Source organism: Tursiops truncatus, chromosome 6, assembly GCF_011762595.2.
Source record: "Tursiops truncatus isolate mTurTru1 chromosome 6, mTurTru1.mat.Y, whole genome shotgun sequence".
NCBI lineage: Eukaryota > Metazoa > Chordata > Mammalia > Artiodactyla > Delphinidae > Tursiops > Tursiops truncatus.
The window spans coordinates 54622987-54767165 of NC_047039.1; the positions used below are offsets into that span (position 1 = coordinate 54622987).

General features: G+C 34.8%; 1 long non-coding RNA gene across 1 annotated transcript; it reads left to right on the forward strand.

Moving 5' to 3' along the window:
- Window positions 1–29273: 29273 nt before the first annotated feature.
- LOC141278879 (uncharacterized) lies at window positions 29274–118439 on the forward strand. The gene is made up of 3 exons (XR_012332276.1): window positions 29274–29400; window positions 64383–64433; window positions 118424–118439. It is a non-coding gene; the product is annotated as an uncharacterized lncRNA (long non-coding RNA).
- The last annotated feature ends 25740 nt before the right edge of the window (window positions 118440–144179 follow it).

Consider the following 144179-nt stretch of genomic DNA (forward strand, 5'->3'; position numbering starts at 1 on the left):
GACAGCGCCTAGAGAATCGAATGATTGATTGATGGATATCCTAACTCTATTTTTGTAGCTTACTGTTGTAACTATAGCCTACACTTGCAAATGTTAACCCAGCTTTTTAGGAAATTCCCAAGCTCTAAGACAGCTACAGAATGAATTATCTTTGGGCTCTGTCAGCTTTCTACACAGTACTTGTTTGAAAGTGAGGCTTGGGGTAAGAGAGTGGGAGTGGGAGCAGACAAGTGACAAGTGAAAATAATTTTTCCGTTGTGGACTACAGATGGGCTAGTAATAACTACTAGCTATTAAATGATCGAAGTGATCAGGCAATTTGCAGTGAAAAGGCAATCAGGAGAAAACTACTGTATTAAGATATAATAGTAAGTTGTTTATTATGTGTGCTCTTTACTTTTTGGGAACCTTCCAGAATCTTAATCATCAACTCAGAAATATCATTTACTGAAAAGTCAATTTGAATTCAATTAGGAGATAAAGATTTCCCTGTCAGAAACTGAAACCAACCAGCTGCATCCAGCAAGCTTTAGCTTTCAAGTTTCTCGATGAAGGGACTATGATATTCTATCATCATCTGACTCTCAGACTGTAGCTGATGACCAATGTTACTGTCAAACACAATGATCTTGCTGTAATTATTCACTTGGCATCTGACTTCTAGGCGTTAGCCATAATAGCTTAAAGTATTAATTTTGCACTTGGGATATTTATTTTCTCTCTCCTTATGTCACTGGAACCATTTAGAGCAACTGAACCGATCCTTAAGTCCCTGGCAGCAGTTTTAGTGAAAGGAAAAATTTAGTCCATTATAGCTGAACTCAGTTCAACAAAAAGGAGGCGCATTAAAGTCATGTGTGCAGTTCACACTTTGTTTACATGAGTGCTCCTTACCATTGCAGGTGTTTTCTCCTCAGAGAAGTAGAAATTATGGAAATATCCATGCACTCTTTTTTGAGATCTGCTTTCTTAGGAAAACTAAGATCAATAGCAGAATGCATATAGTTTTAGACACTAACATCCTATAATGTTAGGTAGAGCATTTTAATCATCACAGTTTTGTGTTTTGTAATTTAGTTATATTTTCATCTTGGGAACTGGTTGTTTCCTTAGAGGTATTTTGATTTAGCAAAAGGATAACACAATATTTTCAGTACACTAAACATTTAAATTGTTTGGTGACTATTAGTCCAAACATGAAGAATGAGGGGTAAAATTACGGACTATAAAATCATAAAAGGCATATTTAATTAGAACAATAGAATTTTTTGCTCACTATATGCTAATATAATACAAAAGCAGCAGTTTCCCTAAAATTTGAAAGTGATATATTTATATGTATAAAATACTTTGCAAAGTAGATAGTAAGTATACAGAGAGAAACTACACACAGAGATGTAATTCAAATCAGTATACTTTTACATAAAAGTTTAGATAAAATATATACAATGGAATATTACTCAGCCATAAAAAGAAACGAAATTGAGTTATTTGTAATGAGGTAGATGGACATAGAGACTGTCATAAAGAGTGAAGTAAGTCAGAAAGAGAAAAATAAATACCATATGCTAACACTTATATTTGTAATATTAAAAAAAAAAAAAAAAAACGATTCTGAAGAACCTAGGGGCAGGACAGGAATAAAGATGCAGACATAGAGAATGGACTTGAGGACATGGGGAGGGGGAAGGGTAAGCTGGAATGAAGTGAGAGTGGCATGGACTTATATATACTACCAAATGTAAAATAGATAGCTAGTGGGAAGCAGCTGCATAGCACACGGAGATGAGCTCTGTGCTTTGTGACCACCTAGAGGGGTGGGATAGGGAGGGTAGCAGGGAGATGCAAGAGGGAGGGGATATGGGGATATATGTATATGTACAGCTGATTCACTTTGTTATACAAAAGATACCAACACACCATTGTAAAGCAATTATACTCCAATAAAGATGTTAAAAAGATTTTTTAATAAATAAATAATAATAAATATTGGGTACATATATTTAATGAGCTTCTGCATGAATTGAGAATATTTAGACAGTACATCTTTAGACATTTTAGACTACACAAGGCACGAATGAAAAACTTAAAGGATGTAAGTCATCTTTTGAGACGGTATATTTGAAACAAGGCAGATTTTCTTGTTTTCTGATAGATAAGTATTTTCTAATAGAAATGTAATGTGAGATGCATATTTAATTTAAAATGTATAGTAGTCATATCAAAAAATTTTAAAACAAGTATAATTCATTTTGATAATATATTTTAAAATATATCAAAATACTATTTTAATATGTAACCAATCGAAAGTATTAATGAGATATTTACAAGCTTTTTCTCATACTAATCTCCTAGATAAGTGGATATTTTACACTTACAGTTCATGTCACTAAGATGCTAGGTTTTATTCTAAAATAATTTATCTTGTCTTTGCTTTCATAAAAGTTATAGTAGAAAATAGAGACACACATACCAAGGTTTTCCAGACAAATCTAAAATTTCCAATAACTGGACTGAGAACCAAAAGATTGTTTTAATTTAATATTTGATCCAACATTGATACACGAGTTTGTCTACTTGAGAATAAATTATTTCATTTTTAAAAACAAATCAATTTCAAAATTACATCTGTAAATAGGTAAATTACCTAACCTTTGGGTAAATTCAGTACTATTAATGCCAAATTCAAGTGTGATGCATAAATTGAAAAGCAGCTTTAAATTTATCAATATCAAAAATGTTCTCTTGGGGGCTTCCCTGGTGGCGCAGTGGTTGAGAGTCCGCCTGCCGATGCAGGGGACACGGGTTCGTGCCCCTGTCCGGGAAGATCCCACATGCCGCGGAGCGGCTGGGCCCGTGAGCCATGGCCGCTGAGCCTGTGCGTCCGAAGCCTGTGCTCAGCAACAGGAGAGGCCACAACAGTGAGAGGCCCACGTACCGCAAAAAACAAACAAACAAACAAAATGTTCTCTTAAATCTTTCTCTTCGTTTTTGCAGCCAATTCACATAATACTGTTGATAAGAATTAAAATCTTCTCTATTTAGACATGTAAGACAATGTCTAAAATCACCTTTATTGATGTGTATCGAGTTAACATTAATTTTTAACACAAATCCTTTTACCTGTGTACCTAGGTCACAGATAAGCTCTTTTTTTCCTTATAGCTCTAAATCGAACTCGATCATTTTCAGTGCAATATCTGTGAGAGAATATAAACCATGTGGCCATTTACTGTCTTTGATTTTTTTATGAAGCATTTTTAAATAATTTTTTAAATTTTATTTATTTATTTTGGCTGCATTGGGTCTTCGTTGCTCTGTGCGGGCTTTCTCTAGTTGCCGTGAGCGGGGGCTACTCTTCGTTGTGGCACTCAGTCTTCTCATTGTGGTGGCTTCTCTTGTTGCAGAGCACGGGGTCTAGGCATGCAGTCTTCAGCAATTGTGGCTCGCGGGCTCTACAGCACAGGCTCAGTAGTTGTGGCACACAGGCTTAGTTGCTCGGCAGCATGTGGGATCTTCCCAGACCAGGGCTCGAACCAGTGTTCGAGGATTCTTACCATTGTGCCACCAGGGAAGCCCTATCAAGCATTTTTTAATACTTAGGTAATCTTTTTGTTTTGTTTTGTTTGCGGTACGCAGGCCTCTCACTGTTGTGACCTCTCCCGTTGCGGAGCACAGGCTCTGGACACGCAGGCTCAGTGGCCATGGCCCACGGGCCCAGCCGCTCCGCGGCATGTGGGATCTTCCCGGACCAGGGCAGGAACCCGTGTGCCCTGCATCGGCAGGCGGACTCTCAAGCACTGTGCCACCAGGGAAGCCCTTAGGTAATCTTGAATTTCAGCTAATTGTAGAGTAAATCTGTGTGAAACGCTTATACTACACAACCAGTGAGCATTGGCAAAGAACTAAGTTATTGAATTCACTCTTTTTATTCTTTCATCACTCACATACACTGTTCAATACTGAATGGTTTTAACAACTCTATCCATGACATTTTCCACAGAGTCTGCTCCAGAAAACTGAATGCAAATATTTTCAATATTTAGTAGAGTGGAGCAAATCAATAAGGGAAAAATCAGTCCTTTGTTTTAAGATTCTAATGAATCCAGATTAATATCTCACAAGGCTAGAGTACAGTCCATTGAAATAGCAATTAAGTTTTTCACATGTAACTGATATTCTTCTGTGATAAATGTAAATAAATAAAAAGTGTCTGTGCAAGAGTTCAATATTATTGTTGTTACTGAATTCAATAAAATGTTTATTAATAAATTTAAAAGTCCTTTGACACAAAACAAACCAAATGTAGTAATTTTACATTATCTCTTACATTGCAGCACTCACTTAAACCTAAAGAAACTACTTAACATTTTTCAAAATTTGAATAAATTGATCTTTGATGTGCTTAGAAAGTTATAGGAATTTACATATTTTTAAAAGGTCATATATTCTATAACTAACTCTTTGATGGCTTTATTGTAAAATATCTTTATTAGTTTTTTATTTTACTAGTTTCTAACAATATTTCCATAACTGAACTAATCATTATTTGTACTTTCTTTTTCATTATTTTTTCAAGAATCCAAGCTCCTTTAAAGCTTGCCAAACCTACAAGTTCAGATTTTGTTTAAAAAAGTTTAAAATATTTTGGTGGCTATTTTAATTCTAATATCAAGTGATTAATCTCAGATATCATATTTTGACTATTTAGACGAAACATCTTATCAAATGTACTATGTATTTACGGACAAGGTCTCTTTACATTCCCCACTTTATTATCCTTAAAACTTTTTCTTGCACAGGTACCAAACAGCATTTTGTTTTGCTCTGCTGCAAAAAATGCAATTACCGTTCGTACTAACATGTAATTCATATCTTGTTGTAGTAAACTTTTATCTTTACTGTTCCAATCATAACACTAGTTTTTGCATCTCCAATAGATACTGCATCAAAAATATGCCTTCATTTTAAAATTTAAAAATTGCCCATACTTAATTTTAACCTAATTTATGTTAAAACTATAATTATTTTAAGTTAATTACCAATTATGACTTAAACAGATATCACTGTGTATTGTTTTATCTGCATAACGCAAACAGACACATTATAATGGCACGTTTATGTCTAGAAAAATCATTCAAATTAAATCAATCCAATGGCACAGACTAGATGAAAGGTTTATCTGTTTATACGTAATGCTAGAAACGATATATTCACCCCATAGCAAACTACAGTAAAACAATATCTTACATGATACAACAAAGTAAAAGGTAGTATTACAAAAACAAAGTTTTATGTCAATAAGAAATACTTTAAATGCTTCAGCTTTTAAGTCTAAATTGATTAAAGTTAAATAATATTGGGCTTCCCTGGTGGTGCAGTGGTTAAGAATCTGCCTGCCAGTGCAGGGGAAATGGGTTCGAGCCCTGGTACTGGAAAACCCCACATGCCACAGAGCAACTAAGTCCATGCACCACAACTACTGAGCCTGCACTCTAGAACCCACAAGCCACAACTACTGAGCCCACAAGCCAAAACTACTGAAGCCCACGTGCCTAGAGCCTGTGCTCCGCAGCAAGAGAAGCCACCGCAATGAGAGGCCCGTGCACCACAATGAAGAGTAGCCCCCGCTCGCCGCAACTAGAGAAAAACCCGTGCATAGCAACAAAGATGCAGTGCAGCCAAAAATAAATAAAATAAAACAAATTCTTTTAAAAAATTAAAAAATATATTAAAAACCCAATTCCTCACATGCACTAGTCCCATTATAAATGCTCCCTTGCCACATGTGTCTAGTGGATACAATATTGCACAGCCCAGGCCTAGACTGAAATTCCTAGCATGTGTGGAAAAAAAGGGATATGTTTTGGAAGAGATGCTGCTTGGAGAAGCAAAATAAAGAAATAGAGTTAATGACACGAACTTGTGCAGGCTATCAAAGCAGGGGGTACTTAAACTCAAAGAGGAGATTCTGTTGACAAACCTATGCCAGTTGTTGAGACGGAAGAACTAGATGTTCAGAGCTTGATACCACTAATTTCTCCCATCGTGACTGCAAGTTTACTCTGCTTCATTCTTATAATCTGCATTCCTTTGTGTTTTCTATGGGGGTATGCTAGAATAACATACAGCCAATATGAACATATATCTCTATTTGCAAATTTTTACATTAACTATGTGAATCAGGATCTTTTGAATTTTGTGAATATAGGCAGGTTGAATTAACCTATCCAAGTCTAAACAATTCTGAAACTGATGTGACATGCAGACTAGGTAGTAAATTATGTTGTTGTAAAAAACCAAGGGAAGTGTGATATTATGTCATTTTGTTGCCACCAGCTATTTTATAAGAATGATCTGACTGCTCAAGTTTTTCTTTTTTCATAGTTTCAGGTCCAACTGAAAACCTTTCTTTAACAGTTTTGCAAATAATCGTCTTAGAGATATTCCTATTTTTTTAAGTGCTCTAACATGTTCTTTACTACTGCTGCAATTTGGAGAAAAACTAGTCTATTAATCCATTATTAAGTATTTAATAAAGTTAGTATTTTTGACCTTTAATATTTTTTCTCTATTCTTTAAAATTATCTTTGTTCTGTTTTCCCAGTTGGTAATTTCATTTTTCATTTATAGAAAATATGGCTTGAAATTTGTTCAGACAATTGCAAAATCTTTTGAAAAGCTCAGCATCTGTCCTCTGTCAAATTTAGGATCATCCCTCTGACCCACCTGTCACTACTTGATCATGCTGCTTTGTCTTTGATAGTCAATTTCTAATGTTAAGTCACTTCTTCATTTTTGGATACCACAGCATCAGGCTATATTTTATGCATTCTCTGTACAAGTTTCTAATTCCTAAAAGAAGTTATAAAGAATTTTAAGAATGACGAAATAGCAGCATTAGTTGCAATTAACAAATAATATTTTAGCAACTAATTTATAATCAATTAAAATGTAGGAAATATTTAAGCAGACCACATTTTTTCCAGAATGTTAGCTGTTATAGAATCTTTTAGTTTTCAGATGAATTCTGTGAAAATGTGTTTATTTCCAGGCAAATCTTATTGTTATAAGAACAATATTATGGCCTGTTTCTTTATTTTGTATTCATCCTCCTTACTGAACTCTATGGTTAAGTCCTGAGTTTTCAGGGTATTCACTGGAACTTTCTAGAGAAAAAACTTTGTTAGAAATCAATGTCTAAAATTACCAGTGATTAGGGGTTTCCATGACTACCCTCAAGTCCAGTGATTCACCAGTGGGCCCACAGGACTCAATAGCAGGTAAAACTCATGGCTAAATTTCATTATAGCAAAGGTTATTGAGTAAAAGCAAAAGAAAAATACATATATTAAGCAAAGTCCAGAGAGGTTAAGTGCAGACTACTGAGTCTTTCCTATCCAGCACTAAAGAGAATGCTACTGGCAAATTTGTAATTTTAGTGCACAAGTCTTGTACTTCTTTTGATAAATTTATTCCTAAGTATTTTATTTATGCTACTGTAAATGAATTTTTCTTGATTTCACTTTAGACTCTTCATTAATGTATAAGAATGAAACTGATATATTCATCTTGCATTCTACAACCTTGCTGAAATTATTTATTACTAAGACTGTTTTAAAACTTACTACAATGGCACAGTAGTTGAGTGTTTTTGTGGATTCCTCAGGACTTTTTTTTCATACAATACCAAAACATCTGTGAATATAGAAAATTTTAGTTCTTTTACAATCTGGGGCCCTTTAATTTGTTTCTTGACTTGTTGTACTGGCAAGAGTATCTTGCACAATGTTAAATGGAAGTTGTGAGACTAGGCATCCTTGTCTTTTTCCTGATATTAGGGGAATAGCATTCAGTTTTTTGCCATGATGTATGATGCTAGCTATGGGCTTTACACAGATGTCCTTCATTAAGCTGAGGAACTTCTATGCCAATCTTAATTGTTGAGATGTTTTTACCATGAAAAGTATTAGATTTCATCAAGTGCCTTTTATTTATCTATTGACATTACCACATTTTTTGTCTCTATTCTATTAATATGATGCACTTCAAAGATTTATTTTCACAAATTAAATCAATCTTGCATTCCTTAGATAAATACCACTAGATCGTGGTATATATTTTATATATATGTTGGTAGATTCAGCTTGGGTTTCTATAATTTTAATGGAATCACATGTGTGCCAAAAATATTCAATGTTCAAGCAAATTTTTTAACATCTTTACGGGAGTATAATAGCTTTACAATGTTGTGTTAGTTTCTGCTATATAACAAAGTGAATCAGCTATACGTATACATATATCCCCATATCCCCTCCCTCCTGCGCCTCCCTCCCACCCTCTCTATCCCATCCTTCTAGGTGGTCGCAAAGCACTGAGCTGATCTCCCTGGGCTGTGCGGCTGCTTCCCACTAGCTAGCTATTTTACATTTGGTAGTATATATAAGTCCATGCCACTCTCACTTAGTTCCAGTTTACCCTTCCCCTTCCCTGTGTCCTCAAGTCCATTCTCTATGTCTGCATCTTTATTCCTGTCCTGCCCCTAGGTCCAACAGAAACATTTTTTTATAGATTCCATATATATGTGTTAGCATATGGTATTCGTTTTTCTCTGTCTGTCATACAGAGTGAAGCAAATTTTTTTGTACTCTCTTTCCTGAATTTGATGATCTAACCAGTAAGAATTCTCCAAAGAGACCTACAGATTCTCTCATTCTGAACTCCATCACTGTCCTGCCTGGCTTTCCATTAATTATCTCATGATTCTTCTGCTTTCCTATGGAGTCCACATTCCATAAATTTTCAAGCATAATCCATAGGCCACAGGTAATTCTTCTTCTATCTTGGCATATATAATATTTAAATATATTTACATAGTTAATATTAATTTAATATATGTATATTAAAGTTTTAGATTTATCACCTTGTCTTCCATTTTGCAAGGCTGCACAGATTTTCAATAATAGGTTGGTGGAAGTTCCAAACCTACAAGGGCTATTTTTCTACCTGCTCTTTTAATGGACTCTATTTGAAGCTTTGTAAGAGACATTGTAGCATTTTCCTTGGTTCTGGTTCCTTATGCAGAAGTTATTCCAGTGCGCATTCTTATACTTTACGGTTCCTTCCTTTTTACATTGTTATGGATCACACACACCCTTGCTCACATTCTAACAATAAAAATACTGCTTCCCTTTTCTAGTACCTCTTTAAGAGCAGTCAGATCTGGGAGACAATCCTTGTATTTTTATATATGTCTTCCTGAGATTTAAAATATAAAGTGATCCTTTCATATCTTTCCAGTAAATTCTGGTGATAGCCATAATTCTCTTAAAATAATCATTCTATTCCTTCAGTTTAAGCAATCAGCTTTTATGAATTTTGTTATTATTCTCCCAATACTCTCATTTTGACAATAATATTGAATCATATATTCCAACCATTCCAGTTTATCCTTGAAATTCTGAGGAAACCATTACTAGACACAGAGTGTTCCAAGCACAGATTGTCAAAATTGTCTTCTTAGAAAATTCACTGTTTATCTAAATATCTGTTTATACGGGCATTGATTTTTTTAATTTGTTTATTTACATAATCAAGTGCTAATGCTTGGAGTTATAAAACCTCTGAAATATAGTTATTTCCATGACTTCTGTAATTTAGGGGGAAGAGTAAGCTGGGACGAAGTGAGAGAGTGGTATGGACATATATACACTACCAAAATGGATAGCTAGTGGGAAGCAGCCACATAGCACAGGAATCCATTTTCTTTTATAATAAGCTTCATAAGTTCAAGAAGTTAGCTACTCTGTAGTTACTTCCTTTTGCCCTGAATACAGTTCAAAACATCATCAAGGAGAATGAAATATTGGCAGCCAGTTTAGTATGGACTCCCTAGGTCTGAACATAATTTAAAGCTACAACTTCACTAGCATTTGTAGAACAGATAAAAACCAGGCTCAATGCTATTGACTGCAAGTCTGGCTTAAAAACACAGCAAAACACACAAAAAAATTATCTTTCCCCTAAAACAATAGGATGTTTGCTTCAGCCTCCCATGCAATACTTGGCCAAGCTATAGCATTTAACGTTCAAATGACTGCATTTGCTAAAGTGATCTAAAATGACACCCACATGTAGATAAAGCCACCATATGGTACAGTGACCAAGATCAAAACTCAAAATGACCTTCAGATCAACACCAAAAGCTTTACTTTTTACTTACCGATTCTTATTTATCTTTCAAGACTCCCCAATAATTTACCATATACGGAAATATTTGAATATCATTTAATTAATCCTCGCTCTTCTCAATCTTTTGACAGTTGGTTAGACAAAGTAATCAGGCAAACAGAGATCAAAACAGCCCATATCTTACTGATAAAGCTGTTTCGAGGATGTGGTTTCCAGCCAAGTACAATCTCTAAGACTTCAGCCTTGAAATAAACATTCTTAGCCATCTAGTTACTGGTATATTTGGACAAACCATTGAGCTCTTCCTTGGGGACAGACTGCTTAACATATATATGCAAAGTCAAAGAAAGAGACAAAGTTAAAAAAGGGAAACGGAGGGAGAGTAGGAGGGGAAGGGAGAGTGCTCTGGGAAACATGATGATAAATTCTCCTGGTTACATATGCTAATGGTCCACCAGTGTCTCTTCCCTTTATTTCAGTCTTCTACCATCTAGTGTTACTAATGAAAAGTTCAATGACAATGTAATTTTTAACTTTGGGGGTGATTATTTAAATTTTCTTTCTGAAAGTTTAAATGAATTCTTCATCCATGATGTTCAGAAATTTTTATTATAAAACTTTTAGAACTGGATTTCTTATTATTCATTTAGCTTATAGCTCTGAAAGTCTTTTCAACCCGAAAAGTTTTTTCATCTCTATAAATTTTGCTTCTACACAATGTATTTTCCTTCTTTACTATGTCTGCTGTTCATTCTAGAATTCATGTTCTATAATGTTGAATCTTCCTGATATATTTTTCATGTGTCTTACCTTTTTACTCATACCTTATATATATATTAATTATAATTATCCTAAATATTGTATTACTTACTTTGTGGTTAATTTTACATGTATTTTTAACTTTAGAACATATTTCTCACTGTGGGATTTTTCCTCACAAATTTGGTGATTTTTAGATGGGAGCTTCATATGTAAGAAAGCTCATTCACCAGGATCTTTGTTGCCTGGCACCCATGATCCCCAACAAGATAGAGATATACCATCCAGCAGGGTGCCTACTAGGTGTGGGGATATCTGCTCTACCTCAGTAACCTGAGGTCTGGTAATACCCTGACCTCTGCTTCAGACATTAACATTTTCTGATTTAGCCTCTAGCAAAAGCCACTGGTGCCTATAGAAAACCACTGCCTGCTCCTCTATTACAACCTTGGTACATGACTCTGGGTCCTAAGGCATCCAGACTGCTTCCATCTTCTTAGTAGTCTTCTTTTGAATGTGTTTTTGGTTATGGTTTTCTCAGGATGTGTTTTATAAGTCATCTAGTTTGACTACTTTTCTATCTGTGGTAGTTAATTTTACATATCAACTTGACTATAGGGTTCCCAGAAATTTGGTCAAACTTTACTCTGGGTATTTCTGTGAGGCTGCTTTTGGATGAGTTTAACACTAAAATCAATAGACTGAGTAAGCAGATTTCCCTCCCAGATGGGGGTGGGCTCCATCTAATCAGTTGAAGGCCTGAATAGAACAAAAGGCTGATCTTCGCCCAAGTAAGAAAAAACTTTTCCTGCCTGACTGCCTTCCAGCTGGGACATCAGTTTTTATTCTCCCTTCAGAATGAATTGAAGAATCAGCTCTTCCTGGATCTCAAATATTCAGGCCTTCAGACTGAAACCACACTGCTAGCTCTCCTGGATTTCCAGTTAGCCAACTGCAGATCTTAGGACTTGTCAGCCTCCATAATCTCATGAGCCAATTCTCATTCATATATATACATTTTTCATCCTGTCAGTTCCGTTTCTTTGGACAACCCTGGCTAAATGCACTATCTAATAAGAACTCCTTAAAATGTCTTTTTTAGTGAAAGTACAAATCCTTTTGTCTAACATGATTACAAATTATCTCCTTATTCACTTTCCTCTTACATGTCTGATTCTCTTTCTCTTTTCCTTTCCTTTAAAAACATGTATTTATTTATTTTTAATATCATGGATTTGGAGTAGGGGAGAAGGTAAAATAGTATTTTATACTATCTTCTTTATCTAACGTCCTATTTCTTTAATCGAAATTTATGCTTTCTTTTTCCAAACATTCTATTTAAAAAGAAATTTTATGCATTTTGACATTTTTTTTCTACATCAATATATGCTTTTCCTACATCTATGCAACTTTATATATTTATTTGAGACTTCCTTTTTGCTTCTTCATTTCCTTGCCCTTTGACTTCTTTTTCTTGCCTTTTTTATATTTAGGGCTCCTTGCCATTCTTTCTTTCCTAAAATTTTTCTACTTAAGGATCTTAGTTTACATGTACCATATGTATATTCTTTCCATGTTTTATAGTATTCTTCTAAAGTTGAACCTTCTTGCTATCATTCATTTAGCATATAACTGTTTCTCTATCCCTCACAATAACCATCTTCACGTATTCAGCATTTACTGACAGGCCACCTTACATCACGTACATATACTTTATAGTTTGGTTTTCACAATACTTTACCTTTTGTCTATGCATCATTATTGCTTTCTTTGTCTTGTTAACAGCAACAGTGGTAGAAGTTAGCAGAAAGCTTTGAAAAAAAATAAGGGAAGAGAAATATGCTAAATTTTTTGTGGCAAATTTTGCCACCAAAATTTAAAATGTCTACTAATTTATGTTGTTAACAACTTATTAATAAACCCATTGATTCCTAATTTACTATCTTTCTTGATTAATAGTGTTATGAAAGTGAAAAGGAAATGTTTATTTCCATCATAATTTATATATTTATTATTTTCCAAGAATGTTATTTCTTATTTGTGTTTTCTTCTGTCAATCTTGTTCTTGAATCAATTATATAGTATATATTTTAATTAAAATATTTTATTATATATTATAGTTGTTTATTGCTGGCACATGTAATTTAACTGGTATAGAATTAGAGAGTCATCAGGCATTATGCTAGTTGTTGAAAATACAGAAACAATAAAGAAAAAATCTCTGGCTTCCTATTATTCACTGAATGTCAGTGACTGGCTTAAAATTTAGATTTATCTCATATCCTGAGTTATAGTGTCTTAGATTTTAAAGACACCCCACATATCTACTTCTAGATCCCCTCATGAGATAGAGATAATGCTATGACTTCATCTAAATATTTCAATTTCCTCCTCAGCATACAGAAAGTTTTTATTTTTAAGTCAAGCAGGAGTTATGTGACCAAGACTGTCCAATGAAATGGTGCTGAAAGCAATGTTTTCTACTTCAAGGCCAGCTCCTAAAACCTCTCCCATGATTCTCACAATCTGTCTTTGCCCCTGTCAACCAGATACATGAGAAGATCTAGTAGATAATTTGAAAGACCTAGGCGGTGGTAGAGTTCCTTTTAATGATTCTAGGTCTTTGAATGACTGCATGGAACAGAGAGCATCTACTAACCCAACCCCAGTTACCTACATTTGATTCTGTTGTGCAGGAAAGCAATATTTATTTTGTTAAACCAGTGAGATTTTTGTGCTATCTGAAACCACACGTAGAATTAATAACCCTGACCTATGCAAGCATTGGTACCAATGGTATCAATGCAAACATTGCATCAATGCAAGCAATTGGTATCAATGCAAGCATAAGGAAAGACTGCAAATACCATTTACCTAGCAGTTGGATGGCAAGGTAATTTGCACTGGAGGCAGGAATATAATATAGTAGAAACATGTTTGTTAATACTGCCTCTTGTGACATGTTGAAGGTAGACCACATGCCTACTAAATAGTTAGCAGCTCTAGCTAGGGGAAGTGGTAGGAAAAAATTAAAATGTTAGCTCGTAGCTACCATTAACAATATTTTGTAAAGAGTTCAAGAAAGAGATGTGTTGAAGGGAGAAGTAGCTAGATGCAAGGGAACAGACAACTTCCAGAAATTACCACCTTGAAAGGATAGAGAAGTCAATCTCTTTTAGATCCCAAATGGTAAGTGGGAGGTGGGGATGGAGAAATCCTTTAAACCAAAGAGTGCGTTATGAACCAGCCTTGGGGGAAGTTAGTAATAAACCTTCCATTTTAAACCTGGTAATTTCAAAATAGCCACCATTAACTTGAAGAATGGGAAGAAGAAAAAAATCAAAAGAATAAAAGAAATCTGAGGACTATGTTTGATAGACCTAACCACCATGGTGGTAACTACCATGTGGGACTAAGTGGTAGCAAACAGATCAGAAGCTTAGTAAGTTGTTTTTGAGAGAATTATGTTGCCAAAGGAAACTACCAACTTAGCCTAAAGAGTTGGGAGTCCTCAGCTTTCTATAAACATGAATTACTGAACTTTTTCCCCTCTACAAGTGTAGGGAAACTTCACAGTGCCTGATGTAGATAATTTTACATTGCCATGAACCATTTTGCTCTGTGTATGATATTCTTTTCTTTTATAAATTTTTTTTAAAAAATTATGTGTGTGTAGGGATGGGTGGGTAGATAACTTTTCTTTTTAATTTATAGGTTATAATTATATCCAGAGGAATCACTTCTGAACCAGATACCATATGGCAAGATTTTCAGAACATTTGGAGATTCTGTATTTAGGTTGGACAGAGTGACTCAGTAGGATTTTGTCTTAGTCTGGGTTGGGAAAGTAAGTGTATTTTATGGGTGAGATAAAGTAAGAAATGGGTATTTGGTGGATAAGACACAAATTACATACATAGTATGCGCTCATTAACCATTTTTCTATTCCTAAGAAAAAAAACTAAACTGTATTTCCAAGTTCTCTTTGCTTCTTGCTTCTTGACAGTGTCATAAAACTACTTTTTAACTTTAAAGATGAGCTGAAATGGTAAAAACCTTCCAGGTCTCTCTCTCTTTTTCTCATCTTCTTTGTCTGTTGACTGAAAGACATTAGTGCATCCTTTGATCCAAAAGTTTAATATGATGGAATCATGCCATGGAAGGAAACTTGTTCCCTTAGTCACCCCTTGGAAAGGAGAAATTGAACTGCTTTGGACTGTGACATGATCAAGAAATCCAGTGATTTTGGAATTGTTCATTAGAACAGTTAGCTTAGAGTGACAAAGCCTAAGTCCAAAAGATGTAACACTGGCATAGGATCTTTGCGGAAGGCAGTGCTTAAAAGGCTGCAATGCTGGAAGTCCACCTACACATTGCCAAAGAATTTGGAAAAATAATCACCTGTGGTAACTTGGAAATTATATCACATGACTGCTGGGATTGTATTTCTAAGGGAAAATTTTAGAAAACAGAGGTTTATTAGTGTGTTCTGGGTTTTACTGATTTAATAAGGTAAAACCAGAGAGCGATAAGCTCTAGAAAGAAGTGGGTCTAAAAAGGGCTGCAAGTAGAAATGAAGCCAAAAAGGAGGTCTAGAATATTGCAATATCCAAATATTGGACAAACCAAATATTTCTAGATCCCTGGGAGAAGGAAGACAAAAAAGGTTTTCAGGTAAACAGTCCTGGTGAAACTTTTCAGCTGATCAAAGTGATTCAGCTTTCTGGCATAGAACAGATCAAAGATATGGCCTTTCCATCTGGCCTCAGCCCTTAAATATTCTTCCACATAGTCATTAAACAGAGAGGCAAGGGAGCCAGAAGCCAAAGAAACTGTGTAATTTTGAAAAATATCTAGTAAAGAACTTCAGATGAAGTTGATGTCACAGGGAAGTGAAACAAACAGACAAGAACAGAACATTTTCCAAAAAATGACTGCTTGCAAAACCACAAACCCAGACTAAAAAGTATGTGATTATTCAGCAAGCCTTAAAACACACTTTAGGCAAAGCAAAGGCTATGAAAACCATGTATTCTCTAAGTAAAGATCACTTAAACAACCTCTTCAAACATGAGGAAGAAAGATAACAAACAGAACTTCTTAGAGAGCACAGTGTTTATCAAAGACGTATTCTAACATTCAATATTGGGAGTGAATAGGTAGATCCTTTTTTAGTTGATACTGTATTTCCAGACCATGAAAATATGGATCCAAATCTTATCAAAAGGACTACATACGTCATTTGGGAAAATATCTACCATGTAGCTAGCTAGCTGCTTGTCAGTTTGCCTTTCTGCCTGCCTGCTTGCATGAGTGTGTGCATGGTGGGTGTGGGGGGGAGGGGTCTTATGTTTGCCTATCTGTTTGATTATCTCTCCTTTAATATATGGACATAACCTTATCAATATTAATACCTTCACTACTTCTGATTTATCAGCCTGCACTAAGAAAAGAAAGTAGGTACGTATAAATCCCCTTTATGATGATGATATAATTTTGGCTGTGTCTCTTCTATAATTGGCTAGTGGACATGAGAACTAGAAACGTCACCTATTGCAATCTCCTAAACGGAAAATTCATTCATAAAAATTCTTATAAATTACATTAATCGACAATTCAATTTCCTCAGAGATGCATTAGGCATTATTTAAAATGCTAATAAAATTATTAACAAAACACCAGATATTCATTTCAATAACCCAGAATTATATTTAAAATATGTATTCTCATGTATCTACTGAGACATTGTTTTTTTTTACATTGGGCATGCACAGAAGAAATCAACTCCTGTTTCAAGTTGTGCTCAATTATTAATATATAATGCTGCAAACCCATAGTCTATGTGGACATAAATTTGAACTCTTGTCCATATGTCCCATTGTTTATGCTTCTATTCACGAAGTCCTGCCTATTTTCAGTAAACCTAATGTTTGCCTCTTTTAGTTTTTCTCTTCCATAGTTTTCTCATTCTGCTTCCTCACTGTATTCCTTATAGGCTTCCCATAGGGCTCCAATCAAGGGCATTGATGAATGGTGCCACTGGGGTATTAACGTTTCACTACGCCAAGGTTTGCATTTACTACACAAAAGTAACAAAAGGCAAAGTTAACAGAGCAAGAATCACCTAAAACTGCAAAGAATTTTCTTTTCCAGAAAGAACTTGCGTGCCCTCCCTTAGTCTTCTTTCTTGTCCCCTCTTCTCACTTCAGAGTCCTCTTTACTTATGGATTAATAGAAGGAACAACATATTACTTTTCTGTTATTAAATATCCTTTCCTTTTAATATTGTACCCTATTTTTGGACTTCTTAGGTGGAGAAATAAAGCTTTATTTCTATCCATTTACACTTCATTGCTAACAAGAAGCTTCAGAAAGAATTACGAAACTGCAGAAAGCCAAATTCTTGCAACTCACTTCTCATACTTATGTATGCTCATACGTATTTATGAGCAACTGAGAGCCTCCTTAATTATGAAGATAATGTATATTTTGAAGAACTGTAGACCACATCATAGTTATGATTCCACACTATTTAGGGAAAGTACTTAGGTTCCCTGATCTCAGATCTTACCTGGATATTGTAAACATCTGTACCTAAATTTTGCCTATTGACATGTTTCATTATATTTACCTCTGTAATTAAAGGTCTTATATGCTATTTATCATCACAAATGCCACATTTTCTCTACTGTTTGACATAAAAAGTAGTTTCATTCTCCCTAAAATGTTGTATTATGGTCATTTCTGTCCTTATTTTTATATAGATGAAGGAATGTACTCATATGTTATTTGTAAAAACTATGCTAAAATGTATATATATAAGAGCACAGTTTCATAAAAATTACATGTAATACATAATATTTGAAAATAAAAAGGATCTTCAAATTTTCTATGTTTGAAAACTCTTCCCTGAGGTAAAAATATAAATTACATTTGTTTCAACTTCTTTAGAATAAATTTCCATTTTGATGTGCTGTATTGCCAAGGATTGGAAAATTTGAGAAAAAGAGAACAAAGGAATTTGTTTATGTATTAGATAAAGATTAAATATTAATAATATAAAGCCAAGCAGAGAGGGAGGATGCATCTTAGAATTCAAAACACCATAAATATAGGAAATATTGTCAAATACATAAAACTTCGATGGAATCCTTTCCATACAGATATCCTTTCTAAGACAATACCCTTCAAAAGGTATTGGTAAAGGTAAATTGTTTACCTTTCAATTTGTGATCAACATGACACGTTATTGTTAAAAGACTAGCCAGAGAGAGTGAACACTCATCCCACATTTTCTTTCTCTCTCTCTCTCTCTCTCTCTCTCTCTCTCTGCTTGTCTCCCTGTCTCTGCTCTCTCTCTCTCTTCCAAAGAAATATCTCTGTTTGCTTCAGGTTGATAAATGACTTCATACGTTAGGTGATCAAGAAAACCCATTTCTGCCACATTGCTATATGTTTTCTAACATGGTTTCCCTTCCTATATATTTCCCTATAAAAGTCCTAGATTGATGCTAAGATATATAACTCTGGTTTATTCTGAATATATGATTTAAGTTCTTTGTCCCCCATTTTTTCCAAATACTTATTCACATTAATGTCACTTCTAAATGATGAGTGTATCAAGGTGGGTTTCTTTACTTGCACTGACAAAATCTGAATTAAATTGTGTTGAATGTCTGCAGAGAAGGAGAATTTCATATTTTAAATTAATCTTTTCCTTCAAAGAAAAAATATTTCTCTACATCAAGGGAACATTTTTCTCCTCACCATTTACATTCTTATTTTCCTCATTTAGTTTTTATTCTATAGGATTTAAAACACATACTTACGGATTCAAAATATTTACATTTTAATTATATATGAAATCTTGCTTATTCATCCATAATTGAGGTTTAAAATATCATCATTAAATGATTAAAACTAGTAGCATTCTTAGAGATGATTGCATTAATCCCCCTTTTTCTTATCTAAAAGAGATTACATGATTTGCCATTGAACCATCTTCTTTCTAGTCTAGTACTCTGCTCTGAACAGCACCTATCCCCTTAAACCTTGTAACATCTACTTGACAAGATGTGGATGGATGGAATATTTTCTAATATATGAAAATAATTTTAACTTTATTCTTTAAACATGTATTAAAACAGGTATATGTCTGCATTGAAGTTACAATGACCATCACTATGAATTCTAGGTTTAATTAATAAAAGTCTATGAGAATATAGCCCTACCATTACATTTTTGCAGAATGAGGTACCTGAATGAAAAGAGCCTTGTATAATATTGGTAAGTATATTTTAAGGCTTATTGTAGGGGAAGTATATTAGACTGATGAAAAATGCTCTTGTTAAAGATATTATCATCATTTGAAAGTGCTAAAGATGAATTCTACATTCAATAGGCATAATTCAAAATTGAAAATCTTTAGCAATGTTGTAATGTTAATTTATAGGCAAATTCAATCATAATTTGTGATTGTAAGAAAGTCCAGTGCAAAGAAATTAAAAAAGAATTCGATAGGAGAAGTTTAACTGACTTAAGAATAACCCACATGAAAAGGAGAACTTTTCGGTCATCCTGAAATAAAGCATCCTGCCCTTCAATACACTTACCATTTAACAAAATAAAAGTATGCAAATGGGAGGCAATATATTTATCTTGAGAAAGGTAAAGTTTTAAAATATAATCAAGCTGAAATATTATAAAATGAATTCTACTGCCACAATATTTTAGGATAATAGCAGAGATGTCAGTTAAGCAATTTGCAAATCGTATATTTCCCTGCTGTGTTTGCAAGATTACCTTGTGAATCATCAGGATCCATAACTCTAAAGGCTTTTGATTTACATTTGCCCGAATTACAAGGCCAGAAAGGACACTGCAGATAAGACAAATAACATGATGATCTAGTAGCTATAATACCAATAAAAAAAAAACAAATAGGTCTCTTCTTCCAAAAGGCTGAAGCTGACACTCACTTTCCTTTTGCAACCAATAATTCTCTGCAAATATATAGACTCTTTATACAGATTACTTTGGAACAGCATTTTTACTGAGGCTTGTTCATGTATTTTATATCCAAAGTGATATTTGAGGCTAAAGGTGAGATGAGAGGGCTTCTATCTAAAACATTTTCCAGAATCTTTGTAATCTTCCACTCCTGTATTTTGGCCATACTCTATTTCCCTTTGCTCCCTTAATCAAACAGAGGGTTTTTTTTGGTTTGTTTTGTTTTTTGTATTCCAACTTGTATTCTCACTGGTATTTCTTGCATTACTTTTTTCATCATCTCTTCCACTTTTACCAGGCATGCCTACTTTCTCCTGATAAAAATAGATAATATTTACTGAGTACTTGATACAAATTGGGAAATTTCTTAAGTTATTTTATATGTATCACTCATTAATCCTAAAAGTAAATCTAGAAGATATACATATATATATAAACAAATGAGAAAACAGCTACTGAGGGGTTTAACAACCTTCTCAATGTCATTTGCGTAAAATTAATGGAGCTGGAATTCAAACCATCAGTCTGGCTGTTTTTGAGTCTCAGCCCTTCCTACCAGTCCCTCCCTCCCTCTTTTCTTCCAGAATTTTCCAGGCTTAACCATATATGTATCCTTCAGCAGCTATAATTGTACTTTATAAATGTAGCCTCCCAAGGTCACAATTGATTAAATCTGTGTGAATGTCTACCACAAACTGATTGGAGGCTCACGTATATGTGTGTGTATATGTGTGTGTGTGTAAGTGGTGTCTATGGTGGAGAAAAGGATTCACGATGTAAATGCAAAATTACAGAGAGCTAGTCTGTACAGAGAAAGTAAGACTGATAGACAAACAGAACCAGAGAGAAGAAAAGCTCGATGTAGTACCCATATTTCGTCAGTTCCAGAAACATCACTGCTCCCTTCTAACCTCTACCTCGCACCTCCCTCCTTTCCTCCCTCCCTCTCTCTCCCTCCTTAGACACACAGACACACACACACACACACACACTTTAACAAAAGCAAGTGTATCTATACTATTGTGAAGCTTCAAATTGCAATTTGGGCTTGCCCACTTAATCTCGATATAACTATAAAACATAATTGTGGGGGGTTGAGACTGCAGTATTCTACTATGTGGAATAAGTAGAGAGAGTAGGATTAAAAAGATGGAGAAATAAACATTGAATAGTATGTAAATAGGATCATACAGATGAGATCCAGAGAATAATGATGGCTCTTCAATTTTTTCTTAGCTTCCTTTATGGATCACAAATCCCTGACTACATTTGAGTTCTGTTGACACAATTGTAGTCTGAAATTTTTGATAATCCCTATTTTTTGCTTAATGTAAATTAACCTGATATTATCCAACAGACTTATAAACTAATATATTCTCATCTGAAAGATTAGAATACTAGTTTTCTTAAAAGATTTTATGGGAATGTAATATATATGAGATAAAGGAATAAAATGCCTAGCAAAAGTAAGGATTTATAATATATTGTTCCTACATATTTGATTCCTTTTACCCTATTTCTTTCTTTTTCAGTTTGTTTATGTTATTCAGTATTCTTATCACTTAGGGCCTATACAATAATTTTTTAACATTTTTTTCCTTAACTTTAAAAATTGAAATAATTTAAGACTTACAAAATTTACCAAAACAACACAAAGACTTCTTGTACACCTTTCTCCCAAATTCTTCAAATGTTAACATCTTACATAATCATAATACAATTAGCAAAAAACAGGAAATTAATTTTGCTATAATACTATTAACTAAATCATAGACCTTATTCAAATTTAATTAATTGTCCCACTGATGTCTTTCCTCTGTTCTCAGATCCAATCCAGGATCACACCTCACATTGAACTGTCATGTTTCTTCAATACTCTCCTGTCTGGGAAAGTTGTTCAGTTTTTTTATGACTTTGATATATTTTAAAAGTACTGGCCAAGTATTTTCTGGAATTTATCCTAATTTAGATTTGTCTGATATTTTGACATGATTAGATTCAAGTGATACTCTTTTGGTAAGATTATCGCTAAATATTACTAAGGATTTAGTCATCTGTAGTAAACTTTTATTTAGTAATAAAGATTCCTAAATATTTAGTAAATATTTTGTGGGAAGGTACTTCAAGATTCTGCAAATATCTCATATGTTCTCATACTTTGCCCCATTAATGTTAGCATTTATTGTGATTCTTGCACAGGAAAGTTATTACTGTAGTGACTGTCTAAGATGATTTTCTATTTACTGTATTTTCTACATTTCTGTACTGGAATCTTCTGTAAGAAAAAGCAGTCTCTTCTACCCGATGTATTCATTTAATCAACTGTTTTTTATATTGTCATGGAATTGTGTGTTTATTTTGTTCTGTGATTAATAATTCATTTTTATTGCAAAAATTGTTCTAGATTTGGCCAGTGGGATATTTTTCAAGTTGTTTTCTGTCTTTAGACATGCCAGAATCATTTTTTGAAGATGTAGGGCCTTACTTTCTGGCACCACTAAATATTCTAGGCACGTCTTTCTCTGGTATCAACATTTTTTCAAAGAGTTTTTGTTTATTCTTTTGGAAAAATAGTATTTAAAGCAACATCCAGGTACCAGATATGCTTATTGCTACTGGTTTGCCACTGTTCTAGGATGCTACAATACACAAAGATATGTACATATATGCATGTGTATATATATGTATATTTATGTGTAACTATTCATAACTTTCAACACAATAAAGCTTTCTTTTTCTACAGTCAATTTTACTCTTAACATTTTACTCTTTCCAGGCAAAGATAATAACAAGTGGAAAATAAATAATAAATATTTAAACTAAAGCTAAACTTTTAAGTTCTTGTTTTACCTAATTCAGTTGTTGTTGCAGGCAATAATGTCTAATCTACATTGCAAAAACATGATCTAAGTGCCAAATGAAAAGAACTCATGTGTCCTACAAGATGGTTTATCCTCCATACTTTGGTTTTGTTTTTGTTATTTTTTCCTCATTTGGGTTAGATCTCTAGTGACTGTCAGAATAATTAAGGTTTATGTCTATTTTGAAGGTCAGCTATTAGTAGAAAATATAATTAAAAATCAAGTGGGCTCCTCTGGTGCAGGGCAGAAGTTCAGAAGCATAAAATTTACTAGATACTACATTATGAGCAGTGACCCCATGAATATGTTGTCATCTTGAATAAAGGTTGATTAAATTTATCATCCAACATATTCCTCGAAAAAATATTTTTGAATTAATTTAAAATTAGCATATTTGTTCCAATTGAAATTACACTATTTATATTGATCAATCCATTTATCCAACTTTGATCAAAGTATATATTTGGATAGTATTATAACAGGACAACCAAAATGGACAAAATTATATAATACAATCAGTATAAGAAATTGAATTCAATACTATAGGTATTTATGGAACAAGAAAATTTGATAGGGCTTGATACTGAGACAAAAAATAAGACACAGGACCTTTTACCAAGGAACTTATAATATAATGGATAATACAGAGATGAAATTTTACCTATCATCTAAAGAAAATTACATTATTCTGCAATATCTAATCAGTGTTTCTTAAACTATACAGTGAAACTAAAAATCTTGCTGAAATGTAATTTTAATTCTTTGGGCCTAGGTTGGTCCCTGAGGTTCTATATTTCTCAGACTTTGATAACAAGGGGCTAGTAAGTATCATGGGTATATAGAGGAAATAACAGTTAATATGCATTTGGAGTTAGAAAAGATTGCAAAGCTGATTGCATCAGCTGCCCCTGATGAATGAAAGGATTTCAGTAAGTGCTTTACTTAGTGTTGCAATAGAAAAAGAAAAAATACAATATTAATAAAAGATTTGCTTAATTGTTACAATTCCATCTTGGGTATGATATGAAAAAGTTATTGAAAGAACATGTTGCAATTTTGCCTAAATTTGTTTCCCAGGAGTAGCATGAATATACACATAACTTCTTCATGGCCTCTCTTTGTCCAAGGTTTTGGTTTTCTAGTCTTACTCATAAGAACTTAGAATGGACTTGACCCTCCCTTGCAGTAGTTGGGGGGTAGTGAGCAATCTGAATGGCAAACTTCTACAATAGATTACATCTCCAGACAATTCATTCATGAGACAAGGAGAATGCATCTCTGATGTAGCAGGCATACTGAATGAGACAGTGTTTTTCTACAAAGCACTGACATTTTGTACTGACTCTGACCATGTGAGCGACAGAGCAAAGAGTACACAAGTTGAGTGCATTTTGTTTCAGAACCCAATCATTCTCTTCTGATCTCTTATCTTACATTTTGTCCTCTTCAAAAATGCCTCCCAAACTTCTTCCCCATCGTTCCTACAGGTAGAGCTTACCAAGGCTATGTGATTACTAAGTCTCTGAGGATGATTTATTTTATTTTGACATGACCTTCCTCATCATCATTAAATTAATAGAAAGAGTGGGCACCATAAAAACCATGGAAATCAGGAGCAGTGTTTTACAGTCCCTTCTCGGTCAATATCTCTAGCCTGCTTAGCTGGGTTTCAGATATAACCTTTATTTCAGAGGCCACAACTAGGCATATGTAATTATTCCCTTGGCTTCTTATTTCTTTCTACCAACCCTACTACATAAAAGCAAGTTGTTCCTTTTGTCTTGGTAAGCAGGATAACTTAACACTTTCCAAACACTTATATTTGCAGGATTATTAAAGTCACTTTATAAGTCCTTTTACTGAACACAGTAGTAATTTATATACCATGTGTGTACTTATACATGTCTCTGGATATTACTAGTTTTGGCATTCATATACAGTCATTCTCCAACTTTATGTTATGAAATCCTACAGAAGTCTTTGAAACTTTGTGTGGTAGGAATATTCAGAGCAAAACTATTCTAGAAATAACTCCTAATATTATGCCGCTGCTTTGCCAACCTCATATATATGAGATGAGAGTGATATAATCTTTACTCTGGGTCAGATATGTAATTACTATGTTTAAGTACAACCACACACAGAAAAGAACAAGCGCCTAGGTGCAGAAAGAGTTTTCTAACACAAAAGGCAAAAGGTGAATCAGGCTACTTAAATAAGATACAAACAGAAAGAAAAATTAATAGCATTTTAAATATTGTAATAATATGTACAATTTACTTCAATAGTCCTTAAATTTTACTTTTCTTATTTGAGAAAGACTTTACTATATGGACATAAGTACAGCAAATCATTAAAAGTCAGATAGTAACTATGCCTTCAAATAGATAAATTAACTAAGGCAAATATTATATAACACAGTTCTCATGAGAGGACCGCCTTTTACACCTATCTAATGTCTGGTTGCAAATTTGAACTTTGTAATTGAGTGTATGTGTGTGTTAAATATTCCTCTTGACTGACTAATATGAATGGGTATATTCATAAATTGTACTGCTATGAAAAACACTAGTAAAATAAAAATTGGTTTTTATAAACCATGTTCTACACACATTTTGCATACTGGAGGCAGATTTATATGCAATATTTAGCTATGTGTAGTAAGATTTGGAAATGTTTTAACTGTACGTATTTCAAAATGTTTAAATATTTACAAACTGATTGACACATATTAACTATTTTTATGTTATTAGCTAAAATTAAATACTCCAGAGAAATAGAGCCTTTCTCTAGTGTTACTCAGATTAGTCACTTTACTTAATGGAGCTATCTATGGTTTTAATAAAATCTCTTAAGATTAGTGAATAAGTTGATGCTTTTGAAATAAAGATACAATATGCAAATTTATCTTTACTCACACTTGAGTCTTTTAAATTTAATGTGTTATATTTCGTCTTATGATTCTACAATTCTTTTTTATCTGCAAAATTCTTTGACATACCAGGTTCTGGTAAAATAAAATGTTTATAATATCCAATATCTGACAAGCCTGTTGGATATAATTAAAATGAATATTTGTATAACACTGTATTTGTGAAGTACAAAAGAACTTCAAAATTTTTCACAGTACAAGTACTAGGATGTATACTGCTTGGTCAATTTCATACTCTTACAATTTAGAGAGAAATATATTTGTCTGTAATATCATCTCTTTCCCTATAAATAAAACCAATTATATAAATATGTGTTAAAATCTATAACAAAATTTCATAGAATGTAACATGACATTATATTTTATATTATTTAATTACACAGCATATTTTGTGCCAAATTTTCTAAAATCTCTACATTATATTAACTATACTTGGGCTTTAAAGTGATTATTTGACATAGTATACTGTCACAGTTAAGATATTTTTAAACTATCTTTATAGACCTTATCATTGCATGCAAATTTTTAGGAGATATTGATACATATTTACAAATTCATAGTTTCTCATGTTTTAAGAGATGTGGCTATCATTTCTTTCTGATTATTCCTTCATAACTTTCTAACAACTTTTGATATCTTTCTTAGTCCAAAAGCCTATTTTTTTCCTCCATTTGATTACTATGAATAACTGACTTAGTTTGCTGTGATGACATTAATTTTTCTTTTTTTTTTGGAACTTGAGTAAAGATATGTTTATAGCCAGATTATTACAGGTAGTTGAATGGCTTATCACTGCTCCTTAGTACAAAGATATTGAAAAAAGCATTCATACTGTAAGAGTAAGTCTGAAAATTTCTCTAAATTGTTCATGAAATGAAGAAAGACATTTAACACCTTGGAAATATAATTTTCTCCTCGTCTCATCTCTTTAACCACTTTTCCTTTGTAATTCTCTTGACATTTTTGTGAAAAGTGTTCATTGATATTTACTGAAGTTTCATTGCTATACTGATAAGCACTCACTAAACAGGTATTTTAAAGAAGTCATTCAACATGAAACACTGAGCCAGTCACCAGGAAAACACACCCCTGTTCTCAAAGCTTACACTATAGAGGAAGACTATAAATAAACATAACATACATGCAAATTTCGAGTTCTGTATGCTGCAAAAACTGTCTCCAAAGAGGACTACCATGGATTTCTTCCTTTCCTGTATCAAAATGCTGCTTCTTACAAACAGAGGTGAATTGTGTTTGCCCTTCCTTTGAATCTAGTCTGGATTTAGTTACTTTCTCGACCAAAAGAATGTGGAAGAATTCACATTCTGAGACTTCTGAGTCTAGGTCATGAGACAGCTTCCAGCTTCTCCTTAGGTCTCTGAGAAAAGGCAGATACTAGGTAGGAAGCCCAACACAAGATAGCAACATTTTGGATAAGCCCAAAATAGCCCCGTGGAGAGGTCTTATGAAAAGAGATAAAGCTAACCAGCATTTGGTTAGCTTTCTAGCCATCTCAGCTGACGAACCAGATATGTGAGTAAAGGTACCCAGCACAAGTGAGCCTTAAGATGATTCCAAGCCCAGCAACTATTGACTGAAATAGGCGTAGGAGACACCAATGAAGATCTTGCATCTGAGCTCTGTTTAACATACAAGGCCATGAATGATGATAATACATTATTTGCTTTAACCCACTAAGTTTTGGGGGTGTTTTATATAAAAAATACATAAAGAGAAATCATTTATTTATGTTTACATACGTATTATATATAAGATGTACATACAAAACAGATAATATACATATAAATATGTATATATCTGTATATAGAAAGTGATGAAAAACCATAAAAAAAACCTTAGTCAACCAAATATATATGAAGAAATGGGATTGGCCTTAACGGCAAAAAAATTAGAGAGAAAGGGCTGTTAGAGAAGTCTCTCTCTGAGAACATATGAATACTTAAAACTAGGATGCAACAGGTAATTGTGGCAGAATATTCCGGCTGATAATCAAGCTCACTTCCTCATCCTCCAGTTCTTCTTGCCCTTTTTTGAAGTTTATACAGGATACTGTGAATGGATTTTAGCAAATAAAATGAAAGTGGAATTGTGTGCATAAACTCCAAAGCTGTACCTCTATTTCCATACCTTTTTTCCTACCTTCCTTCCCTTCTTTCATTCCTTACTTCGTTATTTCCTTTATTTATTCCTTCTTTATCTTATTACTTCCTTTTAGCCTTTATTCCCTCTTTGTGAGACAGCTATGCACTTTGAAAAAATCTGTTGTGCTTTATTACATATTCCCCTGAGTTTCTAGTCTAAACTCCTTCCTATGGAATAAAATCTTTGAAAACGTCTCTTTCTTAGATCTGCAATCTTATTTTTTTCATTCTTCTTTGACATTTCTGTCTTTCATCACCACAGGAATACAAGAAAATATTCGAGGACGAGGGGAAGATGGCGGAAGAGTAAGACGCGGAGATCATCTTCCTCCCCACAGATACACCAGAAATACATCTACACGTGGAACAACTCCTACAGAACACCTACTGAACACGCAGAAGACCTCAGACCTCCCAAAAGGCAAGAAACTCCCCACGTACCTGGGTAGGGCAAAAGAAAAAAGAATAAACAGAGACAAAAGGACAGGGATGGTACCTGCACCAGCGGGAGGGAGCTGTGAAGGAGGAATGGTTTCCACACACTAGGAAGCCCCTTCGCAGGCGGAGACTGCGGGTGGCGGAAGGGAAAAGCTTCGGGGCCGCGGAGGAGAGCACAGCAACAGGGGTGCGGAAGGCAAAGCGGAGAGATTCCCACACAGAGGATCGGTGCCGACGACCGGCACTCACCAGCCCGAGAGGCTTCTCTGCTCACCCGCCGGGGCGGGCGGGGCTGGGAGCTGAGGCTCGGGCTTCAGTCAGAGCGCAGGGAGAGGACTGGGGTTGGCGGCGTGAACACAGCCTGCAGGGGGTTAGTGCGCCACGGCTAGTCGGGAGGGAGTCCGGGGAAAAGTCTGGACCTGCCGAAGAGGCAAGAGACTTTTTCTTACCTCTTTGTTTCCTGGTGCTCGAGGAGAGGGGATTAAGAGCACTGCTTAAAGGAGCTCCAGAGACGGGCGCGAGCCGCGGCTAAAAGCATGGACCCCAGAGACGAGCATGAGACGCTAAGGCTGCTGCTGCCGCCACCAAGAAGCCTGTGTGCAAGCACAGGTCACTATCCACACCCCCCTTCCGGGGAGCCTGTGCAGCCCGCCACTGCCAGGGTCCCGGGATCGAGAGACAACTTCCCCGGAAGAACGCACGGCGCGCCTCAGGCTGGTGCAACGTCACAGCGGCCTGCGCCACCGCAGGGTCGCCCCGCACTCTGTACCCGCCGGGGAAGCCCCAGCCTGAGTGAGCCAGAGTCCACGAAGCAGCTGCTCCTTTAACGCCGTCCTGTCTGAGCAGAGAACAGAAGCCCTCAGGCAACCTACACGCAGAGGTGGGCCAAATCCAAAGCTAAGCCCCAGGTGCTGTGAGAACAAAGAAGAGAAAGGGAAATCTCTCCCAGCAGCCTCAGAAGCAGCGGATTAAAGCTCCACAATCAACTTGATGTACCCTGCATCTGTGGAATACATGAATAGACAACGAATCATCCCAGATTAAGGAGGTGGACTTTGAGAGCAAGATTTATGATTTTTTTCCCCTTTTCCTCTTTTTGTGTGTATGTGTATACTTCTATATGAGATTGTCTGTATAGCTTTGCTTCCACCATTTGTCCGAGGGTTCTATCCATCCTTTTTTTGTTGGTTTTTTTTCTTTAAAAAAATTTTTTTTTCTTAATAATTATTTTATATATTATTATATATATATATTATTTATATAAAATTATAACTTTATTATATTTTATCTTTATTTTATTTTATTTTATCTTCTTTCTTCCTTCCTTCCCTCATTCCTCCCTCCCTCCCTCCTTTCTCTCTTTCTTTCTTTCTTTCTTTCTTTCTTTCTTTCTTTCTTTCTTTCTTTCTTTTCTTTCTTTCTTCTTTTTCTCCCTTTTATTCTGAGCCATGTGGATGAAAGGCTCTTGGTGCTCCAGGCAGGACTCAGTGCTGTGCCTCTGAGGTGGGAGAGCCAACTTCAGGACACTGGTCCACAAGAGACCTCCCAGCTCCACATAATATCAAACGGTGAAAATCTCCCAGAGATCTCCATCACAACACCAGCACCCAGCTTCACTCAACAACCAGCAAGCTACAGTGCTGGACACCCTATGCCAAACAACTAGCAAGACAGGAACACAACCCCACCCATTAGCAAAGAGGCTGCCTAAAATCATAATAAGTCCACAGACACCCCAAAACACACCACCAGACGTGGACCTGCCCACCAGAAACACAAGATCCAGCCTCATCCACCAGAACACAGGCACTAGTCCCCTACACCAGGAAGCCTACACAACCCACTGAACCAACTTTAGCCACTGTGGACAGACAACAAAAACAACGGGAACTACGAACCTGCAGCCTGCAAAAAGGAGACCCCAAACACAGTAAGAAAAGCAAAATGAGAAGACAGAACAACACATAGGAGATGAAGGAGCAAGATAAAAACCCACCAGACCTAACAAATGAAGAGGAAATAGGCAGTCTACCTGAAAAAAGAATTCAGAAGAATGATAGTAAAGATGATCCAAAATCTTGGAAATAGAATAGACAAAATGCAAGAAACATTTAAAAAGGACCTAGAAGAACTAAAGATGAAACAAGCAATGATGAACCACACAATAAATGAAATGAAAAATACTCTAGATGGGATCAATAGCAGAATAACTGAGGCAGAAGAACGGGTATGTGACCTGGAAGATAAAATAGTGGAAATAACTACTGCAGAGCAGAATGAAGAAAAAACAATGAAAAGAACTGAGGACAGTCTCAGAAACCTCTGAGACAACATTAAACACACCAACATTCGAATTATAGGGGTTCCAGAAGAAGAAGAGAAAAAGAAAGGGACTGAGAAAATATTAGAAGAGATTATAGTTCAAAACTTCCCTAATATGGGAAAGGAAATAGTTAATCAAGTCCAGGAAGCACAGAGAGTCCCATACAGGATAAATCCAAGGAGAAATACACCAAGACACATATTAATCAAACTGTCAAAAAGTAAATACAAAGAATACATATTAAAAGCAGCAAGGGAAAAACAACAAATAACACACAAGGGAATCCCCATAAAGTTAACAGCTGATCTTTCAGCAGAAACTCTGCAAGCCAGAAAGAACTAGCAGGACATATTTAAAGTGATGAAGGAGAAAAGCCTGCAACCAAGATTACTCTACCAGCAAGGATCTCATTGAGATTTGATGGAGAAATTAAAACCTTTACAGACAAGCAAAAGCTGAGAGAGTTCAGCACCACAAAACCAGCTTTAAAACAAATGCTAAAGGAACTTCTTCAGGCAAGAAACACAAGAGAAGGAAAAGACCTACAATAGCGAACCCAAAACAATTAAGAAAATGGGAATAGGAATATACATATCAATAATTACCTTAAATGTAAATGGACTAAGTGCTCCCACCAAAAAGACACAGATTGGCTGAATGGATACAAAAACAAGACCCATATGTATGCTGTCTACAAGAGACCCACTTCAGACCTAGAGACACATACAGAGTGAAAGTAAGGGGAGGGAAAAAGATATTCCATGCAAATGGAAACCAAAAGAAAGCTGGAGTAGCAATTCTCATATCAGACAAAATAGACCTTAAAATAAAGACTATTAGAAGAGACAAAGAAGGACACTATATAATGATCAAGGGATCGATCCAAGAAGAAGATATAAAAATTGTAAATATTTACGCACCCAACATAGGAGCATCTCAATACATAAGGCAAATACTAACAGCCATAAAAGGGGAAATTGACAGTAACACATTCATAGTAGGGGACTTTAACACCCCAATTGCACCAATGGACAGATCATCGAAAATGAAAATAAATAAGGAAACACAAGCTTTAAAAGATACATTAAACAAGATGGACTTAATTGATAATTATAGGACATTCCATCCAAAAACAACAGAATACACATTTTTCTCAAGTGCTCATGGAACATTCTCCAGGATAGATCATATCTTGGGTCACAAATCAAGCCTTGGTAAATTTAAGAAAATGGAAATTTTATCAAGTATCTCTTCTGACCACAACGCCATGAGACTAGATATCAATTACAGGAAAAGATCTGTAAAAAATACAAACACATTCAGGCTAAACAATACACTACTTAATGACGAAGTGATCACTGAAGAAATCAAAGAGGAAATTAAAAATATACCTAGAAACAAATGACAATTGAGGGGCTTCCCTGGTGGCGCAGTGGTTGAGGGTCTGCCTGCCGATGCAGGGGACGCAGGTTCATGACCCAGGCTGGGAGGATCCCACATGCCGTGGAGCGGCTGGGCCCGTGAGCCATGGCCGCTGAGCCTGTTCATCCGGAGCCTATGCTCTGCAGCGGGAGAGGCCACAGCAGTGAGAGGCCCGTGTACCGCAAAAAAAAAAAAATGACAATGGAGACATGACGACCCAAAACCTATGGGATGCAGCAAAAGCAGTTATAAGACGGAAGTGTATAGCAATACAATCCTACCTTAAGTAACAGGAAACATCTCAAATAAACAACCTAACCTTGCACCTAAAGCAATTAGAGAAAGAAGAACAAAAAAACCCCAAAGATAGCAGAAGGAAAGAAATCATAAAAATCAGATCAGAAATAAATGAATAAGAAATGAGGAAACGATAGCAAAGATCAATAAAACTAAAAGCTGGTTCTTTGAGATCATAAACAAAATTGATAAACCATTAGCCAGACTCATCAAGAAATAAAGGGAGAAGACTCAAATCAATAGAATTATTAATGAAAAAGGAGAAGTAACAACTGACACTGCAGAAATACAAAAGATCATGAGAGATTACTACAAGCAACTCTATGCCAATAAAATGGACAACCTGGAAGAAATGAACAAATTCTTAGAAACGTACAACCTGCCAAGACTGAACCAGGAAGAAATAGAAAATATGAACAGACCAATCACAAGCATTGAAATTGAAACTGTGATTAAAAATCTTCCAACACACAAAAGCCCAGGACCAGATGGCTTCACAGGCGAATTCCAGCAAACATTTAGAGAACAGCTAACACCTATCCTTCTCAAACTCTTCCAAAATACAGCAGAGGAAGGAACACTCCCAAACTCATTCTATGGGGCCAACATCACCCTGATACCAAAACCAGACAAGGATGTCACAAAGAAAGAAAACTACAGGCCAATATCACTGATAAACATAGATGCAAAAATCCTCAACAAAATACTAGCAAACGGAATCCAACAGCACATTAAAAGGATCATACACCATGATCAAGTGGGGTTTATTCCAGGAATGCAAGGTTTCTTCAATATACGCAAATCTATCAATGTGATAAACCATATTAACAAATTGAAGGAGAAAAACCATATGATCATCTCAATAGATGCAGAGAAAGCTTTTGACAAAATTCAACACCCATTTATGATAAAAACCCTGTGGAAAGTAGGCATAGAGGGAAATTTCCTCAACATAATAAAGGCCATATATGACAAGCCCACAGCAAACATCATCCTCAATGGTGAAAAACTGAAAGCATTTCCACTAAGATCAGGAACAAGACAAGGTTGCCCACTCTCACCACTCTTATTCAACATAGTTTTGGAAGTTTTAGCCACAGCAATCAGAGAAGAAAAGAAAATAAAAGGAATCCAAATTGGAAACGAAGAAGTAAAGCTGTCACTGCTTGCAGATGACATGATACTATACATAGAGAATCCTAAAGATGCTACCAGAAAACTACTAGAGCTAATCAATGAATTTGGTAAAGTATCAGGATACAAAATTAATGCACAGAAATCTCTGGCATTCCTATACACCAATGATGAAAAATCTGAAAGTGAAATCAAGAAAACACTCCCATTTACAACTGCAACAAAAAGAATAAAATATCTAGGAATAAACCTACCTAAGGAGACAAAAGACCTGTATGCAGAAAATTATAAGACACTGATGAAAGAAATTAAAGATGATACAAATAGATGGAGAGATATACCATGTTCTTATATTGGAAGAATCAACATTGTGAAAATGACTCTACTACCCAAATCAATCTACAGATTCATTGCAATCCCTGTTAAACTACCATTTGCATTTTTCACAGAACTAGAACAGAAAATTTCACAATTTTTATGGAAACACAAAAGAGCCCGAATAGCCAAAGCAATCTTGAGAAGGAAAAATGGAGCTGGAGGAATCAGGCTCCCTGTCTTCAGACTATACTACAAAGCTACAGTAATCAAGACAGTATGGTACTGGCACAAAAACAGAAATATAGATCAATGGAACAGGATAGAAAGCCCAGAGATAAACCCATGCACATATGGTCACCTTATCTTTGATAAAGGAGGCAGGAATGTACAGTGAGGAAAGGACAGCCTCTTCAATCAGTGTTGCTGGGAATAGTGGACAGGTACATGTAAAAGTATGAGATTAGATCACTCTTTAACACCATACACAAAAATATGCTCAAAATGGATTAAAGACCTAAATGTAAGGCCAGAAACTATCAAACTTTTAGAGGAAAACATAGGCAGAACACTCTATGACATAAATCACAGCAAGATCCTTTTTGACCCACCTCCTACAGAAATGGAAATAAAAACAAAAATAAATAAATGGGACCTAATGAAACTTAAAAGCTTTTGCACAGCAAAGGAAACCATAAATAAGATGAAAAGACAACCCTCAGAAGGGGAGAAAATCTTTGCAAATGAGGCAACTGACAAAGGATTAATCTCCAAAATTTATAAGCAGCTCATGCAGCTTAATAACAAAAAAACAAACAACCCAATCCAAAAATGGACAGAAGACCTAAATAGACATTTCTCCAAAGAAGATATACAGACTGCCAACAAACACATGAAAGAATGCTCAACATCACTAATCATTAGAGAAATGCAAATCAAAACTACAATGAGATAGCATCTCACACCAGTCAGAATGGCCATCATAAAAAAATCTAGAAACAATAAATGCTGGAGAGGGTGTGGAGAAAAGGGAACCCTCTTGCACTGTTGGTTGGAATGTAAACTGATACAGCCACTATGGAGAACAGTATGCAGGTTCCTTAAAAAACTACAAATAGAACTACCATATGACCCAGCAATCCCACTACTGGGCACATACCCTGAGAAAACCATAATTCAAAAAGAGTCATGTACCAAAATGTTCATTGCAGCTCTATTTACAATAGCCTGGAGATGGAAACAACCTAAGTGTCCATCATCGGATGAATGGATAAAGAAGATGTGGCACATATATACAATGGAATATTACTCAGCCATAAAAAGAAACGAAATTGAGCTATTTGTAATGAGGTGGATGGACCTGGAGTCTGTCATACAGAGTGAAGTAAGTCAGAAAGAGAGAGACAGGTACCGTATGCTAACACATATATATGGAATTTAAGAAAAAAAATATCATGAAGAACCTAGGAGTAAGACAGGAATAAAGACACAGACCTACTAGAAAATGGACTTGAGGATATGGGGAGGGGGAAGGGTAAGCTATGATGAGGCGAGAGAGTGGCATGGACATATATACACTACCAAGCGTAAGATAGATAGCTAGTGGGAAGCAGCTGCATAGCACAGGGAGATGAGCTCGGTGCTTTGTGACCACCTGGAGGGGTGGGATAGGGAGGGTGGGAGGGAGGGAGATGCAGGAGGGAGGAGATATGAGAACATATGTATATGTATAACTGATTCACTTTGTTATAAAGCAGAAACTAACACACCATTGTAAAGCAATTATACTCCAATAAAGATGTAAAAAAAATAAAATAAATAAATAAGTAAATAAATATACCTATTATTTCCAATAGGCAGAAAAAAATAAGAAAAGAAAATATTCTAGTGACTCAAGCTTCTCTCACACTAACCTTGCTGCTTCTCTACTCACTGTTAGCTTGGTTTCCTTCTCTTCAACTTTCAAACCTTATTTCAATGCCACTCCTCAGGGATCCTCTCCTAACTTCCATATTGAACAATTCTTTATACTTTCTCAAAGCACACTGTTCTGCTCTTTACCAAATGGACACAACTTAATCTATATATTTATTTGTTTACTATCCATATCGTCTATTAAAATGTATATTCTGTGAGGCCTGGGACAGAAAATTTTTTTCATGGCTATGTACCACATGGCTAGCATAGCGCTAAGAACATGGTAGACAACATATTTATTCTGATAAATGAAACAGTGTTTTATAGTTATCCAATGAAATTCAATTTAATTTCATTTTCAATGTTATTTACTATTAGTTAACCATATTTCATCCAACTGAATATGATTATATTTCATGTTTGTGTAGATACATCAAAATATTCTCTACCTTCATTTCACAATTATACTTATTGCATTCACTAACATGAAAAAGATTAAGTTGAATTTTTAGCATACTTTACAAAATTAGTGATCAGTGGTAGGTTAAAAAATACATGTTGTGAATTTCTTAATCTTTGGGTACCTCTGAAGAAATCTTAGTAATAATTATTTTCTCTCCTTTCAACACAGCCCAACAAAACACATGAACCAGGAATAGCTGAGGAAAATAATAAGAAATAGTATTAAGATGGATTGAAACCTGATATTTACATTTTTATCCTGAATATGTGGTCCTAAATGCCTGAGGATAAAGTATCAAAGTATTCCCTTTCAACTTTCTCATGAACCTGATATGGTGAGAAACAAAAAGCCAGTTTACTTGACTAATTTCCAGCTGGCAATTCTATAATCTTTTTTAAACATCTAGTGAAAAAGAGAAATTGTAAATCTATATTAACCTTGTTATCTTAGAAAGGATATCAATAGGTTATTTTTCATTGATTTTGAAGATATACTTTTCTCATTAACTTTAAAATTTGGCTTGGAGTTTTAAAATGTTAACCCTTTCTCTATTGCTTGAGGGGAGAGTAGGAAGTAGATTGTGCATTTGATTATTTAGGGACTACATAAAAGATATGTTATGCTTTTATTTGAATGTAGAAATAAATATATACATACGTATTGTATACATATATACACATAAGTACAAATATGTGTGTATTAAGTTTTGCTATTAGCAAAGATATAACAGATTAAGGGAAGAGAAAGGGAGATGTGCTACTTTTTTCATTTTAGAAACGTATTTATTTTTCTTACTTTCTATTTTAAAACTTTTCCGGATTTATTTAGATATAATTGATATATAACATACTGTAAGTTTAAGGTATACAAAGTGTTGATCTGCAGCACATATACTGCAAAATGATTACCACCAGAGCATTAGCTAACACCTCCCTCACATCACATAATTACCATTTCTTTTTTATGGTGGGAACATTGAAGATCTACTCTCTTAGCAAGTTCCAGTATATAACACTATATTATTAACTATAATCACCATGTTGTACTTAGATCCTCAGAACTCATTTGTCTTATAACTGGAAGTTTGTACCCTTTGATCAACATCTACAGATTTTATCCACACACCAGCCCTTAGCACACACCATTCTACTCTGTCTCTACAAGTTAGATTTTTTTAGATTCCACATCCGAATGAGACTATACAATAATTGTCTTTCTCCGTCTGACTTATTTCATTTAGAATAATGCTCTCAAGGTCCAACCACGTTGCTGCAAATGGCAGGAATCCCTTCTTAGAGATGAATAACATTCCCTTACACGCACACACGCACATGCACACACGACGGATACTATGTTCTTTCCCTTTCTTGGCTACTGTAAAGAATGCGGCAATGGACATGGGAGGGAAGCTGTTACTTCAAGTTCCTATGGAACTGGAATTGCTGGATCACCTTCTGCTAATTTTGGGCTTAGTTTGTTCTTTTTTTCTAGTTCTTTGCAGTGTAAAATTATTATTATTTTTTTTTTGGAGATCTTCTTTCTTGTTAATGCAGGCATTTATCCCTATACACTTCCCACTTAGACTGACTTTGTTTTGGTACGTTGTGTTTTCATTTTCATTTGTTTTAAGACTTTTTAAAGTTTCTCTTTTGATTTCCTCTTTAACCCATTGCTTGTTCAGGAGTATATTGTTTAATTTCCACATATTTGTGAATTTTCCAGATTTCCACATGTTAGTGATTTCTATTTTCATACCATTGTAATTGGAAAAGATACTTGGTATAATCTCAGTCTTCTTACATCGACTAAGCCTTGTTTTATGGGCCCAACCTATGATCTTTTCTGTAGAATGTTCCACGTGCCCTTGAGAAGAATCTGTATCCTGCTGCTGTTGAATAGAATGTTCTATGGATGTCTGTTAGATCCATTTGGTCTAAAGTATGGTTGAAGTCCAAATTTTTAGTTTTAATTTTCTGTCTAAATGATCTATCCATTGTTGAAACTGGGGTAATGAAGTCCCCTATTATTTTGTATTATTGTCAATATCTCCCTTCAGATCTGTTAGTATTTGATTAATATCTTTATGTGCTCTGAATTGCAAGCAATATCAGATAATTATATCTTGATGAATTTATCATTATATAAAAACCTTCTTTGTATCTTGTTATTGTGTTTGGCTTAAAGTCTGTTTTACCTAAATATAGCTATCCTTGTTCTCTTTTGGTTTCTAATCGCATAGGATATCTTTCTACATCCCTTCACTTTCAGCTTATGTATGTCCTTAAAGCTGGAATGAGTGTCTTGTAGATGGCACATAGTTGGATATCATTTTTTTTATTCAACTATTGACTCTATGTTTTTTGATTGGAGAATAAAAGCAATTACATTTCAAGTAATTATTCATAAGTAAGGACTAAATAATACCATATGATTATCTGTTTTCTGGCTTTGTTATGCTTTCCTTGTTCATATTTTCCTCTCTTACTGCCTTTCTGTGTGAATTTATGATTTTCTCTAAGAATGTGCTTTGATCCCCTTTTCTTTGTCTTTTATAAATCTATTATAGGTTTTTTGATTTGTGGTTACCAAGAGGATTACATAACATAACTTACACATATAGAAGTCTATCTTAGGCTGATAACTTGCAGTTGCATACAAAAACTTTACCCTTTCATTCCCGTTTTATATTTTTCATGTCAAAATTTACCTCTTTTTATATTGTATGTTCATTAACAAATTATTGTAGCTATAGTCACTTTTAATACTATTGTCCTTTAACCTTTATACTAGGGTTAATTGATTAGTGACCCAAAAAATTACAGCATTAGAATACTCTGAATTTGAGTATATACTTATCATTAAGTAGTAGTATATTTCCATATGTTTCATGTTACTAATAAGCATTCTTTCATTTCCGCTTGAAAAACCCTTTTCAGCATGTCTTATAAGGTAAGTCTAGTGGTGACGAATTCCCTCAAGTTCTGTTTGTCTGGGAAAGTCTTTATCTCCCCTTCATTTTTGAAGGATAACTTTTCTTAATATAATATTCTTGTTTGGCAGTTTTTTTTTTCCTTTCAACACTTTGAATATATCATCCAACTCTCTCTTGACTTGTAATATTTCTGCTAAAAAATCTACTGATAGCCTCATGAGGGTTCCCTGTAAGTTATAAGGTTTTATTCTCTTGCTACATTTAAGAGTCTTTCTCTTTGACTTTTGAGTTTTATTATAATGTGCCTTTAAAAGTATCTCTTTAATTTGATTTTGTTTGGTAACCTGTGAACTTCATGAACTTGGATATCCAAATCTTTCCCCGAATTTGGAAATTCTTAGCCATTATTTCTTTCAATAAGCTTTCTTTCCCCCACCGCTTTCTTCTCCTTGTGGCTCTCCAATGATTCATAAATTGGTCCTTTTCATGATATCCCATAGCTCGTGTAGGTTTTCTTTACTTTTTTTCACCCTTCCCTTTTCTTCTCTTTTTACTGGGTAATTTTAAAGTTCCTGTCTTCAATCTCACTGATTCTTTTTTCTGCTTGATCAAGTCTGCTGTTGATGCCTCTATTCTATTTTTTCATTTCATTCATTATATTCTTCCACTCCAGAATTTGTTTGGTTCTTCTATATGATTTCTATCTCTTTGTTAAACTTATCATTTTGGGTTTCTTTTTCCTGATTTCACTGAATTGTCTTTCTGTGGGTTTTTCTTTAGCTCATGGAGTTTATTTAAAATAGATATTATGAACTTTTTATCTAAAAAGGTTAATTGGAGATATCCATGTCTTTGAGATCAGTTACTGGATTATTGTGATACTTGGTGAAGTCATGTTTCCTTCATTTTTCATATTTCTTGTAGTTTTGTTTTGCTGTCTTCATGTCTGAAGTAGCAGTCTCCTCCTCTAGGCTTTACTGCTTTGGGGAGAGAAATACTTCTGTCTGCCTTGCTAGAAATTCTGCAACTTTCTCAGACCATCTACAGATGCATCTGTTCCACACTTCTTCCTTATTCTTGTGGCAGAATCTTTAAGATTGTAAGCCTTCTCTGGATCCTGAAACACAACAGATTCTTCCAACTTTCTGCCCAGGCTCACCAGCCATCTGCCAAAGCCTGCTTGTGCCACCATTGAGAGTGTGCACATGGATCTGCCCAGAGAGGAGTGAGAGGTGTGGTGTGTGGTGAGCATTGAGGGTGTCTCTGGGCCATTTGAGGGGATCCATTGGTGGGACATTCCCAGGAGCTCATGGGTGAGTTTCTTAATGAAATCTGCCATGCAGTTAGGATCCACATCCTTTTAATATCCTTCAAGATTCCTATCTGCCACTCTCCCAGACTCTTACTGCCCCCTCCCAGTAACAAAACTTCTGATCTAGTACTCTGGATGGGGTGAGAGCAAAATGAACACCTTTAGCAGTGTCCCACACAATTGGTGAAACCAGGTGTTCACTCACACACTCTCCCTTTTTCCTTGTGGGATAAATTACAGGCAAGTGAAATTCTTTTTTGGCTCTACGCTGTGCTTCCTTGGGGGATGGGTGACATGCAAAAAGTCAAACTGTTCCTCCTACCCACTCCGATGCATCCGAAATCATATTTTTTGGTCTCACAGAATGCTGTAACTTCTTTGGAAACCTGGGACTTCCACAAAAGCTCTCTCATCTTTGAGTGATTGTCTAAGTCAGTGTCCTCCAGGGCCTCCTATATCATGACAAGGAGGCTAGAGTGGTTCATGGGCCACTGAAGCATTCACAGCCCAAACCAAGATTTGTCTGTCTGTTTTCTGACGAGTGGGTGGGTAAGACTCCCGTGGCTCCTTTGGTATATGGTGCTGGATCCCACAGATCCCTCAAAAGCACTTTGGCCTGTGAATTGATGCTGAAATTTTGTTGTTGGTAGTGGGGCAAAAATAAAGGAGGTCTTGTGTTGCCATGATGCTGATGTCACTCCTCTTACTTTCTCTTTGATTAAACATTATTCAAAATGGATTGCCATATTCCTATCAAAAGGATAATTTATGCATGCATTTCATCATTTTCTCCATTGCATTGACATCTGAAACATTTTCAATTTATTCCATCTTTAGAAAAACTGGATTTAGCATATTTTATTGCACTTAACTTACAAACAAGTATTTGTGAAGTGAATTTATTTTTCAGGCACCTCAAGAAATTTTTGATTGCTTATGTGTGCTAGTGCCTCTTTCTCATTCTCTTAGAGTATAGGGGTTTGATAACACTATTGCCAAAAAGAAAAGAGAGCCACTATTTCCAAATAGCATTTCAATGGGATGCAGACACAGACTGTTATAATTTATTCCAAAGGGAATTGTTGAGACACTATTATTCTCTACTTTAACTTCCAAGTTCATACTTCTCTTGCCAAATCCAAAAAAGTAAAGCATAATGGGAGAAAAAGTTACACTCTAGAGTATACACATTCAGGGGCTCCCTCCAGCCATGACTCTGAGACTCTCTGGCAGATGTAAAGGCTTTTAGCACAATACATGATAAATCACAATTTAACACCCCACAGGTATAAGTAGCAATTTGATTCTGCTTTTGGTGGATTCTCACATGGGAGCTTTTGGTCCCACCAAAGCTATTGATTAATGTAGACCTTTGTGTTCAGAATGCAAGTTTCTGGAGATTTGACTCCCTGCTCTGATCCTGAGGTAGGGCAATTTCTTTTCTGAGAACTGTGGGACATTATCAGTTGCTTTATCATTTAAAGATAATTTCCTCATCTTGATTTACTGAGAACACCAATTCTTTTGTCATATTTTAAGTACATCCACACCACTCAATTATTTTAGGTTTTAAGTCCTTCAGACAAGTGCATTAAGCAACAAATTTCACACCTGCAATCATTGCTTCATCTTAAAAAGTATTTCACTCAAATATATAAGTTGCATATATTTAACTTAACTAATGTCTTCAAAATAATTTTTACCATAATCTGAACAATTTAAATGACCTTTAGAAAGTAAGCAACTGTAAAAATATTTCCTTCCTTTTTGGAGCAAACATACCTAAAAGGATTTTCCTGTACTACTTAGTCAATAAAACTAAATGGTACTTCTAATAGGAAAGGTTTTATAGCCATGAGTCTCAGTTTTTCTTCTTCTTTTCCTTTTTTTGTTGAAAAGACTGATACATTCTGTGTATTATTTTGCATGCCTGCTAAAAAAGGCCACAAGTTGTCCAAGTTGGCAGCCACAGAAATGATCATTTTTCTCTAAAATTGCAGACCTAAACCTTAGTTGCCTTTCAATACTTTGCGGGCTTGATTCAGATTCTTGTTGGTTCCTGTCTGAACTAAGAGTAATTTTCTTGTTTCTAATAGTACCTTAGAAGTGAGCCAAGTATGACCATGGATCATGTTGATGCGTTTCTCCTGCTTTAGAAAGTACGTGACTCCGGAGAAGTCAATGAGTCAATAGGAAGAGGCACAGTGCCCTTTCCTCTCACATTTGAGCTTGTACTGGGAGCAGATATCTTGAACTAAATTTATCATTAGAAAGATCTTTTTTTCTGGTAATACTGACCTGACCAAAGCATCAGAAACTGATCTCTTGTGAGAGAGTCTATGAGATTTTAAAGCCTGAGAATTCATTACCCCAATCACTGAAGGTCAGCACTGACTTTTTTTTCTTTTTTCTTTTTTTAAGAATTGAACTTTTAAAAGTTCAGAGGCTTAACTATAGCTACTGTAAATGAAGCTTAAGGCCAACGCAGAGTCAGAAATCAAAGACAAAGTGACGTCATGTCACAAAATTAGGCTAAATGTATCCTTATCCGAGTTTTCTTTTTTTTCCCCTTTTTTCTCCTCATATCATAATATCCACATGCACACAAGCTAAGAAAGGCAACTATTTACAGGGAAAAAATGTTCACAGACCTGGAAAAGAAGGATTGGAAGTCTTGACGCAGGGCTTGTGATGATGTATTTAAGAAAAATTTCTTAACACCTATTCAACCTTTTTCAAGCTTATATCACTGAGGGATATTGTACTTTTATAAAGGCCCAAATCATTCTCAAAGTTGAATGGAAATTATCTCTTTAAAGTCTGCCTGTCTTGTGCACTTGTATTATGCTGGGTCTCTCCATTCCTCATCACTGAGATGACTCCTGTACCCAGAAACATCTGTCACAACATGGTCACTGTGTTATACCAGAGCTATTCATTACATGAGTTCCTGTTTGATAAAAGAAATAAACCTGCTCAAAGAAGAGATTCATTGTACACTACAGAGATGAATTAAGGGTTCTTTAAACTCTTAGGAGTGTTCTATACTTTTTAGCTACTTAGCTCATCTTTTAGAAGACTAACAAGAAATATCATAGACTAGCCTTCCCCTCAACATATTCTTCCTGATTCAGCAAAGCTTTAAGTATTAAACCACATTTTTCAAAGATCAGCATAGATTATAAATTAAGTGTATATATTATTTTTATTTTATGTATGAGTATAGCATAATTATACAGAGAATTTGAAGGAATAAAGATTCATTAATAGTGTAAAAAAGAAATATAATCATTTTAAAGTAGATAAGAGAACTTAAGTATCATTATGTGATAGGGAAATTTTAGATTCAGTTTAAAATAAATTGTACTATCCATTCACTTATAAACTTTCTTGCATTATAGTAATTGGGGTACATTTGTAAGACAGAGAGAAAATTCTATTTTATTTCAAAAGTAAGATATATTAAGAGGACTGTCTCTTTGAAATTAATAGTTTTGCATTAGTAAGTATACATGAAATTCCAGTAATTCCACATATATGCACATTGTTGAGCAATATACATATAGATGTTTAATTATTTTCTATGCTCTACTGAAGCCTCAAATCTAAGTGCACTAATAAATGTTTCATCTAGTATAATCAAGTAACTAACAATTTATTATCTTAAAAATGTACCAAATAACTTCACTTGACCTTAAAATTTATCCTTTTAAAATCCAAAATAAAAAAATTACTAAACAAGTAAGAATATAAATAAATATGTAAATAAATAAATAGATAGGTGGACAGATGAATAGATAGATAAATAAATAAAGAGTGGCAGTCATTATACTTGGCACATAAAGTTAGTTTTTAAATTTAGTTTATTACCAGCTATACTTTTCAAAGTAATTTTTTCTTACTTTAACTTATGGTGTCTTAAACTTTATGTACCGTTATCAGTTACTTACAATCGTTTTTTAAATAAGATGGAGTACAAAAAAATACAAAATAACTATTTGGCATAGAATTAACTGTATTTATATTACTTTCATTTCTTTAAAAGTATGCTGAACTTGTTTAAATATCTCTCAGTGACTGAAGGTTACATCATTGACATTAACAATATTACTATGCTTTTGTATAGTGACACCCTGAAGGAGCATTGAGACCTTAAAAATTATTTGACTCTAGGATAAACGATATTTTACCAATGTAATTTCTACTATTCTGTTTCTCCTTCTATTATCAGCTATGCTATTTCTTGGTGTGTGTGTGTGTACATGCATACGTCTATCTATGTATATATAATACAATTACTGAGTGGCCCTCTAAGGTAAGTTTCTTTATGAATGTGAAAATAAAATAAAAGTACTTTGGAAAGCTACAGGAGCATGGGAACTCTTAAAATACAATAGTACTTTCCAGTTCCTGGTTGCATGTATAGCTGTAATTCATTTTCCATAAATACGAAGAGCATAGTGTAAGACAAAAATATTAAACAATTATAGAACTATTAAAATCATGATTCAGATAAGCATTAGCTAGATTTCAAAATGAGGAAACCAAGTAAAAATAATTTATAATCAAAATTAACCCTGAAATTTGCTTAAGAATGAATCACAATGGAGACTGGCATTCTTGCTCTTACAAGTCTATCTCAAACCATTTTTTCCATTAGTGCTGCAGTCAATTGTTGTTTCTTTAGTTAAGGATCAGATGAGGTAATTTGTATGCAACTTGGGGAAATAAAAAAGTACTTTTGTGGTAGAATAATACTCAGTGTGAAAAAAGTAACAAACAGTTTTGGATATAATCACTTGAACCATTCGAAATATATTATTAAAGGTTTTTAATTTTTTCTTCTTTCTTTGTCAAGCACATAAGCAGATACAGTTCAATTTTAATAATTCCAATATGTACACACACACACACATATGCACATACACAGAGTAGTGTCTACTGTATGGTCTTTGCACAGGTTTAATAGTTCAAAACCAAAATAGTAAAAAAAAAAATAAATAGACTGAATTTATTCAAAGAGTTGGTCTTATATTTTGTCTTGTGGTCAGTTGCAATTATTAAATGATCTTTTCTGCTTTTATTCCACTTTTTGTTGTATGGAAGGTCTCATATTAAATCTAATTCCATAGTGCCCCAAACATATGAAATCCTGTTTTTTTTTAAAATGTATTGCCAGTCTTCTACTTCAGAGAAGATGGAATAGATATCTTTTCCTCTATTCTTTCCATGAATTAACTCTATAAACCAAAACATTATATATAAAACACACATAAGACAACTTCTGAAAGATAGACAGAAAAGATAGATTGGCTAGAAACATGGGACCCAAGGAAAGACAGTAGTGGTTTCCTTGATTTTTCTTTTTGCTTCTCATATTCTAGATTGAGACCTAAAGAAGCTGTAAATTGGGTATGCCAATAAGCACAGGAAAAAAAATGCCCCATAAAAGCCTCCTCTCCATAGCCAGAGGACTAGAAAAACAGGAGCCTAGAAACAAATGTTTTAGACAATAACTGCTCTACTCCAGCAAACACCCACCTTATCCTACCCCATCCCATCCCACCCCCTGCATGCACACACACACACTTACCCCAACTACAAACCAGCAAAGTTCAGTTGGATATCTGGGACTTCCACCCTTGCCAGTACTAATGAGTTATTTTACCTCTCTCCATTAGAGTGATATTACAGGAGGCCTAGTGGGGAGTCAGGACTTTCACTTTTGCCCAGAAATAATGAAGGCAAATATTTTCTCCCCTCTATGAGTATTGAGTAGAGAACATGTGAGGAGGTAATGAGACTCTGCTACTCCTCCAAGTCAGAGAACTAACAGTGGAGGACTAATGGAGAGCCAGAACTCCAGTCTCCACCCAGCAGTAATAAGGAGACACTCTTTGGTGTCAATGGAAGCCAAATGTGGAACCTAAACTTCTACTACATCCCAGTAGTAATGAGGCAATGACCAACTCCCTACTAGAGCAATGTCAGAAGACAGATAAGAGAGAAGGTTTAAATAAGACTGAGAGTCTCATAATATAATACTTGAAATGTTCAAGTTTTAATTAAAAATCACACGTAATATCAAGATCCAAAATAATCTTAAATTTCAGGAAAAAGATAATCAACAGGCACCAACACTGAGATGCCAGTGATGTTAGAATTATCTGACAAAGATTTTAAAGTAGCTATCATAAAATTGCTTCAACAAGGAATTTCACCTCAGTTAAAAATATTAAAAAATATAAAATCTCAAATAAGAAAAAGTCTCAGTCAAGAAATAGAAGATAAAAATAAGAACCAAAGGTAAATTTTAAAATGGAAAAAATTAAAAAGGCTCCCTCCAGAAAAACAAGGAATAAGCTTAACAACAAAGACAAATGATGAGTTCAACAGCAGAATGCAGGAGACAGAGGAAAGAATAAATTTTAAAACAGAACAAAGGAAATTATCCAATGTGAACAATGGAGAGAAAATGGACTGAAAAAGAAAAAAAAAAAAGACCAGGGCTTCAAGAACCCCTGAGAGACTATAAAAAAATATCTGACATTCACATCATTGGAGTTTCAATAAGGGAAAAGAAAAAAGAGAGAGAGAAAAAGTACCTGATAATTGCTGAAAACTTCCAAAAATTTGGCAAAAGAAATTAACCTACTGACCCAAGAAACTAAGATTACTCCAAACAAAATAAGCCCAAATAATTCCACACCAAGACACATCTTGGTCAAATTTCTGCAAAGTAAATTAAAAGCAATAAACCAGGAGACCAAGGAAGAAAAAAAGACACTTTACCTATGGGGGAAAAATACCACATTAATTATGGTGGATTTCTCATATTAATCATAGAGACCAGAAGGAAATGGAATAGCATTTTTAAAATGCTGAAAGATGACTATTTACCAGGATTCCTATGTCCAGCAAAAATATCTTTAAGGACTTTACAAAAAATCAAGATATTCCCAGATGAAGGAAAACTAAGAATTTGTGCCCAGAAGATATACCCAAATAGAATTGCTAAAGATAGTTCTCTATACAAAAAGAAAATGATTAAAGAAGGGAGCTTGGAATATCAAAAAGGAAAAAAGAACATAATGCACAAAGTTATAGGGAAATATGTTAGTCTATCCTCCTCTTGAGTTTTCTAAATTATGTTTGACAAGTGAAGGAAAACTTACAGCACTGTCTGATGCAGTTCTAAATGCCTATAAAGGAAATATCTAATGTGACTGTATTATACTTGGGGGAGAACAAAGAGGGGTTAACAGAGGTAAAGTTTGGACACCAGTAAAGAGTGATAAGTTATGTACATATAATAAAATACTTAGAGCAACCACTAAAGAGATACACCAAAGCATACACTAAAAACACTACAGATGAATTAAATGAAATTCTATAAGATGTCCAATAACCCACAGAAAGGCAGGGAATAGAAAACACAAATCAAACAGAGAAAACAGAAAACAAAAAGTAAAATGCAGACGTAAACCCTAATATATCAATGATTACATTAAGTGTAAATGGTATAAATACATCAATTAAAGCCCTGTGATTAGCAAAGAGGATTAAAACATATAACCCAACTATATGCTGTTTACAAAAAATGCAATTCACATAAAGCAACATAAGCAGGTTAAAAGGAAAAGGATGGAGAAAGATATATCATTCAAATATTAATCAAAGAAAATTGGACTGGCTATATTAATAACAAATAAACTTCAGAGAAAAAATTACCAGAGAGAGAGGTGCATTATATAATACTGAAAGCATCAATCTACCAAGAAGACATAGGAATTCTAAATATATAAGCAATAAACAACACAGTGTAAATTGTGTGAAACCAAACCAACAGAACTGAATGGATAAAGAGAGAAACCCACAGTTATTTTTGGAGATTTATCACTCCTCTCTCAACAACTGATAGACCAATTACACATAAAGTCAGCAAGGATGTAGAAGAAATCAACAACACCATCAAACAATAGGATTTAGTTGACATGTATAGAACACTTCAACCCAAGCCAGCCGAATGTATATTCTTTTCCAGTGCCCATAGAACATAAACCAAAATTAACAATATAGTTGGCATAAAATGATCCTAAAGAAATTGGTAAGAATTGAAATCAAACAGAGTGTGTTTGCTGACCAGAATAGAATCAAACTTGAAATCAGTAACAGGAAGATAACAGAAAAATCTCCACACGAGTGAATATTAAACAACAATCTTCTAAACAATCTGTGGGGCACTGGAAGTTTCAAAGAAAATAGAGAAATACATTTAACTCAATAAAAATGAAAATACAATATATGAAAATTCAAGGGACAAACCTAAAGCAGTACTGAGCAAAGAAACTGTAGCAATAAAATATACATTAGAAAAGAGAAAATAATCAATAAATTCCCACTCCATAACCTAGAAAAAGAACAAAAAATAAACACAAATCAAGAGGGAGGAAGAAAATAATAAAGATAAAAGAGATCAATGAAATTTAAAATTCTGAGACAATAGAAAATATAAATAAAAACTTATTTGTTTAAAAAGATCAATAAAATTGCCAATCCTCTAGCAAGGCTGAGAAAAAAGAAAGATATATGAATTACCAGTATCAAGATTGAAGAGGGGATAGGACCACAGGTATATCAAAAGTATAATAAGTGTATACTAAAAACAACTCCACACACATATATTTGAAAACTTAGATGAAATGGACCTATTCCTCAAAATTTACAAACTACATCATCTCATAAAATAGGAAATAGATAATATGAATAGCCCCTTTAACTATTAAGGAAATTTAATTCAATATTAAGGAAATTCTGAAAGGCAGCACTTCCAGAATAGCAGTGTGAGGAGACCCACAGACCCACTCCTCAGTGAAACAACAATAATTGGTGAAATTATCTTAAAACACAATCATCAATAATCTCAGGAAATTATACCAATGGTATACAGCAAAGGGAGAAATATTTGCTCAAAAATATATACTAAATCTAGATAAGAAGAGTGAAATCTGTGGCACGTCAGCCATGATCATTTCTGTTGTCTTCCCAAGCTCATCATGAGGGAATCTCCATTCTAGAAACATGTGGCTTGGAAGACAGGCCTCCCTAATCCCTTCAGCTCTTAATCAAGGAATGCTGGGCCTCACTGGGAGAGGCAGACCACCAGTGTCTTCCAGGGCTTCTCATCCACTACACCTGTAAGTTCTAAGGCAAAATTCATGGTGAGTTTGGCCAAGAGGTCAGGGCTCTCTTTCTCCACACAGCCACCACTCATAGTGTGGCAGGTTGAGAATAGCAGGATCCATATTGCCCAAAACCGAGTTTGCTAACAGAGCAGAGATTCCATCCCCAGAATGGTGAGCTGAGATGACCAGAGTTTATGGCCCCTTTCTAATACCTGGAACAGTGGCTTGGAGATTTTGCACAGAGAGCTCTGAATATATACCCAAAGGAACAGATTCTATTTGAAACATGATGTTGGAAAATCTCAGTTTAAAGGCATTCTCTAAAACAAAGGAAATTTTGGCTGTGAGTAATTATGAAGAGTTTGATAGTTCTGTGAGAAAAACAAGTTAAACTGTAGACCAGCTAGTTTAGCAGAGAACCAAGAAATAGCTAAGAAGGGCTCTCCTGGGGTCAAAATAAACCACTAAGCATGACCACAAAACTATCCCTACCCAAATATAATTAAACCAAACAATCAAGGATTTTATACCCTGTTTATTCCAACATATACCCTATGGCAGTGTAAAAAAAAAAAATGGAGCAATCATCTGGCAATTAGTAGAGCCTAGCAGCTGGGTGTGATAACAAAAGTATAAGGTAGCTTAATGAAGATATCAGGAAAAGGGACAAAGACATCCCTGCTAAAAATTTCTGGTATCTTACAGTGATTGTACAGATGCTGATAATCTGTGTTCTCTATGGAGCAATGTCAGACAGTGCCTATTGCTGGGGAAATAGATTTCACTAAAATGACCCATCAAAATAATAAACAAATAACAAGGATGCAACAATAGTAATGAGACCAGAACAGAGGGAATGAGATTTAGTACACGGAGCAGCTATATTACCAAAATACTGAAATTCACAAAAACTGGTAAGATATGAAAATAATCAGAAAAATCTGACCCAGATTTTTCTCCTTTTTTTTCCCCAGGGAAAAAAGGAGGCAAAACATTGCCTTTGAGAGGTACCAGATGTTAGACTGAACAGACAAAGATTTCAAAACAGTCATTATAAAAATATTCAAAGAACTAAAGGAAATCATGCTTGAAGAAGTACAGGAAGGTATGATGACAATGTCTGATCAAATAGAGAATATTAACTAACAGATTGGAATTATAAAATATAATAAAATTCTAGAGTTTAGAAGTACAATAAATTAAGTGAAAAATGTAGTAGAGGGATTCAACATCAAATTTGAAAACATAAAAAAGAAAGAATAAACTTGAAGACAGGTCATTTGAGATTATCTAGTTGGAAGAACAGAAAAAGTAAAAAATGAAAAAGTCCAACAAACAGAGCCTCAGAGATCTGTCAGACACCAAAATTCAATAGTGGGAAATCAAGTTAAAAAGAAGAGAGAAAGGAGCATAAAAACATACTTGAATAAATAATGATGATAATTTCCCAAATTTGATGAAAATATTAATCTACACATTCAAGAATCTCAATCTCAAACTAGGAAAAACTCAAAAATGTGCACCCCTGATTATACCATAACCAAATTATTGAAATCAAAGACAAAAAGAAAATTTTGAAAACAAAGAAAAATATTCATCATGTAAAAGAGATCTTCAATAAGATTAACAGGTAATTTTTCATCAGAAACCATGGAGGTCAGAAGACAGTGGGGTGGCATATTAACTAGAGATACAGAAAACTCTAAGCACAGCCCAATTCCCAGGCAGATGCCAAAAAAATTTACACTTAAAGTCTTGTGTACTTTTGTTCCTATTACCTGATATGTAATGTCCTATGTTCAACAAAAGAATTACAAAATGTGCTAAAAGGCAGACACACACACACACACACACACACACACACACACACACAGTCTGAAGAGACAAAGTATCAGAACCGAACTCACATATGATATACATTTTAGAGTTTTTAGACAAGAAATTTAAGTAACTGATTGAAATATTACAAACTTTAGTGGAGAAAATAGACAACATACAATAAAAGATGGGTGATCTAAGCAGAGAGATGGAAACTCTAGGAGAAATGCTAGAAATAAAGAAATATTATAGACAGAAATGAAGAATGCCTTTCATAGGTTCATCAGTAGCCTGAACACAACAAGGCAAAGAGTGTGTTTGAATATATGCCAATAGAAGTTTTCCAAACTGAAATGAAAAGGGGAAAAATAAAAAGAATGAAATACAGAATAGAATATCCAAGAAATGTAGACAACTTCAAAGGTTCTAACATATATTAATAGGAATGCCAGAAGGAAAAGAAAGAGAATGCAGCAGAAAAAATATTTGAAGTAATAATGGTCAAGAATTTCCAAAATTAATTATAAACAGGACACAGATCCAGTAAGCTCAAAAGTATTAATCAGGATAAATACAAAAATATCAACAAATAGACATATCTATTCAAACTGCAAATAACTGAAGACAAAGAAAAAAAGAAAGAGACAAAGAAAAATGTCAGTGGGGAGGAAAAAAAAACTTTAGCCACAGAAGCACAGGTATAAATATTACAATGGGCTTCACATTAGAAACTCTCAATAAACTGTTGAGAGAAAAAAAAATCACCCTAGAAATATTTATTGAGCAATATTATCCTTCAAAAGTGAAGTAGAAAAAAAAACTTTATAAGAAAACAAATACAATAAGTTAATTACTAGCAGACTTTCCCTGCAAGAAATGTTGAGAGAATTTCCTCAGGCAGAGAGTCAATGTTATAGAGCAGAAATCTGGATCTACATTTAAAAAGGAAGATACCATAAAAGGAAAAAAATGAAATAAAATATTTCATTTTTATATTATTATTAATTTACTAGAAAACTATTCAGAATACTAACAATGTACCTGTGGTTATAGAATAAGTGAAATAAGGATAAGTGAAATGAATAACAGCAATTTTATAAAGGATAGGTGGGAGTAACTGGGAATATTCTGTTATAAAGTAACTCCACTATCAATGAAATGTTATAGTGTTTACTGAAAATAGATTTAGATTAGCTGTAAATAGATACTGGAAGCACAGGGCCAACAGCTAGTTTTTAAGAAGTGATATGCTAAGAGAAGAAAGAAAGTGGGATTAAGTAAAATGCTCCATTAAAATAAAAGAAGACAGAAGATAAGGGGAAGAAAAAAATCAAGGAAAAAGCTCAACAAATAGAAAATAGTTACAAACATAGTAGATGTTAATTCAACTATATCAATAATTACCCTAAATGTGAATGGTCTAAATATTCCAATTGAAAAATAGAGATTATCACAGTGGATTTTTAAAAATGACCCAACTATATATTGCCTAACAAAATATTTTAAATATAAAAACATAGTTAAAAGTAAAGGAGTGTAAAACAAATATACTATGCTAAAAATAAGAAAGCTAAAATAGCTACATGAATATCAGGCAAAGCAGACATCAGAGTAAGGGCAACTATCAGGTGTAAAGAGAGCCATTACTTTATGATAAAGGGATCAATTTTTCAAGAAGACTTAATAATTATTAATGTGTATGTGACTAACAACACATTGTCAAAATATGAGAGGCAAAAAAGTGATAGACTGCAGGAGAAATAGACTAACCCACTATTGTATCTGGAGACCTCAACATCCTCACTGATAGATCAGGGAGTAGAGAAATCAGAAAGGATATAATTGATCAGAATAGCACAATCAGTCTTCTTGTTCTAATAAACATGTATAAATACTACACCCACCTTCAGTAGAATATACATTCTTTTCACACTTACATGTAACATATACCAAGATAGACCACATTCTGAGCACTACAATGCACCATAGTCAAAAAAAAAAAAATAGAACTTTAACAATTATGTTCCCAGATAACAATGGAATTAAACTAAAAATCATTGGCAAAAAGGTAGACAGAAAATCCAAAAACTTTTTGAGATTAAATAACACATTCCTAAATAAGTATCAAGAAGTATCAAGAGAAATCTTTAAATTATGTAGGAAATAATAAAAATGAAATTACAACACATCAAAATTTGTGAGGAGAAGTGGGAGCAAGAGCTACAGGGATATTTTTAACACTAAATTAATATTTTAGAAGAGAAGAGAGATTAAAATTAATACTGTAAGTTTCCAATTTAGGAAACTTGAAAAAGAACAATTTAATTGGAAAGCAAGAAGAAAAGAAATACTATTATAGCAGTAGTCAATGAAATTGAAAACAGGAAAGGGGGAGGGAGGGAGAGAGAGAGAAAATAATCAAATCCAAAAGCTGGGTTTTGGAAAAGAACCACAAAATTGATAAAACTCCAGCCAGGCTAACTAAGATAAAATGAAAGAAGACACAAATTGATAATATCAGATATGAAAGAGGAAGCTCCACTACTCATCACATTTTTTAAAATTCAGAATACTTTGGACAACTCAATGCCCACAAAGCAATCCTTCAAATAAAAAGTGAAAGGCATCTAAATCAGAGGAAAGAGTAAAATTATTTGTTTACAGATGACATGATCTTATATCTATAAAACCCTAAATATTCCACACACAAAAATTGTTAGGACTAATAAAAGAATTCAGTGTAGTTGCAGGATACAAAACCAACATTTAAAAATGGTTTGCATTGCTATATACTAAAACAAACAAAATGAAAAGGAAATTAAGAAAACAATCCCATTAACAATAGCATTAAAATAATATGTAGGAATAATTTAAGAAGTGAAAGATTTGTATGTTGAAAACTCATAACATTGATGAAAGAAATTGAAGACAGACAAATTTTGAAAGGAATCCTGTGCTCATGTATTGGAAAACATATTAAAATGCCCATTCTACCCAAATTTATCTACAGTTTCAATGCAATCCCTATCAAAATCCCAATGGCATATTTCACAGGAATATTTTTTAAAAGTACTAAAATTCATATAGAACCAAAAAGACCCTGAATATGCAAAATAATCTTGAGAAATTAGAACAAAGCTACAGGCATGATGCTTCTTACTTTCAGAATATATTACAAAGCCACATAATTGAAACAGTATGGTACTGGCATAAAGAGAGACATTTAGATCAGTGAAACAAATAAAGAGCCTTAAAATAACTCCATGCATATACAGTCAATTGATCTTCAACAAGGGTGCTTACATTATGGAGAAAGGATAGTCCCTTCAAGAAATGGTGTTGTGAAAACTGGATATCCACATGCAGTAGAAAGAAATTGGAGCACTGTCTTATACATATGCAAAAATCAGCTCAAAAGTGGATTAAACAACTTGAATGTAATACCCTGAAATTGTGAAATTCTTGAGCAAAACATAGGAGAAAACTTAACGGCATTTGTCTTGGAGGTGATTTCATGAATAGCACACCAACAGCACAGGAAACAATAGCAAAAATAAACAAGTGGCATTACATCAAACTGAAAAGCTTCTGCACAGCAAAGGAAACAACAGAGTAAAAAGGCAACCTATGTAATGGGAGAAAACATTAGCAAACCATGTGTCTGATAAGGGGTTAATATCCAAAATATACAGGGAATTCCAAGTCTATAGTAAAAAAAAAAAAAAAAAAAAGCAAAGAAAAAACAATAACCCAATTTAAAAAAATGGGCAAAGGTCTTGAATAGACATTTCTCCAAAGAAGACATATAAATGGGCAATAGATATATGAAAAGATGCTACATATCACTAATCATCAGGGAAATGAAAATCAAAACCACATTGAGGTTTCACCTCACATCTCTTAGGTGGCTATTATTAAAAAATAAAAGATGACAAATGTTGGGAATGTGGAGAAGTTGGATCCCTTGAACATTATTGGCAGGAATGTAAAATTTTGCAGTTGTTATGGAAAACACTATGGAGGCTCCTCAAAATATGAAAAATATAACTGCCATATGATCCAGCATTTCCACATTGGTTATTTATCTAAAAGAATTGAAATCTGAATCTTAAGAGATATCTTCTCTCCCATGTTCAATGCAGCACTGTTCACAAGAGCCAAGATGTAGAAACAGCCTAAATGCCTATCAATGGATGACTGGATAAAGAAAATGTGGCTTACACCTACAAGGGACTATTATTCAGCTGTAGAAAAAAGAAATACTACCATATATGACAACATAGATAAACGTGGAGGATATTATATTAAGTGAAACAAGCTACTCACAAAAGGACAAATGCTCCATGATTTCACTTATATGAGGTATATAAAATAGTCAAACACACTGGAGCAGAGAGTAGAATGATGGTTACCCAGGGTTGGAGAAAGAAATAGGGAGTTGTTATTCAATGGGTAGAAAGTTTCAGTTATGAAAATGATTAAGTTTTAGAGATCTACTGCATTACCATGCCTATACTCAACAATACTGTATTGTACACATAAAATTTCTTATAAGTGTAGATCTCATGTCAAGTTTTCTTATAATAATAAAAACAAACACAAATAATTAATGCCCTGCCAAAAAGAAACCATTAGTTCCAGATAGTTTCACTGGTGTATTCTCACAAATGTTTAAGGAAAATAGGTAACCAATTCTTAAAATCTCTTCCAGAGAGTAGAATTGGAAGGAATATTTGGAAACGCATTCTGTGAGGCCAGCAATACCCTAATACCAACACCAGATAAAGATATTATAAGAGTGAAGTACTACTGCCTGTATCTCTTATGAACATATGCAAAAATCCTTGACAAAATATTAATAAATCAAATCCAAAAATATATTTAAAAATTATATACCATTACCAAGTAGGATTTATTTCACATGTACAAGGCTTGTTCAACATTTGAAAATAAATTAATCTATCACATCAGTAGGCTAAAGAAGAAAAATCACCCAATCTTGTCAATAGATCGTTTAAAAAATATTTGACAAATTCCAATACCCATTCATGATAAAAACTCTCAGCCAACAAGGGAAACTTCCTCAAACTGACAGAAAACACCTACAAAAAAGGCATAGCTAACACTATACTTAATTGCTTTACAATTAAGATCAAGAACAGGCAAGTATGTCTCCTCTTACCACTCTTTTTCTAAGCCATACTATAAGTGTTAGGCTATGCAACTTAGACAAGAAAAGAAAAGATAAACAGATTTGAAATAAAACTGTCTGTTCACAGATTATGTGATTGTATATAGATAAATCCTAAAGTATCAACAACAACAAAATACTCCTGAAACTAAGTGATTGTAACAAATTTGCAATATACAAGGTTACTTTCCTATACATCAGTAATAAACAATTGGAATTTGAAAATAAAGACACAACATTGCACCTAAAATGAAATACTCAAGCATAAAAATAATAAGATATGTGCATCTATTTTTAGAAAAATACTAAAGTGATAAAAGAAACAAAATAAGATATAAATAAATCGAGGAATATTCTGTACACATGTACTGGAAAACAGTTCCTGTAAGAAGTAAAATATTTCCATTTTAACATATGTATTCAAAGGCAATCTCAATTAAAATCCCAGCATGCTGTTTTGTAAATATCTATAAACTGATTATCAAGTTTTTACAAAAGGCAAAAGAAAACAAAAACTAAAGTAGACAAGGAAAGTCAGAGGTGTCAACTCAACTTCAAAAGTTACTATAAAGCTACAAAAATAACACAGAATGGTATTGGCAAGAGAATGGACACATAGTTAAATGAAACAGAATGAAGATCTAGAGATATACCAACCCCAGTACAGTCAACTAATATTTGTCAAAGAAGCAAAGGCAATTTAATGGAAACAGGATATTCTTTTCAACAAAAGGTGCTGGAAACATTGTACTATTATATGCAAAAAAAGAAAAAGAATGTAGACCTATATCTACAATTTTCACAATAGTAACTCAAAATTACTGACCATAGGCCTAAATGCAAAACACCTTTTTTTAATCTCTAGAAGAAAATACAGGAAAATATCTTTATTATCTTAGGTTTGGCAATGATTTTTTAAACATTCAAAACCAAAAGCATGATCCATGAAAAAAAAATAAGTTGGACTTTATGAAAAGCTTCTGCTCCACAAAATATTAAGATAAATTAAAAGACAAGACTGAAGGAAAATATCTGCAAACAAAAACAAAGACATGTCTGATAAAGAACTCATATCCAAAATATACAAGTAACTCTTAAAACTCAACCAAAAATCCAGTTTTAAATGAGCAAAAGATCTGAAAAGTCACATCACCAAAGAAAATATACGTATGTAAAATAAGTATATGAAAATATGTTCAACGTTATTTGTCATTAGGAAAATACAAAATAAAAATAAGATACCACTATATATCTATTAGAATGGCTAAATTCCAAATATTGACAATATCAACTGCTGGCAAGAATGCAAAGCAAAAAGAACTCTCATTCATTTGTAAAATGGCACAACAATTTTGGAAGACGGGCAGTTTTTGAAGCCAATTCTTACTGTACAACCTACTAATCATACTCTTAGGTATTTATTCAACTGATTTGAAATCTATGTTCAAAGAAAGACCGCATGTAAATGCTTATAGCAACTTTTTTCATAATCACCAAGAGCTGGAAGAAACCCAGGTGCTCTTCAGTGGGTGAATGGATAAACAAGCTGTATTAATCCATGTAACAATATTATTCTGTGATAAAAAATAAACATATGAGCAATAAATGTACAAAAATTATATAGAGAAAGCTTAAATTCATATTTCTCAGTGAAATAAGACTGTAAGAAAATGCTGAATAATATATTATTCCAATTATATGACATTCTAGAAAAGGTAAAACTATAAGGTAGCGAAAGGATAAGTAGCTGCCAGAGGTACCAGAGCGGGAGAGAGAGAAGATGGAATAGATGAAGCACAGGGGATTTTTAGGGCAATAAAATTATTCTGTATAATACCATAATGATGGATACACACTATTTTGAATTTTTCAAAATTCATGGAACTTGAAAATACAAACAGCGGCTTTTAATGAGTGCAGGATGGAATGCAGAAAAAAATATCAGTTTCTCTAAGGGATTTCAGGAAAATGCAGACATAAGTAACTTTGGAAATCTATGAGGTATGTAAGTTAAAGGCAAAAGAAACTGTACATAAACACTGTACATTAGTTGGTAAAGTTGTTTTCCAACTGCGACAACAATTTTGATACACCTACACATATCTGCCATGTTACATTTTGTTTTATTACATGTCTCATTTTTTTTCTTTTTCTCCTTTAATATATTATTTTGCCTTAAGTGAATATATCTAGGGCAACAATCATTCCTTTAAGGTTGTTTTTCATTATACATATTTTACTTAATATCTTAGCGTTTGTTCCAGGGCTCACAATATATAATTTATTTTGCCAAAATCTACTTCTGGTTTATGCTAATTTAATTACAGTGAAATGTATAATTGTCATTCTTTTATAGCTCTGTTCCCTCTTGCCTCCCTTTTCTGTGCTATTATCGTTATACATAATTTATATATGTTACAAATGCAACAATGAATTGTTTTATTACTTTATATAATTTGTCTTTGCCACATAGCTTATGTCTTTTTTGTTCCACAGTCCCTCCATTACTGCCTTTTGTGTTAAATAGATATCTTATAATGTGCCATATTAAGTGTCTTGTTTGTTTTAATATATATTTTGAGTTACTTTTTAAGTGGCTTCACTGAGGATTGATATCTTAATTGACAATATTCTAGTTCATGTTAATAACAACTAAATTTCAGTACTATACAAAACTTTCATTTTATATACTTCTGTTCCATCCTCCTCTACTGTTATGTCACAACTTATATTTTTATGCATTGTGATTCCATCAAAAGATTTATTATTATTGCTTCTTACAGTGCTTTTCAAGTCCCATAGGGTAAAAAAAGGAGTTTCAAACAAAGATACATTTATACTGTCCACTTAAAAATATCATTCTTGAGGTATAGTTAACATGCCATAAAATTAACCCATGTAATGTGATTAAATTCAACAGTTTTTACTATATTCACAGATATGTACGCCATTATTACAGTCAATTTTAGACCATTTTCATCACCTCAAAAAGAAACCCTAGACTTCTGATTTCCATTTCTGCATACAAGCAGAAATGCCACTGCATTCTTGTTAGTAAAAAGCTGAACATACTGAAAAACCAGTAACTCTTCTTATATCCATGAGAAAGGGGAGAACTCAGGAGAAATTACTGCTTCCAAGATTGGAGAAATGAGCAAATAAGAATCTTAACTTACCTGAGCACAGATTCACAAGTAGAAACTGCCCAGGAAACCAGTGCTGGGGAAGGAAATCTTGAACTGAAATTGATGAGTTGCTGGAGGCTCAGTGTGGACAACTTTGAGAGCTAAAACTCCAGGGGAACTCAGTCATAGGGGGCCCTACAATATTATGAGATTTGCCCCCAGGAACTTGACCAATTTCTCACAGTAAATACCAGAGAAAAATCCCCTCCTGCCTCTGGCAGCAGGAGGAGAATAGGAACCATTTTGAAATACCTCAGGGTGATCTAGTCTTCTTAACAAACCTGCCTACAGAAGAAACTAGTTAACTGAAACATAATCACCTGGGTATTATCAGAGCCTAACTGAAGCAAAGAAGGGAAATAATTAACTGAAGCTGGCTCTAGCCTTCTATGTGGGACAAGGGAAATACCTATCTCCAACACACTCTATCGGTCCTGTCCCACATAATGGGAGAGAAAAAAAAACCTGAGAAACTTCTGTGAAATTTAAAGTCCAGAGACATACCCTCACTAAAAGACTGAGACCTAATCATAGAACTATAGAGCATTTCCCTTCCGTCAACACCTCACCACCAAATTACTGAAAGACCATTGAAGCAATGTCTTTTACTTGTACACCATGCAGCTATCAAGAGGTTGAAATCCTTAAAAAAAAGAAAAAAAAAAAGCATGGTATTGCTATGAGGCCACACCTGTCTCTAATTTAAAACTATTAAACACCAAGATAGTTTAGCATTATATACTGATGGGCAAAGAAGTATAACAAATGTCCTCTGATTTGAAGGGGTTTATGGACCACCTAAGGGAAATGAGATTTAGTAAACAAAAAAGAAAAGAAAGAATATATAATAGTTGATAATAACAATATGAGATATTATAAATCAGTAGAAGATTAATTACCTAATGCATGACACAGGCATTAAGATGTGTAGGAGCTCAAAGGAGGAAATGGTCATAGAAGATGGGAAGAGAGAAGCTTCACAGAGGAGGGAGAATTTGTACTATGTAGAGTATCGGGGTATCTAGTGTAAAGTACAACTATAGGCATTGTATCCAATTTTGAATACTTCTGTTCGTAAATCCATCTTTTTTAAATTTTTGAATTTCTGTGCCTGATAAAGGAAGTATATATTTTACTTTATAAAGTAAACTTCTCAATGCAATGAAACATTTCTTCCCCAATTATCCTCTCTAATCATAATGTTAACACTGAAAAAATACACCTATTTTATGGGTAATCCCTCTTAACTTATAATTTAAAAATACAATTGTGGAAACATAAATACGTAACTTAAAATTTTGGCAAGGAGCTTGTAACAAATTTTGCCCAGTGCATATTTAGATCTAAGGCAAGCTCTTTCATATTCACCACAATTATCTATATGTGTATATGTGTCAATATTTTTTTTAAATAGTATGTTTCATCTGCTGTGTTATGATACAAGCAAGTCATGATCAACTCTGCAATGTGTTATAAACTATTTATTATTAATGATAATTTTAACACTAAAATTCAATATTGTGCTTTTGCTAATAATTGCCTTGTTATCCGTAGTCAAAATCACTACATACTCTCTTGAATGTAAAATATTAAAGTCATAACTGTCAGGGAGAGAATTATGCACAACACAGTATGTGGCCATTAGAGTATCATGAGATGTGATATGAGTGTGTATCATGAGTATGTGGTCATGAGGCTGCTCTGAGTAATAGACATTGTATTGGGAGACATATGTAACCTACTCCTTTAAAGAATTGTCAGGGAGGGCTTCCTTGGGCTTCCCTGGTGGTGCAGTGGTTGAGAGTCCACCTGCCGATGCAGGGGACACGGGTTCGTGCACTGGTCCGGGAAGAACCCACGTGCCACAGAGCGGCTAGGCCCGTGAGCCATGGCCGCTGAGCCTGCGCGTCCAGAGCCTGTGCTCCGCAACGGGAGAGGCCACAACAGTGAGAGGCCCGCGTACCGCAAAAAAAAAAGAATTGTCAGGGAAGGGAGAGTTGAATAAAAACTCTTTTAAGACTAAATGTCGAGCACATTCTTTCTAAGATGTGTTTTTAACTTGTATTGAACCATTTCTTAAAAATGTAGTGGATTTTTAAAATACCAACTTTTTAGAAAAATTTTATGTTGAAGTTGCAATTGCTAGGTAAAATAGTTTTCAAAATATCTAAATATGCCAGTGACACCATGTCCAGAAGTATACTTCTAAAGTAAATAGTATTCTTATAACAAAGAGTATATGAGTACATGAGTTTTATTTAGACCAAGAGTTTTTAGGGTAAAGAACAATTATTTCTATTTACCAAGTAATCTGATAAATTCTCCCACAATGTTTCATCATTGTATTCGTTTAATCTACCCATTAAAGGAATATATTATATATGCTTATATTAAACCTCAGCAAAAATTTAAGAAAGTGACTGTTTTGTCTTTCTTAAAAATGATAATTTTGATGTCCTGAGTGACTGACAGATATTTAATTAATATCATGCACAGCTTTTATCTAGGAAGATTAAAATACAACTTTCAACTGAAAGATTACATGAAAGAATTTCTTAAAAAGAATAAAACTGGAATAAAATGTCAGATAAACAGAATAAATTCTCATACTTCAGATGAGAGCTTTTAATGTTTTTGTTTGTTTAAGTGTTGTTGAGATTGAAGCCAGTTTCAGTTATTATGTATGTCTTCTTTTATTGGTCTCCAAGAGATTGTTACACAGGACTCAGTTTATCACATATTTTGCTTCCTACAAAAGAGTCATAAGTTAGAGCACTCCTCTGGCCCATTTCTTCAGATAATGTATTTTCAAACCCCTATACTAATCCCTGTCCTCCAAAGGAATAACGCTTTCAGAAAATGCCTGATAAACAGAGGCATCCATCTGTAGCTACGTAAATGACAAGTAGATAGCTTGACGAGAAACAGCAGCATTATCTAAAAGCTGACCCGTTCAGTATGGCTTTCCCCACCAGTAATAATTAGATGTTACTGCTCAGTGATGTGTAGCATTGTTCACTTCCCAGGTGTATTTCTCCCTGGAAACATACCCAGACAGGTATCTCCAATATGTCTAAAAAACATTGTACTCATTTATACTGGTATAAAAGAAGTAAACATGTCCCTAAACAAGGGAAGATAGGCAATATCTCAAATCTACTGAAGAAAAGTATAGTGCTTTCCTTCCACATATTTTATTCAATAGCAAATTTCCTATTAATATCTACTCACCCAGTGTTTAGATCTGGAAAGATTCCCAAAACATGTTTTGGAAAGTTTATCCCTTTCTTTCCTTTTGTAACTGTAATTTCTTTAGCTATCCACTTCCTCTGAGTGACATTACTACACAGACACACAAACACACGCACACACACACACACACACACTTGTGCATGCACATATGCACACTGGTCAATTTCATACCCTGCAAAGTGCAAAACCAAGATTATGGCAGTTATTCAAGTGTTGAAAAAAGAAGATAAAGACATATAAGCATAACAGCTAAAATACTCCACTAAAAATAATGTATCTTCAACCCAGCAATTATACTGCTGGGCATTTTTCCCAGAGAAATGAAGATCTATGTTCAAGCAAGAATCTGTACACAAATGTTAACAGAAGCTATATTTGTAATAGTAAAAAACTGGAAACATCCCTGATTTTATTTCTCTCAATTTTAAATGAGATAATATCTGCAATGTCCTTAGCATCATCAACATTGTACTAGTCTTAACTGAAGTGTTTGTGTAGATTCAGAGTTGGCAATTGACACGTTTAATTAGTTGTTTATGTCTACATATAAACTTGCTAATTCATTCCATGTCTTGGTTAGAACTTTATGCATTTCCCACGTGTTCCATGCTGTCTCTGCTATGTCAAGTGTCCTTATTTGCCTCATGACCATCGTAAACTTCCACTAATCTTCTAACACCCAGCTCAAACATTTCCTTCTTTAAGAACGTTTCCTTTCACATCATTCGTACTATCTATACCAACATAGTTGTGTGTTCCCTTGATTTTACGATTACTATTTCTTATGTATGTTGCTAGTAAAACACAAATTAATGTCTATTGGACATGTATATTTATGTGTAAGTTATGTGTTCAGTAACTATGTAATTTATTGTCCAAACTGGAACACTTCTGAAAGTAAAATGTGATGCTGTTAGTAATAATGCCAGGCTAACTCATATAAATCCAAACGATAACTTAGAACCCAGGACCAAACTCAACACTAAATAATAATCAAGTTGAATCTGGGGACCATATGTTATACTAATTATGTATGAGGACTCAAGCAATTTGCTTTTCATGTAATCAATGTGTATTAATGTTCATGGCACCTGAATGCACAAATGAATCCATAAATGACTCAATGTATCATACTCTGGCCAATGATTTCTGGTGACTCCTTTGATAAGCAGTCACCAGTTGATACCAGTTGATAAGCTTCTGTCTCTCAGTGATTTGTTTTACAATTTTGGAGGTAGAACTTTCCACACCACATTTTTGTTCTGCCGTTTTGTTCCCTTTCAGGATCTGCCAATAATGGACACTTGAGAGAGACTGAGAAGCTGGGAGAAGGAGGTAGGTCTTGTTTTCTGCTTGCCTCCTGTTCCTTTAGCAACCTTGTTTCTTCACCAGAGCAGCAGCAGTTACATACAATGGCAGTGACTGAATCTAGTTTGCAGCTTTTTACAAAAGTCACAAACACAGCATCATTGTTCCTCCTCAGAGATACCAGCACCTTGGGCGGGCACCTCATCTTCAAAGTTCTGGTTCCCTTCAAGCTCAGAAATACCTGTGTCAGCTGGCCAAGACCCACTCCTCAGAGCTCAGAGTTTCAGCTGTGCAGGCCCCTTTCTCCAAGCTCTTAAATTTTAATGACACAATCCACTTCCTTTTTCCCACCAGCCCTAAGAGTGGCAGGTGTTTCATGCAAAAGTTACCTCCATGATACCTTAGGGTTTTCTCTGTGCCTTTCCCATTACGAATTTGACACCGTCAAATGTAATTAAGAATTATTTACATTAAGTTATCTTCTTAAATAACCAAATTGTACAAGCACCTTCTGCAGGGTAACATTGGTACATATTCCGCACAATATGTGTTTTTCTCCTTGTGGTCTCATGTTCTTTTACAGTTCATTACTAACTAGTTATGAGTCACCAAATTCATAAAATCAATAATCAGGCCTATGAAGGAAATAATTATTGCTATGATCCCATCTTGCCTTTTTTAGCTCCATATCTGAAGACTCCATCAGAGAATATTAATACCATGACCTCTAATTTTTCCTGACTGCAAAATCTCATCTTTGTTTTGGTAGCTCCTTTATAAACCATTCCTTGATCATTTATGCCCTTTTTGAGGTCTTAATAAGCAAATACAAAATCCCAAGAAAGGAGCTCCCAATGGAAAAACTTTAGCTTCATCTCCATTTTTCTTTTTAAGTGTAATTTATTTATTTTATTTATTTACTTATTTATTTTGGCCATGCCACACGACATGCAGGATCTTATTTCCCCTACCAGGGATCAAACCCCTGCCCCTGCATTGGAAGTGCAGAGTCTTAACCATTGGACCACCAGGAAAGTCCCTCCAATATCCATCTTTCTAATATCCAATATTTATTTTCTTTCTATTTTTACTCATCATATACAATATAACAATTACAATAGTGATTTAATATAAAAATACACAGAACTGTAAGATATTAACTGTACCCATAGTTAAATAATTACTGTACACCTTCCTATTTTAATTAGTGTAGTGCTTTATTTCTTTAAGCTCTTTTAATTCACACATAATTATCTATGTTCATATGTCTTTACAATGACCATTTATATAGCTAGAAATATTTTATTAATTTGATAGGTGAATATTTATGTAGCCATACTCCAGCTTCTGGACATTCAGTTTGGTTGCAGATTGTCTACTCTACACCAGGCCACAATGAATATGTTTGCATACATATTTATATCTATTTTTTGTTTGGAATATATCCTTAGTGAAAATACCTAGATTTAGAAGTATTGTGTCTGAGAGAATTGAAAACATGCTCCTGTAATAAACTCAGACAGAATCTGCTCTCCTGATGATTCACCTCTTGGCTCATCCAAGACAGGGGAAATCACTGCAGTCTCTCTTATGGAGCCAAAAGATTTTGGACAAAACTGGTGCTTAGAAATAGGGGACTATATTCATGGGAAGCTTGTTTGTTCATAGTGAGTTTTTCAGGTATTTGGTACGTGGAAAAGGAAGGGGACCAGTCATGTTGACGTTCAGTAGTCTAGTAAGTTGTTACTAGTAAGTTCTTTTTGTCAGTCAGTCTCCAGGTGAGTTGAGGTTGATAAGTAGAGAGAAAGATGAAGATTCTTAAAAACACCTTAAGATTACAATTGATTTAGACTTGATAGTACATTGGGAGAGTCCAGTGGACTCTATTAGCAGAGTAGTGTTGCAGGGACTCCTCTCCTGAGCACATTGTGAGTTTGCTCTTCCTCACTTCCTTTGAAGTTATGTGACTAACCATCGTGCTCTCACCAGTGAAATATGAGCAGAAATGATAGCTTCAATATCTTAGGTCAGAACAGAGAAGGATGAGGATGTGTGTGGCACATGAAGAGAAATTCGGAGGAAAAATAAGCAAGTGCAGGGAACAGTAATGCAAAAGAAACCAGTGGTTAACAGTATTAAGTCCTAATGGAAGAGCAAAGAAAGATCAGAAACAATACCTACACTCTTGGAAAATTAATAAGACAGAGGCTGTTGGTAATCTGTGGGAGAGAATTTTCAGTGCTGTGATGTGAATGAGAACTAGATTAGAAAGATTAAAGAGTAAGTAGAAGTTGAGAACGTGTACATAAAGTATTGGGACTGCTTGTTCCAGAAGTTTGTTTATAAAGAAAATGGAAGAAATAAAGTGATAATTGCAAGGAGTAGTAAGATCAATAGAGAATTTAAGGTTTCTTTTTTAATTTTTTGTTTTCAAGATATGATGACATCTGTATGTTTAAATGTTGATGAGACAAGAACATATAGGTGCAACTTTTCCTTCAGGACATGATATATAAGAAATTCATACAAGCAATAGATAGGAAAAGTTGAAGCAGAAGCTTCAGTCAAACCTGGATAGAGATTCAGGGAGCTGAATAGACGGTTTTGTTTTATGAATACATTTTGAATTGAATAGATAGAGTTTTAAATCATGAATATATAGATAGTGGTAGCAATAATGGGAGTGAATAATATTACCAAATACTGTGCAGAGTAAAAAAGGGAAAGGAAGGGAAGGGAAGAGAAAGAAATCAGGAGAGGAATAGGGGGCCTCCAGAAATATCTTAGGGTTGGTTAAGTAATAGAATGCTTTTGTTTATGAATAGACATATTCTTGTAACTTTCCAGTTGTCATTATCTATATTCTATATAGGTATATCTATACCTATATCTATATCAATATATGTATTTTTTTCTATCTGTCTAAATATCTGTATTCTGGAACTTATAAATATAGGAAAATAGGAAAACTTCTTTGTCTTTACACAGCTGCGTTTGATAAACAAGATCTAAAATACATTTACAAAATTATGAAAGTATATTTTTTGCTGTGTGCCATTTTTAAAATTTGATTTTGTGTTTTTCTTAAATATGGATTTTCAGTATCCAAAATGTATAAAAATAATTAACAGATTAATTTAAGATTGATAAACAGAGCATTGTTTGAAAACTATGTCTTTAATTTTTATGGAGAGCAGAAAACTAAATGTAGCCAGTAATAATATGATATTGAGGCATCTACTCCCCCAAAGTGGGCTGGAGAAATATAGCTCCTGATTTTTTATAGGGATATAACTGCTGCTTAATTGTGATATGTAATCAAAATAAATTCATGTATGTTAATTGTATTTTTACTAAACAATTTAATTAATAACTTTGAACATTTTAAAATTAGAATGTTCAAAGTTACATGAATCTTTTTTCATCATAATTACTTGGAGTGGCCATTACACTTTCCCCAAGATATAAGAAAACAAAATCCATGGGAATGAGGCAAAGGAATCTTCAGATTCAAGAAACACTCCAGAAGATCATTGTGTTAGGCAGACTCCGAAATGCCCCTCAGTGAGTCCACCTCCTTGTAGTTCAACCTTTGTATAATCATTTCCCTTCAAGTGTGGGCTGGATGTAATGATTTGCTGCTAACAAACAGAATGCTCCAATGTGATGGAGTCTCTTTCCAAGATTAGGTTATAAATCCTTGCTCACATTTATTTTACCTCCATTGTTCAATCCTACCTGCTCAAATTGATGAAGGCAGCTACCATGTTGTAAGGTATGGAGAAGCCCATATTATAAAGAATTGAGGACAGCCTTGGCAAATAGCCAGCAGGTAACTGAAGCCTCCAATCCATCAGCCTACAAGGAATTGAATGCTGCCAACAACCACCAAGTGAGTGTGAGTGGATCTTGGATCCTATTAATATCAAATATTAAGAGGATCCTAGGTCATATCAATGTCAAATATTGATATGACTACATCTTGGATGACACTTTGATTGCAGGCTTGTGAGAGTTCCTAAGTCTCAGAACCCAGAAAACCACATACAGATTCCTGCCCCACAGGTATTATAAAATAATAAATGTGTTGCTATAAAATTCTTATTTTTGGAAAATATGTTGTCCAAAATAACAATAAATAACTGCTAGAATAATATTGCACACTAAGACCTAGAACCTCCATTAGAAAAAATTAAAATGTGACAAAAATCAATGATGAAGAAGGCAAAAGTTTTCTATTTCATGCCCTTAAAATTTAATAATGCATCTTGAATGTTCCAGCATTATACACCCACCAAAAAAAAAAAAAGGCAAGAAAAAATACTCTGAGAATCACTCATATGATATAACAAAGAGGTCAAATCTTCTGCACAGCAAAGGAAACCATAAACAAGACAAAAAGATAACCCTCAGAATGGGAGAAAATATTTGCAAATGAAACAACTGACAAATGATTAATCTCCAAAGTTTACAAGCAGCTCATGCAGCTCAATATCAAAAACACAAAAAACCCAATCGAAAAATGGGCAGAAGACCTAAATAGACATTTCTCCAAAGAAGATATACAGATTGCCAACAAACACATGAAAGAATGCTCAACATCATTAATCATTAGAGAAATGTAAATCAAAACTACAGTGAGATATCATCTCACACCAGTCAGAATGGCCATCATCAAAAAATCTACAAACAATAAATGCTGGAGAGGGTGTGGAGAAAAGGGAACCCTCTTGCACTGTTGGTGGGAATGTAAACTGATACAGCCACTATGGAGAACAGTATGGAGTTTCCTTAAAAAACTAAAAATAGAACTACCATAGGACCCAGCAATCCCACTACTTGGCATATACCCTGAGAAAACCATAATTCAAAATGAGTCATGTACCACAATGTTCATTGCAGCTCTATTTACAATAGCCCGGAGATGGAAACAACCTAATTGTCCATCAACAGATGAATGGATAAAGAAGATGTGGCATATATACACAATGGAATATTACTCAGCCATAAAAAGAAATGAAATTGAGTTATTTGTAGTGAGGTGGACGGACCTAGAGTCTGTCATTCAGAGTGAAGTAAGTCAGAAAGAGAAAAACAAATAAATACCGTATGCTAACACATATATATAGAATCTAAAAAGAAAAAAAATGTCATGAAGAACCTAGGGGCAGGATGGGAATAAAGACACAGACCTACTAGAGAATGGACTTGAGGACATGGGGAGGGGGAAGGGTAAGCTGGAACAAAGTGAGAGAGTGGCATGGACATATATACACTACCACATGTAAAACCGATAGCTAGTGGGAAGCAGCCGCAGAGCACACGGAGATCAGCTCGGTGCTTTGTGACCCCTTAGAGGGGTGGTATAGGGAGGGTGGGAGGGAGGGAGACGAAAGAGGGAAGAGATATGGGGATATGTGTATATGTGTAGTTGATTCACTTTGTTATAAAGCAGAAATTAACACACAATTGCAGCAATTATACTCCAATAAAGATGTTAAAAAATAAAATAAAATGTGAAAAATTATAAAAATAAAAAAAATAAAATGAATATGAGGAAAAAAAAAAGTCAAAGTTGCTGAGAGACTAGACCTTAAGAATTTCCACCACAAAAAAGAACTGATAATTATGCAGTTTGATAGAGCTGCCAGCTAATGCTATCATGGTAATCATACTGTAATATATACGTGTATCAAACCAACATATTGTACACCTTAAACTTACACAATGTTATACATCAATTATATCTCAATAAAAATAACTTTTAAAACAAAAAAGAAAAAATATTCCCTTCACATGTACCCGACACTGCCCAAGGGAAGTCTTTTTGGTCTTGGAGCGAGCCCAGAGGGTTCAAGCCTGTGCAGATAAATACAGAAGTCCTAGAGGGGTCTTTTCAGCTAGCCTGTGCAACTAAGAATTGGTAGTATTGACATACGTACAGCTGCTTGCTACAAGATTCATTCTACTCCATTTTATCATTTTTTAGAACTTCCACATAAGCTGTGTGCTTATCCTTGGAATTTCTTACAAGCCAAGAATGCATTTTAAATTGAACAGAGACATATTAATAGGAAACCACGCATAGGTGTCAAATACACTTGCCTAGGAAAGACATAGCCTAAGAAATGATTAAAGGATTCAATCCTGGCATGAAGGAAATACAAAGTATCTGGCATTCTTCTGCAGAATTGTAATGTGAGATAAAGTCAAATAAATGACTTTTTCATGATTAAAAAAATATATATATATGTGTGTATATATATATATATATATATATATAGTGCCTAAATAAGATAGATTTTCTTCCTTTCACATAACTTTGTAATGATAGCCAAATTGCCCCGAAATGAAACTCAAGTCAGTACAAGCAGTAACAATAGGACTCAGGTACCATCTATCTTGCTCTTCTGCCATCACCAAGAAAGTTGACTTAATCAACATGGTTAAAACTGGCTTATCACCATAACATCTAGATTTTTCACTATTGGAAGTGGGAAGAGGATATAGAGAGCAAAGAGTTTTCTTTTAAAGACGTGACATAAACTGTGTACTTTCTATTCACATCCTCTTAGCTAGAAAACTGTGTACTTTCTATTCACACATCCTCTTAGCTAGAACTTAGTCACGTGGCAACACAAATCTTCAAAGGAAGCTGGGAAAGGTAGTTTCTAGCAAGTAAGCTATATGTGCAAAAAAACTCAGAAAGCATGCATGTATTTTGGGAGACATGAGCAACATCTGCTACAGAAACCAATTCTTCATCAAAGACATTGGATATTCATAAAGAAAGAATAATGAAACAACTTAGACAAATAAAACACAAAAGCAAAAAATGAGGTTAAGACAGAAGTTGGCATTTTCAAGAGGTAGGAAATGATATACATGGTTTCAGTGTAATGATACATTATGGTTGGAGGGGTCTGAATGAGCTTATTGAAAAAGGTGAATCCAGGAAGGTAGCTTGGTGTCTTGGCAGAAGGTTTGAAAGCCCTACAAATAATTATTTTTTTCTAAGAAGAGTAAAAACTTTTACTCATTTTGAGCAAAAGAGTAAAATAATTAAGTTTGTATTAAGAAATATTTCAGAAAGCAGATATAAGGGTAGGCTGGACACAAATATAGTTTTAAGCCATATTATAATTTGCAGTTAAATTTTAAAGCACATTAGAAATAGAGCCAAGGAAGTGAGAAAGAAGAGATGACAGTTTAAAGCATACACTTGAAATAGAATAAAGTAAGATAGAATGGGATAGGACAGGACAGAATAGAACAAACATCGTAACATAACATAACACAGCATAATATAACATAACATGCAAATTGATAACAAGTCAAATATAAGGAATGAGCCAGAGTGAAAATCTGACTATGTCTCCAAAGTTTCCAAGCTAAAATTCTCCCTGAACAGCAGCTCTTATGAAAGGAAGTGGTACAGTAGAAACGACTGAGGTTTTTTTTGAAAAGGAGATAATGTTTTCCATTCTGCGTATGTATAGAGTCTCAAATACTTATGGGATGATCTGATAGAAATTTGTTAACGAAATCATAAATTATATTTTGGTTTGCCTATGTTTATCACCTTGGCTTATTTTAGAACACAATGCTCTTATTGTGCTGAGTTGATTGATCTAGTAGTCTGTCACCAGGCCAGTATTTCCATAACTTATTACCCAGTTAATGCCTTTCACTACCTCCTTTTCTCTCCATCAGCATGCGTTGGGCAATGAAGCACAAAAATTGCATATGGTGCCTTAATTTTAATATGCAAATATATACTGCTTTACTGTTGTACTTATGGTCTTTCTTTTCCTGAAAGCTTATTGATTGAATTTTTGACTCTAATTGAGAAGACTGAAATAAACGAGTTTTTACCTTGAATAATGATTTTCTATTATTTGCTCTTCTTGAATAATATGAACTATATACCTAACTAGACAGGAATTAAATTTCTTTTGGAAATTCTGAGAAATACTTTTGTATTACGTTTTTAGGATTTATTTCCTTTAAGTAATAACTTTAAATGTTGGTAAAGATAAAAAAGAAAACCAAAAGGAAAGTATTTACTGTAATAATAATGAGCTTTATACAAAATTACTTCAGTTTGAGAATTCTTCAGTTATTCTATCAGTGAACTAATGTACTGCCCTGTTAGACAAGGTCTTTAAACCAATTACATAAGGTTAATTGTATAAATTAACATACCTAATATGATAGCAACAGCACTAACTGGTTGAATAATGAGTGTTTTCTAACTGAATGCATTAAATTCATCTCTGTTCATCTAGTAATAAAAGCAATAACCTTTTAAACATTAAATGGAATAACCATGTCTATAATTATTTGCTTTTTTAGAGAATGAGAGAAATAGATATGAATCATACTATTTGCTATTTATTTCTAATTTGCATGCTAGAGTGATGTTCTCTCAAATCACAATACTTGAATGTATTTCAAAAATAAAACCACTGTCCAGGGCTTCCCTGGTGGCACAGTGGTTGAGAGTCTGCCTGCCGATTCGGGGGACACGGGTTCATGCCCCGGCCCGGGAAGATCCCACATGCCACGGAGCGGCTGGGCCCATGGGCCATGGCCACTGAGCCTGCGCATCCGGAGCCTGTGCTCTGCAACCAGAGAGGCCGCAGCAGTGAGAGGCCCGCGTACCGCAAAAAAACAAAAACAAAAAAACCACTATCCAATGATTAAATAGAGATGCAGAAACTAAGCCTAAAGGGTAGCAAGCTATATCTAGAATTTTCTTTATATATTGTGTTTTTAACAGTAGCTTGCTAGATTTTGGCAAACCTAAGACAACCATACTGAAATCTGTCAAATGCCATAACAGGACATTTAATATATTTCTCAGTTGATCTCCAAAATTGTTTTTATTCTATACACCTTGTGGTCCAGCCACAGCTACTTCCTATTGCTTGAAAGTGTCATTCTCTCATGACTATAAATTTGCTGATTTTCTTCACTCGTTCTAGTATAGCCATATCTCTCCTTTCTCTATTTTGAGTTCTTACCCCCTCTTCCTTTCCCATGCCATCTTTCTACTGCTCTTCCTCCTTCTTTCTCTCCTTCTCCTCTTCATCCTTCTCCTCCTCCTTTATCACACCAAATTTATCTTTTTTGCATACCCAATTCATTACCTAACAGACCATCTCATCACAAATAATTCTATACCTCTCTGTGCAAATTTAAGGGTCTATTTTTATTTTTCTTATGCCATCAATCACTGTCTCTCTTAGGCTATGATTTATTACATACACATGTGCTTTTTATCCAAGATAATGTAGGTTTAAAAGAGATTTACTATGTTTCATTCACATTTTTTCTTTAGTACCAAGCCCAAAAACTTTCACATGTTTAGTTCTTAATAAATACTTGCTGAAATACACCCACTGACTATACATAGTAGTTCCTGGCAAGATAGACTCACTAAATTAAAAATTCATGCTTAGGGGGCTTCCCTGGTGGCGCAGTGGTCGAGAGTCCGCCTGCCGATGCAGGGGACATGGGTTCGTGCCCCAGTCTGGGACAATCCGACACGCTGCGGAGCGGCTGGGCCCGAGTCATGGCCGCTGAGCCTGAGCGTCCGGAGCCTGTGCTCCGCAATGGGAGAGGCCACAACAGTGAGAGGCCCGTGTACCGCAAAACAAAACAAAACAAACAAACAAACAAAAAATTCATTTTTTTTAATATAACAAATAAAATTGAATCTTTAAATTTATAAAGAAAAGAAACTAAACAGGAATACGGAAGTGCCAGCTAAAATTATGTTTCTACAGTGGATTCTCGTTAACATTAACAGCTTGGGGAACTGAGGTGAGTCAATTTTTTTCTGACAAAGTGAGTCCCTAAGAGCCCCAAGAAAGAAAAAGAAAATGTTTCCATTTGGATCAAAAAGAAACAGTGAAATTATCGGTAGAAATAGGTAGGAATAAAAAGCAGTGGAGGGAAAGTCACAGTGGAAGATTACAAGTGAGAGGCAGAATAATTATATTGATAAACGAAACCATTAAGGCTATAGGTAGAAAAGGTAAGATGAAATGATACCACAAGCAATAGAGAGAATGTAAGTTAAAAATCACAAAATGAATGTTACATTGTTTTAGTGTAATTTAAATGAAAATGAAGTAAGTCAAAATTACAAAGATACAATACTCTGGTTTTGTTCTTTTATTCTAAGTCTATAGTAAAGACTGTCTAATATAAGAGAAAGATAAGAGCATAAACGAGAAGAAATATCATTCAGTATGACCATTTCCACACCTTAAGAGGAAACTAGGTCTTTTCTGAACCTCCCATCTCCAATGTTTTTCTCTTAAATGGCAGCATTTATTATCCAATATTTTATATACTTGAGAGGTGCCCTTGCTCCCCATTGCTTTTATAATTCATTATTTTCCACTCTTTTGTTGAAAATAATTTCTATTCCTTTGATGCCCCTGCCCATTCCTTTGATGCCCATCTGGCTATACCAAAATTCCCTCTCCTAGCAATTATTTGTCAATGTCTTGATTACTCTCATTTATCAAAACCTTCACATCTGACTTTTCCTTTTTCAACCCAACTTTTCACCTATCAACTCAAGCTACGTTTTTATCTTGGATGCATTCAATGTCCACATGGGTGATTATCACTTATTCCGCCTATTGGATTATTAATCTCCTTATTCCAAAGGATCTTTTCCAGGGGGAAGACATGCCTTGATCTTTTAGTAAGGATTACTAAAATCTTAAATGACGACTTCCCTCTACACGTCTTCAGTTAAATGGATCACAAGATCATACCTAACAGTAATGAAATCAAAGAAGATGAGGATTTTTAACTGGTAACATCATCATTCTGAAAAAATTGAGATTCTTGCTGTGTAGAGAGTCCATACGGGATAAGCAATCAGCAGAATCTGTGAGACCATCAACTTTCACATCTCAGAGTTTGTACTACTGATATTTTTTCTCTCTTAGATATACCTCAGCTACCAAATTAAGTCTTCCCTTTGTCTTTTAAGTATTTTCACATCTGTCTCATTTATATAAAATAAATCCCACACTCAAGCTGCATGTCTTCTGAAGCTACATTTCTTTCCTCCATTTGCATTCAAACATTCTTGAAAGGGTGGTTGAATCACAGTGTCTATTTCTTTGGCTCTCATTTATTCACAAGCCTAATTCAATTAGGTTTTACACCCACTTTTGCAGTAGCTCTCATTGAATTTATCAGTGCTATCCATGTGCTACAAAGCTACACACAGCATTTCATTAATTCTGTTTCTTGACCACCTTTACCTCTTGACAATATTGACCACTATCTTCTTAAAATAATCTCTTCTTTTGGCTTCCTTAGCAAAAAAGTCCTCTGAGTTTTCAACCCACATCTCTAGCATCTGTGTCTCTTTTTATTCTTTTTTACACAATCCTTACATCTTTGTTTTTCTTCAAAGTCACACTTTATTATATTTCTAGCTATATTATCTTCTTAGGCCGTCTAATACTTTCACATGTTCACAAACATTTACTTAACTACTTATTCTTTGCCTAACACTCATTCAGGTGCCAGAGACTGAAAAATGCATACAAAAATTTGTGATCGCATAAAGTTACATTTTAGCTTTGGAAATGGCTAATACACACAAAAATTAAATAAAATATATAGTATATTACAAAGTGACAAGCATCAAGGAGTAAAAAGAAACCAGGGATTTGGAATAGGGATTGTCAAGATGGAAGAACTGAACTTTTGGAGAAAGTAAAGAAAATGTCTCACAGAAAAGGTGATATTTAAGAAACTTGTAGGAGGTAAGAGAATGGAGATATGTGAATGTCTAGGAGGAGATAACTGAAGGGAGGAAACTGAAGGACATATTAAAGGAACTATATAAAGAGCTTTGATTGATTTCTATTGAGAGGTATTAACTTATTGAATGAATAAATGAATCATAGGTAATCTTCATGGGAAGAGACATATCAAAATATTTTATAATCAGTGAAATATATTTTATTTAGATTATTTTCATTCTTTCATTTGTAATAAGTATTCTCCTTTTATACTGTAAATTAAATCTAAAATATAATTAAAACATTGATATAATAAAAGTATAAATATGAAATAAATTTATAAAATGTATTAAATATAATTAATGATACAGTTTAGTAGCACTCTTCTAGATTCTGGGATTAAAAGGAGAAAGCTATATAGGAAGACCATAGTAGTTTACACAGTGGGTTTTAAATAATCAAGTCATACACATATACTATAAAAATTTGGAAAGATAATTTTGAATTCTTATTATGGTCCACTCATTCTGTTCTCTCCGTCCTCTTTCTTTACTGTCTTGTAAGTATGTTTTGGTGACCATAAGAATAACCCTAGATTTTCAACCAAAGAATTTAAGAAGATATTTCTGTAAGAATGAGGTTATTGGTCTCTTAGATATTCGGCTCTTAAATAATTTTAATCGTAACTCTCTAGGCTGCTGATGATTTCAGTCAAGGCTGAGGTTACAGCATTTTGGCCTAGACATATCTTGCTCCCTGAAGTTCAATCAACAGCTTATTTTGTCACCCCTTGTCACTTTGTAAATTTCAGGGAATCGGTTGTAGCATGGTTAGTTAGTCGATGGCCTCGGTTATTTTTGTTGGAATCTTCTGTTTCTATAAAGGTTATAAAATTTAACAAAGCAATGAGCCCTATCAGCTGGAAATCAGTCAGGCTTTTCCCTTCTATTGGCACATCCTCCATGTCTGATCATTGCTCCAAAGGATTGAGTAGCAGTAAGAGAACAGGGAATCCACTGAGACTAAGGCTAAGATCTTCTCTCCATCAGATATATAATTTCTTTATTTTAGTTTAAAGTAAAACATATCCATTATTTAAATGCAAGGTTTTTGTGATTTTGCCTATAGTTTTCAGAAAAAAAGAAACAGAAATGATTGTGAAATGGACTAAAGTTTAAAACCACAGTAGGCTGGTAGGAGTTGGGGGAAGAGTCTATACATTAAATAAAGAATACCTATGGTGTCAAGAAGAATATTGAGATAGGTATATAATATATGTAATAATGCAACCCCCTCACACTTACTTTCCAGACTGATAAAGCCACCAAAGCTGCACAGCAGTTCACCTCCAGTTTCTTGCCCTTTGCAATCACACACATTTTAACCACAGTCTTACAATACGATCAGGAACTAATTCTCACCTACATTAGGGGATTTTAAAATCTTTTAAACCCCTATGTTTCAACATTCAGGTGGACTTATTTCTGTTTCCGTTAGTTTTTACATTCGGAATGCCTGCATACTTTCTGAATATATTCCTGAATGCCATGAATACTTTCATAGAATATTCCCTCTTATTTGTCATAATCACTTTGGATATATTGTTTCTGCTATGTTTTTGTTGCTTCTACTCACTGCTTCTAGTAACACATGGTCTGAGTTCTTTCAATTCTTCTTCACATGGCATAATTTCAATTCTCCTTTCCATAATTGTTATGCCCCTCTTCTACTTTGCCTTTGATTAATTATCTTGCATGATAGAGGCTACTATTTAGTAATAACCAAAGTGCCAGAAATACCTTGAAACAAGGTACACAGCATATTGTAGACTGTAAGAAACACTGCTTAACTGAAAATTATCACTATCTTGCTAACAACTAAGTTACAGAAATAATATGTTTGGAATCTGAAATTCAAAGCAAATCTTTCTGGTTCCAAAGTCAATTATGTTTCCACCCTATTGACGGCTTTATGCTTTTTATCCTCTATTTTCCCTTCTTACTCTATTAGTTTCCTGTAGCTGACATAACAAATTACCATAAATTTGGGAGCTTAAAATTACAGAAACATATTCCCTCACAGTTTTAGAGGTCAGAAGTCTGAAATCAGCATCACTGGGCTAAAATTAAAGGGTTGACAGAGCCACACTTCCTCCAGAAGCTCTATTGGAGAATCCATTTTTAACCTCTTCCAGATGTCCACTCTCAGCACTTTTATTCAACTAGAATTCCTAATCAAAGAAATTAGGCAAGAAAAAGTAATAAAAGGCATTCAGGTTGGACAGGAAAAAGTGAAGCCAGCCTTCTTTGGCTTGTCATTGTATAACTCTAATTGCTGCTTTTGTAATCACATCACTTTATCCTCTTCTGTCTGGGTCAAATCTCCCTTTGCCTCCCTCTTATAATAATACAGGTAATAACACTTAGGTCCCATGTTATCATCCAGGATATTCTCCCTGTTTCAAGGCCTTTAACTTAATCACATATGTAAAATTGGTTTTTTTTTGGGGGGGGCGGTTTGAGGGGGTTGTTTGGTTTGTTTGTTTGTCATGCAAGGTAACATCCACAGGTTCCAGTATTTAGGAGGTGGATATCTTCTGGTGGGAGGTCATTACTTAGCCTACTGCACTCTCTATCCTTCTCTACTCTGCTCTTTTTTCAGGTTCTGATAACCATGTCTTCCCTTCATTCCTTCTGCTCTATAGGGAGCTACAGCTCCTTCTTTGTAACCCTGTGGTTTAGCACCATTCCTCACACTTTCACTCACCTATGCTTTTGTAAATAAAACAGTTTATTAAACTCTTCTTCAATTATCTTAATTATCTTAATTTGTGTGTGTCTATATGATGCTTGGATCTTTAAAATATCTAAGACATAAAATATAATTTGGGACATCAGCAAGATGGCAAATAGGAAACCTGAAATCTCCTTCCCCTTATGGACACACCTATTTAGTGACAATGCACAGAACAGTTCCCCTTGGGAGAAATCCAGAAACTGACTGAGAGGCTCCTGAATGCTGGGTGAGCACAGAACCAGCCACATCAAAGCTGGTAGGAATATTTCATCATGAGTCCTGTACCAGAGTACAGCACCATGCTATTGAAAGGAAACTCCCAGTTTCCAAATTCTTCCCAGGGAGTGAAGGAAAGGGCTAGACCATAGATTCAACATTATGATTATGCTGGGGGCTTCCTGAGCCACTGACTTCTGTCTCACCTGTTTTGAAGCTCTGATGAGACTTGGGATACTCTAAATATTGGGGACTATTGAGAACAAAAACTGTTGTTTGAACTGGCAAACTAACACATGCCATACTACACACCCCAGCTCAGCACAAAGCAAACAGGCAAGAAGAAACCCAGCCCCCAGCTTCTCCCATGGAGGAAAAAAAAAAGCACAGGCAACAAAAGTAACAGTATGGAGATTCCTTGAAAAACTAAAAATAGAATTACTATACAACCCAGCAATCCCACTACTGGGCATATATCCTGAGAAAAGCATAATTCAAAAAGAGTCATGTACCACAATGTTCATTGCAGCACTATTTACAATAGCCAGGACATGGAAGAAACCTATGTGTCCATTGATAGATGAATGGATAAAGAAGATGTGGCACATATATACAATGGAATATTACTCAGCCATAAAAAGAAATGAAATTGAGTTATTTGTAGTGAGGTGGATGGACCTAGAGTCTGTAATACAGAGTGAACTAAGTCAGAAAGAGAAAAACAAATACCATATGCTAACACATATATATGGAATCTAAAAAAAAAAACAAAAAGGTTCTGAAGAACCTAGGGGAAGGACAGGAATAAAGACGCAGACATAGAGAATGTACTTGAGGACACAGGGATGGGGAAGGGTAAGCTGGGACAAAGTGAAAGAGTGGCATGGACTTATATATACTACCAAATGTAAAATAGATAGCTAGTGGGAAGCAACCGCATAGCACAGGGAGATGAGCTTGGTGCTTTGTGACCACCTGGAGAGGTGGGATAAGGAGGGTGGGAGGGAGATGCAAGAGGGAGGGGATATGGGGATATATGTATACGTATAGCTGATTCACTTTGTTATACAGCAGCAACTAACACAACAATGTAAAGCAATTATACTCCAATAAAGATGTTAAAAAAATAAAATAAAATATATTTTTTAATAAATAAATAAATAAATGCATTGCTATGCACCTTGCTTTTCTCCCTTAATAATGTTCCAAAAGAGGGATTGCTGAGTCAAAGGATAAAATGCATTTTTAATTTTATAGATAGCATGATATTTATTGTCCTCCCAGAATCTTCTTGATGTTGCTATTTTTCTCTCTATAAGAAAGTTTTCAGCTGTTTCAGAAGCTTATGAGCTTCTCTCATTGAGATTTAAATGACAAATAAAATCTGATATACTTTCCAAGATATTTTCATCTAAACAGAGAATAAAGTCTGAAATGAAAAGAACAAATCTCTAAATGATGGTATCAATTAGCTGAAAGAATTTAGAGAGGGACATATTCAATATTCTAGAATTTGTGCCAAGCAAACAGAAAAAGTTGTCCTTACTCAAGGTCTTAGGGTGTAACTATTATGTAAACATTTACTTTAAATGTCACTTCTTTGAAAGTCTGACCTTGGCTGTTAGGTATTTGACACATTTGTTAGACCAACTTCCTGCCTGAATAATTGAATCAAGTAGAGTTCTGTTTACCCACTTAGAAATGTAACTGTTTATTTAAGTTCCTATACAAACTGACCACTTCTGTTTCTACTATAAACCATGAAATATGTAAATTAGTTAAATAAAATCTCCTAAAGTTAAATACGTACAAAAATAAATAAATAAAAATAAATAAATAAATAAAAGGATCATATACTATGACCTAGAGGGATTTATCCCTGGGAGTTGAAGATGATTTAAACATACAAAAATCAATTAAAATGATAAACCATGTTAACAGAAAGAAGAAACTTTTTATAGAAGGATTTTACGCCAACATAATAAAGGACATGTATATTAAAAGCCCACAGCTAATAACATACTCAATGGTGCAAAACTAAAAGCTTTTCAGGAAAAGCTCAAGAACAAGGCAAAGATGTCCACTCTCAGCACTTTTATTCAACTAGAATTCCTAATCAAAGAAATTAGGCAAGAAAAAGTAATAAAAGGCATTCAGGTTGGACAGGAAAAAGTGAAGTTGTCTCTGTTTGCAATGGCATGATATAGAAAACCCTGAAGACACTAGAAAAAATTCTCAGAACTAATAAAGAAATTCATTAAAGTTGCATTAAGTAAAAATAATACAAAAATTAGTTTCATTTCTATAAATTAACAGTGAGCTTTCTGAAAAAGAAATTAAGAAAACAATGTAATTTACAATAACATCAAAAATAATATACAAAGGAATAAACTTAATTAAGGTGAAGCATTTGTACACTGAATACTACAAAACATTGATTAATAAAATTAGAGTCAAATAAATGGAAAGCCACTCTGCATTCATAAATTGGAATACTTAATATTGCTAAAATGTCCATACTACCCAAATCAATCATGGATTCAATGTAATTTTTATCAAAATCCCAACGACATTTTTTTTATAGAAATAGAAAAAAAAAATCCTAAAACTCACATGGAACAAAAAGATCCCAAGTAGTCAAATAATCTTGAGAGAGAAGAACAAAGCTACAGGCATCACATTTCCTGGTTTCAGGACATATTACTATGCCACATTATAAAACAGTATGTGCTAGAATAAAGACAGACATTTAGATCAATGGACCAGAAAAGAGGGCCCAAAAAATCTCATGCATATATGATCAACTGTTCTTTGACAAGGATACATAGAATGCACAATGAGGAAAGAATAGTCCCTTCAACACATGGTTTATGGAAAACTGGATATCTACATGAAATCGGACCATTATCTTACACTATACCAACAGATCAACTGAAAATGGATTAGAGACTTGAACATAATACCTGATATTATAACATTCCTAGGACAAAACATAGGAGAAAAGGTTCATGACATTTGTCTTGGCAATGATTTCATGGATATCACACCAAAAGCACAGGCAACAAAAGCAAAAACAAACAAGTGGCATTACATCAAACTAAAAAGCTTCTGCATAGCAAAGGAAACAACAGAGTAAAAAGGTAACCTATGTAGTGAGAGAAAATATTTACATATCATGTATCTGATAAGAGGTTAATATCTAAAATATATCGGGAGCTCCTTTAACTTTATAGCAATAATAATAATAATAGTAATAACCCAATAAAGATAGGCAAAGGTCCTGAATAGAATTTCTCCAAAGAAGACATACAAATGGCCAAAAAAATATGAAAAGATGCTCAACATCACTAATAATCACAAAAATGAAAATCAAAACCACAATGAAATATTACTTCACCATTGTTACTATGACTATTATTTTTTTAAATGATGAGTGTTGGTGAGGATGTGGAAAAATTGGAACCCTTGTACACTGTTCACAGGAATGCAAAACTCTGCAGCGTCTATGAAAAACAGTATGAAATTTCCTCAATTTTTTTAAAACGAACTACTACATGATTCAGCAATCTGACTTCTGTGTTTTTATCCAAAAGAATTGACATCAGAATTGAATATCCTCGAGAGATATTTGCATCTTCATGTTCATTGCAGCATTATTCACAATAGCCAAGATGCAGTGTCCATCAACGAATGAACGGATAGAGAAAATGTGATATATACATAGAATGGAATATTATTCAGCTTAAAAAAAAAAAAGGGAAATCCTCCCATGTGTGACAACATGGATGGACAATATATTAAGTGAAATAAGAAGTCACAGAAGGAAAAAATACAACGTAATATCACCTACATGAGATTTATAAAATAGTCAAACACATGGAAGCAGAGCATGGTATGGTAATTGCCATGGGCTACAGAGGCAAAGGGAGGGATGGTGAGTTGCTACTCAACATGTGTAAGGTTTCAGTAACACAAGATTAAGTTCTAGGGATCTTTTGTACAGCATATTGTTTGTAGTTAACAATACAGTCTTATACACCTACAAATTTTTTACAAGGGTAGATTTCATATTAAGTATCTTACCACAATATGTATATAAAATTTGATCAGTGTACTTTCCTACTTCAAACACTGGTGGATTTAACACATTTCTAGGTGTGGTGGAAGGATTATTTTGAAATATTCACTTTGGGTTTTAAAAAGGAAAAATTCACGATTATTACTTGTGTGAGTCCATATGGACAAGATATTATAATTCAAATGGATGTCTTAGGATCTACCAGTCTAATGGTTTATGGTGCTCTCCTGGTACACAATGTTAGTCAAGAAAGTGTGTGTCCTGAAAAATACCTGACTTTTGCTAATGTCATGAATGGAAAAGAGAATCATCTAATGTTGATGGAATTCTTCTTAGCCCCCTCATTTGTATATTTTTGTTACTTTTAATTACTTGTTTATTTTGTATTGTCTGAAAGTTATCACTACATTAGAACACTTTAGTTTCAAAAATGAGATACAAAGGTCTTCCAGGAAGGTGAAGTAGGGGTATAACTGAGGGGGAATAATAATAATTCCCCCTAATAATTCATATATGATGTATGTAAATACAGGCATTGTATAGCTCTACAAATTGACCAAAATGTGTGTTGGCCCAATATTCAGAAAACAAAAGAAGAATGAGAGCAAGCTAAATCAGAAATTTCTGAGCAAAGATTAATTTAATTAATACTTGATTAGTATAATGTAATTAACATTGATTGCATTTGTTTCATTTTTTCCTAAAAATGAATACAAAGATATTTTTCAGGTCTTGTTCAGACCTATACTGAATTTGCTTTTAATCCCCAATACTACTGTTATCCTTTGAGTTTACTCTCTGGTTAAATAATACGTGAGCTGCTGTCCATTAACCTAAGTAGAATGTACTGGGTTAGCCCAAAAGTTTGTTCAGTTTTAAGTAAAAATAAAAGACACATTTTTCATTTTCATGAAGAACTTTATTGAACAACGTATTCACTAACCAAATGGACTTTTTGGCCAATCCAAGAATATTGAAGTTTCTATTTGGGGAAAAAGTTTTATCTAAAATGTTGATTTGAGTAGCGGATTATAGATTTTCAGTTGAAAATTAATAACCATTACATTCACATTTCTAACGTCAGGGTGAATAAATTGGTGCTATTGACTTTCAAGGTCTGAACAGAAATGATTTTTGGGGATTAAAATGGGGAAGAAACAAGGACCTACTGTAAAACACAGGCAACTATATTCAATATCTTGTAATTATGATGGGAAATAACCTGAAAAAGAACATATATATATATATAAAACGGAATCACTCTGCCATACACCTGAAACTAACAAAACATTGTAAATAAACTATACTTCAATTAAAAAAAATTTTAATGGGAAAGAAAAAATATAGCTACAGATGGCTCAACTTTATTGTAAGGAAACCCTAATAAGACAATTCAACATGTACAATATACATTATTATTGATTTTGGAAGTACCCCCTTTACTCCAGCCTGTGGATTGACTTCCTAACTGAATTTCAAAAAGGAAATATAATTGAGAAATGCAGTTAACAAAATTAGCCTTTCTTCAGGGAAATATATTTAACTGTTCCTGAGGCAATTTTATATGTGAATTACTGATCAATGAAACGTAAGTTTCTAGGAAACTAGACAATTTTAGAAACAGAGGGCAGAATGGAAATCTGGAGGTTATCCTGTCTATCTCATCTTCCTAGAAGCTCAGCCTTATGCCAAATAGTGTGGAAGTATTCCTTGAGTGCAGAAACCTGCCCTAATCTTATAAAACTGTTACTGTGCATATGAATGTCTGTACAAATGTCAATGACAAATGTGGGACTGGGACCATTTATCCCAAATGTATCCTCTTTCACCCCTAATAGTTTAATTACCTTTAAATACATTTCTTAGTTTTATAGGTCATTTTTGCCTTTGGCCTGTAAACATGTTTTAAAGAGCTTAAACTCCTCCCTCTAGCTGATTAGCACCAGGACTGGAACAGACCTGCCCAGCAGCCTGCCTGCACCAGTACTGGGATGCATCAGGCCCAGCCAAGCAAGTAGCCAGGCAAGGACAGAGCCCCACCCACCAGCAGGCAAGCTGCTTTAAGACCCCCTGAGCCCACAGCTGCTGTGGAACACAGCCCTGCACACCAGAGGGTCCAGGACCTGACCCCACACACCAGTGCACAGGACCAGTGCCAAGGACCCTGAGGGCCCTGCAGACAGATATCTTAGGTAGTAGCTCTGCCCATCAGTAAGCGGAAACCAGCCCCAGAACCCCCTAGGTCCATGGAGTTTCCTCAAAAAATAAAATATAGAACTATTACATGATCCAGCAATTCCACTCCTGGGTATATATCCAAAGAAAATGAAAACATTAATTTGAAAAGATACATACACTAATTTACAACTGTAAATAGCATTACTATTTACAATTGCCAAGAAATGGAAGCAAGCTAAGTATCCATCAAGAAATGAATGTATGGAAGGCGGAAGATGGCGGAAGAGTAAGACGCGGAGATCACCTTCCTCCCCACAGATACACCAGAAATACAACTACACGTGGAACAACTCCTACAGAACACCTACTGAAGGCTGGCAGAAGACCTCAGACCTCCCAAAAGGCAAGAAACTCCCCACGTACCTGGGTAGGGCAAAAGAAAAAACAGAGACAAAAGAATAGGGACGGCACCTGCACCAGTGGGAGGGAGCTGTGAAGGAGGAAAAGTTTCCACACTCTAGGAAGCCCCTTTGCGGGCGGAGACTGCGGGAGGCGGAGGGGGGAGCTTCGAAGCTGCGGAGGAGTACACAGCAACGGGTGCGGAGGGCAAAGCGGGGAGATTCCCGCACAGAGGATCGGTGCCGACCGGCACTCACCAGCCCGAGAGGCTTGTCTGCTCACCCGCCGGGGCGGGCGGGGCTGCGAGCTGAGGCCGGAGCGCAGGGAGAGGACTGGGGTTGGCGGCTTGAACATAGCCTGAAGGGGTTAGTGCACCACAGCTAGCCGGGAGGGAGTCCGGGGAAAAGCCTGCACCTGCAGAAGAGGCAGGAGACTTTTCCTTCCCTCTTTGTTTTCTGGGGCGTGAGGAGAGGGGTTTAAGAACGCTGCTTAAAGGAACTCCAGAGACGGGCGCGAGCCGCGGCTAAAAGCGCGAACCCCAGAGACGGGCGCGAGCCGCGGCTGAAAGCGCGGACCCCAGAGACGGGCGCGAGCCGCGGCTGAAAGCGCGGAATCCAGAGACGGGCGCGAGCCGCGGCTGAAAGCGCGGAATCCAGAGACGGGCGCAAGCCGCGGCTAAAAGCGCGGACCCCAGAGGCGGGCGGGAGACGTTAAGGCTGCTGCTGCCGCCACCGAGGGGCCTGTGTGCGAGCACAGGTCACTCTCCACACCCCTCCTCCGCGGAGCCTGTGCAGCCCGCCACTGCCGGGTTCCCGGGATCCAGGGACAACATCCCCGGGAGAGCGCACAGCGCGCCTCAGGCTGGTGCAAAGTCACGCCGGCCTTTGCCACCGCAGGCCCGCCCCGCACTCTGTGCCCCTTCGTCCCCGCCGGCCTGAGTGCGCCAGAGCCCCCAATCAGCGGCTCTTTTAACCCCATCCTGTCTGAGCAAAAAACAGACGCCCTCCAGCGATCTACACGCAGTGGCAGGGCCAAATCCAAAGCTTAGCCCTGGGAGCTGTGAGAACAAAGAAGAGAAAGGGAAATCTCTCCCAGCAGCCTCAGAAGCAGCGGATTAAAGCTCCACAATCAACTTGATGTACCTGCATCTGTGGAATACCTGAATAGACAACCAATCATCCCAAATTAAGGAAGTGGACTTTAGGAGCAAGATCTATGATTTTTCCCCCTTTCCTCTTTTTGTGAATGTGTATGTGTATGCTTCTGTGTGAGATCTTGTCTGTATAGTCTTGCTTCCACCATTTGTCCTAGGGTTCTATCCGTCCATGTTTTTTTTTTAATTTTTTTCTTAATAATTAATTTTAATAACCTTATTACACTTTACCTTCGTTCTTTCTTTCTTTCTTTCCGTCCTTCCTTCCCTACTTTAGACAACGAATCATCCCAAATTGAGGAGGTGGTCTCTGACAGCAAGATTTAGGATTTTTCCCCATTTACCTCTTTTAGTGAGGGTGTATGTGTATGCTTCTGTGTAAGATTTTGTCTGTATAGCTTTGCTTCCAACATTTGTCCTAAGGTTCTTTCCGTCCCTTTTTTTTTTTTTTTCTAAATAAGAAGTTTTTAATTCAATAACTTTATTATACTTTATTTTATTTTTACTGTATCTTCTTTCTTTCTGTCTTTTTTCCTTCTTTCCCTCCTTCCTTCCTCCCTCCCTCCCTCCCTCCTTTCTTTCCTTCTTGCCTTCTTTCCTTCTTTGCTTCTTTCTTTCTTTCTTCCTTCCTTCCTACCCTCCTTTCCTTCTTTCTTTCCTCATACTTCTACTAATTCCCTCTACTTTTTCTCCCTTTTATCCTGAGCCTGTGGATGAAAAGCTTTTGGTGCTCCAGCCAGAAGGCAGGGCTCTGCCTCTGAGGTAGGACAGCCAACTTCAGGACACTGATCAACAAGAGACCTCCCAGCTCCACATAATATCAAACGGCGAAAATCTCCCAGAGACCTCCATCTTAACACCAGCACCCAGCTTCACTCAACGACCAGCAAGCCACAGTGCTGGAAAACCTATGCCAAACAACTAGCAAAACAGGAACACAACCCCACCCATTAGCAGAGAGGCTGCCTAAAATCATAATAAGGCCACAGACACCCCCAAACACACCACCAGACGTGAACCTGCCTACTAGAGAGACAAGATCCAGCCTCATCCACCACAACACAGGCACTAGCCCCCTCCACCAGGAAGCCTACACAACCCACTGAACCAACCTTAGCCACTGGAGACAGACATCAAAAACAGGAGGAACTACAAACCTGCAGCCTGCAAAAACGAGACCCCAAACACAGTAAGATAAGCAAAATGAGAAGACAGAAAAACACACAGCAGATGAAGGAGCAAGATAAAAACCCACCAGACCTAACAAATGAAGAGGAAATAGGCAGTCTACCTGAAAGAGAATTCAGAATAATGATAGTAAGGTTGATCCGAAATCTTGGAGATAGAATGGACAATAGATTGGACAAAATGCAAGAATCAGTTAACAAGGACCTAGAAGAACTAAAGATGAAACAAGCAACGATGAACAACACAATAAATGAAATTAAAAGTACTCTAGATGGGATCAATAGCAGAATAACTGAGGCAGAAGAACGGATAAGTGACCTGGAAGATAAAATAGTGGAAATAACTACTGCAGAGCAGAATAAAGAAAAAAGAATGAAAAGAACTGAGGACAGTCTCAGAGACCTCTGGGACAACATTAAACGCACCAACATTCGAATTATAGGGGTTCCAGAAGAAGAAGAGAAAAAGAAAGGGACTGAGAAAATATTTGAAGAGATTATAGTTGAAAACTTCCCTAATATGGGAAAGGAAATAGTTAATCAAGTCCAGGAAGCACAGAGAGTCCCATACAAGATAAATACAAGGAGAAATACGCCAAGACACATATTAATCAAACTGTCAAAAATTAAATACAAAGAAAGCATATTAAAAGCAGCAAGGGAAAAACAACAAATAACACATAAGGGAATCCCCATAAGGTTAACAGCTGATCTCTCAGCAGAAACCCTACAAGCCAGAAGGGAGTGGCAGGACATACTGAAAGTGATGAAGGAGAAAAACATGCAGCCAAGACTACTCTACCCAGCAAGGATCTCATTCAGATTTGATGGAGAAATTAAAACCTTTACAGACAAGCAAAAGCTGAGAGAGTTCAGCACCACCAAACCAGCTTTACAACAAATGCTAAAGGATCTTCTCTAGGCAAGAAACACAAGAGAAGGAAAAGACCTATAATAACGAACCCAAAACAATTTAGAAAATGGGAATAGGAACATACATATCGATAATTACCTTAAATGTAAATGGACTAAATGCTCCCACCAAAAGACACAGATTAGCTGAATGGATACAAAAACAAGACCCTTATATATGCTGTCTACAAGAGACCCACTTCAGACCTAGAGACACATACAGACTGAAAGTAAGGGGATGGAAAAAGATATTCCATGCAAATGGAAGCCAAAAGAAAGCTGGAGTAGCAATTCTCATATCAGACAAAATAGACTTTAAAATAAGGACTATTAAAAGAGACAAAGAAGGACACTACATAATGATCAAGGGATCGATCCAAGAAGAAGATATAACAATTGTAAATATTTATGCACCCAACATAGGAGCACCTCAATACATAAGGCAAATACTAACAGCCATAAAAGGGGAAATCGACAGTAACACATTCATAGTAGGGGACTTAAACACCCCACTTTCACCCATGGACAGATCATCCAAAATGAAAATAAATAAGGAAACACAAGCTTTAAATGATACATTAAACAAGATGGACTTAATTGATATTTATAGGACACTCCATCCAAAAACAACAGAATACACATTTTTCTCAAGTGCTCATGGAACATTCTCCAGGATAGATCATATCTTAGGTCACAAATCAAGCCTTGGTAAATTTAAGAAAATTGAAATTGTATCAAGTATCTTTTCTGACCACAACGCCATGAGACTAGATATCAATTACAGGAAAAGATCTGTAAAAAATACAAACACATGGAGGCTAAACAATACACTACTTAATAATGAAGAGATCACTGAAGAAATCAAAGAGGAAATCAAAAAATACCTAGAAACAAATGACAATGGAGACACAACGACCCAAAACCTGTGGGATGCAGCAAAAGCAGTTCTAAGGGGGAAGTTTATAGCAATACAAGCCCACCTTAAGAAGCAGGAAACATCTCGAATAAACAACCTAACCTTGCACCTCAAGCAATTAGAGAAAGAAGAACAAAAAAACCCCAAAGCTAGCAGAAGGAAAGAAATCATAAAAATCAGATCAGAAATAAATGAAAAAGAAATGAAGGAAACAATAGCAAAGATCAATAAAACTAAAAGCTGGTTCTTTGAGAAGATAAACAAAATAGATAAACCACTAGCCAGACTCATCAAGAAAAAAAGGGAGAAGACTCAAATCAATAGAATTAGAAATGAAAAAGGAGAGGTAACAACTGACACTGCAGAGATAAAAGAGATCATGAGAGATTACTACAAACAACTCTATGCCAATAAAATGGACAATCTGGAAGAAATGGACAAATTCTTAGAAATGCACAACCTGCCAAGACTGAATCAGGAAGAAATAGAAAATATGAACAGACCAATCACAAGCACTGAAATTGAAACTGTGATTAAAAATCTTCCAACAAAGAAAAGCCCAGGACCAGATGGCTTCACAGGCGAATTCTATCAAACATTTAGAGAAGAGCTAACACCTATCCTTCTCAAACTCTTCCAAAATATAGCAGAGGGAGGACCACTCCCTAACTCCTTCTACGAGGCCACCATCACCTTGATACCAAAACCAGACAAGGATGTCACAAAGAAAGAAAACTACAGGCCAATATCACTGATGAACATAGATGCAAAAATCCTCAACAAAATACTAGCAAACAGAATCCAACAGCACATTAAAAGGATCATACACCATGATCAAGTGGGGTTTATTCCAGGAATGCAAGGATTCTTCAATATACGCAAATCTATCAATGTGATAAACCATATTAACAAATTGAAGGAGAAAAACCATATGATCATCTCAATAGATGCAGAGAAAGCTTTTGACAAAATTCAACACCCATTTATGATAAAAACCCTGCAGAAAGTAGGCATAGAGGGAACTTTCCTCAACATAATAAAGGCCATATATGACAAGCCCACAGCAAACATCATCCTCAATGGTGAAAAACTGAAAGCATTTCCACTAAGATCAGGAACAAGACAAGGTTGCCCACTCTCACCACTATTATTCAACATTGTTTTGGAAGTTTTAGCCACAGCAATCAGAGAAGAAAAGGAAATAAAAGGAATCCAAATTGGAAAAGAAGAAGTAAAGCTGTCACTGTTTGCAGATGACATGATCCTATACATAGAGAACTCTAAAGATGCTACCAGAAAACTACTAGAGCTAATCAATGAATTTGGTAAAGTGGCAGGATACAAAATTAATGCACAGAAATCTCTGGCATTCCTATATACTAATGATGAAAAATCTGAAAGTGAAATCAAGAAAACACTCCCATTTACCATTGCAACAAAAAGAATAAAATATCTAGGAATAAACCTACCTAAGGAGACAAAAGACCTGTATGCAGAAAATTATAAGACACTGATGAAAGAAATTAAAGATGATATAAATCGATGGAGAGATATACCATGTTCTTGGATTGGAAGAATCAACATTGTGAAAATGACTCTACTACCCAAAGCAATCTATAGATTCAATGCAATCCCTATCAAACTACCACTGGCATTTTTCACAGAACTAGAACAAAAAATTTCACAATTTGTATGGAAACACAAAAGACCCCGAATAGCCAAAGCAATCTTGAGAATGAAAGAAGGAACTGGAGGAATCAGGCTCCCTGACTTCAGACTATACTACAAAGCTACAGTCATCAAGACGGTATGGTACTGGCACAAAAACAGAAAGATAGATCAATGGAACAGGATAGAAAGCCCAGAGGTAAACCCATGCACATATGGACACCTTATCTTTGATAAAGGTGGCAGTAATGTACAATGGAGAAAGGACAGCCTCTTCAATAAGTGGTGCTGGGAAAACTGGACAGGTACATGTAAAAGTATGAGATTAGATCACTCCCTAACACCATACACAAAAATAAGCTCAAAATGGATTAAAGACCTAAATGTAAGGCCAGAAACTATCAAACTCTTAGAGGAAAACATAGGCAGAACACTCTATGACATAAATCAAAGCAAGATCCTTTCTGACCCACCTCCTAGAGTAATGGAAATAAAAACAAAAATAAACAAATGGGACCTAATGAAACTTCAAAGCTTTTGCACAGCAAAGGAAACCATAAACAAGACCAAAAGACAACCCTCAGAATGGGAGAAAATATTTGCAAATGAAGCAACCGACAAAGGATTAATCTCCAAAATTTACAAGCAGCTCATGCAGCTCAATAACAAGAAAACAAACAACCCAATCCAAAAATGGGCAGAAGACCTAAATAGACATTTCTCCAAAGAAGATATACAGACTGCCAACAAACACATGAAAGAATGCTCAACATCATTAATCATTAGAGAAATGCAAATCAAAACTACAATGAGATATCATCTCACACCAGTCAGAATGGCCATCATCAAAAAATCTAGAAACAATAAATGCTGGAGAGGGTGTGGAGAAAAGGGAACACTCTTGCACTGCTGGTGGGAATGTGAATTGGTTCAGCCACTATGGAGAACAGTATGGAGGTTCCTTAAAAAAGTACAAATAGAACTACCATATGACCCAGCAATCCCACTACTGGGCATATACCCTGAGAAAACCAAAATTCAAAAAGAGTCATGTACCAAAATGTTCATTGCAGCTCTATTTACAATAGCCCGGAGATGGAAACAACCTAAGTGCCCGTCATCGGATGAATGGATAAAGAAGATGTGGCACATATATACAATGGAATATTACTCAGCCATAAAAAGAAACGAAATTGAGCTATTTGTAATGAGGTGGATAGACCTAGAGTCTGTCATACAGAGTGAAGTAAGTCAGAAAGAAAAAGACAAATACCGTATGCTAACACATATATATGGAATTTAAGAAAAAAATGTCATGAAGAACCTAGGGGTAAAGCAGGAATAAAGACGCAGACCTCTTAGAGAACGGACTTGAGGTTATGGGGAGGGGGAAGGGTGAGCTGTGACAGGGCGAGAGAGAGTCATGGGCATATACATAGTAACAAACGCAGTAAGGTAGATAGCTAGTGGGAAGCAGCCGCATGGCACAGGGATATTGGCTCGGTGCTTTGTGACAGCCTGGAGGGGTGGGATGGGGAGGGTGGGAGGGAGGGAGACGCAACAGGGAAGACATATGGGAACATATGTTTATGTATGACTGATTCACTTTGTTATAAAGCAGAAACTAACACACCATTGTAAAGCAATTATACCCCAATAAAGATGTTAAAAAAAAAAAAAAAAAAAAAAAAAGAAGCATCACAGATAAAAAAAAAAAAAAAAAAAGAAATGAATGTATAAAGAGGATGTGATATATATTTGCAACAGAATATTACTTAGCAGTAAAAAAGAATAAATTTTGCCATTTATAACAATGTGGATGGACCTGGAGGGTATTATGCTTAGTGAAAGAGAAAGACAAATACTCTATGTTATCACTTATATGCAGAATCAAAAAATAAAACGAGTGAATATAACAAAACAGAAGCAGACTCATATATAAAGAACAAATAGTTGTTAGCAGTGGGAGAGGTAAGGGAGGAGGACAAGATAGGTGCAGGGGATTAAAAGGTGCAAACTACTATGCATAAAATAAATATGCTACAATAATATATTCATACAGCACAGGGAAGATAACCAAAATTTTATAACTTTAAATGGAGTAAAAGGGCTTTTCTTTTAATGTAAAGCTAAAATTTATAAGTTACAGGGATAATATTGAGCACAATGTATCTGTCAGTGTTAGCAACTAACGTATAATGGTATCCAACTGCCTTCCCAAATGAAAAAGCTGCTGCTCAGTAGTATTGGCCAAATTATTTTCACAACTCTTTCTGTTTCCTATGAGCTCTAATTCAACCTCTAGGATGACAGAAAAATCTCCCTCCCTGGCATGTGATTTCTGCTATTTTACTTGCTCAAGGTCAGTGTTTCTTCATTACTTTAGCTCTTATCCTCTTTGCAAGCCCCTGGACCTGTATCTCAGGTCAGATTGTTACACATATATTAATAGTGTACTCTGAGAACCCCAGGTGCTTATTTCTATACAGTCATATGTTGCTCTGGAAACAACAGGGTTTAATTATTCTTTGAGATCCTTTCTAATGATATTTTTATGATTTTTTGGGTCATATACATACTAAAACTAATTTTACAATAAAAGTAATATGAGTTAAAATACAAAATTTTAATGGATCAGGTTATATAAAGTGAATACAGACCCCTCTTGCCATCCTAACTTCTTCCACAGTCCCAGAAATAATCTCTATTAATTGCATCTAACATGTTTTACTAAAAATGTTCTACACATAGGTGTAAGTATTGTCATACTATCATAAAATACCTTCTTTCACTTAACAGTATATATATATATATATATATATAAAATATATATATATATATAAAAGTTTTTCTTCTGTTAGGACATATTACTTATCTCATATTTTAACAGATATATATAATCTTACCACACAAATGTGACATTTTATATTGAAGCTGTATTCTACTGGTGAACATTTATGTTCTAATTTGTATAAATTATAAGCCATTTTGCACAGCATTCCTTTATACTTCTGATTGTGTTTTCTACAACCTGTGATTATACAAAATAAATTCCTACAAATGGAACTGCTTAATCAATTTTTTAAATTTTTAAATAGACTTTAAAAATTGTAACACTTTACAAAAAATATCATTAGTATTATTTTCCTATTAACTTGATAAACTTATTAATCACTTTAATGTTTGTTAATTTAGTTGGTAATAAAAATAATCTAGTTATTATTAGTACCCTTAAATATGTGTGAAGCCCAAAATATTTTCATATGTAAATCATCTTTTTAAATGTATTTTTCTGTGAACTGTCAGTTAATTTCTTTTTACCCTCTTTTTCCTCTTTTTAATTATTTTTGAGAGATTAAGGAATGTATCTATTTGTTTCCTACGAATTTTACAACTCCATATTTTTACTTGGTACTATCTAGTATTTTTCTAACCTTACATTACTTGAATTAATTCCAAATGATAATGCAGAATTATTTTTATAATAGTTCTCAAATAATTTACATATGATATCTGCATCACTACTCATAGTAAATTTGGTCTCTATTTTATTTATTTATTTTTATTTTTGTGCTGTGCTACGTGGAACCCTCCACACCAGATGCAGCAAAAACCAGTGTTAAAGCAGAGATGATATGACAGAACAAACTCTGAAACAAGGAATCCCTTACTGTCGAGACAATGTGTGCCCCATTATAAGTCTACTCTGTGACTGAGTTTTCAGTGTGATACTACAACGAGTCCTGAGTCCATAACTGATTTCATTGATTGATTTTCATTATCTCTCTACTTCACAACAGTTTCTAGCTTCTTCTCATTTTCAGTCAACTCTTTATCTAGTTTGGTGTGTACCTGACAGTAATCTAGACTTCTATCACAGAAAAGTCTGAGAATTTGTTTTTCTTGATCTTTGTCAGGTAATGGCTCCATCAGATACACACTTAGGAGTATCGTGGAGCATGAAAACACTAAGAGATTTCCCAGGGACACCTGAGCTCTAGACATGCTTATAGGTCCTTTTGTATAACACCATACCTGGCTCATAATAATATGAATTTATTATCCATGCCAGTAGTATAACTCATTTCTCTTCTTTCTAATATACCAGCTTACAATGCTTAAAATGACCAGAAAAGAAGTCATTACTTTAGATTTACTGTAATCTTATTGTATTCTTTGGAGGAAGGGTTCTGCCTAGAAAGAAAGACATCTTAACCATCAGAATTTAGAGTACCAAGTCAATGTGAGTGACAGTGAGGCCAATCCTACTTCCATTTTACCTCCAAACATACCCATTCGAGTTAAAACATTATATATCTGCACTTGACCAAGTGCATTTATTACAATTCTGAGGCCATCTCTCAAAATGTTTTCCCTGAGGTGGCAACTTATCTAAGCTTTCAGTAGGCCACCCTGTCATTCTTTTAGCCTGTTGACTTCTCATAATGTGTTATATGGTAGGAATAGTGTGTTAATTATGGTACTTCCTTTGCCTTTATTGAATATCTTGATCTGAGACAATATTATGTTACCTTCTATGTCAGTAAATGTAATTTTCTACAAGGCTTGCCACTGCTGTTGGCAAAAATCCATAGTTGTATTAGTTCTCAATTCTTGTGAGAAAAAATTAATACATTTTCCAAGGTGGAAGGGATATAACTGAATTAAACTGAAGCCAAGTAACTCTGATCATCTGAAAGAATGGTACAACTGGAGGATCTGTGCAAATCATTTCCAGTAAAGATACCATATATAACAAAGTTGCTGAAAATATCAACTTGAATAAGTTTACTGAGTTCCATTTTTTGGGTCTTCCTTTAAGGGAGGGATGACAAACAGGTGAGATGAAGAGAATGTAATAGGGACTACAAACCTCTGCAACCTTTAAAGTCATGGATTGCACTGAAAATTTCAACAATTTATCCCACGACAAAGTATCAATATAACTTATGATTTATTAAGTTGGCAAGAAGGGATGGGAAGCAGCCTGGAGGGCTTCAAGTTGGCCTTTTCTAAGATCATCTTTCTATATATCAAGTCAGGAAGCCACTGTGAGGACTATTCTACCAGTGTGTGTCCATTCTAATTATGCACTAAAGTACCAAGTAAATAAACACAAATGGGGTCTGTGTACCTATTGTATCAAATGTGAGATGTTTGTGCCAGAATGTCATGTATTATCTCATCCCAAAAGGCTCCCTCTAACAAGTTGGCCATAACAGTAATTCAGGATCAGTGCTAGTGAGACTACATATAACAGACTTAAAATACCTGGTATTCCTCTTTCTCCAAAGGTCTGCTTCAAGGAAGGATTAAAAGGTGTTGCAACAATGTCTTCCTCAAGGAACACAACGTCCACCTTAATCAGTGTGCTTCGGGTCTGATAATAGAATTGGATCTAAAAAGTGAATGAAAATTGCAATGATATCCTTGAAGCAGCTGACTCAGCTTTCTTTTCACCACCTCTATCTTAAACTTTTTTAGTCACACAAATGAAGTAACATCCTAGATGACAGCCTATTTTGCCTTTAGCTCCTATGGCTATTATCTTGCTCTTTGTCCTCCTAAATAACCCTTGATTTACTTGGCTAATTTCCAATAAACATTTAAAATTGAACTCTTTTTATCTCTTCTATTTTCTCACCTACTCTAGCCCAAAATATTTCATTACATAATCTTTTTAGGTACTTATAAAAGAATTCAGTTAAAGGCCCCAAATAAACACACAGTTTGTCATTGGCACCTTTTACTTGCTTCCAGTTCTCTGCAGTTTTATCTTAACCTAAATCTTACGCTATTCTGCTTGAAGATATAAGGCTCATACTACAGCTTTACAGTTATATTCAAATAGAGCATTCAACTAAAAATATATAAAATTTCATTTGGAACGTCAAATAGTCATTTAAAGTATGGTCATATTTTACTCTTATAGGTGACATGTAGAATAATCTAATTCAGAACTGGGAGAATTTTGATGAAATGATTTTTTCTTAAATATATCCAAATGATAAGTCATTTAAAAATACAGTTATGATAAATCACCAAAAATATACAATTATAATGGCAAGTAGACAATTTAAAACACTTAATTTTTAGGTAAATTTATCTTTTTAGCATCTATACTAATAGGTAGTATAGACATTTAAATAATTCTCTGTACATATTACATTCACATCAATTCATATTCTTGGTCTCATTTTAATAATGTTTCTTTTATTTCCTACTACTTTAGCAAGTTCTTTTCATATGTTCACTCCTTATGATTAATAAAAAGTCATAGAAAAGTATAAAATCCTGTTTAAATTGAATATTTTTTATATTCTAGGCTAGAAACGCTTTCTATATTAAGCAAGACCACTTGAGTTTTAATGCATACTTATAGAAATATGATCCATTTATTTTATATTATCTGCTGGAAATGAAAACTGTTCCTGGAGGTCTTCAGCTACCTGAAATGGATCAAAGTTCACATGTTAAGGGTAATCAGTATGTACAGTCAGTCGTCATTTTCTGCAAGTTGAAGGAGCCATACTGAGTACCTCTAGCCATTGAAAAAACGTAATTGTTCACTTCAGTTCATGTTGTATCAGGAATCAAACATATTAAAAATATGTTTGTTGTGATTTTGTTTCAATTCCTAAAGGAATCTGAGGGATGTCTTCTGGCCTTGGGCAATGGTTGTCTGTTTTTCTTTCTTGTACATTTAAAGCAGAAAACTAAGAGACAGCAAAGTGTGGCAGAACTGAGTATATTTTTTCATATAAGATGCTTCTTAGAAGTATGCAACGCACAAGAAATCAGCAGTAATACTTTAACATAATTTTAAGTATCAAGCTGCAGCCTACTTTTCTCTAATACACTTAAAACCATATGGTTGTTTCTGTTTTCGGTGTCAATTTGGTTGGGTGGGCAATACTTAGGCACAACATAAGACAATTTCATTGAGTCTTAAAAGGTCTTTATTCACACTTGAGCTAAAGCAGCTGGTGGAGGGTTAGAGAGCACTCGAGTCACCAAATCTCTGGATATTGCCTTCTGCTGCACCATCTGTGCCCTGTTAAATATTCTTGATTTTTGCCAAGTTTGGGCCAATTTATATGTTAAATCAGTTACTGAAATCAGGATCCAAGAAGCTTCAGGGAGAAAAAAAAGTGATATTAAACTGCACAACTCTTATACATTAATTATTAGTATTGGAATGGGAAGTTCAAGTACTGCCACTCAAAAGATCATTGTGAGAAATCAGGCTCGCTGAATTTTGGGAGGACTGTGAATGTGAATTATTTTTCAAAAGCATTCACCCCAGAAAAATGTACCCTTCCTAATCTTTCAAGATAGTGAGTGAATTTTGTATGGAATGTTACAGAGCAGCTGCAGACTCAATTCTGCTCACAAATGCTTTTTAATCTTCTATGCACCATAGCCTAGCAAAGCCTAATACAGTGGCTAATTACGTTGGTAGCCTAACAGTTTACTGTCTTGTACCTGACAACAGCTTCAAGTAACACAAATTAGCCAGTATGTAACATCTTACTTTAAGAAGTATAACATTCTAATTGCCACATGGAACAAGGGCTCAAATTAGGAAGGCTACTGTCCTGGTTTTGAGATATTGATTTTCGACAGTGAACCAGACTGTATTATTTCAAAATTAAAAGAAAATCTTAGGATATAAAAGTCAAATTACATTACATTTTTAGATATCTTTGATTAAATTAAATATAAAGTTTCAATGAGACTAGTAGCCAAGAAGGTAAAACACTAAAAATTGACTCTGAAAATTTTAGTGCAAATAAAAGAGAAAGACTAATGGATAACTAAGAAACAGCAGGATTAAAAAAGCATGTAGACACAATGCCCCTAAATATTTAGCAAAGCTATATACATGAAACCATAATTAATCTAATTAGAAATTTTTTTTAGTGAAAGATCAACATGTTCTAATGTGACTAATGAGATGGATATTAGCTAATATTTGCCAATTATCATCTCTGTGATCAGTTCTCTGCTGAATGCATTGATTCATTACCTCATCCAATCCACTCAAACCATACATATGTATACACTCAAAATATACAGTAAAAACTATATAAGATGTTTCAGTGTCATACAAAGGAGGCAGTAAGGAACTATTTATTGACATCAAAGCCATATCAAATTCACTCACTGCCAAAGTTCCTGTTAAATCATATACAAATGTCTTCAACAATTGTCTCACATTAACTAACTGAGACAACAACCTTTGACATCCCATATTAAGGAGTAGTAACATATTCTGCAAAAAGATAGCATTCAGTACATTGCCCCTAAAAAGAAACAAAGGTAAAAACAATGGTCCACTGACAAACTATCAAAGAAATTAGCCAAGCATATTTTTAGAATTGTTTGAATATTTGCCAAGTTTTCAATTCAGTATTTACATCTAAAACAACAATATTCCTCTTTTTTTTTTTTGGCTGCGCTGCATGTGGGATCTTCGTTCCCTGACCAGGGATTCAACCCACACCTCCTGCATTGGAAGCGTGGAGTCCTAACCACTGGACTGCCAAGGAAGTCCCAAACAATATTCTTTAGGATTAAATGTTTAGTTTTGTTTGCCACAAGTAAAGCTAGGAATCTCTTAATCTGTACTGGGAGGTTCAGGCATTCTGTCATGATCGTCAGTTCATGTAGTTCAAGTTCAGATAGTACTACCAAGTTTCAAAGTATTTTTGGAAGAAGGGAGGTTGTGTTAAATAAAACAAATAAAACCAGTCTCTTTGAATAGGTCAAAGAGATTGGGGTTTTTAAATTATTTTTCAATTCCGGAAAGAGAAACATATATATTTTCTTAGAGAAGGTAAATGTAACTTCACAAAATTCAATATGATTTAAAAGTCCCTGAGAACCGACTGTAAAAAAATGTTAAAATTGGGAAATGTGTCTAAGTTTATGTAATTTCTCCAGGATAGAATACTAAATTATGATATAATTTTTTAAAGATCAAGTATTCCACACATTATTTTTATTTAAATGTACAATTTTCCCAGTTTACTTTATCCCTTATAAGGACAATGATAGTGAAGGTGGAGAATAACATATATATTTAAATAACAACTCAAGTATAGAATTACCCAAATTGTCTTCTATACCACAATCAGTCAATAGACACCATGCCCTTCAAGCAGTAAAGCAAGATATAAATGAATGACAATGATACTTCCTCAGTAAGAATCAACCATATAAGCCAAGGTGAGTGGAGAGATCAAGATGGAGGAGTAAGAGGACATGGAGCTAACCTCCCCCATGAGCACACTGAAAATTAATTTACATGTGGAACAATTCTCACTGTTAAATAATTGGAAATTGGCAGAAGGACTCTTGTACAACTAAGGCTCTAAGAAAGATAGATGTGTAGTTTGGTAGGAAGGGAAGAAGAGTGATTGTGTCAGAATCTATACCCCTGGAAGGGGAACTTAGAAGAAAAAGGAGGTTGCATGGAGGGAAATCCACCCTGAGGAGTGAGCAGTTCTGGCCACAGGCTGGATGCTCATGTCCTGGGGTCCTACATAGGAGAGATAAGCCCCCTTAGCTGGTTGGAGGAATGCTGGAACAGACAGAATGGCTGTGGGAAGCCTGGACTCTGCTGATGAGGAGCAAGCATTTGCTGGCTAGTCCCCAGGCAGGGCAGAGAGAGGTCTGCTTTAGTGGTGGCTGGATTTCCTATGAAAGCCTTGCTGCGCACCCCAGCCTGACCTGAATGAAAACTCTGGACCTGCTTACTCCACATCACAGTGCAGCACTGCATCTGGGGCACCCTCAACCAAGGAAAAGACTCAACCATGGGACACAGAGGTAACCAAGTGACAGGGTAGAGCCTGAGGGAGTAGTAGTGACCATTGTTGGTGCTTACTCAATGGACATCTCAGAAGCCTCTCCATCACATCTCACCTCCTGATACACTCTGAGAGTCCACACAGGCCCAGCCCTGCTGAGTGATTCCACAACAGGGTTGGGGCAGTGGAGGTTGGGGGTAGTTATCAGTTATGAGAGAAAACGGAGAGTTGCACTCCAGGCTGGCTCTGAGCGGAGGTATGGGCACCTACACAGACAGCCAATTGGACCTCTGTCTATGCACAGGCCCCACTTGCCTCAGCACTCCCCTCTTCTGGGACAAAGTTCCTGGTGAGGGGAAAGAGAAAAACACACACATGAAAGGAGCAGAACCAGCTTGGGCCTGACCCTCAGAGCTTCTGCTTCCACAATTTGGGATCAAACCCAATCCCTGGTAGGGCAGTGATGGCCACTAAATCAAGAGGAAGTACTGCCTCACACCTGGCACCAGCTCTAGCTCCTTCGTTTACAGCCCCACCCCCCTACCAAGATGTTAACTGCCAGCACTTCTTGAGGAAAGACATGACTTTCATCCATGTCAAATCCATCTTTCCCACCAAAAGGCACTGGACACAGGCAATGGGTATAGGGATGTCCCTCATAAGAATACCCTTTCAAGACCATAATATGTAATGGTTTCACTTAAATTCATAAAGGCAGAGAAAGTTAAGCAAAATGAAAAGGCAGAGAAATTACTCTCAAATTAAAGAGCAATGGAATATCCCAGAAGAAAATTAATAAAACAGAAACAAAAAATTAATCAGATAAATAATTCAAAACATTAGTACTTGGTAATAAAAATGTTACGTGAATTAGGGAAAGGAATTGATGTAAACAGTGAATACTTTAAAAAGGAAATAGAAAATATAAAAATGAACCAATCAGAAATGACTAACTCAATGGATGAAGTTTTTTTAAAAACACACTAGAAGAAATGAACACCAGATTGAGATACAAAAGAACACATAAGTGAAATGAAAGATAGAAAAATGGAAATAACCTAATCAGAATAGAAGAAAGAAAAACAAATTTTAACAATGAGAACAGTTTAAGAGATCTCTGGCATAATATTAAGTGTTCCAATATACTCATTATAGGGGGTCCCAGAATGAGAACAGAGAGAGAATGGAATGGAGAATGTAGTTGAGAAAATTATGGTTGAAAGCTTCCCAAACCTGGAGAAGGAAACAGATTTCCAGATACAGGAAGCACAGAAAGTTCCAAACAAGATGAAACCAAAGAGACCCACACTAAGACATAACATAATTAAAATGGCAATAGTTAAAGATAAAGAGAGAATTCTAAAGTCAGCAAGAGAAAAGCAAACAGTCATATACAAGGGAATCCCCATAAGGTTATCAGCTGATTTATCTGCAGAAACTTTGAAGGCCAGAGGGAGTGGCATGATATATTCAAAGTCTTGAAAGGGGAAAACCTGCATCCTAGGACACTTTACACAGCAAGATCATCACTTAGACTAGAAGGAGAAATAAAGAACTTCTAAGACAAGAAAAAACTAAATGAGTTCATTAATACTTAGCCTACCCTAAAAGAAATACTAGAGGGTCTTCTCTAAGTGGAAAATCTATAGGATTTATATAGGAAAATCTAAGTGGATTCTACAGGAAAAGGAAAATCCCACTAGGAAAGGCAAATATATAGTAAGGACTGAGAATCAACCACTTAAATGAGCCAGTACAAAAATTAAAAGACAAAAAATGTAAAAGCAATTATAACTACAATAAACGGATAAGGGATAAGCATGGAGATGTAAAATATGACATAAAAAACATGAAATGTGGAGAAGAATAAAAAATGTAGATATTTTAGAATGTATTTGAACTAAATGACTACCAGTTTAAAACAAGTAGATATAATTATAGGTCAACATATATGAACCCCATGGTAAGCTCAAATCAAAAACATACAATAGAGGGACTTGCCTGGTGGCACAGTGGTTGAGAATCCGCCTGCCAGTGCAGGGGACACGGTTTCAAGCCCTGGTCCAGGAAGATCCCACATGCCATGGAGCAACTAAGCCCATGCGCCACAACTACTGAGCCTGCACTCTAGAGACCGTATGCCACAACTACTGAAGCCCGCGCACCTAGAGCCTGTGCTCTATAGCAAGAGAAGCCACCACAATGAGAAGCCTGCGTACCGCAACAAAGAGTAGCCCCTGCTCGCCACAACTAGAGAAAGCCCGTGCGCAGCAACAAAGACCCAACGCAGCCAAAAATAAATAAATAAATTTTAAAAAAATACAATAGAGACACAAAAACTAAAAAGAAAGGAACACAAGCATACTAATAAAGAAAATCATCAAACCACAAGGGAAGAAACAAAAAGAAGAAATGAATAGTGAAGAACAACAAAAACCAGAAAACAAGTAATAAAATGGCAGTAAGTACATGCCTATCAATAATTACTTTAAATGTCAATGGATTAAATGCCAATCAAAAGGTATAGGGTGACTGATAGAAAAAAAAAAAGACCCTTCAATATGCTACCTACAAGAGACTCAGTTCAGGGCTAAAGACACAAACAGACTGGAAATGATGGGATGAAGAAAGAAATTTCATGCAAATGAAAATGACAAGACAGTGGGGGTAGAAATACTCTTATCAGACAAAACAGACTCTAAACCAAAGGCTATAACTAAAGACAAAAATGGGCCTTATATAATGATAAATGGATCAGTACAAAAAGAGGATATTATATTCATTAACTTATATGTACCCAATACTGGAGCACTAAATAGAAAAAACAGATAGTATTAGATATAAAGGGAGAAATTAACAATAATACAACAGTAGGGGAATTTGACACCCCACTTACATCAATGGACAGATCATCCAGACAGAAAATTAATAAGATAACAGTTGTCTTAAATGACACAATTGGACATTAAGACTTAATTGCTATCTACAGGACATTCATTCTAGAAACAGCAGAGTACACATTCTTTCCAAGGGCACAAGAAATGTTCTCCAGGGTAGATCACATACAAGGCCACAAAAGAAGTCTCAACAAATTTAAGAACATAGAAATTATATAAAGCATTTTTTCCAACCACAACAGGATGAAACTAGAAACCAATTACAGAAAGAAAAATGGAAAAAGAACAAACACATGAACACTAAACAACATGATACTAAGAAACAAATGGGTCAATGAAGAAATCAAAGAGGAAATCAGAAAATACCTCAAGACAAATGCAAATGGAAACACAACACTCCAAAATCTACAGGATGCAGCAAAAGCAGTTTTAAGAGGGAAGCTTATAGGAATACAGGCCCTCCTCAACAAACAAGAAAAATCCCAAATAAACAACATTATCTGCCACCTGAAAGAATTAGCAAAAGAATACATAAAGCCCAAAGTCAGCAGAAGGACAGAAATAATAAAGATCAGAGAAAATAAATGAGATCAAAAAAAAAAAATAGAAAAGATAAATGAAACAAAGAGCCATTTTTTTTGAAGAAATAAACAAAACTGACAAACCGTTAACCAGACCAATCAAGAAAGAGAGGGCCCAAATCAATAAAATCTGAAATGAAATGGAAGAAGTTACAACAAGCACCACAGAAATACAAAGGATAATAAGAGACTACTAGGAACAACTATAGGCCAATAAAATGGAAAACCAAAAAAAAATGTACAAATTCTTAGAAAGCTACAATCTCCCAAGACTGAATCAGGAAGAAATAGAAAATATGAACTGATCAATAACCAGTAATGAAATTGAATCAGTAATTAAAAACTCCAAACAAAAGTTCTGAACCAGATGGCTTCACAAGTGAATTATAACAAACATTTAGTGAAGAGTTAACACTATCCTTCTCAAACTATTTCAAAATATAGCAGAGAAAGGAACACTTCCAAACTCACTCTATGAGGCCTGCATCATCCTAATACCAAAACCAGAGAAAGGTATCACAAAAAAAACAAGACATTTTCAAGCCAGTATCACTGATGAACATAGATTCAAAAATCCTCGACAAAATAACAGCTAAATGAATCCAACAATACACTAAAAGGTCCCTACACCACAATCAAGTGGGATTTATCCCAGGGATGCCGGGATTTTCCAATACCCACAAATCCATCAATGTGATACAGTATGAAGGATAAAAACCATATGGTCATCTCAACAGATGCAGAAAAGCTTTTGACAAAATTCTACATCCATTTATGATAAAAAATTCTTCAGAAAATGGCCATAGAGGGAACATACTTCAACATAATAAAAGCCATATATGACAAACCCAGATCTAACATCATACTCAAACGTGAAAAGCAGAAATCATTTCCTCTAAGATCAGGAATAAGACAAGGATGTCTACTCTCACCACTTTTATTCAACTTAGTTTTGGAAGTCGTAGCCATGGTTATCAGAATAGAAAAAGAAATAAAAGAATCCAAATTGGAAAGGAAGAAATAAAGCTATCACTATTTGCAGATGACATGGTACTATACATAGAAAATCCTAAAGACACCACCAGAAAACTCATAGATCTCATGGATGAATTTGGTAAAGTTTCAGGATACATAATTAATATACAGAAATCTGTTGCATTTCCATACCCTAACAGCAAACTATCAGAAAGAGAAATTAAGGAAACAATTCCATGTACCATCCCATTGAAAAGAATAAAATACCTAGAAATAAACCTACCTAAAGAGGTAAAAGACCTGTACTCAGAATACTATAAGACACTGATGAAAGAAAGTGAAGATGACACATACAAATGGAAAGATATACAATGCTTATGGATTGGAAGAATTAATATTGTTAAAATGACCAATATACCCAAGGCAATCGATAGATTCGATGCAATTCCTATCAAATTACCAATGGCATTTTTCACAGAACAGAAACAAATAATAAATAATTTTAAAATTTGTATAGAAACACAAAAGACCTTGAATAGCCAAAACAACCTTGAGAAAGAGCACAGCTGAAGGAATCATGCTCCCTGATTTCAGACTATACTGCAAAGAAACAATAATCAAAACAGTATGGGACTGGCACAAAAACAGACACATAGATTAATGGAACAGGATAGAGGGCCCAGAAATAAACCTGCACACTTATGGTCAATTAATCTATGACAATGGAAGCAATAATATGCAGTGGAGAAAAGACAGTCTTTTCAATAAGTGGTGCCAGCAAAACTGGACGGCTACATTTAAAATAATAAAATTAGGACATTCTATAACATCATATACAACAATAAACTCAAAATGGACTAGAGATCTAAATGTAAGACTGGATACTATAAAACTCATAGAAGAAAACACAGGCAGAATACTCTTTGACATAAATCATAGCAATATTTTCTTGGATCTGTCTCAAATGCAAAGGAAATAAAAGCAAAAATAAACAAATGGGACATAATTAAACTTAAAAAAGCTTTTGTATAGCAAAGGAAACCATCAACAAAATGAAAATACAACAGGTTGAATGGGAGAAAGTATTTGCAAATAATATGACTCATAAGGGATTAATATCCAACATACATTAATAGCTCATACAACTCAGTATCAAAAAACCAATAGCTCAATTAAAAAATGGGCAGGAGAACTGAAAAGACATTTTTCCAAAGAGGAAATGCAAATGGCCAACGGGCACTTGAAAAGTTGCTCAACATCATTAAACATCAGAGAAATGCAAATCAAAACCACAATGAGATATCACCACATAGCTGTCAGAATGGCTATCATCAAAAAGATCATAAATAATAAATGTTGATGAGGATATGGAGAAAAGGGAACCTTCATACACTGTTGGTGGAAATATAAATTGGTGCAGCCACTGTGGAAAACAGTATGGAGGTTTCTCAAAAAAACTAAAAGTAGACGTAATATATGATCCAGCAATCATATATATCTGGATATATATCCAGAAAAAAATGAAAATATTAATTTGAAAATATACATGCATTCTAATGTTCATAGCAGCACTATTTACCATAACCAAGATATGGAATCAACCCAAGTATCCATTAAGAAACCAATGGATAAAGAAGTGTGGTATATATATTTACAAAGGAATATTACTCAGCCATGTAAAAGAATGAAATTCTGCCATTTGCAGCAGTGTGGATGAATCTAGTGAATATTATGCTTGGTGAAGTAAGTCAGACAGAGAAAGACAAATACTATATGATACCACTTGTATGTGGAAATCTAAAAAATAATACAAACAAATGTATATAGCAAAAGAGAAGCAGAATCACAGATATAGAAAACAAACTAGTGGTTTCCAGTGGAGAAAGGGAAGCAGAGAGGGGGATGGTAGGAATATGGGATTAAGAGATACAAACTACTATGTACAATGTAGATAAGCAACAATGATAAATTGTATTGCACAGAGAATTATAGCCATTATCTTGTAATAACTTTTAATGGAGTATAATCTATAAAAGAATGAATCATTATTCTGTACACCTGACACAAATATAATATTTGAAATATCTTATACTACAATAAAATAATATTTTTAATTTAAAAAGGAAGAACCATAAAAATCAGATAGATAGATAAACAAACAAACCAAGGTGGGTGTATCAAGGCTGATAATGTGGTAATTATTTTCCATAATGTATCATACTGTCATTTCATACTTTATTAAGGATTGATGAAGTACCATTTCTATAATTCACATCAAAATTTCAAATATTAACAATTTATAATGTTTGACATTATTAATGGATAATTAATGGCAATTTCTATAATATTCACTGATGTTTTATGAATACAAAATGACTTTCAGGTTGGTTCTACTTCAGGATATAGGCAGCCACTAATTTAATATAAACAGACGATAATGCCATTAACACATCATAAATACCCTATGTTTCTATATACTGGTTATAAAAATTCAAATAAGTAACACAAAACTTATTTCATTTTGACTAGCTGTGATATTCAAAATTTACACACTGAAATCCAGCCCAATAAAGAATTTGCTTTATGCTGGGGCAAAGTCCAACTATCTCAGGACTCCTTTTCCATCCCCTTGGGCTTAGTTTAGCCTCACCCAAGATAGGGCAGCAAATGCCACTGAGCATGGGATAAACCCTGACTCACACTTGGCTCCAGCTGTAGCCCCTCTGACTCCAGCCCTTCCTCCCATCAATGCAGTGGCTGCCCATATATCATGGCAGAAGACGTGGACTCTGCTCACTACAGATCCAGCTCTCTCACCAAAGCCACCAGGCACATGCAAACTGCAGAGGCATGCCCCCACACAAGGACATGCCTTCAAGACCAGGATAGGTTACCCTTTCACCTAATTTCATAGAGAAAAACTGAGAAAGTTAAACAAAATGAGAAGAGGATTATGTTTCAGATGAAAGAAAAAGACAAAACCTGAGGGAAAAAAAAAATCCTAATGAAATAAATAATTTACCTGATAAAGAGTTCAAAGCAATAGTAATAAAAATGTTCACTAAACTCAGAAAAGCTTCAACAAAGAACTAGAAAATATAAAAATGAATCAATCAGAACTAAGGAATACAATAACTTAAATGAAAAATACACTAGAAGGAATTAACAGCAGATTAGGTGATAAAGAATGCATAAGCAAACTGGAAGAGAGAAGAGGGAAATCACCAAGTCAGATGAGCAAAAAAAAAAAAAAAAAAAAAAATGAGGGATACGGGACATCTAGGACAACATCAAGCATACTAACATTCACATTATAGGGGTCCCAGAAGGAGAAGAGAGAGAGAAAGGGACAGAAAATATGTTTGACAAAATTATTGATGAAAACTTAGCTAACCTGAAGAAGGAAACATTTCAAAAATACCGTAGATATAACATCTTCAAGATTAATGGTCACGTTGTCCCAAAAGAATATTTTGATAGAAGGAGGTGAATTGGTCAATTTCATAACTTAATAATAATAAGCTGTGTATTATGAAGCATTATTTTCTAAAGAGATCAAAATGGTTTTTTGGACACACTAGACCTAATAATAGGAGAAAATTAGCATATCTCCATGGTAATTTCCACATAGGTCATAGATACTGATTAAGGTGGTGAGGTGCAATAGATATGTTCAATGGTGACTTTTTAGATTAACAAGGAAAAGAAGCAAATAGCTCAAAATAAAACTTGTGGCCACTTCAAGAGCAATGTCTGTCTTAAAAATAACTAACTTAAGAAGAAAAATAAAGTGATGCTGTCCATTCTAAATTACTTTCAAGTAATAGTCTCACTTTTCCTAAATATAAGTAAACGTAAGCCTTTAAAATCCTTTTTAAATTTTTCTTAAAAAATCATAATATGTCTCTGCAAATAAGGTAAATGAATACATAATAACAAGAAAGGAGGAGCATTTTAGGATACATAAATGAAATTTATGTTGTTACCAAATTGAGTGTTGGAAAGAAAAATGGAAGAATAAAACTTACAGGTTTCTCTACTAGATAATTAGAAGGATAGTGTGAACATTATCTGAGTTAGGTAAAACTGTATAAAAGCAGTTTTTCCTGACAGAAATTGACTATGATTAATACAAGGAAATGAAAATTTAGATACAAAGTGTGGAATTGGCATCAGGATCAGAGAAACAGATTTCAGAGAAATCAGAGTTAATGTCTGAAGGCAATGTAGTAATGAGGAAAAAATTGAGCAAAAGTTTCAAAAGGATAAATTTTAGTTATTGCCTTTTCTTATATTTCTTTTTTCCAAATTTGCATTGTGAAGTAGGAGCAACACCCCCCCCCCCAACCTATTTTATAGAAAACTAAGGCAGTGAACTCTGTACCTCAAGTTCATGCAGATGGGAAGAGCAAATCAACGTTTAAGACTCTCAGGCTTAGCACAGGGAGATCAGCTCAGTGCTTTGTGAACACCTAGAGGGGTGGGATAGGGAGGGTGGGAGGGAGACACAAGAGGGAGAAGATATGGGGATATATGTATATGTATAGCTGATTCACTTCGTTATAAAGCAGAAACTAACAGACCCTTGTAAAGCAATTATGCTGCAATAAAGATGTTAAAAAAAAAAAGACTCTCAGGCTTCTGCTGTTTATAATATATCTTTACACTAGGAAAGAGTTGTTTAAAAGGAAGGAAAAGAACCAGGATAAAATATTGTTATTGAAAAGGTTCAATAAATATTACTCAAATGAATTAAAAGAGCAAAGAAGTGATAATTTAATGAGTCACTACTTTAAAGACTAGATAAAAATATCCAGATCCTATAAATGTTATGATTTCAGGGAGATTGGAATTCCATCAACATATATCTAAACAATCATTTATAAATGAAAACAGATATAGATTCAAAAATTAATGAAAATCTGATTTATATTTTGGAGAGAGTGAATTAAAAGTTGATGTATGGAGGTTTAATACAGCTACAGGTGATGGCTTATTTGTACAGTCAGATTATGATGGAAATTTCTAACCAGGTTATTATTGAATATCAGGTCACTAAACAGCCATGGGCAGATGCAAAGCCTGTCTCCAAGTCCAGATGTAAAACCTCTTCTTGACAAGGTTCAAGGCTTGTCTAATACCTAAGTTATGTTGGAGAGTCCTGTAGCAGAGGAGTTTAATTTGCTTATGTACTTAGAAAGACAACTTGAAAACAAAAAATAACTTTTTCCTTTTAGCTACCAGCTTTTTTTTTTTTTTTTTTTTTTTTTGCGGTATGCGGGCCTCTCACTGTTGTGGCCTCTCTCTTTGTGGAGCACAGGCTCCGGACGCGCAGGCTCAGTGGCCATGGCTCACGGGCCCAGCCGCTCCGCGGCATGTGGGATCTTCCCGCACCGGGGCATGAACCCGTGTCCCGTGCATTGGCAGGCGGACTCTCAACCACTGCGCCACCAGGGAAGCCCCTAGGTACCAGCTTTTTAATACGGTATTATTATTTCATAGTGTGCAGGTGATGACAGGAACTGTATGTAAGATTGGAGTTTGACATTGATAACTGATTTGCTTGTCTGCAGAATGTAGAAGATGCATTTGCTTCAATCTATGCCACATCTGAAGTATTCTGGCTCCTACTCTATTCCCTCTCTCCTGGGCTTTGGAAATCTAGACATGCATTAGGATGTGGGAAATGTTCTTCCTATGTGATTCACTAGCCTGACAATGGGTAATAAAAACCTGATGGAAATGTTTTATTAGGCAGTGGAAGTAGAGTAACTGAAGCTAAGTTAGAAAAAGAAAACTAGGCTCCAGTAATATATTTAATATATTTGTGTATGTTTGCAGAAGAGTGAGATGGAGAGAGAAAAAGGTTGTTTTGAAGGAGCAACGAAGACAGGCAACTAAATTTTATCATTAGGATACATATTTTGTGTAATTTCAGTGAACACAAAGCAGAAATTTTTATTATGCAGTTACAGTATAATAAAAACATTACTGCAAAGAAAACAAGAACAAGAAAATCAACATATTCTAAAATAAAAAACTTAAAAGTTACTAAGAATTAAGGGGAAAAAATAAGCTCTATAGTTTTTATATGTTATTAGAAGCTGAGACAAAAAAATCATTCAAGAAAAAAAGAAATTCTGAATGTAGACTAAAAGACTTAGAAGACAAATATGTTTTTAATTTAAAAAAATCATAAAAGCCCTTTTTGAATTATGAGTCAGAGTCTCAATTAAGGCAATATTAAAATATGTTTTAAGAGAGGCCAAGGACTCTTAGCATAATAAAATAAAATTACTGAAAACCACAAAGATCAGCACAAAAGCTGGATCTTCTCCAAGAAAACTTGGCATGACAAAGTAGATCAATTTATAAACTACATCTATTCTGTTAGAATGCCAGCCAATTAGACTTAATATTTTCTTGGATATACATTACAGTTTTAGATAAGCCAAAATGTGAACCATTCGTTATCAAGCTAGTTGAGAAAATTTTCTTGAAGATATGATTAACTAATAAAATTGCATTTTAAGGATTTCTAACGTTTAAGGAGCTGTGAGTTACAGGAGTTACAAAGATTTATTTTCTGCCTCCTTATTCTACAATTATCAATGTATTAGTTAACTCTTGTTCAAATATATTTTCACATCAATATACTGGAAATTAACGTTTTCTTAAATATTAAAGTTTGATCTAAAATAGCCAATTAATAGCTTTGAGAAAAATATAACATGTTAAGAAAACCCCACAAACATATTAAATATGACCAAACTGAAGCCAAAGACCCGTTACAAAAGTGTTTATGTTATTTCCATTCAATTTAGTTATTTATTTAGAACCTTCTATATGTTGGGAACAAACAGGATTGTGATAATGAACAAGACCGTATTTATTGTGTCTAATTGAACTTTCCTTCCAGTCAGCTGTTTTTGGATTAGTCACATAATTTGTTGATAAATGGAAGCAAAGTTTACCTACTTTTCACTTTTTTTCCTCTATCCGAATTAAATCTGAGGAATTAACTCTCTTTTGAAATTTATATTTTGCAAATTTTTATTATGAACGTTTCCAAAATTACAGAACAGCTTAAAATAATAAAATGATAGTATAGGTTAATCAATTAATATTTTTCACATTTGCTTTAACATCTATCTCTATCTATGTATCTCTTTCTATCATCATCATCTAATCTATCTATATTTATTTATCCATTTATCTTTGCTCTTTTTGTTTCTTTATTGAACAGTTGCAAGTAAGTAGTCCATATTCAAATATGTTGAACCATTATTCACTCAAAAATCACACATTATATTTGGCTCTTAAATGTCTTTACATTATTTAAATGTAATATAAACATTTTTACACTATTAATTTTTTTATAAGATCAAGATAGTTGTTTTATAGACTGTACTGAAGTCTGGACTTATCTGCTTTTACATTTGTGGTATTGTTCAATTTGTTCCTTCATACACTGTATTCTTTATGAACTGGAACACATGTCTAAAGACAGATCAGATACAGGTTACACATTTTATTTGCAAAAATACATCTTAGTTGACTGGCTAGAACTAGGATCACAAGGGTCCACTTACTGACAAGTTGTCCTACTACTAATCATGCTCATTTGGATCACTTGATTTCTTTGGAGACAATGAGATCTTCTCATTGTAAAGCTACATTTTCAAACTCTCTGATATTAGTAAGTAACATTTATGAATGATGCCTAGCTCATTAATAACATGCACCTGAATAATTATTGCTTTGAGTTTAAATCATAGAAATTTTCTTAATTTATCTTGTTTTTAATTCCCCTATTTGTTCATTTTTTTTCTTTTCTTGTAAATTTATTTTATTTATTTATTTTTGTCTGCATTGGGTCTTTCTTGCTGCACGCGTGCTTTCTCTAGTTGTAGCGAGCGGGTGCTACTCTTCGTTGCAGTGCGTGGACTTCTCATTGCGGTGGCTTCTCTTGTTGTGGAGCATGGGCTCTAGGTGCGCAGGCTTCAGTAGTTGTGGCTAGCAGGCTCTAGAGCACAGGCTCAGTAGTTGTCATGCACGGGCTTAGTTGCTCCACAGCATGTGGGATCTTCCTGGACCAGGGCTCGAACCCATGTGCCCTGTATTGGCAGGCGGATTCTTAACCACTATGCCACCAGGGAAGCCCCCATATTTGTCAACAGGTGTTCTTTACAAAGGATTACAGCTAATCTCATGGAGCCAATCTCATCAATTATGATAAACTACAATGCTGCCCTTGAAAATAAGATATAAGTTTGATTCTTTGTCTTTACCATTTCTTTAGTAAGGATTTGTATGTCATTTACTTTCATTTTATTTTTTTATGGGCATCCATATGTACTTACATATATTTATATACTTAGTGTATTACAATCAATCATAATGCATTTTAATGGTTAAATTGTTCCAAATTTGGCCAGGGAGCTCCTTCAATTTTTCATCTGTGTCTTTTGACATGTCCCCAAATTAGTCTTTGAAATCTTCCTTGCTTTTTAATAAGACAAGATATATCATATTTTTCTTGTAATTCCCCTGCCTTATATACAGAAATACTTCTCTAACTGACCCTATATTCTATTAGTGAGCAATGGTGCTTAGTATCCAAGATTTGCTGTTTAGGGGTGTTCATTGCTAATGGCCTTCTAGTAGACAGAGCTCAGATATTTTCTTAAATTTTTTAGAACTATGTTTGTATTTATTTGTTTATTAATTAAAAACATTGGATCCAAAACTTGACATGTTTTATGTATTTGCTTACCCTATAATAAACATTTAATAGCTTCAATATTACTAGTAACATTGCTATATTACTTTAGTATTATATTTGTGTTATGCTTGTGAGGGAACTGTATAATTTATTTGTGGTTCTTTTTCTTCTCCTTGGGTTATATGCCATTAGTGATTTACAATATTAAAAAATCATGTATAGGGTGTCAGGATTTTATTGTCTTCACTGATGAGTGTTTGCAATTGTTTTTGCAAATAATTGAATTGCTTGCGTATCATCTTAGTCCTTTTAAGGCTTGTTTGAAAATTTTGTAAGGGCAGGTTTAAAGTATCCTTTACTATAGAGCAAATTGAGCCCTACTGATAAAGTGTGACCTTCTGTGGTCTCTACTAAATTGACCATGTTTTCCCTACTAGGGCTGATTAAAACTCAAATGTCACCCAGCATGGTTGGAGCTCCATTGTTGAGCTTACATCTTGGTTTTTGTTTATTTGTTTGTTTTGCTGCTGTTGTGCATACATGTGTGTAGGTGTATGCTCTTGAAATTGTATAAGTTACAGTTTTTTAAATTCCTGGCTTCATAAAGCCTCACTTACATATACAGCCTAACATTTAGCCTGATATTCATAAAAAAAAACAAAAAACAAAAAACCTCTGCATATTTCTGGAGCTCCTTCTCTGTAGTTTCCTTCTCTTTGTTACTCAGCCCCATAAATTTTCACTGTTCTGGTTCTTCTAAATATTAGTCTCATTCTCAACAACTTAGAGAGATCAAAGACCAGCTTATATTTCATGGACTCCCTTCTCTAGCCATGATCCAGATAGGGCATGTGGGCATAAAGTCACAGCAATCATAGAATTGTCTCATTTGTTTCTTATCTCTAAGAGAAAAAAAAGTCTCATTTTGCCTGCTGTCCAATATCTATAACTGTTATTTTTATCTTTTGTTCAGTTTTTTTATTGTTTACTTCGGAATGTGAGTCCAATATTAGAAACCTTTTCATAGATAATAATGGAAATCCTTCATATTCATTTTTCATATGCTTGATAGATAATATTAGCTCAGTGAGGCACACATCTTAGTATTTTAACAAGGTTTTCATTTAATATATAAACTAATTTAGATGGAATTGTCATCATTAAATGTCGAGTCCTCTTATCCAAAAACAAGTAAGAGCTTCCCTTTTGTTTAAGTCTACTTTTGTGTCTTTCATCTGTGTTTTAAACTTTCCTCACATTTACTTGTGTAACTTTTAAAATTTATTACTATTTTATATTTTTCTTACTATTATAAATATATTTTGCTTTGTTATATTTTATAATTGGTTATTTGTTGAGAATACAGACTATTTAGTTCATATTAAATTTATATCCTGCTATACTTTAAAATTAATTTTTCATTGATTTTATCAATCATTCTTGGATTTACCAGTTATTCAATCATATCATTCACAAAGAGAAAAAAAAAACTATTACTTCTTTTCCAATTTGTATCCCTTCATTTTTTTCTTTCTTGTTTAATTGCATTGTCTAATAATTACAATAAAATGTTAAATAGCACAGAAGTCCATGGTCAACTCTGCCCTTTTCCTGTCCACGGTGGAAATTCTTCAGTTTTCCCCATTAAGAAAGATGTTAGTCCAGAATAAAGTATATATGCTTTGTCAGGGTAATAAAGATAGCATCATGTAATATTACTCCATGTATGTGTTTTAACCAGAAATGAGTATTGAAGTTTGATGAAAGTCTTTTCAGCATTTTTGCAGATAATCATAATATTTTCCTTAGGCCTATTAGTATGAAAATCTTAATATTTTAATCCTCTACTCCCTCAGCTGTAGAACACCATAATTGGGTAACTAGTTTTTTCTTTAAACAGTAGCTTTTAGGGCAAAAGACAATTAACACCCACATCAGTCTTATAAATAATATACCTCATATAATTAATAAATTATAAGTTGTGTTTAAAAAATAAGGTATATCAAGTTTAACTTCTTTAAGTCATCTTGAACTTTCTGAATAAAACATCAGGTGAATTTTCATTTGTATTTAACAGATATGGAGCATACAGCATTATTTTATATTACTAAGAAGGTATTCTCTTTCTTATTTTTTAATTTTAAAGTGGTATGTTTTTAAAAAATTTTTTCATAGATGAATATTTATTGTCACTAAGAGACAACAATATATACATCATAACCCCATTTGTAAAAATGTGTAGAAACATATAAAGACAAGTGTTCTAAGATGCTATTCTCTTTCATTTGACTATTGTTCTATACTTCAGACTTCTTATTCTCATTTCAAAAATTTATATTTACTCCTAAAAATGTCAGTAAGACTAGCTAAACATATTATAGAATAATAGAAACAAGCTAATAAAAGACTCTGGCTATATCTACAAAAATGTTACTTGCTTTTACCTCAGCAAATCCACTTAAAAGTTATAAAATATAATCTTATAAATGTCTAAAAATATATGGAGAATGATATTCATTATAACTTGTTTTGCAAGTATCAAAACTGGAAAGAATCAATATGTTCATCTGGGACTGCTTATGTCAATTTTAGTGTATTATAGTGTATATATACAATGGAATATTCTTAAACTGTTTTAAAAAAAGTGAAAATTAGTATATGTTGACATAGAACAATCTCAAAAATATGGTAAAAATGAAAGCAATTTTTAAATATGTATAATATCCCATTTGAAAATTAATATGTGCCCAGAGAATCTCTGAGAGAGGATATACAAAAAATTTTACCTTGGAAGGAGGAATTTAAGTCAATGGGAAGGAGGTCTTTATATTTTTTAGAATTAAAAATGTTCACATATTGCTTTTACAATAAGCAGTTTAAGTTAAAAAATGTGCAAAGGTATATTATTAAATGTATATAAATAAGAATCAAATCATGCATAGAAAATCCATGATTGAATTTTAACACTCAAATTACAGTTTTATTATTTTGTTGTAACAATCAGATTCAAACACAATTTTCCAAATTATATAAACTTTAGAAATTTTTGGCTTCAAATAACCACTTCGTTTTTTTTCTCTTTTGGTTGTTATTCCTCAGAATCAGAGAATTCAAAGCTAAATATCAATATATTGGGTAGTTAGGGAATGCACCATGCAGGGGTGAACCTATCTTTCCTTCCATCACTCTTGTTGTGTATGAAATTTATTGTTCTAGGAGGCTAAACAATAAGAGCTAAGGAGGTCTAGATATGTTCCTCTATACATTATAGGTACGTAGTAGTTGGAGATGTCACTGAAACTCCACTGGCCAGAAAATGTTAGATTCTGTATCTGAATAACTAGACTTTTCCAGCACATCTCAGAATGATTGCTTAACAAAGAGCCAAGTTAGGCTATGAGAAGCCAACCCAGAATTCAGAGGCAGCTTATATGCATCTAGAAACTGTTGAATCCCAAAATAACTGCATACAGATCCCAAAAGTGAAATGAAGTTCATAGAAAAAAAAAAATGTCCTCTGGCAGTAGACTTTCATTAGCTACTCTGGCTTTCAAGCTTTTAATCAATGACAATCTCCTTTCTTCCCAGTGCAGAGGTCTTTAACCAAGTAGTTTTTGTTTGTTTGTTTGTTTTTGTTTTTACCTGAAAAAGAAAGCTGATCTCTTAAATGCCCTTCAGTGCCTACTTACTGGACACACACAGTTGGAATCACTTTTAGATAATTCTTATATTTTTCAGTCCAAGGTGGGTGAAACAAGAAAATGTTATGAAGTTTCCACTATGAGATGAGCCCTTGGGGAAATAGATAACCTAAATAAAGGTAAGTTTGTCTATATGGGTAGTATTAAAGAAAAAAAATTAATTTGGTTGAATATCTAAGCTTTAATGTATTTTTGGCCTTAGATGGTACTTTTGGGCACCACTCTGGGTTATAAAATGTAAGCTCTTAGTTTGGAAATGGGCTTTAGAGGTCATAGAGTGCTAGTCCAATTTTCCTTCTACATATCACTTATCCCTGGAGTATGCTGGGAAAAAATGAGAATTTATTTTGAACATGAATATTTTCAGTGAGAACTTTACCACTTATGAGATTGGCATAATGATTAGAATTACCTTCTTTAAGTTAAATTCTGTCTCCTTGTGTCCCTACTCAATAGTCTTTGGTTTTCCCTCAAAACAACGTAGAACCAAGTCTCCCAATTTCATAATACAACTCATAGCTGAATATTTCTACCTAAACTCCATTTAGCTACTACAAGTTAATAGTCCTCTGTACCTTAAATCACTCTCCCTTGAACACAATAACCAAATAATTCAATGCTTAAGTGTAGTGTAGAACTGTCTTTTAGACCTCCTTTTCTTCTGTTTTCAAACTCCTAGGCATTCTTAAGAATCAAGAGATAGCTTATGCTACTTCTTGCTCTAATAAGCACTTTAAAATGCCACTTTTTGTCCACTCTAGCATCATACAAACTTCAAAACATCAAGGACTCTGTATCTAATTTAAAATTCATGCTTCATGTGAGGTTTTCTTCACTTTCAAACAACAGTTGTTCTCAGTTCAGTTCATAGACCCATGAGCAGCCCCAAGACACTTTTAGGGGACTTGCAGTGTCAAAATTATTTTTTAAATAATATTAAGATGCCATTTATCTTTCACTGTATTGATATTTGCACTTCTAGTACAAAAATAATGGTAGATAAATGTGCTGAATCCATTCAGTGAATCATGGTAGTTGTAGTCATTTTATTTTCACCACCATGCTCTTAAAGGAAGAAGACTGCTTAACTTAAGATTAACTTTATGAATGAGTAAAAATTATTATTTTATTAAATATCAAACTTTATTATTCTATGTAATGAAATGGAAAATATATATAACAAGGAAATGATAAAAAAATAGATGTGATCAATTACAAGGTATGACCATGAGAGAAAGAGATAAAATGGAGAAAATCATAATTGAAAGTGAATAGTTCAAGAGACTGCGGAGCCAAAGTGTTTGTGGATCCCAATATGGATGATGATATCGTTGAGGTGGTGACAACAGAGATGGAGGAGAAAAAAGTGAGGTAGAATACAAAATATACTCTTCAGTGATTGAAAAGGGTGACATAGATAACTAAAGGTTGGTAAATGACAAATTAGGGGAGCTAATTTTTTTTTTCAGTAGTTGATGGCACAAGTTTCAAAGAAGCTGATTTTGAAAGAGTAGCTAAGATAAATGGTTTCATTTTAGAGTGGGATACAGTAAAACACTTAAACTACCCCTGGTGCCTAGTTATAAGGAATAAAAGGGATAAAACATCTTCCACTAGCGAAGTCTACAAGGGAAATTGATTATTCAAGAAGCAAGAGAACTCCAGTTCTCACTAAGTGAGAAGATTAAAGAAACATCAAGAGAAGTTCTTTAGGTTAGAGAGGACTTTTAAAATCCCATGTCTAAAGCGTGGGGGAAGAGAGGAGTAAAGCATTAGGTCTATGAGAAAGTGAGTGGACTAGTATGATAATGAGTGTTCTCTGTATAACTGATGGCCTGAGATGAACAGGGATAAAAGGGATGAAGATATAAGTCCTGATCAATTTCCTGCTTTAAAGTAAGCAGCCCAGTCAATTCAAACTGTGATCCTGAACTTTCAGAAATCTTCACAATTACTCCCTCTAGAAGCTACTAAAGATATGCCTGTGAGGGTAGAAGAGTGAAAGAGGTCCTTTATTGAGGGCAGGAAAAAAACTTCTTTCTTTCCTGTATTCTGTCTTACCTTCTGTGCTAGTGAAATACCATAAGGTGCCAACTGTTCCCATTCTTTCAAATATGTTGCTGCTCCTGGAGGTACAAGGCCCTTGATGTGCTGTAACAGAGAGGTTGACAAGGAGAGAAGAAAGCAGTCTTCTTGGCTCAGATCAGTGTGATAAATTAACACAGTTGGAAAAATAGCGTCAAGATGCACATGACTGGGGGCTGAAACTTGATGTTACTATGCAGTGGCTTACGTGAGAGATGCTGACTAAGAAGGATGAAGTTGAAAGCAATGAAGTGATATTTAACCAGCATACAGCATGACTCAGTGAGGAGTAGAAATCAATGAGGCAGAAACAGACTCCTCTTGAAAACAAATGAGGCTAAAATGGACCAACTCCCAGCCCTTTTCAGGTTCCCTTTTTTGTTTGCAACTAAGTCAGCCAAGCTGAGTTCTAGTCATATTTCTTCCTGCTCTGAATTGCCTATATTTATGTCCAGTTATGGACATGAAAAACAGCCCACTAAAAGCATAATTGCTCATCCTCCTTACTCCTCAGCCAAAATTGCTGTTTATACTGCACTAGTTCTAACTCACAATGTGCTTAAATGTCATCACTCAGTCAGTGTCCAGCTTAAACCAAATACATCATCCCATTTCTCTTTTCAGAATACTGGGTTTGAAGTAAACAAGGACATTAGAGAGGACATTGATCTAATGGATAGGAGTAGAATTCACACACAAACATCAGGATCCAAAGGAAATATTCAAACCAAAATTTATGTTGTATTCCTAGGAACAGGTGTGCAATTTCATAAGGTTCTGAGAATATTTTTAGTTTGGTTCAGAGTTAAGGGTCTATCTTTTTTTTTTTTAACATGTTGGGGGTAGGAGTTTATTAATTAATTTATTTATTTTTGGCTGCATTGGGTCTTCATTTCTGTGCGTGGGCTTTCTCTAGCTGTGGCAAGCGGGGGCCACTCTTCATTGCAGTGCACGGGCCTCTCACTATTGCGGCCTCTCTTGGTGTGGAGCACAAGCTCCAGACGCGCAGGCTCAGCAGTTGTGCTCACGGGCCTAGTTGCTCAGCGGCATGTGGGATCCTCCCAGACCGGGGCTCGAACCCGTGTCCCCTGCATTAGCAGGCAGATTCTCAACCACTGCGCCACCAGGGAAGCCCAAGGGTCCATCTTTAAACAATAGTTGAAAAGCATGGGATGAGTTCACTGTTTGGTAGCAAATATTCAGGCAAGGATGTGTGGAGGAGTTAGTGTCTTAGAAAAATCTATGGAATTTGTAGGGAGGCAAGAATAATGCACTCTAAGATTCTGGGTAAAAGTTCAAATTCTCTAGTATTGTTTTCAAGGCATTCTATGATCCACTGCCTGCTTCCTCACGAGAATTATTGCTCACTAAAGGCACTGGTAACATAGAGAGAGTGTACACCTTCCCTTTGCAACTTTTATAATGTTGTTCTCAGCATGGAATGCAAAGTACCAATGTTCAGGATATGAAAACCTTACTCTCCAAAGCCAATATTACCTCTCTGTTTTCCAGTTCTTAAAATATCATAAATCACTTGGAGGAAAAGCCTGGGACTTTTTTTTTTCTTCTACACTATGTCTAGCACAGAGTTTTGAATTATATATATTGAGGTTGGATTTTGAGATGACATGAAACATGGCAGAAAAAATCTTTTGAGTTGTGGACTTGGAGACACAGGTCTGATATTTAATTCTGCCTCCACTGAGTACAAACTCTGACATTTTAGAAAAATTTAGATTCTTTGTGTGTATAATAATGATAACAGATCAAATTAAATATAGCATATAAAGGGGTTTAGCACAATATAACAATAAATGATCATCTAATGTTAATTCATTTTATTTTCCAGCCTAAAATAATGACTCAAATAAAATAAAAGAGAAGAATTCTGGACTTTGAAAATAGATATCAAGTTTGGCCAAGCTTTGAAACAAACTTGTAGAGATAGCATACCTCTGAGAAGAAAGGTATTTCTTTCTTTTTCTGAAACTTTTTTCTCCTAGCATTGAAATAAGAAAAAGAAAATCTGACTATTTTCCACTGATTTTTAAAAAATTATTTTATGTGCAAGGCCTATGTTATGCATACAACTTTGGGCAAAGACCTAGGCCTCAGTTTTAACTTTAAATGAGGAATGGGGTGATATGTTCTTTTATCCCTTAAAAGATGAAGAATATGATTCTTTATGAACATAACATCTCTTATGATTGTATTAGTGTCAGTGAGCAAAGAATATTAAGCCAACTTAAGGAATTAGTTATGGAGTTGTAGAGACAGGTGTAGTGATGATGTTTCTTAATGTCTTTAAATTTTATTACTTAAAGGACAGCTATTTTAAGGCAGGTATATCTTTAATATCTGAATATTTCAGGTAATTATAATGCAGATGGACTAGCTTAGAGCTCAGAAGCAGATGCAATGTAAAAAAGGAGTAGCATTGCAGTTTGCCACTTATATCCTCATTGATTTTAACAGTGATTAATTTTGCCTGATTATTTGAAACACTAGACCATTTTGTTTATCTGAGGTGAATCAAAGTTAATCAAACAATCTTCATGTTTAATTTCAATGGATTAACAAAATATGGTATCATCATTTTCTCTTAATCTAAGTTTCTTTCCTTTTTTTTTTTTTTTTTTTTTTTGGCCACGCTGTGCGGCATGCGGGATCTTAGTTCCCTGACCAGGGGTCGAACCTGTGCCGCTTGAATTGGTCTCCCCTATCTTGACACATGGAAAGATTGCACTTCCTGGAGCCTTGAAGTTAAGTGCGATCATGCGACTTACTTGGCTAATAAAATGTGGGGGGAAATGACATATATTGCTCCTAGGCAGAAGTCTTTTAAAGTAGATAAGTAACTGTTGAAGTTCCTTCTCCCTGCTACTATAAGCAGTCTGCATGTGTGAGTGAGGAGTACATAAAACACAGTCCCCAGTTTACATATGAAGGACTTGTCCCATCAGTGAAAACTAAAGCTTCTTTTTAAGCCACTCATACGGTGAGGCTATTTTTAACTGCAGCATTAGACTCTCCTGAGTGATCAAGAAACTGAAACCAGAAATTGAGTGTCTTCATAACAAAAATCGTAAGATATTTTGCATAGGCTTAATGGTTAAGTGGCTGACAGCAAGGAAACTCTAATCCAGGGTTTGAAATATGGCCATACATGTAAGGCAGTAGCAAATTTTTTGGTAATACTGTTGTCTTTGTATGTTAAACAGGTACTCTGGGAGAAGAAGTCACACAACACAATATTAGTTATGTGTGTTGTTTGTTGGAGACTGTCACTGGAAGAGTATCACAGGAGAGAGATGACCTCAGAAAATAAGTGGACAATTTGAAAGCAGGAATGAAAGGGATTAGAGAGACTCTAATATTGGAAACTTTTAGGTTTAGAAGAGACAAGTGATTCTCAATTTGGCATAATAAAATTATAAGTAAAAATGGCTGAAAGTAACAAAGACTTACTAAGGTTATCAGCAAAGGCCATTAATCCCTTGTAAAAACCTGTGAATAAACTTAAAGCATGTGAGAGTAAACATCCAACCAACCATGTATTGCAAGTGAAACATGACCATTGAAAATGGTAAATACGGTTCATAAAAAGCTAAGTATCTCTATTTTCCACCATCACATGATAGGCTCAAGGCACTCATAGTTACCTTGAAAGAGAAAGATATATGGCAGTAAGAAAGAAAGAAATATTGTAAATATGAGAATTATAACTCAGAGGATACTTTGTGGATATTAGCACATGGAGCTGTTTGGAATCAGATAAGAAGTTCACTCCGTTTTTGAAAGATATAGAAGGCAAAAAAAAAAAGGAAACCCAGCATCAGTTTGGCTGAAAATTATTTAAAGGCTAAAAATGACCATTGGGCCTCAAACTATTTGCAAAAAAGATGAGCTGAGAAATAAGCTGAGGTTTTAGTAAGTGTAAATTTGTCACTACCTAATTGAGGATAACGTAAAAGGAAAAGTCTCCCAGGTGTCAGTGCCAGAGCTACGAGAAATAATGGACAAGGATGCTATATATTAGGGAAGCAGCCTAATGAAACATCATCTCTTCCAGGATAGAAAGGGAATTTCTCAAAATACCTGCTCATAGAGATGTCAAAATTCCTACAGAGCAGGAATCAAGAACCAATGTTTGTCTCCCCATTTTCTTCCTTTCCAACAGGAGATATTTATTTTAATTATTCCTCCTCCTTTCTCATGGACGATTTCTTCTTAATTCATAGGTCTCCAGACTAAGTAAATCCACATCTAGAAATCTAGAACCAGTTTAGGACCACTTCAAAGCACCCCCAACTCAAGGATTGCCATGAACACTCAGAGATTCTGTTCTTGAAAATGAATAAAGTGACCTACACAGGACTTTTGGATTTCTCCCTTGTAAAGGGGATGTGTTTGTGTCTAGGAGAAAGAAACTGAATGTTTGGTGACTAGAAGGCAAATTATGGTAGTCACTTGCGTGGTTACATTACTTCCAGTTCTCCTGTGGGAATATAGTTGTTTTGTACACACTTATAATTAGGTGAAGTCATGACACCTGCCTTGAAAAAAATGAATAGAAACTATATGTGTCACTTTCAGGTTGAAGATTTTAAGAGTAACTATAGTTTATCATGCTCTCTTTTCTCTTAGTCAACAACCAATGATGTCTAGATTGTGGAGGTTATATTAAGCTGTGTATCTGAAAGAGGAAAATATGGAGCAGAGCTGTAACTAAATTATAATAACCACATGTCACACAAACAATAAGTGAGCCTGGGGTTGTTTATTACAGCAATATATCCTAACCTGTTCGAACAATTTTGAATGTTTAAAAGAAAAGGTCTATTTCCTTTAAACCACTTCAAATTATTTCTAACTGATGTATGTATGATGTGGTTAAAAAATAAATGGTAGACATACTCCTCCATTCACTATCTGAAATATTGAAAATCAGAAAAGAAACCCAGGTAGGATTCAATACATGTTTGCTTTAATCCTCAGCCTTCTATTCCATAACTATAGATAAATTGAACAAATTATTCTACTCTGTCCCTTTCTTTGTAAAATAAATGATGTCTACCAAATTTAATTCCAAGATTTCATGATTCTTAAATGTAAAATGAATTAGAAAAACTTAATGAATATTAACTCCTTTCAATGCAATTAATTTAAATTTAGCAATAGATTGTAAGTATAATTACCTACAGTGTATATATATTATTTAGCATTTATCGAGAAATCAGGATAATATACTATAAATTTTGAGAAAAATGCTGCTCATAATTCTTAAGCTCTCTCTTCCTTTAGGTTTCCTCACTGTCATTAGTGGGTTTGATACTCATTTTAGCTTTCCAAAACTCAGAGCCTCACTACTGTTATCTGCCTTGAGATCACGGAGATCTTTACACCAGTCACCAAAATAAACCCCAGAATCCCAGGCCCCCTCTCATCTTCTACATTAAAATTCCCATAAGGGTTTATATATTCTTACTTTATTCCAATATCACTCTCTCTCCCGAAGTCCTAAAACTCCTACTTATCATCTTAGAAATCATGGTCAACCATAAGCAAGCTCTTTTATGTCTTTAGCTTCTTGCATTAGTCAGGGTTCTCCAGAGAAACAGAAGCAACAGAATAGACAGACATATATAAAAGGAGATTTATTATAGGAATTGGCTAATGCCATTATAGAGGTTGAGAAGTCCCATGATCTGCCATCCACAAATCCGCAAGCTGAAGAACCAGGGAAGCTGATGGTATAATCCAGTCCAAGTCAAAAGACCTGAAAATTGGGGGAAGGGAGCATATATAATCCAGTCCAAGTCAAAAGACCTGAAAATTAGGGGAAGGGAGTGGGGCTTGGAGTGTAAGTCCTGGTCCAAGTTGGAGAGCTTGAGAATCAGGAGCACTGATGTCCAAGGGCAAGAAAAGATGGACGTCTCAGCTTAAGCACAGAGAATTAATTCCTTCTTTCTTAGCCTTTTTGTTCTATTCAAGCCCTCAATGGTGAGAATGATCTTTACTCAGTCTACTGATACAAATGCTAATCTCTTCCAGAGACAACCTCATAGACACACCCAGAATTAATGTTTTACCAGGTATCCTGGTATCCCTTAGCCCAGTCAAATTGACTCATAAACCCATGATACCCCTTGTTCTATATTCTCTAAATGTCTTTATCTAAATGTCAATCTAAATCTGCCCAGGTTAACAGCTTCCTCTGCATTCTCTCCAACAGTCCTAACACCACTGGTCTCAGATATAAAATATGTAACATCATCCTCACTATGGTTCCTAGACAGGTAATTCTCTCTCCCTCCTCAGGTAACTCACCATTATTTTTTGGATAATGTAACTTCTATATCACTGTAAGTCTTTCTAAAATTCCTAGTCTTTTTTTGTGTGTGTGATACGCGGGCCTCTCACTGCTGTGGCCTCTCCCATTGGCTCAGCGGCCATGGCAGCACAGGCTCCGGACGCGCAGGCTCAGCGGCCATGGCTCACGGGCCCAGCTGCTCCGCGGCATGCGGGATCTTCCCAGACCAGGGCACGAACCCGTGTCCCCTGCATCAGCAGGCGGACTCTCAACCACTGCGTCACCACGGAAGCCCCCTAGTCTTAAATGTTTAGTAAATTCAAATGTATATTCTGATAAAACAGCTATGTAAAAGTTGTGGATTTGGACTAGATATCTTATCTTCTGATTTTTAAAAAAATATTTCCCTTATATATTATCAGCTAGCATTCAAGGGTCATTGTTAGGAAAAGTAATAGGTTACTAAAAATCATATTAATGATAAAATACTGAGTGGAATATTTACTATATCATATAGACTTCCTTTAAGGCCATGTTTTCCCAAGCAACTGGTTTGCTTGGAACAGAATAACTTTTATAAATGTTTATGATTACCTCTTTGTTTTGCTAACAAGTCCAAAGCCCATTTGGAATCTATCTCTAGCAATTATAATTCATTACATGGAGTCTTTGTTCCAATTTCTTCTTATTTTACGGCAATGTTTTTCTCATGCTCCAGCCCATTCATCTATTTGTTTGCTTTACTTTATAGTAGTGTAGATTTTTCTCTGTTACTTGACTTATATCTTCCTTGAACTAGGCTGAATATCAATCAGTTAATTTAAAAACAACAACAAAAATATGGTGTACTGATTACAGGTTTCAAAGAAAACTTTATATGACATCAGAGATAATGGACAGATTATCCAAGCAGACCCAAGCACTAAGGAAAAGACAGATTCACTCTCCAGAGATGAGGTTTATGACATAGGGACTCCTGAGGAAAAATTCTGTTTATCAGGAAAATGAATAGAGCTATGCAAATGAATGTTGTCTAATGTGAGGAAAAGTTTGAGACATTTGGATGGGGCACAACGTGCTGAGGGGATTGTTAATGGAATTCAATATAGGGAAGAGGAAACAAACGCCTGAGGTAAGTTGTCTTGTCCTAGATGAGTTTTTCAAGGATATAGTATAAGTTAATTCCCACTTCCTGAACCTAAATCCAGGTGCCTACTCCCTCACTTAAAGCAGCTTGAAACCGGTAATAGTTCTTTGTGTGTTTCCTTTAGGTATAGTCCTAATGTTATGACCTCAAAACTTACCTATAAATTCATGAGATTATTCTAGAATTTAAGTGGATTTTACTTTATGTCTGAACACTTTCACAAGCAAGACAACCCAAAGTACACTTCATGTATTCAAACATGTACTCAAAATGCATAATTTAATTTTATGTTCAGCAAGCATAGGGCATTTGCCATGATGCATGTTGAAGATTGAGAATATTTATATCTACAAAGCTTAATTATTGTGACTAAGAAGAAACTCTACCTTTTTCAACATCAGTTGACTATTTATTCCAAAATTATTTCTCAGGCAGATAAAACTGTAAAACAACAAATAATTTCATTATTTGGTTTTGGAAAACCTTGCAAGCCAATTCACCCAGACAAAAGTTTGCTCACATGGGCAAACAGCTTGCTTTATCAAACACTTTATCAAGGCCCATAGCCTCTCCTTACTGCGTCTATGAATTCCACACTATTATGTTATTAAATTTGCCCAATTAATACCCAATAATAAGATAAATTGTCCCCCATCATAAAAGATTTATCTTAAGCTACCTGAGTCCAGATCCCAAAGCCTATAGATACACTTCCCTGACCCTCTCTTCCCAGACACTACTGAAATGTTTTCAAGATTATGTTCTTTACTTCAGCTATTTTAATGAACTTAGCTTTCTTTCACTAGCACTTTTCTTAGTGGTGTTTGGTGGAAGGCTGACAGCTGACGATGTAATGCCAGAAAGCATTGTATCCTTGTAGATTTGTCAGAAAGCATCATCTGCAATTTTTTGACTAACATTGGAAGACAGCCAGAAATTAACAGACTTTGGAATACATAAGGCTTGGTTTGAAGTCTACATTGTCCACTAAGTAACTATCATATCATATCCATGATATACACAATATATATCACTGTATATGCTCTACTGGCATGTAAATCCAAAAGTTTGAGTTAAATAGAAGAAAAAGTCATAATTAGGAGAACAGAACAGAGGATAAAATTAGGCACCATGAGAATGCTGGGTCTGACAGGTAGCAAAAGCAAGTGTCTAGGGAATCAGGTAGCAGAAAGAATTTAATCAAATTGATAGTAGACCTCAAAACCCACCATCAAGAAGAAAAGTAATAGCTGTAAGTAGGATTGGTGGCAACAATCACCTTAAACCTGAGCCAATTTCTTTGAAGAGGATCTTTGTAACTTCCTTATGCAGAGACACAATGATGATAACAAACTTGCTACAGAAAACTACATATATTCTCAAGAGGAGTTCAGGAGCAGAAAGCCAAGTGGGTTCTTGGAAATGTCCTAATAACATCTGCCTAAATATTAGAACAAATGAATCCTCTTAGTTAGCATCATCTAATTTGACATAGACTCAGAAAAGGAAATGTAGATGAGAATGTGTATGATTTGCTTCCTTCTTTTCATTTTACAAAATTGCATGAGAAGGAGGAAAATTTTATAGCTTTTCCAGGTAATTTTTAATCCTTTCTATGAGGGGATTCAGGGTAGATTGTTTTCTTTTTAGTATCTTTACTTGTCCAGGCAAGTTAAACATTTCACATGACTGACATATCTGACAGACATTACATCAATTGAGAAGGTACTTTTCCAAAAGCATTATTGTGAATTTCTATTATGCCAGTTATTATTTAAAGATACAATGTCTTCTCTTCCTTCAACTTAGCTGTCAGCCTTTTTCTTTCATTCCATTTCCACAAAGGTAATGGCCATCACTGACAATTTCCATTTGGAATGTTGAATATGAGATAGAAATGCTGAGAAGTGTTAATGATGTGGAGTTCATTATTGTTTTACTAATAAGTTCTTAATAGTAGTTGCCATTCCCAAAGCGTTTTTATTCTGAATGCTTATGATCCATTTTAGCACACATCCTTGTTGAAATACAGTTTAGTTGTTCCAATTACAGTTGTAATGTTTCATTGAAGGAAAAATTTTAAAATACAGAGCTGAGCCAGAGCTGGGATGTTTAATTTGCTCTGGTTAACCTTAGAAACATCATTCATTTAACCATAAAATATAAAAAATTTAAAATATATGAAGAGGGTAAGCTGTGACAAAGTGAGAGAGTGGCATGGACATATATACACTACCAAACGTAAAACAGATAGCTAGTGGGAAGCAGTCGCATAGCACAGGGAGATCAGCTAGGTGGTTTGTGACCACCTAGAGGGGTAGGATAGGGAGGGTGAGAGGGAGGGAGACACAAGAGGGAAGAGATATGGGAACATATGTATATGTATAACTGATTCACTTTGTTATACAGCAGAAACTAACACACCATTGTAAAGCAATTATACTCCAATAAAGATGTTTAAAAAAAAAAAAGGGAAAATAACATGTGTTGACAAGGCTATGGAGAAACTGGAAGCCATGTGCATTGCTGGTGGGAGTGTAAAATGGCACAGTCACTGTGGAAAACAGTTTGGTGCTTTCTCATAAAGTTAAACATAGAATTACCATATGACCCAGCATTTCACTCCTAGGTATATACCCAAAAGAACAGAAAACAGAGACTCAGACAGACTTATACACCAGTGTTCAAAGAAGTATTATTCACAATAGCTAAAAGGTGGAAACAAGTGTCTATCCACAGAAGAATGGAAAACAGAATGTGGTATATACATACAATGGAATGTTACTAAGTGTAAAGAGGAATGAAGCTCTGATACATGCTACAACATAGATAAACGTTGAAAACATTATGCTAAGTGCAATAAGCCATACACAAAGGTCAAATGTGGTATGATTCCATTTATATGAAGTATCCAGAATAGACAAATTCATAGAGACAAAAAGTAAAATACAGGTTACCAGGGGCTGGGAGAGGGGGGCAGTTATTGCTTAATGGGTACAGAGTTTCTCCTTGGGATGGTGAAAAGTTCTGGAAATAGATAGTGGTGATGATAATACAATGTTGTGAATGCCACTAAACTGTAAACTTAAAAATGGTTAAAACAGTAAATTTTATGTTACGTAAATTTTACCACAATAAAAAAATTAATAATAATAAAAATATATATGAAGAATCAAAATGAAACTTTAAGCAAAACCTTACATTTTTAAAAGTAAAAACAAATATTTGCCTCAAATTATTTTTTAGGTTTGAACTTTTTTAGTTTTTCTGCTTATTATATTTTGTTGAAATTGATCTTAGGGCTTTTGTACAAGCTATTTCCATGCCTTGGGACATATCTTCTCCTATTCATCATCTAAGTCCTAGTCACTCTTCAATTCTCAGTTTTTCATTTTAACTAAAAGCCTCTCTTTTGAACATAATCTACATCAGATCCCCTGATTTTCCCTCACAGCTCGCATATTTACTCTCCTAGAGTGATTATTTCTTAATATTTGCCTCTATTACTCTCATGGAGACTGCATAATTGTAGAGACTATGCAGTGATATCTATGAGCTTGTGTGCATTGTCTTTGTATTATGTTGCTTCTGATATTAAATTCAAATGCTTTGAAATTTAATCAAAATTTATCTTAGCCTAATCAAATATTTATCTCTTAGTTATGTTTAATTCATCTCTTATCATTCACTTAGTCTTTTATTCATTTTGTTGGTAACATACTGAGTGCCTTCTATGTGCTAGATATGGTGCCAAGTAATAGAAACTTAGTTTTTTAGATTAACTCAACACTTGAAAGATACTAGGTTCCTATATGAAGAGACAGAGTAGACAACAAAACTTAACTGTCAATAGTACACTAATTGTTATGTTAGAAAAAAACAAAAAGGGGGAGAATCTGCATCAGTTAAAATAATTCAAATTAGGCTTTACAAATTAGGCTTTTAATACACCACAGGAGATGACTTATTAAATTTTAAGTAGAAATTAGCCAGTTTGAAAAAGACTACAGAGTGTAGAGAAAGTGATGGCATGAATAAAATATTTCAGACAGAGGATTTGAATTAGACAGTAGCTGGGAATGCCCTTGGGACTTTTACCTCAGTTATTTTTCTCTACCTAAAGCACTAATCTCTTAGATGGACAAATGGTTGACTTCTTTACATTCTTGAAGTTTTATGCACATTTTACCCCAGTAAGTCTTTTTGGCCAAACTATTTAAAATTGCAGTTTTGCAGATCTCTCAATACCCTTTGCCTTGCTCTGTTATTAACATATTTTTAAAACTGCTTATTTATGAATTTTATGAAGAAGTTATGTATCTACGACTTGCTTTTATTCATTTGACATTTTGTCACTAATTTTCATAGTCTGTTATGTGAAGCTATTGTTGACTCATTTTTACAGTTAAATATGACTCCAAATATACCACAATTTATTTTTTCATTTTCCTTTCAATGGGTCTTTGCATGTTTCCAGGTTTGTGCTATTACGAAGAGAGGTGCTACTAACTTTTGCTTTGGGATCCTTTGGTCTACATGAGCGAAAGTAAATTTTTCAGATTCCAGGAGTACAGTTGTTGAGTCATAGGGTAGAGGGAAGCACTGCCTTTGAAAATGACGCCAAATTGTTTAACCAAGTGTATATAACAATTTACACATACATCAGTAATGTATAAAATCTTTATTTCTGTTATCAGTCTGCTCTTTAAGTCATTTTTCAGCCTAAACGAAGGACATAATCTTAGAGACATGTTCCATCCAGATCTGCCTCTCCGTTCCACATGTTGTGGTAGGACATTGATGAGGTTTAACTTCTGTAAGTGTCAGATTTCCTTGAACTTTTTCTTTAATGGTCATTTATCAAATAATGTGATGTGACTGCAAATGTACAACATTTGAGACTCTGGAAATTACATATACGAGCACTGCAACACAAATGAAAATTAATAGAAAGATTATGGTCATAGTTGGTGGTTCACTTTTAAGCCAGGATCAAATAAAAGTTAGGTTCTAGATCTTGTTTCCAAATTAAAACGTTCAGAACTATTTGACAGCCAAGAAAATAAAGAATAAGAGCATAAAGATTAAACCTGATAATACGTGGTTCTGGGTTTTGTTTCATCAGACTGAGGAAGAAATAATTATTCGCACACTGGGATCCATTGGATGTAGAATTACTACATCTGAAAGGTCTTTTGTAGAAACTATCTCTTCCTGAAAATCATCTGATACTTTCAGTTTGAAGTCTCTGGCTAGAACAGTTTTCTAATATTCCATGAATTCCTGAAAAATATGCATGTGAGAATCATTGCCTTAAATTTTTTTTTTTAACAAATCATTCTGTTTTTTAAATTTATTTTATTTTTGGCTGTGTTGGGTCTTCACTGCTGCATGTGGGCTTTCTCTAGTTGCGGCAAACGGGGGCTACTCTTTGTTGTGGTGCACAGGCTTCTCATTGCAGAGGCTTCTCTTTGTTGTGGAGCATGGGCTCTAGGCATGCGGGCTTCAGTAGTTGTGGCACATAGGCTCAGTAGTTGTGGCTCACGGGCTCTAGAGCACAGGCTCAGTAGTTGTGGCACACGAGCTTAGTTGCTCTGTGGAATGTGGGATCTTCCCTGACCAGGGCTTGAACTTGTGTGCCTTGCATTGGCAGGCAGATTCTTAACCACTGAGCCACAAGGGAAGTCCTTGCCTTAGAATTCTATTTCTGGGCTTGCTTTTATAACACCCAACAATATGCTGTATTGAGGTTTGAACCCCTTGAGGGCTATCTTTCTCTGCAGTCTTCCAGAAGACACAGTCTCTAGATTTTAGGTGACAGAGAAGTTCTTTAAGAGGTTGTTGAGGAAAATCTAGCTGTATCAGCTGGTGAATTTCATAAGCCATTTGCAGTATTTTGCCATGTCTGCTTGTAACAGAGCAGAATCTAGTGTCAAAGGTGGTATTTCTACATGCATGGGTGTCTCATTACTAATTCATAAAAGTAGGAAAAAAATTAAACAGAAGGAATTGATCTCATTGTTCATAGAGCTGTTGACACTACTTTTTAGATGTGGAAGTTTGACAGTTTCTGAATGTTTTCTATTTTTAATTCAGAATTCCATTTGTTCTATTTTTTTCAGATGATTGCTTTAATATGAACAGTGAAGTTTCTGAGTAAATGTCAAGGGTTTTCAAAGATTTTAAATGAAACTCCCATTAAAATGGGCAGATAGTCCCTAGAGAAATAGATTGGAATTCTCTAGAAGAAGAACACAGAATCACACAATTTTGTTTTGGTTGTTACTATCAGAGCCAGGGATTTCTAACAAGGAACAGCTACATTCCATTCTGGGAAAAAGAAAATAATAAACAGGATATATTAAAAATCCAGTGCATGAGTATAGTTCCATAAAATGCACTTGGAAATATTCAAAGCAGCCTTGAGCTGTGGTCAATTTTCTAGGCCCAGTCTTTACAGTTTTACAATGACTATGTTGGTGACAGACAGGACATGAAAGGAGGAGAGTCTCGGCCAGCTTAGTATAGTTAAGCCAACAATGTTGATGGAGTACATTGGTTGTCCTTTGTGTGGTGACTGATTTTTATGGAAAATTTTTGCAGGGTTCCATGTGAGAACATTGGTGGTACATAGAGAGCCATCCTGATAGCATCAGAGGTGATCATCACGTAATACTCAACAATATTAGTTTCTGATTACAGAGTCAATTATTGACCTTCCATCATAGCCCCTGGGAACTTCTTCACAGAATTAGCTCTTGGGGTAACATAGGGATAGGGCTTGGTCTTAGATATAAAGCTAGTTGATAAACTAGGACATGTGCTTTGGTCTCCATGTTACTCCATTATACTGGTCACTTTCTTACAGAACAATAGAGAACTTAAAAATTCTTTAATCTGATGATCTTTCTGCATTGGGGTTTATGGTGGGGTCAAGAATTCCTACTCTCTTAAAAGCATTTCAAAATTATATATTACCTTAGAGGTGTACTCGTTTGTTTGTATATAACTGGCAATCTACTGAGTGCAATGAGTTCTATCTTCTCACCTGGTTTAGCCTCTGGACAGGTTAATTTTGATGGGTGCGTTGAGGCCTTTTATAATGTTATCTAGCGTGATAGTTTACTCTTTCAATGGTAAACAAACAAGAATATATTTGGATTTTTTATGGGTTATATAATAAATTCTTCAGAATTTGGATAATTCCCAGATAAATCTAGTCAATTTTAAGATTGTTCTTTTTCCAATAATGGAAGGAATGGAGCATGGTTTAGCTATTTACAAAGATGGATGGAAATCTGTGAAAAAAGAAAGCAATATAATCTCATAAATGGTCACCCTAACTGCAGAGAAATTGTAGTTTTTGTTGAGCAATAATTAGTACACAACCTAAAGGAACATCAAATTTGAGGGAGAGCCTAAATTCACGTAAGCAGAGACATTCATTCATTTAATTTATTCAGTTAACAGCTTCTATTGCCCTGAGACAAGATGTATAAGCTTTTACTACTAATTAAGAGAAATGCCATGATAATCTACCTATTTCTAATCATTTCCATGAAGCTGAATCAGCACATCAATGACTGTTCACATCATTTACATAATCTTGGAAGAAAGGTTTATGATAGTTAAAAAGGCCAAATAAGTGAAGCCATCCAAGAGTTCATTTTTTAAAAATTGCTTATTCATCCTTAGGATGTAAAGGAAGAATTCTGGATACTAGCCCCTTGGTCATGTCATATGGCGTGTCAATTTCAAGAAAGTTGGAAATTCAGTATCTGAATTACTAGGAGATTCACAAGAATCTCCCTAATTGACACTTAGTAACCTGCCTGGAAAATATCTGAATGGGTTATAAGTCTGCCAGAAATGAGAGATTTATTATCTTGGGACAAAGACAGGCAGAGAGGCAAACAGTTAAAAACAAGAAAGCATTTTACCAAGAAAATGGTATTCTTACATATGAACAGTCATTGAAAACATCCCTAATAGAATCGTCTTTATTCATAGGAGGCAGAACAAACTCAGAATTTTGGAAGTCAATGAAAATAAAACACAGCTTTGATATAACCTGGGACCTGCCTCACTGTCATGAACACAGAGGCTCCTTGAACCTAAGGGAATATGGCCTTCCTGGATCAAGGGTCTCGGTATGTGAAAATGAGGTCGTCTTGGCTGGCACTTTGTGAGACACCACGCATGCCAAAGCTTCCACAAACACTACAAGAAAATAGTTACTTTAGCAAAACTAAGGCTACCATATTTACTAAACAAGAGAAAATGCCATCATTAAAGAGCCCTTTAGTATCTCAAGGTTATTTTCTAAAATATCTGAAAAATGTATATTCCCTTAAAAATCTGCTCTTCATTGTCCCTTCACAAATATTACATTTATTAATTATTGCTAACACTGTAATAAATAATAATAATAAATTATTATAAATAACAGTACCATTATAGCTGATATTAACTGAGTGCCTAATATGTGTTGGGCAATACGAAAAATGTTTTATTGTGTATGGGTTTTTCTTGCATTTCTCATAAAACCCTATGGTGTAAGAAATAGTACAGATAAGAAAATTGAGATAGAGACATCAAATTGCTATGTGTTACAACCGAAGTTGGAATCAAATCAAATTCCTATTATGTACCAGTCACTGTTATAAGCACCACAGATTCAGAAAGATAAAAATGCTTATATTTGTGGAGCTTATATTCTACTAAATAGAGAAAGACAGTACGAAATATAAGCAAGGGAAAGAATTGGAGGGTAATAGTCAAAATGTGAACAATATAGCAGCAAAGAAAAGTGGGGAGGGAAGAGGAGGTAAGATAAATGTGATGGTCAGAGAAGGCCTATTGAGAGGAAGTATTTGAGAAAAGATAGAGATGAGCTGATGGAGTAAGCCATGGGGTTATCAGAGTGAAGGGAATTCTGAGAAAGTTGAACAACAAATAGAAATGTCTCAAGAGAGGGCATTCCTGACTCATTCCAGAAATGACACTGAGAAAAGATAGAGATGAGCTGATGGAGTAAGCCATGGGGTTATCAGAGTGAAGGGAATTCTGAGAAAGTTGAACAACAAATAGAAATGTCTCAAGAGAGGGCATTCCTGACTCATTCCAGAAATGACACTGAGATCAAAGTGGATTTAGGAAAGAGAAGACAAGGAAGGGTTAAAGGGAGGTCAGATCATAAGGTCCACGGAAGTCATTTTATTTTACTTACTTACTTTTCTACTGAAGTATAGTTGGTTTACAATATCATATCAGTTTCAGGTGTACAGTGTAGTGATTCAATATTTTTATAGATTATAATCCATTAAAAGTTATTATAAGATAATGGCTATAATTTGCTGTGCTATAAAATATATCCTTAATGCTTATTTATTTATGCATAGTAGTTTGTAGCTTTTAATCCCATATACTTATCTTGCCCCTCTCCCTTTCATTCACCCTACTGGTAATCACTAGTTTTCTATATCTGTGAGTCTGTTTCTATTTTGTTATACACATTCATTTTATATTTTTAGATTCTACATATAAATGATAACATACAGTATTTGTCTTTCTCTGTTTGAATTATTACACTAAACATAATATTTCCTAGGTTCACCACATTGTTACAAATGGCAGAATTTTATTCTTTTTTATGGCTGAGTAATATTCCATTAAAACAAAATATATATATATATATATATATATACACACACACACATAAGCCAATGGATAAAGAAGAAGTGGTATATATACCACTTCTTTATTCATCCATTCATCTCTTCATGGACACTCAGGTTGCTTACATATTTTGGCTATTGTAATTAATGCTGCTGTGAACATTGAGGTATAAGTATCCTTTTGAATTAGTATTTACATTTTTTACAGATATGTACCCAGGAGTAGAATCGCAAGATCATATTGCAGTTCTAGCTTTAGTTTTTTGAGGCCCCTTTATACTGTTTTCCATAGTGGCTGCACCAATTTACATTCCCACCAACAGTGTAAAAGGGTTCCATTTCTCTACATCCTTGCCAACATTTATTTGAAGACTTTTTTTTTTTTTTTTGCGGTACGCGGGCCCCTCACTGCCGTGGTCTCTCCCGCCGCAGAGCACAGGCTCCAGACGCACAGGCCCAGCAGCCATGGCCCACGGGCCCAGCCGCTCCACGGCTCGCGGGATCCTCCCAGACCAGGGCACGAACCCACGCCCCCTGCATCAGCAAGCGGACCCCCAACCACTGCGCCACCAGGGAAGCCCTATTTGAAGACTTTTTGATGAGAGTCACTCTGACAGGTCAGAGGTGATATCACATTTTTGTTTCCATTTGCATTTCTCTAATGATTAGTGATACTGAGCATCTTTTCATGTGACTGTTAGCCATCTGTATGACTTTGGAAAAATGTCTATTCAGGTTATCGGCCCTTTTTTTTTGTTGTCGTTTGGTTTTTAAACTGTTGTCTTATAAACTCATTTCCAGAGTTACATAGGTCAGCACCTTTTTTTTTTTTTTTAAGAAGATGTTGGGGGTAGAAGTTTATTAATTTATTTATTTTTGCTGTGTTGGGTCTTCATTTCTGTGTGAGGGCTTTCTCTAGTTGCGGCAAGTGGGGACCACTCTTCATCACGGTGTGCAGGCCTCTCACTATCGCGGCCTCTCTTGTTGTGGAGCACAGGCTCCAGACACACAGGCTCAGTAGTTGTGGCTCACGGACCTAGTTGCTCTGCAGCATGTGGGATCCTCCCAGACCAGGGCTCAAACCCGTGTCCCCTGCACTAGCAGGCAGACTTTCAACCGCTGCACCACCAGGGAAGCCCCGGCCCATTTTTTGATTGGGCTGTTTATTTTCTTGATATTGAGTTGTATGAGCTGTTTATATATGTCAGATATTAACCTCTTATCTGTCATATTATTTGCAAATATTTTCTCCCATTAAGTAGGTTGTCCTTTTGTTATGTCAATGGTTACATGTGCTGTAAAAAAATTTTTAAGTTTAATTAGGTTCCATTTGTTTATTTTTGCTTTTATTTCTTTTGCCTTAGGAGACAGATCCAAAATACTTATTACTAATATACATATCTAAGAGCATTTTGCCAATGTTCTCTTCTAGGAATTTTATGGTTTTAGGCCTTACATTTAGGTCTTCAGTCCATTTTGTATATGCCATGTGGAAATGTTCTAATTTAATTGTTTTACCTATGGGTGTCCAATTTTTCCAACACCACTTATTAAACAGACTGTCTTTTATCCACTGTATATTCTTGCCTCCTTTGTTGTAGATTAATTGACCATAAGTGTGTAGGTTTATTTCTGGGAACTCTATTCTGTTCTATTGATCTATGTGTCTGTTTTTGTGCCAGCACTATTCTGTTTTGATTATTGTAGCTTTGTAGTATATATAGTCTGAAGTCAGGGAGTGTCATACCTCCAGGTTTGTTCTTTTTTTCTTAATATTTCTTTGGCAATTTGGGGTCTTCTGTTATTCGATATAAATTTTAGGATTATTTGTTCTAGTTCTGTGAAAAATGTCATGGGTATTTTGATAGGGATTTCATTAAATCTGTAGATTGATTTGGGTAATATGGACATTTTCACAAAATTAATTCTTCCAACCCAAGAGCATGGGATATCTTTGCATTTCTTTGTATAATCTTCAATTTCTTTTATCACTGTTTTATAGTTTTCAGAGTGTAGTTCTTTCACCTCCTTGGTTAACTTTATTCCTATTATTTTATTCTATTTGTTGTGATTTTAAACCAGATTATTATTAATTTTTTGCATTCTCTTTCTGATAGTTTATATTAGTGTATAGAAAAGCAACAGATTTCTGTATTTAACCTTGTATCTTGCATTTATTAAATACATTTATTAGTTCAAATAATTTTTGGGTAGAGACTTTAGGGTTTTCAATATATTTATTATCATGTCATCAGAAATAGTAAGTTTTACCTCTTCCCTTCCAATTTTGATGGGTTTTGTTTCTTTTTCTTGTCTGATTGCTATTGCTCAGACTTCCAACACTGTTAAATAAAACTGTTGAGAGTGGAAATTCTTGTCTTGTGCCTGATTTTAGAGAAAAGGCTTTCAGCTTTTTTCTTTTCTTTTCTTTTGTTTTTTTTTGGAATTTTGGACCATAGTTTATTCCTGCAAGTCACATTGAAAAGAAAAAAACAGCTAACATGGAGGTGGTGGGTGTATGCTGTTGTTAGAAGCTTGCACCACTAAAGTTCTCCATGGAACAAATTATACCCCTTTTGTTGTCATAATAAATATACAAAATTTTTCTTTATTAATTTTTTTACATCTTTATTGGATTATAATTGCTTTACAATGTTGTATTAGTTTCTTCTGTACAACAAAGTGAATCAACTATATGTATACATATATCCTCTCCGTCTTGAGCCTCCCTCCCTCTCTTCCCATCCTACCCCTCTAGATCATCTCAAAGCACTGAGCTGATATCCCTGTATTATGCAGAAGCTTCCCACTAGCTATCTATTTTACACATGGTAGTGTATATATGTCAGTGCTACTGTTTCACTTCTTCCCAGCCTCCCCTTCCCCTACTGTGTCCTCAAGTCCATTCTCTACATCTGTGTCTTTATTCCTGCCCTGCCACTAGGTTCATCAGTACCATTTTTCTAGATTCCATATATATGAGTTAATACACGGTATTTGATTTTCTTTTTCTGACTTATTTCACTCTGTATGACAGACTCTATTGACTGTTGAGTATAATAATAGCTGTGGGTTTGTCATAAAGGCCTTTATTATGTTGACATATGGTCCCTCTAAACCCACTTTGATGAGGGTTTTATCATAAGTGGATGTTGAATTTTGTCAAATTCTTCTTCTGCATCTATTGAGATGATTATGTGATTTTTATGCTTCTTTTTTTAACCCTCGTGTATCATAGTGATTGATTTGCCAATATTGAACCATCCTTGTAAGCCTGGAATAAATCCAATTTTGTGGTGTATGATCCTTTTTATATATTGTTGGATTCAGTTTGCTAATATATTGTTGAGCATTTTTACATTTATATCATAAAAGTAGTTACTTGTATTTTTCTTTCTCTGGTTTTGATATTAGGGTAATTGTGGCCCTGTTGAATGAATTTGGGAGTGTTTCATTCTCATAAATTTTTTGGAATAGTTTGAGAAGAATAGGTATTAGCTTTACATTATAATTTTGGTAGAATTTCCCTGTAGAGCCATCTGGAACTGGATGTTTGTTTGCTGGGAGGTTTTTATTATTATTATTATTATTATTATAATAATCAGTTTAGCTACTAGTGATCAGTCTGTTCAAATTGTCTGTTTCCTCTTGATTCAGTCTTAGCAGATTGTATAAATTTGTCCATTTCTTCTAGGTTGTCCTATTTATTGACATATAACTGTATGTAGTATTCTCATGATTTTTTTGTGTCACTGTGGCATTGGTTGTTGTTTCTCCTGTTTTGTTACTTATTGTGTTTATCTGACATCCTCTTTTCTTCATGATGAGCCATGCTAAAAATTTGTTAATTTTGTTTATCTTTTAAAAAAACCAGCTCTTGGTTGTATTGATATTTTCTATTGGTTTTTCAGTCTCTATTTTATTTATTTCCTCTCTGATCTTTATTATTTTCTTCCTTCCACTGATATTGTGCTTTGTTCCTCTTTTATTAATTCCTTTATTTGAGATTTTTCTTGTTTCATGAGGTAGGCCTGTATCACTACACACTGTCCTCTTAAAACTGCTTTTGCTGCATCGTATGGGTTTTGGAAAGTTCTTTTCCCATTTTCATTTGTCTCAAGGTATTTTCTGATTTCCTCTTTGACTTCTTCATTGACTTATTGGTTTTTTAGTAGCCTATTGTTTAGTCTCCACTTGTTTTTGATTTTCTCCTTTTTCTTTCTGTGGTTGATTTCTAGTTTCATACTATTGTGGTCAGAAAAAATGCTTGATATATAATGTCTAGGCTCTTAAATTACTGAGACTTGCTTTGTGACCTAGGATGTTTTCTATCCTGGAGAATGGTCCATGTGTATTCTATTGGTTTGGGATGGAATGTCTCATATATATATATTATGTCCAAATGGCTTATTGTGTTATTTAAGACTACTGTTTCCTTATTGATTTTCTGTCTGGATGATCTGTACACTGATTTAACTGGGGTGTTAAAGTCCCCTCCTATTATTGTATTGTCAAATTCTCCCTTTATATCTGTTAATATTTGTTCTATATATTTAGGTGCTCCTGTATTAGATGCATATATGTTAACAAGGGTAACACCCTCTTCTTGTACTGATTCCTTTATCATTATATAATGTCCTTTGTCATTTGTAATAGACTTTGTATCAAAGTTTATTTTGTTTGATATAAGTATTGCTACCTCTCCTTTCTTGTCCTTTTTATTTGCATGGAATATTTTTTTCCATCCTCTCACTTTCAGTCCATGTGTGTCGTTAGTTCTGAAGTGAGTCTCTTGCAAGCAGCATATAGATGGGTCTTTTTTTTTTTCTCCAATTAGCCACCCTATGTCTTTTGATTGGAATATTTCGTTCATTGACATTTATTACTTGTTTTACTGTTGTTTTTGTAGTTCTTTCCTGTTCATTTCTTCTTTTTTTGTTTCTTCCTTTGTGGTTTGATGATTTTCTTTAGTGGTATGCTTGTGTTACTTTCTTTCTAGCTTTTGTGTATCTATTGTTTGGTTTTGATTAGGGATTACCATGGGGTTCATATATGTTGACCTATAACTGTCTGCTCTTTTTTAACTGGTAGTCATTTAAGTTCAAGCACGTTATAAAAGATCTACATATTTTACTCCCCTCCCCTATATTTTTTTCTTTCTGATGTCATAATTTACATCTTCATGTTTATACTTAACTATTTATTATAGTTACAGTTGCTTTTACAAGTTTTTGTCTTTTAATCTTCATACTAGCTTATTTAAGTGGTTGGTCTTCAGTCCTTATTATATATTTGCCATTCCTTGTTGGATTTCTTCTTCCCTATATATTCTCACTTATTGTTACATCCTTTTTTTCCACTTAGAGAAGACCCTTTAACATTTCTTTATAGAGTACATTTAGATTTGATGAACTCTTCTGGTTTTTGCTTGTCTGAGTTCTTTATCTCTCCTTCAATTCTAAATGATAATCTTCTGGGGTAGAGTATCCTACGTTGCAAGTTTTTCTCTTTTAGGACCTTGAATATAACATGGCACTTCCTCTGCCCTGCAAAGTTTCTGCAGAAAAATCATCTGTTGGCCTTATAGAGGTTCCCTTGTATATGACGCTTTGCTTTTCTCTCACTGCCTTCAGAATTCTTTCTTTAACTTTACCATATTAATTTTGATATGTCTCAGTTTGGACCTCTTTGGGTTCATCTTGTTTGGACCCTCTGTGCTTCCTGTACCTGGATATCTGTTTCCTTCTTAAGGTTTGGAAAGTTTTCAGGCATAATTTCATAAAGTACATTTTTGACTGCCTTCTCTCTCTTCTCCTCCTGGGACCCCTATAATGTAAATGCTTGGTTTTTTTTCCCCCAGAGATCTTGTAAAATATTCTTATTTTTTAAGTTGTTTTTCTTTTTGCTGTTCTGATTAGGTAATTTCCATTATCCTATCTTCTGTATCATTAGTCTGCTGTTAAGTACTTGTAGTGTTTTTTATGTCAGCTATTGTATTCTTCAGTTCTGACTGCTACTTCTTTTTTATATTTTCTAGTTCCTTGTTAACATTCTCACTGTGTTCATCTACTATTTTTCCCAATTCAGTTAGCATTCTTATTACTAATGCTTTGAATTCTTTAACTGATAAATTGTTTATTTCTGTTTCATTATTTATTTTTACATGGGTTTTCTCTTGATCTTTCAGTTGAGACCTGTTCCTCCATCTTCTTATTTTGCTTACTGTTCTCTATGTCTATGAATTTAGGTGAAACAGTTACCAATTGCAGTCTTGAAGAGGTGTTCTTATGTGGGAAAATCCCTGTAGAGTCTGTGTGTCCCCAGGGTCTTTGGTGGGAGTGCTGGATTCAATGTGAACACCAATCATGTTTTTCCTCTGGGTGTGCTGGCAGCTATCACCTTGATAGGAGATGGGGTTGGAGATGGAGGGGCTTAGGCCAGAACCAGGAGTGAAGTGCGGCTTCCCTTATACTCAGTGCTGTCTGAGCCTATCTGGGACAGGATCAGATCTCAAGTAGCTGGAGGAGGCCCCCTGAGGGTCAGATCTGAGCTGGGTCTGTTCGCTCTAATC